The sequence below is a fragment of the Malaclemys terrapin genome, chromosome 6 (assembly GCF_027887155.1).
Source record: "Malaclemys terrapin pileata isolate rMalTer1 chromosome 6, rMalTer1.hap1, whole genome shotgun sequence".
NCBI classification, from domain to species: Eukaryota; Metazoa; Chordata; order Testudines; family Emydidae; genus Malaclemys; species Malaclemys terrapin.
Genome location: NC_071510.1, coordinates 66,064,971 through 66,209,149, shown reverse-complemented (window position 1 = coordinate 66,209,149; position 144,179 = coordinate 66,064,971). Strand labels below are relative to the sequence as shown.

At 41.1% G+C, this 144,179-nt stretch overlaps 1 protein-coding gene across 4 annotated transcripts; it reads right to left on the bottom strand.

Annotated features, from left to right (window-relative positions):
* Nucleotides 1-45,430: 45,430 nt before the first annotated feature.
* On the bottom strand, nt 45,431-131,948 carry PJA2 (praja ring finger ubiquitin ligase 2). Of its 4 annotated transcripts, XM_054032353.1 has the most exons (11): nt 131,869-131,897; nt 111,718-111,809; nt 107,845-107,893; nt 92,371-92,571; nt 87,391-88,459; nt 78,452-78,637; nt 68,573-68,758; nt 65,864-65,975; nt 47,250-47,364; nt 46,827-46,948; nt 45,431-46,106 (listed from the first exon to the last, which is right to left on the bottom strand). In XM_054032353.1, the coding sequence occupies exons 4-11, from the start codon at nt 92,567-92,569 to the stop codon at nt 45,978-45,980; spliced, it is 2,118 nt and encodes a 705-aa protein (XP_053888328.1). In that variant the 5' UTR covers nt 92,570-92,571; nt 107,845-107,893; nt 111,718-111,809; nt 131,869-131,897; the 3' UTR covers nt 45,431-45,977. The 4 variants fall into 4 exon arrangements, with proteins under 4 accessions (XP_053888328.1, XP_053888327.1, XP_053888329.1 ...); XM_054032352.1 differs by lacking the exon at nt 111,718-111,809 and having other exon boundaries at nt 131,869-131,917; XM_054032354.1 differs by lacking the exons at nt 107,845-107,893; nt 111,718-111,809 and having other exon boundaries at nt 131,869-131,948.
* Nucleotides 131,949-144,179: the final 12,231 nt, after the last annotated feature.

Genomic DNA, 144,179 nt, shown 5'->3' with positions numbered 1-144,179 from the left:
ATTTGCACTGTAAAAACACAAACGAAATAATATTTTTCAATTCACCTAATACAAATACTGTAGTGCAATCTCTTTATCATGAAAGTTGAACAAACAAATATAGAACTATGTACCAAAAAAACTGCATTAAAAATAAAACAATGTAAAATTTTAGAGCCTGCAAGTCCACTCAGTCCTATTTCTTGTTTAGCCACTCACTCAGACAAACAAGGTTGTTTACGTTTGCAGGAGATAATGCTGCCTGCTTCTTGTTTACATGTCACCTGAAAATGACAACAGGCATTCACATGGCACTGTTGTAGATATTTATGTGCCAGATCGCTAAAAATTCATATGTCTCTTCATGCTTCAACCACCACTCCAGGGAATATGCGTCTATGTTGATGACGGGTTCTGCCCACTAACAATCCAAAGCAGTGCAGACCGATGCATGTCATGTTACGACAAAGAGATTGCACTACAGTACTTGTATGAGGTGAATTGAAAAATACTATTTCTTTTATCATTTTTACAGTGCAAATATTTATAATCAAAAATATGTACTTTGATTTCAATTACAACACAGAATATAATATATATGAAAATGTAGAAAAACATCCAAAATATTTAATACGTTTCAGTTGGTATCCTATAGTTTAACAGTGCAATTACCCCTCATCCTGCAAACACACATGCATCTGCAGACTCCTGAACACAAAGTTCCACTGATTTCAGTTGTTTACAACTGAAACAATTAGCAGGAAGATGCAAGGCAGTACCTGAAACTAGTCAATGTTTTGAATGTGACTAGATTTCAAGATATCAGTGTCCGATTTAAGAAAAAAGTATAGTCCTGCTATACAATTCTACAGGTGGCTTAAAAATTCTATCATCCTCTAGTAAATTCTATAGGTCCATCTGGTCCTCGTTCTGCTCTTTGCAGCCATCCAGAGGAGCAAAGGGAGTGTAAACTGGTTACACTTCCACAGGTTGGGGAGTCCCAAACAAGTTTAGAGCTGATACAGTCCCCAACATAAGGGGAAATGGGGCTGTGGCCAGAGTGCAAGGTGTTTTGGCTATACCCAGCTGAAATGTTACCCAGCTAAGCAAAGTTTAAAACAGCCTCTAAGCCCCAGAACCCTCTCCCATACAACCACTGTTCTCCACTGAACACATCTTGGCTCCTAGCTGCCTCTTCTTGTGAGGAGGCCTGGGCAGGTGCTTCTTCACTACAGTGAGATTGGGAACATCAGTACAATAGGGTCACTTGCATCTCCATGTCCCAGGGATCAGATGGCAGGTCTGCTCCTCTTCCTGTACCACACTTCTTCACCCACCCGCTTCTCCTTTCCACCTGCAGAATCCTCCTCCTCCTCTACATTGCTCTTCTCAGTAAGGTATGGAGAGTTTGTATTTAGCAATTGAATTTGCATTTAACATCACAGAACATAGTAACCAGAGCCTGCTGTCTGCACTTCTCTGTAGCTCAGAGGCTCATCTTCCAAGATAGAGGATGACCTTTGGCCTCTGTAGCCACACCTGGTACCTTTACACAACAGTTACAGCTGCTCCACACACCACCCTTTCCTCTCTTCTAGGACACCACCTTTTCTGTCCCATTCCACAGGTGCCTCCAGTAGAGCTCTCCTTTTCTCCCCCAGAACTCTCTCTTCTTTCCTGAACAGGGCTAATTTTGCTCCCCCTGCTTAGAGCAAGTGAGTCTATTTCCCCTCTCTCCCTAGTGCCGGCCTATGAGGATACACTTACACTGCAGCTGGAATGAGTAATTTCCAGTTCGAAGAAACATATCTGCACTAGCTCTGATTGAGCTAGCGTGCTAAAAACAGAAGTGTAGACCCAGCGGCACTACAGGCTAGCTGCGCCTCCTACATATGTAGAGTCTTGGACAGGACTATACTCAGGGCAACTAGCCTTTTCCACTGCTTGCAGTGCTCTGGCTACTTCTATTTATAGCACGCTAACTTGGTCAGAGCTAGCACAGGTATGTCTCCTTGAGCTGGAAATTATACCCTCCAGCTCCTGTGTTGATGTACCCTGAAGCACAGGGAGAGTAAAGCAGCTAGTAAGAGGAGCAGGAACAGAAGCAGCCTTTGGCAGTTCAGCTATATTTGGAGCAGTGGACCCTAACAACAATAACCAAAATGTTTCATTTCACTCCCAGCTGCCCAAGACAGAGAGAGGAGCCATGATACACCACAGACAACAAGGGAACTAAGAAAACTGAGATTGTTGGCAAGCGCATCCAACTGCTTCCTTTGTTCTTTCCAGCAGGAAGTGCAGCTGTTTCAGTCACAGTTTTGTGATGCATTTATTGAATGAGATGTAGCTACATTTTGGATTACGCTACTTGGTTAGTCATTTAAATGCAGAAACCCAGTCTCATGCAGTAATTTACTAACAACTGACATACTAAAGAACAGCCATACCGAATCAGACCAATGGTCCAAATAACCCAGTAGCCTGTCTCTGACAGTGGCCAGTCCCAGCTTCTGGCAATTGGAAGTTTAGTGACACCCGAAGCATGGAATTGTATCCCTGACCATTTTAGCCAACAGCCATTGATGGATTTATCCTCCATGAATTTATCTAATCCTCTTTTGAACTCATTTATACTTTTGGGCCTTTACAGCATCCCTTAACAATGAGTTCCACAGGGTGACTGTGCATTGTGTGAAGTATCGCTTCCTTTTATTAGTTTTAAACCTGCTGCCTATTAAGTGGAGTGACAGTTATTTTCTTGGTGACAGTTGTATAGCAAGGCTATGTGGACGGAGAAAAATCTAATCAGTTAACTTTCCAAGAATAGGGGTGAGGGACAATGTTATTTTTAACATGACTGCCCTGATTTTAAAGGTCATTCCCCAAAAGATGGACAGTCCTAGGGAAACCGTGGTTTTGTCAAGTTTCAGTAGACTCCTTGGACACAGTGCATGCTGGACCCCCGTAGCAATGCATAAGATTCCCTCCTTCCTCCTATATGCCACATTTCAGCTAACCAATTGGGAGCAGAAGTGGCAGTCAAGACATGAAGCTACAAGGAGGAGGAGGGATAGCTCAGTGGTTTGAGTATTGGCCTGCTAAACCCAGGGTTGTGAATTCAATCCTTGAGGGGACCACTTAGCGATCTGGGGCACAAATCAGTACTTGGTCCTGCTAGTGAAGGCGGGGGCAGGACTCAATGACGTTTCAGGGTCCCTTCCAGTTCTAGGAGATAGGATATCTCCATTAATTAAGGGGGGGAGGGATAGCTCAGTGGTTTGAGCATTGGCCTGCTAAACCCAGGGTCGTGAGCTCAATCCTTGAGGGGGCCATTTAAGGAACTGGGGTAAATCTGTCAGTGGGTTGGACTAGATGAGGTCCCTTCCAACCCTGATATTCTATGATCTACAGTCCCATTGATTGGGGCCTTTACTGAAAAAAAAAATGCTTGGGAGAATGCATTTTCTGTTCAGCCCAGCCCTGCCACTCTTCTTTGGACCAGACAGGCCCTGACTACCTTGGGTGGAAAACATTCAAGCAGGAGGAGAGAAAGCATACTGGGGAAGGGCAGGGAGTGACAGGCTGCAAACAGAGAAAGAGACTGATGAATAAAGAAAAAGCTGAGAGAAAGGACACAACAAAACCACAGAAAATCTCAGACATAGACAGACTACACAGGCAGAAAGAAGGGAGCTACACATCAGGGTAAGATGTGGAAAACTTCTGCAGGAACAGAGTAGAAAATATAAAGCAGGGCTGATGCTGCAAAAACAACCCAGCTTCCTTCCTCCTTGCCTTTTACTATGAAGGTTGCCAGTCATGATTTCAAAACTGAGGTTCCGTTCCATTTTGCACTTCAAACAGGGATTCAACCTCTGTGTCACGTGTGAAAAATATAGTCTGTCTTCCCCAAACTCACAGCACTTACTGAGTGCAGAATGCATTTTCTAAGAATTTACAAGCAACTCTGTCACTGAAACCTGCCCCGTTGTTCAATTCTGAGAAAGAGAGAGAGAGGGTAGAGGGTGAAAAGCAAAAAAAAAAAAAAAAAATCTATCCCTAACTTCATGGCCAACACACACTCACTCTATAACCCTTTCCTCACTTCTCCTCAGAGACAGGTATGCTAGTCCTTCAGCTTAGAAATAGTTTTCCTACTCATGTTTGACTAGTGCTCTGTAAGATGATGAAAACTAAGGGACCTATAAAAGTAGTTTAAAATGTAGTATTTCTTTTCCGTGAAAGAAAAATGTTTATTTTACTTCTATACAGTGAAAGCACTTTACGGGTTTCACTGCAATGAAATTTTCTTTTCGCTGCTGGAGCTGTTCAGAGGACAGTGTAATCTCTTCTTGACCTGCAAAAAGAGACTTATCTGTTAAGTGTATAAACACATGGTGCTTTACAAAGCTAGACACAATGAGCCAAATTGAACCTGGTAAACCTACTGAATTCAATGCAGTTACCACATGGGTGAATATGGCCCAATGTCTTAAGAGTATTTGTTTAAAATGTAAGAGCAATTTATTACTCTGAGGTCCTGGTGTTTTTTAAGCCAACACAAAGACATCCAACAGAAAATAAAATGGTTTCAGTTACTCAGCCAATAAAAACCAATGTACATTGCTGTTTGTTCTATTTGGAAAAATCATTATTTCATTTTCAGCAATATTGCACTTGGACATATAACCAGCAACACTGAGCTCAGGTATAATGAACAGAACATTATAGTTACATAAGAAATAAATAGACATTTCTCACTTCTGTTAAGAGATTACAATTACATTTCATATATATAGTTAGGTGACACATACATATTTCACACAGTGTGAAACACACCATGTTCAAAGACATATACCAGTATGTGGGATGCACTTATACCCCATCATCATTTTAAATTCCACAAAGTGCTTCCAAATTGCCTCATATCAGGATGAAATTGTATTGCAGCTTATATGAGCTTTTTTTAATCGTCTTGATATTTCCTTGCTAGCAACCACTGGCACAGCTTTTTACTATTTCCCAGGATATTGGGAGTAGGGTTACTGTACATCATCTGTCCAGAAAAGAAAATAAACTCAATAGTCAGGCTAGAAGGTAATCTACTGCAGTGGTTCTCAAACTTAGAATCATAGAATATCAGGTTTGGAAGGGACCTCAGGAGGTCATCTAGTCCAACCCCCTGCTCAAAGCAGGACCAATTCCCAACTAAATCATCCCAGCCAGGGCTTTGTCAAGCCTGACCTTAAAAACCTCTAAGGAAGGAGATTCCACCACCTCCCTAGGTAACCCATTCCAGTGCTTCACCACCCTCCTAGAGAAAACGTTTTTCCTAATATCCAACCTAAACTTCCCCCACTGCAACTTGAGACCATTACTCCTTGTTCTGTCATCTGGTATCACTGAGGACAGTCTAGATCCATCTTCTTTGGAACCCCCTTTCAGGTAGTTGAAAGCAGCTATCAAATCCCCCCTCATCTTTCTCTTCTGCAGACTAAACAATCCCAGTTCCCTCAGCCTCTCCTCATAAGTCATGTGCTCCAGCCCCCTAATCATTTTTGTTGCCCTCTTTCCAATTTTTCCACATCCTTCTTGTAGTGTGGGGCCAAAACTGGACACAGTACTCCAGATGAGGCCTCACCAATGTCGAATAGAGGGGAACGATCACGCCTCTCGATCTGCTGGCAATGCCCCTACTTATACAGCCCAAAATGCCGTTAGCCTTCTTGGCAACAAGGGTACACTGTTGACTCATATCCAGCTTCTTGTCCACGGTAACCTCTAGGTCCTTTTCTGCAGAACTGCTTCCTAGCCATTCCTAGTCTGTAACAGTGAATGGGATTCTTCAGTCCTAAGTGCAGGACTCTGCACTTGTCCTTCTTGAACCTCATCAGGTTTCTTTTGGCCCAATCCTCTAATTTGTCTAGATCCCTCTGTATCCTATCCCTACCCTCCAGCATATCTACCACTCCTCCCAGTTTAGTGTCATCTGCAAACTTGCTGACAGTGCAGTCCACGCCATCCTCCAGATCATTAATGAAGATATTGAACAAAACCGGCCCCAGGATCGACCCTTGGGGCACTCCGCTTGAAACCGGCTGCCAACTAGACATGGAGCCATTGATCACTACCCGTTGAGCCCAACGATCTAGCCAGCTTTCTATCTATCTTATAGTCCATTCATCCAGCCCATACTTCTTTAACTTGCCAGCAAGAATACTCTGGGAAACCAAAAACTTTGCTAAAGTCAAGGAATAACACATCCACTGCTTTCCCTTCATCCACAGAGTCAGTTATCTCCTCATAGAAGGCAATTAGGTTAGTCAGCCATTACTTGCCCTTGGTGAATCCATGCTGACTGTTCCTGATCACTTTCCTCTCCTCTAAGTGCTTCAGAATTGATTCCTTGAGGACCTGCTCCATGATTTTTCCAGGGACTGAGATGAGGCTGACTGGCCTGTAGTTCCCCAGATCCTCCTCCTTCCCTTTTTTAAAGATGGGCATTACATTAGCCTTTTTCCAGTCATCCGAGACCTCCCCAATCGCCATCAGTTTTCAAAGATAATGACCAATCGCTCTGCAATCACATCCGCCAACTCCTTTAGCACCCTTGGATGCAGCGCATCCAGCCCCATGGACTTGTGCTCGTCCAGTTTTTCTAAATAGTCCCGAACCACTTCTTTCTCCACAGAGGGCTGGTCACCTCCTCCCCATGCTGTGCTGCCCAGTGCAGCAGTCTGGGAGCTGACCTTGTCTGTGAAGACAGAGGCAAAAAAAGCATTGAGTACATTAGATTTTCCACATCCTCTGTCACTAGGTTGCCTCCCTCATTCAGTAAGGGGACCACACTTTCCTTGACTTACTTCTTGTTGTTAACATACCTGAAGAAACCTTTCTTGTTACTCTTAACATCTCTTGCTAGCTGCAACTCCAAGTGTGATTTGGCCTTCCCGATTTCACTCCTGCATGCCTGAGCAATATTTTTATACTCCTCCTGGTCATTTGTCCAATCTTCCACTTCATGTAAGCTTCTTTTTTGCGTTTAAGATCAGCAAGGATTTCACTGTTAAGCCTGCCATATTTACTGTTCTTTCTACACATCGGGATGTTTTTTTTCCTGCAACCTCAATAAGGATTCTTTAAAATACAGCCAGCTCTCTTGGACTCCTTTCCCCCTCATGTTATTCTCCCAGGGGATCCTGCCCATCAGTTCCCTGAGGGAGTCAAGTCTGCTTTTCTGAAGTCCAGGGTCCATATTCTGCTGCTCTCCTTTCTTCCTTGTGTCAGGATCCTGAACTCAACCATCTCATGGTCACTGCCTCCCAGGTTCCCATCCACTTTTCCTCCCCTACTAATTCTTCTTGGTTTGTGAGCAGCAGGTCTAGAAGAGCTGTGCCCCAGTTGGTTCCTCCAGCACTTGCACCAGGAAATTGTCCCCTACGCATTCCAAAAACTTGGGCCGCCGCTTGTTCAGGGAAAGCCCCTGGCGGGCCGGGCGGGTTTGTTTACCTGCCGCATCCGCAGGTTTGGCCAATCGCAGCTCCCACTGGCCGTGGTTCGCCGCTCCACGCCAATGGGGGCTGCGGAAAGGGCGGCCAGCACCTCCCTCGTCCCGCACCGCTTCCTGCAGCCCCCATTGACCTGGAGTGGCGAACCGCAGCCAGTGGGAGCCGCGATCGGCCGAATCTGCGGACGCGGCAGGTAAACAAACCGGCCTGGCCCACCAGGGGCTTTTCCTGAACAAGCGGCGGCCCAAGTTTGAGAACCACTGATCTACTGAGTACCACAAAGGAAATTTCCATGAACATGGAGCATTACAACACCCAGAAACTATATGTGGCTTCACAAGAGGACAAGACCAAGTATCCTACGACTCCTGTAAATCTTGAGTTTCTTTTTTGGCGAGGAAGATGGACAAACTGGCTTGAATAAAATAAGAACTGAAATAAGAACCACAATCAAATTGAAATCTTTCTGATATTTAAAAAAGGCTTTGCTACTTTTTTGGTGCTTTTATTTTAATTTTTGTACAACTCTTCCAGAAATGGAAGTGAAAGTATATAGTAAGAAAAGCTTCTCTGCTCCCAGGTTTGTGCCTTCTTTCATGCTCCCTGCTACGCATGGAACCATCTCTCAGACTCAAGAGCACCAGAGCCTGCCTGTTCCTCATACAAATGGCTCCTAAATTCTCATTTCTTCCTGAGTGAAAATAAAAAAAATTCCAAAATGTTATATTGAGATGAGGGAAAAGGGAAAATAAAGTAGCCCCTCCCTCTGGAGCTCTCTGCATATCTTCTCTTTGTTTTCTACACCATAACACAGGGAATGTCTTAGTATTTTTGTCTTGTACAGCACCAAGCAATTATTGGTGTTTAATAAATAACTCAGAACAAAAGGTGTTGTGATTGCTTTTCCTGCCTAGAAAAAACCAAGAATTACTGGAAATCTCATATGAAAAAGACTTCTTATCAATATTTCCAGGCATCTACCAGAACAAAGAAAAGTTTCTTAGCCAGCTCTTCTGAGGTTGACAATCTCCAGATGACAGGCTGCATAGTTCCAGGATGCCACACAAGAGGTATTTACAGTAATTTTTTTCTCAGTAGTGGGCCTTCAAACAGGATCAGCACAAAAACATTTCAGACAAATATTCTAAGCAGACATATCTTAGCAAACCCAGAGTTTACAATATGGGTCGGCAACCTATGGCACGCGTGCCAAACACGGCACGCAAGCTGATTTAAATGGCACGCTGCTGCCTGCCGCGGTCCCAGCCCCCAGCCCCACTCAGCCCCCCCGCTCACCGCTCTCCCCTGCAGGGGCAGGAGGCAGAAGCTTGGTCCTGCGGCAGCCAAGCTTCCCCCCTCCCCCACTTCTTCCCCCAGCATGGTGCTTTCCTGCCCCTCCTCTTCTCCTTCCCTGCGCCAATCAGCTGATGGCGCTTGCGAGGGGGAGAAGTGGCACTGTGCTCGCTGCTCCGTAGAGGAGGCAGAGAAGAGGTAGGGATGGGGCCTTGGGGAAGGGAGGGGAACAAGGCATATCCCTTCCAGCCCCCTGCTGTGAGCCGCTCAGGGCAGGGGGCTGGGAGCACCCCCACGAGCTGAGCATCCCAGCCCTCTGCCCTGACCCCTGAACCCCCTCCACCCTCTGCCCTGACCCGAGCCCCCCTCACACACCCAGCCTTCTGCCCTGCACCCCCCCCACACCCCCAGTCCTCTGCCCTGACCCCTGAACCCCCACACACACATTCAGCCCTCTGCCCTGACCCCCGTCCCAGATCTGGGGTCCCGGCTGCCGGCCCATTGCCAGCTGGCGTCCCGGCCGCAGGCCCTGCTCAGCCCGCTGCCGGCCTAGGTGAACAAAACCCCAGGCTGGAAGCAGGCTGAGCAGGCTGGCAGCGTAAGATCAGCATTTTAATTTAATTTTAAATGAAGCTTCTTAAACATTTTGAAAACCTTGTTTACTTTACATACAACAATAGTTTAATTATATAATATAGACTTATAGAGGGAGACCATCTAAAAAATGTTAAAATGTATTACCGGCACGCGAAACCTTAAATTAAAGTGAATAAATGAAGACTTGGCACACCACTTCTGAAATGTTGCCGACCCCTGGTTTACAATCATATTCTCAGAGCCATTTTCTTTTAATTATTTTGGGTGACACTGGACTTGCTTGTGCATTTGCTAATTGGAGGCCCAAAATCAAAATATAACATATTAAAAACACATTTGATGGTTTCTTTCTTATCCTCCTGCAACTTCCCCTCCTCTGTCAACACAGTTAATTTTGGAAATCCTGAAGAATGTAAAGAACAACATTCTGAATACAGGAAGAAGCTGACTGTCTACGGGATCAGCCTTAGACACAAGCGAAGCACAAGGCCACTCAGAGCCCTGTTTTACTGGGGGCTTTGCAGTTCAACATCAGATCTGGAAATCTGTGCCAGCCCTTTTCCCTTCCCTCTGGATATGCCATAGTAGGGGGAGACTGATTCCAGCCCTGGGACCAGAATAGTAGGCTCCACCCTTTGCAGGGCCCCAGGGTTGCTTGGTAACTTGCAAATAATAAGGTTGATTTGCTTCTACGTATAGCTGGTGCTCATCACTTTAAATTAAGCAATAACAGGAAATAAAAATAACTGAGAAACTCAATTGAAAAGTCCAATTACCAAGTGAATTTGTCTTGATAACATCAAAATTAGTACCAGAAATCTGATCAGGAATTTCTGTGGGACCCTAGTTTTAAACCAGTCAGAGAATAAAAAGGATTGAGAACACAGAAAGACTAGCAGGATCATACAAATTTGTTTTTTCAGAGCGGCTCTGCTTTTCTAAACCAGGATTAGAGGTGCCATTGAGTAGTGTTCTGTGTTAGGGAACTAATTTCTGCCTCGGTAAATGTCTGCCTTTGACGTGATGCTTGTTTTTTGTTTTGTTTTTTTAATTAAAGATAGAACAGATGCAATTGATCTTTTTGAAAAGAAAAACTTCCAGAGACGATGAAAATCAATTGGAAAAATATTAACTTGGAAATGGCTTTCAGAAACAGTTTTGAGTAGTCTGTCATAATATTAGTCACAGACCTCAAAAGATATTAAGAATATGTTACACACATATTATGCACAAAGAGCCTTTTCCTCAACTATTTAACTTAGATGAAGATGACCTGTCATTTCATTTAGATTTATCTAATGGCTCAATGCTTCAGTATTCTACTTTATGTAATATTTTAAGTCCTTTGAGTGCTATAAGGAAATGACATTGGAGCTTCCATGTTAGACTCCTGAAAATCAAAGCAAAGTGACAGGAAATTTTATATTATACATGGAAAGGAATTTTTATATACATTGATTCTGCACCAAGGGATCCAACCTACACCTCCTGCCTTGGTGTGTATAGCTGTGGGTCAAGGATTGTCTCCATTGCTCAAACCTGAGGAGGAGGTGGTGTCAGAATAAAATTGCAACCACAGCAAAAAGCTGTCCTGAATATCTCTGAATTAGCGTGTGCTGTTTCTGCACAAGGTTCTGCCCCTTCCCTAGACAATAGTATCCAGGCTACAGATTTAAAACTTGCACTAGCCAGCTGCAAGCTTCCCAGGGGAGCAGAGGCCATAGGCACCTTGCTACACCTTCCTCCAGGCAGTCTTTCTAGTGCTGGGGATCCTGTTTCTGTTGGCATATCCCAGAGTTAAATCTGTCTCCACATCTTCAGAGCACTGTACAAGAGTTTAATTATTAATCATCTCAACACTCCTGTGAGCTATTATTTATCTAGGGTCAACATTGTGCTCGGTGTTGATGTCCACAAACATTATTATCCCAATTTTGTAGCTATAAAAACAGACAGAAAGTTTAAGGTGTTATGCCCAAGCAAACAGCAGATCACTGGCAGAGATGACATCTGGAACTCAGGAATTCCTGGCTTCCAGGCACAAGGGTACAAACTACCAATCAGTGGTGAGCTGCCCGTGTTTTAAACAAGGGAATCCTACAGAATTCCCCCCTCTTAGCATGTGAAAAATCCCATATAGAAGGAGAGTGGGTAGTGCAGAGAAGGGGAGTGAGGGACTGGGTAATCCTGGGTATCCTCTGGAGATGTTTGGAAAATGCTATTTGGTGCAAACATAAATATTGTTCTTCAGAAATATTTAAAGAGCCCCAGAGATCTCTTTGGTAGGGACGAGTAAAATGTACATAGGAAGTGGTAATCTTCGTTAGAGGCAAAGAAACCATCCAACCTGTGAGGATGTGCATACTGTTTCTTTAAATCTGCAGCAAAGATTCAGGCAGGCTGTTCCGTGTTAAAATAAAGTAACTCTCATTCTTTACCATTGGCACATGACAAAAACTTCCCTTGTTGAAATTCTGCCATCAGAACTAGGGGATGATCCCAAGAATCTCCTCCACCACACCACTTTTGTCAACCAGATATTAGGATTTAGATGATATGGTGCTGTTTGTGACATGTCCTACAACCAATATTTACAAACCTGAGTGCCTGAAATCTACAAGTGACCCGACTGAAGACACGTGAAGATGTGGGTGCTCAGCTCCTCTGTAAATCAGACAGCTAACTTAGAAACCCAATTATAGATTTAGGTGCCTAATTTTAGTTAGAACATTTTGTCCTAAGCTTATAAAAAGCCATTGAGGCTCTTCTCTTGCCTGTTAAATTGTGATATTGCTGAGCACTGTTATACTCTTGCTACACTCTAAAGTGATTACTCATAATACTTATTCCTTCATATCCATAGATTTCAAAGAATTTTACAAAGTGCTTAAGTATCATTAACTCCATGTTACAGATGGTAAAATGAAACACAGAGATTAAGTGACTTGGCCCAAGGTTACACAGTGAATAGGTGGTGGTGTTTTTTTAAAGATGTGGGCACATAATACAAGTACTGACTACCAGTACTGTACAATATCAAATAAAACACACTGCCTTGGTCTAAAAGTGCCTACGCTTCCATGATGGATGAAGTGATTCTTGCAAATAATTTGTGTATCAAAAAAGCACTTTTAGAATCTTTCAGGAGTGAAGTGTTACAGTATACAAATATCAGATCTTACTTACTGAGGAAAGTTGTTTTTCCCTATTTCAAATCAGAACCAGGACTTATTGTAACAAACGAGAGGTTAACATGGATGTTAGTATCACTTTGTAAAAGATTTTTCATCTACACTTTTTTCAGTAGTAAATGGAAACAATTTCAGAATTTATAATGAAAATAACTGAGACAAAGGGTGACATAGGCTTCAATTTCCATTGCTAATGCAGGAGTGACAGATCTGAGATAGTCTCAGCAATCCTCTTCTTCAGGCTACGTATGATCTCAGTACTTTGAGGAAGTGATTAATGTGATTTCCACCACTGCAGACAGAAGTGGAGGAGGGGGGAAGGGTTGCCCAAACTTGCTTCTCTTTTAGCACTCTTTGGTTGCCAATTCATAGTATTATATTTACAGGAACTGCTGAAAAGGAGACATTTCTGTTGCTCTGTTAGCAGACCAAAACAGCCAGCTGAAGTTGGGAAGATGGTACTAAGAATGAAAGGCAAGATGAAGTTCAGCCCCGAATGATTAGGACAGCAAGGAGAGGTCATGCTTTCCATGTCTGGTGGAACAAGGACAGGGATGATGGTACCCAAAGAACTTGTTTTATACTTCCAGTTCTTCACCATGAAATATCCGCTTTCCATTGTATGTACACATACTTTCAAAGTCACTGCTAAACAGGTTGAAGATTTTCCTGTGTTTAAAACCCTTTTTAAAAATTTCATTCAATAATGTCTTAAACGGTTAGGACAAGAGCAAGTAGAGAAAAGTTATTTACCTGGATAGTAACTGGAGTTCTCGGAGATGTGTAATCCATAGATATACATTCCACTCTTGGTGCACACATGCCCCAAGAACTTGGGATTAGAGTCTTTTGGCCAGCAGTGTGTATTGGGGCCACACATGCATAAGGGGCCTCATCCCCTGCACTGAGGACATAAAGGGCAGAGCAGCCCACCATCATTCAGGTCCTTTGCCACCGTAAAATCCAGATGGTGTAGGACTCTATAGTAGAGGGGGAAGGAGAGTGGGTCATGGAACATGAATATATAGAATATTGTTAGAACAACTCCAGTTACCATACAGGTAAGTAATGTCTTTCTTCTTCAAGCACGCTTGTGTGTTCAAGCACTTTGTGTGTGTTCATTCCACTCTTGGTCACTCAAAAACAGTGACCTAATCTAGGAAGGTGGGTACTCAGTGTCCAGTTAAAAAGAGACTGCAGTACAGCTCTGAGCATACAACCTTAATGGAATAGTGTTTTGTAGACATATTGACCCTAGGGTGTTGCAGGGAGGGTCACGAAGTTATTTGGGGTGGCGGTCGTGGTATTGCTACCCTTACTTCTGCAATGACTTCAGAACTGGGCAGCCAAAGAGCGGCAGCTGTTGGCTGGGCATCCAGCTCTGAAAGGAGCGCCCCGCCACCAGTAGCACAGACGTAAGGGTTGCAATACCATACTATGCCACCCTTAATTCTGCACTGTTGCTGGCAGTGGCTCTGCGACACCACCAGCAGCAGCACAGAAGTAAGGGTAGCAGTAATGCAACCCACCTTTACAATAACCTTGCTACCCCTCCACAGCTCCTTTTTGGGTCAGGACCCCTACAATTACACCACCATGAAATTTTAGTTTTAAATAGCTGAAATCATGAAATTTACTATTTTAAAAATCTGATGACTGTGAAATTGACCAAAATGAACCATGAATTTGGCAGGGCCCTAGTCATAGAATTATAGAATATCAGGTCTGAATATAATCCAAACTCCTCTTAGATAGTTTTTGAGCTGAAATTGATTGACCTTTCATTCCCTCAGCAATTACTACAAAGAACCTCAGGGATGTTCTGAAAGGTTTAGTTCTTCCAAAGTAAAAGGCTAATGCTTGTCGAACATCTAGAATATATCTTTTCCTTTATTTGAGTGAGATTTGGAGGAAAATATTAGTAGGTGGATCATTTGGTTCAAATGAAAGTTCATAACTACCTTAGGTAGGAATTTTGGGTGGGGTTTGAGAGATATTTTGTCAGGGTGGAATATGGTATAGGATGGGTCTGCCATGGAGGCCTGTATTTCCTCAATCCTTCTCAGTGACATAACTGCAACCAAGAAAGAGGTCTTCATAGACAGATGTAATAAGGAACAGGTTGCCATGGGTTCAAAAGAAGGGGCCCTTTCGACCTGTAAGAACCTCACTGAGGTCTCCTGGTGGGGAAGGTTCCTTTACTGGTGAAAAAAGTTTAGTAAAACCCTACAGGAATTCTGACCCAGTAAGATATGAAAAAAGGGGGAAGGATTTATCCTCCCTAATTTAAAAGAGTCCTTGAACACAAAACACACAAACATTGGCACTTGGAGGAACAAAAAGGAAAAAAAAAACCTATCTGGAGTCTTATGCTTCCTTCATAACTTGTTTGCGTTGCTTAGATACCATGGTGATAAGTACCTTAGAGAAATATGGAAAAGTGGCCAGGTTAGTGGTGGCATAAGAAAAGCTAAAAAGAAATCTACAATTTTCTGTGCCTTCCATGAGCATAAATGATTCACGAACCTGCAGCCACTTGGCTCCCCATGGGATGAAAGTAGAGATCCTCAACTTTGTGGCTAAGCACATATCAATCATGTTTCAAAAATAAGCAAACCTAACTAATAAAACCATCTCTATAGTTTTATCGACTATTACAAATTTACATATATAAATTACATGCAAATTCAAGGATCGAAACTTATGTATATCTTGAGCCATATACATTTAAATATGCACCTAGAAGATCAATGTATTCAAGGGTTTTGGTACAGCTGTCAAATAAAATATTGAATATTAAAAATGGTATCCTTGTTCTTCATTTAAAATATATATATCACTGAGAAAAATAATATGCAATTTTGGAAGATGCTTTCTTTTTTAAGTGCACTCAGTGAATAAAGCCTCCAGATTACAAATATTCAGGGCTAATTTATATATAATGCTCTTGATATACTTTCATTTGTAATATTTTGTGTATATGACACATATACATTTTTTTATATTATATATACACACACACACACACACAATATTACAAATGAAACTACATCAAGAGCATTTGTTCTACCAAAGTTGACAACAGAACATTTTTTAAGTGAACGTGCCATCTGTTTCCATTGCCTTCTCATCTTAATATTGACATTTCACTGTTCTCTCATATATACCTACATGCATGGATGCACATTGTATATTAATAACAGACAGTGTAAGCAGATGCTATAACTTCAATTGCACATATAAAATGTAACAGATTGTATTTAGTTATTCTGAGATTATATTGTCTGAATAACCATCATAGTATTACACTGATTTTTAAGTAGACAAATCTAAACAATAATCCATCTCTTTTGTTACCTAAGGTGACAGATGATAAATTAAGAGACTTTTTCCAAAGATGACAACATAATGAAGAGACAAAACAACTCTTTCAGCCTCCCATTAACAATAGTTGTTCTAAAATATACAGAAGAGCATGAATGTTTTGTATGGTGAAGTCAGAAAACTGATTGTAACAATGTTGGCTTGATTCCCTTTTTGAACACCAAGGTACAAACTCTGCCTCTTCCTGCCTGGGCAAAAGAAGTACTTCTGCTGTACAGGAGGGCAAATCTAGAGAGCACACATGTAACACAAAGCCTCTAGGCACCACAGAAACCATCTGTGAGGGAGCCCCATGTGTACCATTTTGCAGTAGGCTTTTGGAGACATGGCAGTTGAAGGGCCAAATGGATGTATTGCTGTCCAGACCCAATGACCATTTCCCCCACATAAGGGCTCAGGGGACCAACGTCATAGGGACTAGTGCAGCTCTAATGTTATAGTAGCAACTACGAGCATCTCCTCTGCCACACTGCAGCCTGAGGATTTTTTCTCACCTCCTGAGATATAACCATCATGCACAGCCTCACTGTTCAGTGTGGGCACCAAAACATTTGGGCCATAGCAGCTAATTCTACAGTCCTGACTCAGAACTTCCACTGAAGCAGGAATTTTTAAAAATGTAAAAGTAAATACAGTCACTTGTCAAAATCTATAAAGCTACTATCATGCCCTCCCCTTCAAATCCCTCCTTAACCCTCTGTCATGATGACTAACATTGCCATCTGATAATGGTTAGATAGGTGGCAAGCAAAGACTAAATATTTATGCAAAACATGCTTATTTTACAATCCTCTCATCCCTCTCCCACCCTATTGCATGTTTCTTCCACCTACTGCATCTTATCATAATCCTAGATTCTGTGCACCTTAGGCTAGCAACCCTTTCTTTTTCATATTTTGTCTTTTAATTTGTTGGGGCCCTAATTCTTGACAGGGACCTCTAGGAAGTACTGTAATACAAATAATAATTATAAAAATAATAATATAGGATGACTAACAATTAAGGAAAACAGATTGCAAATGCCTTGGGGTTAATGGCAAATACTAAATGCTTCTATTAATTCAACAAAGAGCTATGTTTCTAGATTAAATTACATTGATGTGAAGAAAGCTAAGCTAGACTATTTTTAAATGATTATTTATGGGTTTTAATACATTGGTTTCAATGGGAATTTTGCCTGAGTAAGGGCTGAAACACTGTCCTGTTTAAGTTGTTTTTCAGTCACTGGCTAATTGCCGGTCACTTCTTTCCTATTTTTTTAAAACTCATTCCTCTGAGACAGTACATTTTCTAAACAGACTCTTCATTACATGAATATCTGTATAAACCAACAATTTTGTAAGGCTTTCTCAAACAGAAGTTTACATGCATTAAAAATACCCATTTTTACATAATCCTTTGAAACACAAAACTATCTTCCAATGATTTCATTAAATGAACAGAATTATTTGTGAATGAAAATCTACAATATTTCTCCCCCCAAAAAACAATGCTGATTCTGAAAACAGAAAAAAAAACCTGACAAACTAATCTCCATTACTGTTGGCACAAAGCTTCATGGACAGTGATCTACACATATCCTTGCTTCCCACAGAAACTGTCAATGTACAGACATTATAAACCAGAACTCCTAGCTGGAGACTTGGAGTTACATTGCAGTATCCACATTTTGACAGCGGAAAAAAATCTTTAATCTCTTTCCACTCCCTATACCTTAGGGCAAATCATTATCCAAGTGCTATGGCTACCTATTCAGATAAGATTTTAACATAAAACCTACAGTGAATTAAGCAACACCTTTTAAGCAGCATTTTAGTAATTTAACAGCATCATTTTGTTAGCTGTTTCTAGAAACATAAACCATCAAATTAACAAATATCCCCGTGTTGTATTTACAATTATTCGTCAGGCTCTTCATTTATTCTTTGCTCTTCTTAATTATGTAACCACGGTATATTAGCAATACATTTTGCAGTGTAAAGCCATAAATGATGGCCTACTCACCAGTTTCCACCAAAAATAAGTTCCTTTTCACCAGAAATTCTGTTTAAATTTTCAACTGCCAGGGAATAATTACTTTGCAAAATTTAAGGTGGACCAACCTAGCCATCATACTAGGCAACTTCCAAATGGATTTGTATTTTGTTCTTGGAAAAGCCTAACTTTTTTTCTCATTTTATATCTGAGAAATGGCTAGGTCTAGGAACTTTCCCTTTTAGCCTAGTCAATGCAATAGTTGTGGTTTTGAGACTTGTAACTGAAAGCTATATGGGAAATCGAGATTGGCTACAAAAGGGCAGAATTAATATTGCACTTGGAACCTTAACTAGCATTTCCATGCTTACTGGTACCTACATTTTATTGTTGCTGCAATTTTTAAAAATACAACCTTCTAATTTCCTGACTTTTCAGACATTAGTATTTTAAGTTACTGGAAAGTTATAAACATGGTCTAAAATACCGAGAGCATTTAAACATTTGCCCAGGGAACCCTTCTACTAACTGGGGGGGGGGGGGGGGGGGGAATTTAAGGCTACTTTCAAATAGGAAACAATTATCAGGAGCTTAAAAAACAACAGCCCCACATTAAAACTTACATGTGATGCTGTAAAAATACCTGAACCTCAAAAGGCTTAGGGTTCAACTGAGCAGCCTGATATTTGGATACTTACTTTAACCATCAGGTCTCACAATCCAAGGCAGCATTCCACAAACTCTCCACAATCTGTAACTGCTACCCCCATCCAGCATGTTCAGACAGAGGACAGCAGGTCCTTCCCAGCCGCTCCAGGTTCTTTAGGGTAGGATTGCATGGATGAGATCAGCCTGTCAACCACTTCAGGAGGCAATCTCCCTCTTCCTCTCAGTCCCCCTTGTTCTCTCTTCTCTGGGAGGGTGTTGTGCATTGGGGGTGGGAGGATAAAGCCTTCCTCAATGCCACTCCAGATCCTGTAATTCCACATGGTGATAATTTAATGGTGCTGCAAGCACCTGTGCTTAAGAGCAGGGGGCAGTTGCCAACTTCCTCTCATTCTGCCACACAACCCCCAGTGGTCAGGGAAGTAGTGAGGAGTACCAGAGAGAGAGTAGATGTTACCATACAGGCTCCTGCCTTCTCCACAACAGTGCACTCTAGTGGTGGGAAGCCAGCACCACTTTAACAAAAAAAGCTTTAGGCAGTGGATGTCACAGTTGTTAGGACAACAGCAAGGACTGTTAGTACCAGAGATAGGTTTGTAACACTTTGGCACATTCCAGCATTCAGAGGCCCTTTGGGAGCTGTTCTAGGCTCACTGATAAGTCTGTTAGATAAAAATCTCAGTTTGCATCAAAGAGTCTGTGGCTGCATTTGTATATTTATGTTCTGACTCATGTTGGTGTTGAACCCTGACTTTGTTTTGGGCAAACCTACTACAGTAACTCCTCACTTAAAGTTGTCCCACTTAACGTTGTTTCGTTGTTATGTTGCTGATCAATTAGGGAACATACTAATTTAAAGTTGTGCAATGCTCCACTCTTACATTGTTTGGCTGCCTGCTTTCTCCACAGCTGGCAGCCTCCCTACACCCCATCCCTCCCCAGCGCCTCCCGCCTGCCGGCAGACCCCGCAGATCAGCGCCTTCCCCCTCCTCCCCCCACCTCCTGCCTGCGGCAATCAGCTGGCTTGCAGCATTTTGGAGGCAGAAGGGAGGGGGGAGGAGCAAGGACTCAGCGCGCAGGCTCCCCCTCCCTCCCCTGCCTCCCGAATGCTGCAAGTCAGCTGATTACCCTGGGCAGGAGGCAGGGGGGGCGGGAGGGGAAGCCTGCATGCCGAGTCCTCGCTCCTCCCCCCTCCCTCCTAAACACCACAAGCCAGCTGATTGCCCTGGGCAGGAGGGAGGGGGGAGGAGCGAGGACTTGGCGCGCCTCTCCCCTGCCTCCTGAACATGGCAATCAGCTGGCTTGCGGCGTGTAGAGGAAAGAGGACGCAGCCTGTAAAGTAAAGGGGAAGGAGGTGGGAGGGAGAAGAGGTGGGTCAAGGGTGGGGGTTTGGGGGAAGGAGTGGAGGGGGCGGGCTGAGGGTTGAGCCCCCCCACCCCTGGTGTTTGCAGAGTAGGGGAAGCTGCCCTGGAACCTAACCCCTCCTATTTACATTAATTCTTATGGGGAAATTGGATTAGCTTAACATGGTTTCACTTAAAGTCGCTTTTTTCAGGAACATAATTACAACGTTAAGTTAGGAGTTACTGTACAACACGTATTTTCAAACTCCACTGCACCGAATATAAAAATACTGTCACACGGTGTTTGATATAGGCCCTATCAGTACATTATTCCAAGACCATTGAAAATGGCTTCCGTTTTTATTCAAAGTACAAAGGCTTACTGCTAGCTGATTAGCATTGTCCAGTGAGTTTTGTGTATTTGTTCAGGAGAGAAAATGGGCTAGTGAGATCAATGTCACATGATCTACTGGGACTTTAAAAATCCAGAAGCTAGAGCGTGTGTATAGAAGCAAGAATGAAAGAGGCATAATAGGTATTAAAATTGATGAGATTTGCCAATTCCTCACTAGAAGCTATAGAGGAAGGACAAGTGAGATCACAAGGTAGAAGATTATACTAAGATAATGGTAAAGATAAGGATAATCACATTGAATGCTTCAGCTTTCTTGATAATTGCTAGCAGAATCCTCCCACTCTCCACCTCCATTGTACAAATGGCTAAGAGCATTATGTGCTATTTCATTTTGAGAGGACAATGGCCAGATTGTACAGGACACTGATGGAGGTAGGATATTGGTAATTCCATTGTATTTTCTATTTCTTATTTAGTGTACACTATTCCTACAATACCAGTATAAATGAGCTTGCCTAGCAGTTCTTCAAACGAAATGGGCTTTTATGTACTGGAGTGGACCTTTTGTGCATCACAATTCTTTATACTATTAAATATGGACAACCTTAAGTATTCTGCACAAAAACAATGCAAAATTCACTGGCAAAAATGTCATTGAAATACCACTACTGTAAGGCATTTAAAACTGAAATATTTAAAACAGAATGCTTAACTTTTTTCAAATTATGTACTCAGGCAACAAAACTGGTATATGTATAAAAAATATATAGTTTGTGTAGATAAAATTAGGTGACATTCTATACTCATAAATAAGTTAGTTCTTAACTGGTACTGATGCCTCAATTGTCCCTTGCCCTCTAGGTTGGAGGGAAGCCACATCGCCTCACTACACTAACAAAAGAGATTTTCTTCAACAAACTTCATATTGAAACTTTATTTCAAAATCAACATAATGTAATATTTTAAAAGACCAATCATATGTAAAATGAAGGGGTGGACAACAAAAGGTTTGTGTTTGAATGTATTAATATATAATATTCAAAAAGTAAACTATATAGGAATAAATTATTGAAATTTTATCTTTATTATAAAGTGACTTATGGTGCACACACTCACCACCACAATGCCTCATTGTGTCAGGGCACAATGGTACAGGAGCCTTTATCTCCAACACCCTCTACAGGCATCTGCCTCTGTGTGCAATTCAGTTCTCTGTCTGAGAAGGTGCCTAGTTCAAATCCCTTCATCAAGCACAAACTAAGGTCCAAGGTGTCTCATCAAATCAGCATTCCTCTCCTCCAGTCTCCTTTCTCAGCTACTCCAGTACTGAGTACTGGCTTCTCAGACAGTCTTCCTGAGGTGTCTGTTCTCCTGCAGATACTGGCAAAGGCCTCTTCACAGGAGTCCCTCTGTTCCCTATAGTTCCTCTCCTCAGCTTGAACACTCTCCCTTTTTATGAGGCCCAAGTGTCCATTAAGTTATCACCTCATGCCTCTTACTTAGTCCTGCTCCTCTGGCTGAGAAGCAACTAATTAATTACAATACAGTTGCAATAGATGTAACTAGTGGATCAGAATCCTTTCTAATCAGTGATGGAGTTTCATCCTCCCACCACAGTGACAAGTTAGTGATTTGTTTACATTATAACTAGATTCTCAACCTGAAATCTACTTGTCATTTTTGGAAAATATCATGAAGTATTTTGATCCTGGGTTTAGGTTAACACTGGTAGATGTTGCCTGTTCTCTGGAATCAGGCCAAGAAATAACCACAAACAAAGGTCGAACTAAAGAAGTACTGAGGGTTGATTTATTGCTTGCTTCCCTTATTTGCACAATTATACTCACACACACATCACATGCATACTGGCAGGCTGCAGTTGCCAGTGTTGCTTTTGATCTTAGGCAACTGAGACTGGCCAGGTTCCAGCTTCCCAGAGATCGAACTGCTAGGTGACGAGAGTCCCCGGAGCCCCTTCGGATCTGCGGGAGGGCTCTACTGCTTCTGGTCCGGTCCTGAGTTCTTGCTGTCGGGGTTACATCTCTCTCTGGCCGCTACTGCCATAGGTTTATATACAGTCCATATACACCTCGATTATCCTTACACAGTAATATTTCAGTTCAAGCCTTGCGATTGGTTTCTTACACTCATACTATCTCACTCACTCCTTACATATTGATTAAATATAGCTTTAAGCAAGCCCCCCACATTAGTGAGGACTTCCGCTGCTGTTTGTGGTTCAGACAGGAAACTGTGCAAACCACACTTTAAGGGCAAGATAGCTGGCATGACAGGAAGTTGTTTAGACTGCTTAAAAGGGCAGATGTGGAGGGAGTGGGCCATGGGCTGCCCCTCCTCCCCATGAAGCAGGAGCTGCTGTTGTCTGAGGAAGGCCAAGCCAGGGATGGGGCTGCGTACAGCTACAGTAGACAAACACTTGTCTCCTTCCCTCGAGGTATGTCCACACTGTACACCTTTGGCAGTGGCATGTATGTCATGTGAAGTTACATGTCATAGTGAAAAGCAGGCTGCGTCCACACTGCCACATGACAATGGAAGGCTATGGCAGTGGGGAGGCAGCGGGGAAAGGCTCCATCAGTAGAGAGTTTCCAGAGTCTATCTGTGCTGCTTCCCCCTGCCAGAGCCTTTTCCCATTGCTGGAGTCTTTTCCTGCAGCAAGGAAAGGCTGTAGCAGATCCCAGCAGCAGGGAAAGGCCTCTATAGCAGAGAGATGCCGGAGCTTTTCCTCCACTGCCAGAGCCTTTCTTTTCAGTGGGAAAAGGCTCTGGCAGCAGGACACTACTCTGCTAAAAATAGCAGCATAGATGGTGGTGGTGGTGGGGAAGGCACTGCTTGGGCACTCTTTAGGGTACATAGTCTGAGGTTCTGGTGTAAATTGTACTTGCCAAATCAGTGCCTCACCATTCACACTGCTATTTATACCTGTGCTAGGGTGACAGGTGGCATATATACTCTACACACCACTGTAAGAAGTATACAGTCTAGAGATATCCTTAAGTGGTACAGATAAAAATGTAAATGCTTGCAAGCTCATAAGCCTCTTTGCAATTACTATTATTTTAAGATTTAAAACTCAACTTTCACAATGTTATCCAGCAAGCAATGCCATTATAAGTCATTTACTGATATTCCACATAATTAGTCATTAAGTCTAAGAAAAAAAAACGGGCTTACTAATTTAAAGATAAAAACAAAGGCTCTGCATCTTTTTTACTCTAACAGTGCTCTATTTCAATACCAAGACGACTGGGATGGAAGAGGTTCTGCATACCTCACTGCAATAGCCTTTTGCATTTGGGACGATTAATAAATACTAATTTGATTCATTAAAAAGGTGACAGGGATTTTGGAACATGAGATCCTTACCAAAGCTCGGTTCCTCTGTGAATACAAAATGTACATGAATACATCAGTTTTGTTAAGGCCCATCTAATGTTAGCTCAAATTGGCATTAGGTCACTTCTCACTGAAAATAATACTTTAACAAAATTAGCCCTTCTTTATACCTGCTGTAATATCAGCTTGCTATTTTTTAATAAACTTTTTGAACCTCAAAAGCACTTTCTTCCCAATCACATAAACCCTCCTAGAATTTATAATATCTTCAAGGCTTTAAAACAAAAAATAGGAATTGTACTGTATTGAAGTGCATAAATGAAAATCTTGTTTAAAAGGGCAGGTTATTTGTGGAGTCCCAAATGTTATTCAGACATTTAAATCTGGGTAGGTGCTATTATCATGTTAGAGTATTCAGAAGGATTTCTGGCGAGTGTTGAAATTATGTAAAGGCTAAACTCTGCCAACCTAGTAGTCACCAGAGCCCACTTGGCTCCACTGTCTGCTTCTGGAAATACTGTCCAGTGTCCCATTGATGAGCTAGGTTGTTCCACTGAAGTAGCTTTCCTGATTTTGGCACCTTCTGTCATTTTGGGCAGGTGTGGACTAGAAAAAATGTTCTTAGTATGCATTAGTTAGGGTGGTCTAATGAAAACCACAGTGTAGATAAGCCAAGTAGTACAGTACTTAGCATGTGTTAAATTGAGCTGAAGCCAAAGCTCTCATTTAGGTAGAGAATTGCCTACACAAATCTAGATACACACGCTCTTTTCTAGGGTTCAACTCGCCCAGCTAAAAATTACTAAATTTGCTGTGTCTAGACTCTAGTTTTAGAACATGTTGGATAAAAACAGCTTCTTAATCCTATTCTAGACAAACTCTCATGGAAGGGGAAGACTGGCACTAAATTTAGACAGTCTACTTACTATAGGAGGTGACAGCTTAAAAATACAGAGGGTGAGTGGCATTCACTGGGCAAGAAAAGCAAATAGCAACCCAAACAGAGGACAAAGAAACTATAATTGTTTAGAAATCTGATGACTGTTAATTGAATTTTCTGATAATAAACATTTACCAGCTGTCAAGATGAAACATCTGCAAGCTGCCTTTGAATACCAAGGTCTGGAGTTACTTCTACAAAAAAAGAAATGTCTTCACTCACTGGTATATGGGTAGGAAAGTAGTAACTTTCTGCATCTTCATGCAGAATGACAGATTCTCATGAATATGCATGACTATACAGATAATAATATTATGCCCTTTATATTTCATCTCCTAACACCTCAAATCCTGTAATTCAGCAGTATGTCTTCTGTAAAGTAATACAAAATATTTTTAATATACATTGGTGCTTCATTCTTTTGCCTAGACATGCCAATTGATCCAACATTGAAATGTAAACAGTAATAAATGTTTTCCTATTCTCTTTCCTTCCCTTACACAACAAAGGAAAAAACAACACACCAGCAGCCTATTATTTCAATGCTAGTTTTTCCATATAACTGAGTATATACATTTGTCTATATGCAAATATTATTGACTGTTCATTTGCTATTTGAATTATTCCTCTTCTCAGGCGATTTTAGAAGTTTGGCCACTCACCATTATCCCAAGTTACTCAATTCAGTAATAAATTCATTGTTTAAGTTCTGATCTTTTTGTAAGGAATTTTGCAAATTTTCTATACTTACTGTTATGGTTGAACGTTTTCCTGTCTCTCACATAGCTGAGATTGACACAATTAGGTTTTAATTGTGTGTAATGAATTAATATCAATTTAAGGGGCAAATTTTAAAATAGTGATTTAGGTTAGCACAGAAAGTAGAGAAATTGCCAACATAAAATCCAGTTCACTATCAGCAAATGGTTTACACATAAGCGGGTTTCCTAGGTGGTGAGCTGAAATATGCATATTTTATATATGTACAAATGGGACTCTCATTTGTACAAATGGAGGCAAGTGATTGCAGGGGAAGATAGAAGGGAAGAGTAAAAATCAAAAATCAGAGAAAAGGGAAAGACAGGAGGAACCAGAAAATACAGAAAGAAGACAAAAGGCAAAGTAAAGAGGCAGACAATTAATCTTTCTAGAAACACTGCCCCACGTAATAACAGATAGGACGTGTTACATGCAGAATGGCAGATTTATACATTGGGAAGATGCAAGAGTGACAGAAAATAATCTGACCTAAGGTATGAAAACCAAACATGGAAGTGAAAATAGAGATAGAGAAATAGAGACAGAGTGTTGACATTTTTTTGGCATCAAAATGTTGAGAGAGATCTATTTTCCCCAAATGATTTATAGAAGGGGAGTCTCTGAGCCCCCTCAATTTAGGATTTCACCTTTAGTAAATGCACCTTCTTTTGATGTCTCTTATTCCATGTTCCCACATTTAACACCCCTCCCCCTAAATGTCCAACTATCTCATTGTAATGACTAAACTGGACACATGTTGGGTTAAATCTGACCCTCTGGAATTAGGACCCTCAGTAGTACTGATCATTATTTTGGTACTTTCCAGACAAATGAATTAACTTCACGTACAGCAAGTAGTTCCGCTGAAGTGAGCTTTATTCACAGGAGTAAACTTATGCTCCTCTGCAAGTGTGTGCGGGATTTAGGCCTAAATTTTGACAAAACACAAAACGTGTGATGACAAAGTGAAACCAGAGACAAAGAGTCAGAAACAAGAAGTTCATGTGGTTGCTTTGGTTAATCATACACTCCTCAATGACTTTGCATTTTAAAAAATAATTTGGTTTATAAATTTACATTGTTACTACTGATTATAAAAGTAGATTTACAAAACAGAGTAGTGCTTTGCACTCTGTACAGAACTCACCTCCTTCATCATCATTCACTGAAACGGCCCCTCCATTTGTACTCCTCTGTTGCAGAGCTTCTCTCAAAGCTTTCGAGCTAAGGACTGGTGCATTTTTAACTAATTATTTAAAACCCAGAGGAGAGTCTTCCCAGGTTAACATTACATTAATTCGTTTGAATGACTGGGTCTCATTTTTATGATTTAATCAGCAAACATTCCAAACTCCCTTTCCTGAGCTAATTTTGTACTTCAAGTTTGTAAAATAACAAAATAACAAAACAGAAGTAGTAGTCTGTGTAGCTCAAAAGCCTGTCTCTTTCACCTACAGAAGATGGTTCAGTACAAGATATTACCTCATCCACCTTGTCTCGCTAAAACAGATACAATCAGAGATACATGAATGGATCTAGCCCACTTGTAATGCATTCCACTGTGGTAATTCGAAGGGGCAATCTACTTCAAATACTGCTCACAGTGGCATCTTCCTAAACTAGCAAATGTAATCAAAATGTCAGTTTAAGACAGAATTTGTCTTATAAGGAATTGACTGGCATAAGTAAATATATTTATTACAAATCTATACAACTATTGTTGCAGCTAGTAGCTTTATACTATAATTTTCAAGAAGCATTAGAAAAACACAACCTGACTTCAAATGTTTGTTACAAGAATTCTGCTCATGTGCAACGATGCTTATCTCCACTTTTACAGGAATTATCTTACACATTAACAGGTCACAGTAGAATACTGTTATTCAACTTACAAGACAAAAATATGCCTTTATTGTACTTTTAAAAAAAACTCATCTCGTTTTCCTATTTCAGGGCTATCAAGCAGCCACTAGCATCTAGCTGTTCTTAATCAGTGTTAGTGAGAGAATGTGGGTGAGGTAATATCATTTATTGGACCAACTTCTACTGGTGAGAGAGAGGAACTTTTGAGCTTACACTGAGCTCTTGTTAAGCTCTGGGAAACTTAATGTTGCAGATAAATACAGTATGGAACAAATTGTTTAGCATAAGTAGTTAACAGGGACAATTCAAGGTATTGTTAAAATACTAAATATTTGTTTTCTTTCAGAAAAGAACCTGGTGCAAAGTAACCAACCTTAAACTTCAAAAAAATTACCTTGCTCCTACAATAAAGTGTAATTGACTTTCTTTGAAGCCTCTGGGAAAATTCCTGTCTGAATAGGTGAAATATGGTTGTTTCACTGTTGAAAATTGTGCCCCTCAATTCTATTTTTACCTTTGTTTAAAGGTTGTTTGAGAAACATTGGATCTGATTCTCATTTACATAAAGGTTTCTTTATAACTGCTGTGGCAGCATAAATTACCTTTACATCCACTTTAATGCAGTTTTATGTTGCCACACCTGTGCAGAAGGACCTTAGTGTAAATGAGAATCCAGCCCATTATGTTTTAGCCTTTAATGTATGAGACACCACTAAACCAATATGCTTCTTAAACAGTAATGATTACAAGGACATCTACCTCAAAAATACACCTACTGAAATGTTTTAAACTAATAGTTAAAAAAAAATCACTTAATTTCCAATATGAAGTTTCAGCATTGAAACAAAATTTGCAAATACAGATTTCTTTTTCTGTGTTTTTATGGTACTAGAAAAAGAAAGGAATACAGATGCCATCTGGTGAAATTCCTCAGTCTACAAGCATGGTATTTAAAACAAATATCAATTATCAGGAAGTAAAACAAGGGAGAAATAAACACCTGCTGAACAAGAAAGGAACTGACAGGGTGTATTCAGAGCTGATAGATAATACACATCACTGTGTTTGATATAAACACTCAATCCCAATACAATCGTTGGTTGTATGTCCCACCATACTATACTGAACTGTGCTTAAGGAAGTGCAAAGAGAGATCCCAAATAATTTCAGATGGATCAGACTTTTGATGGAGACTCACTATCAGTACAGTACAAGGAAATGACACCATGTCCTGGACTGGATAAAGCCAAAAATTACAAGTGGGGTTCAAAATTTTATTATACAATTATTTTGACATGAAAAACAACAAAATTAAAAAAAAAAAAAAAAAGGCAAGCTGAGGTGGGCCAAGTGAATTCACTAGAAAATGAATAATTTCGTTTTTGTGGAGTAAGAGGATAGCTCTTCCTGTGGCCCATTAATAAAATAGCGTGTCATGGAACAAGCGCATAAGATACAGGTCAAATTCTGGATCTATATTTAGTTGCCCAAAACACTGGTAAAAAGTGACATACTGGTCAGGATTTTCAAAAGTGCATAAGGGAGAGAGGCGTGCAATTCTCACAGAAAGTCAGAGTTGAGCTTTTTTGAAAATCCCCATCATTCACTATAAAAGAAGAGGTGCATCCAAATGATCACAACACCTCCAAGGAGCATTCACATATTTCTAATAGAAAATAATATAAGAAAAAATTAGGACAGCCCCCAGAATGTCAGTTTCATCTAGTTATTGCAAAAATGGGCACGATGAGAAGTTTTACGGTTCTTTCCAGAAAGTCCAATAGGAACAAATATTCCACTCTCTTATCAGTGTCTAGTATGTTGTCACCTGATTTGTTAAATACTGTTTGTTTTTTAAACTAATGAGCATAATCTGAAATAGTATTTGTGAGATAGTTGTCTCCGTATTGGTTAACAGACAACCTTTCCTCCAACACAAAGGAGGTAATAATATTGCTGCAAGACTAAAGAATATCTTATAATCAGACAACGATGGATGAAAGAAAGAGAAAATATCTTGTTTCTTTAAGTTAGAAATTCCGAGTGCAGGCATGCAGTTTGGATCATACGTTATGACTCCGATCCCCCAAACACTTATGCACATTCTTAACTTTAAAATTAAGCACTTTAAACTTAAGCATTTGCATGTTAGAAGGATCATGACCTATATTATAGTATTGAAAAAAGGAAGACTCTAAATGCAATAAAAAGTACATTGCAAATTCCAATTACAGATGCTGGACTCATAAAGGTGTATTTAGCGGACAAGACAATCAATAAAACAGCATCCCTGAAAGGAAGCGGCTTCCAGGTAACAAAAACAGGAAAAAAATAAGTCATTTAATGAGCAGCATGCCTGGTTACTTTGGTACATTTGCGTATTACACCCTCCCACATCAGTCTGCTCACAGCCTTTTCCTTCAATAGCAACAGTTCACGTCATATCTACAAAACTTCTGATTGTTTACATTTTGCTCTAGTTAATTTGATTTTGGAGCTGTTTCCAATTATGATTTGGTGGGGGGCGGGATATAAGAAAGGGGCTGGCACTGTATTTAAATAGTTTAATTTACTTACTTTTTACTGTTGTGAATTTTAATTTTAGTAAAAAGCAACCAGATCTTGGAATGGGTACTTCTATTATCTATTTTAAATAAATCAAAATAAAATGAAATGTAAAAAGTAAAAATATTAAATCCATCAAAATGGGACCTCTAAAAATGTGGGTATGATTCACAAGAACAAGGTCAAAATGGGGACCAATTTTTGTTTCAATTAGTTTGGATGGGATTTTCAAAAGAATTTAAGTTAGGGTTGAACACAAGTCACATTGACTTTCAGTGTGACCTAGGGACTTTTCACCCATTGCTCCTAATCTCTGATATAGTTTCATACTTATTAAGGCCAGAGGGAGATCGTTATGATCTTGATAACAGAGGCCACAGAACCCCACCCACTAATTTCTGTATTCTTCTGGTTGAGTTACAGCATATTTTTTAGAAAGACATCCACAGTCTTGATTTCAAGGAGGTTCACCTTGTGGAGATCCTCAATACTCTGCCTAATCTCATTAAAACTGAATTCACAAGAAAGGAGTCATATGGGTAGTACCTCCAAGGTGCAGGAACAACCATGCAAGCAAAGAGAAAAACTTTTCATTTTGGCATTTTTGGTTTCTTCCTTCTCTTTTACCATTACAGAATAGTATTTTCTTCTTGTAGAGGGATGGACTCAGTCAAGTCTTTTCAATCTTTGATTACTGTGATCCTACCTGTTATGAAACTGCTTTACCGCATTATATCCAAATTTGTGTTATATCGGGTCATGTTATATCGGGATAGAGGTGTACATATCAAAATTAATAAAAAGGATCAAAAAGTTTCCTCTGGAGGGTATCAAATAGGGTAAAACAAAATAAACAACCCATTGGTCTGGGTAACAATTGTTATCATATAGTTTTCTCAGAGCTTGATAAACTGAGATATGAACCTAACTATCCCTCATATGTATTATACAGAAGCAGGTACCCAAATCAATGGCTTTCATTGTTTTGTTTTACTACCTGGAACTTCAGTTTTGAATTTTGATGTTTAGGTAGGTTGGCTGGCCTTGGACAACATGTTTTGGCAGTTATGGGATATTAATATTGTAGGATTGTGTGTGAGTGCACACATGTGTGTGTAACAACTAAAAATTCTAAAAAGCACAATGCCACTTTCTCAATGGCTGCCATTTCAACTATGATACCTGGTATGTAATTTCTTCAGGATAAAAATACCCCAAGTGATCTATTTACAACATATATATTTCTCAGAAGGTTGTCTGGGCACATATAACGAACCTCTGTAGTAAACAGAAATCTCAATCTAAAAAGATCTTTCAGGAGTTTAAGCAAGGGCAAAATGAAATTTCTTTTTTAAACCAAGGACACATTAAACAAATTGGAGGTCTGACTGCAGTTCCCAGCAGAGAGAAGTCTGAATGGACACGAAAACTGGATTAAACTACCTTCTTGCCCCTTGAGGAGGTTTCTTTCATTTAGTTATGGCTGTGTCAGAAAGCTGGCACTACTCCATCCAGATCTACTTCGCGCACAAATAGAGAACTTACTTTCCAAAGTCTCTTTCTTTCAAGGTATATGGGGGAGAAGTGGGCAGGGAAGGAAGAAGGGATGAGGGGGAACCAAAGTGACTAATACTAGATTTTTGGCTAACAAAAATCTGCATTCTAACTTTAGAACCAGAGATGTTTTATTACAATATTAAGTGCAGTTTATATCATATATGTAACTGTTTTTGGAGAATGAATATTGTATTATTAACACAAACATTCAAAATGGGGTAGTTTGTTGTGGTGCTGCTACTCATTTTTGTGGTCTTTTCTTAAGGAGACTCTGCAATATATTGCTGTACGCACAGAAGACCAAGAATAAGTACTTTTAAATAAATGAGCATAACTTGTCACGTTACTTCTTTAGCCATGTAGACAGATTAAGAGCTTGAAAGTTTTGTTTTAGGTGACAGGACAGGGAAGAATAGAAATATTTAGCCTGGTAGTTGATCAGAGTTCTTTTATAAGATGAGTGGACTATTCTCTGGGAACAAAGTTATAGCCTATAAAAGTCACCTTGAACGGATTATGGACAGAATACAGTGCTTTTCAGAGCACTTGTGCCCATACAGGAGTTATTTTGGCCAGATATATTTTTATATTCAAAGCAGAAGCCTGCACATACATAGGATACTGCTTCCATAACAAACAAAACAGTAGCTATAACATTTGGAGAACAGTTCATCATTTGCCTCTTCCTCTCTTTTTGTGTCAGATATAATTCGACTAGTAATCTTTTATTATGATCTAGTATTTATTGATTCAACCACTAGTTAAGGAGATATTTTGTGTTATCCCTCAATTAAAGACCAGGAGTTTGAAAGGTATGCAAGGAAGACCTACAAATACAGATTTAAAAAAGTAATCTTTTAAACAACTTTTGTGTACCAGCTCTGTAGAGACAGAAGGGAGCCAAGGGCTGAGACCAGCAACAGATGGCAAGAACAAAAACCAAACAAAACAAAAAAAACCCTAACAGCTCTTGACACTGCTGGTTGAGTTTAGAACTAAAAATTTTGAACAACTGGCAAGCAGTTTCTAAATCGTAACACAGAAGCTGGGAGAATTCTCTTTGAAACAACTGTTCTTTAGGAGAAGGAAATGAAGGGCATCTTACAGTGCAGAGCCAGTATACAACAGAGCCAAGTAATACCTATAGGCTTTGTCAAGAAATCTGTAGTATTATCAGTTGCACATGTGCAGTAGTATATAGAACAATTACATTAACAAGGAGCAAACTCAGCCCCACAAACTACCCTGTTTCCCCGAAAATAAGACAGTGTCTTATATTAATTTTTGCTCCCAAAGATGCGCTAGGTCTTATTTTCAGGGGATGTCTTATTTTTCAGAAATGAAAAATGCCTTATTATCAGTGGATGCCTTATTATCGGGGAGGTCTTATTATCGGGGGGATACCTTATATTACAACGAGAGGCAAAACTGTAAGTAGGCCTTATTTTCGGAGGATGTCTTATTTTCGGGGAAACAGGGTATATCCACCTTTTTGCATGTTTTTCCTATGAAGGGGACAGGAATCTGTTTTAAATCCTGCACTTTCCCTCCTGTCTCGCCTCCTAAATCTTCAAATGCCCCAAGATTCATGTGGACCTTGAAAGAACCTTAAAGATCACACATCTGCCTTGCTGTCCTCATTTTACCATGGCACCATCTGGATCTGTGTTGCCAATGTCCAACTTGCATGTGACTCCAAAGGACCAGTTTATAGTAGGGATTCTATGAGAGTCAGTGCTTCGTGATTAGTATTGAATCTAGGTCAGATTTCTAATAGGAAAGCTGGTGCGTCTGCAAAGAAGCACAATGGTTGTCACCTGCTCACACACCATTCTGCCCCCCCACCCCCATCTCTGCTGAAGCCCACTGCAGTGGAATTTAGATGGAGGGACTTTCCACAATAAGAAAAATCATACTGTGGAACTGTGCTAACCACCTTTTCTACATCTCTCTACCAGGATCCAACTGCTTTGGCTTCACTGTACTCCAAGGCAAAGGAATGATAGTTCTGTAGGTAAGCCACTCAGTTAGGTCTCAGGACATCTAGGCCTGGTCTATACTAGGAGGTTATGTCGAATTTAGCAGCGTTAACTCGAATTAACCCTGCACCCGGTCCACACAACGAAGCTATTTATTTCGACATAGAGGTCTCTTTAAATCGATTTCTGTACTCCTCCCCGAGGGGAGTAGTGCTAAATTCGACATGGCCATGTTGAATTAGGGTTGGTGTGGACGGAATTCGATGCTAATAGCTCCGTGAGCTATCCCACAGTGCACCACTCTGTTGACGCTCTGGACAGCAGACTGAGCTCGGATGCTTTATAAAGCAGCGCACAAGCGACCAGGGAGCTTTGCGAACAGGGGCTGCTAACAGGGAGTTTCGCAAGGGAGTTCTCCAGGTGAAGGAGGAGCAATACAGCACCCTTTTGGGGTAAGTGACTGTCTGTAGTGTGTGTTTGTTTGTGTTTGAGGGTTACTTGCTGTGAGCTGAGCTTGTGTTTGTCAGTCTGTTTGTTTGTTTTGGTTGTTTGAAGGACCGTGTGCTGTGGCTGGCAGTTGGAAGGTTTGAAAGCTAGAAGTCCCTGGTAAGTGGCTGAGCCTTTATCAGTGGGCGGGGCATTCATACAAGCCAGGGCTTTATAAAGCAGCGCACAAGCGACCAGGGGCTGCTAACAGGGAGTTTCGCAAGGGAGTTCTCCAGGTGAAGGAGGAGCAATACAGCACCCTTTTGGGGTAAGTGACTGTCTGTAGTGTGTGTTTGTTTGTGTTTGAGGGTTACTTGCTGTGAGCTGATCTTGTGTTTGTCAGTCTGTTTGTTTGTTTTGGTTGTTTGAAGGACCGTGTGCTGTGGCTGGCAGTTGGAAGGTTTGAAAGCTAGAAGTCTCTGGTAAGTGGCTGAGCCTTTATCAGTGGGCGGGGCATTCATACAAGCCAGGGCTTTATAAAGCAGCGCACAAGCGACCAGGGAGCTTTGCGAACAGGGAGTTTCGCAAGGGAGTTCTCCAGGTGAAGGAGGAGCAATACAGCACCCTTTTGGGGTAAGTGACTGTCTGTAGTGTGTGTTTGTTTGTGTTTGAGGGTTACTTGCTGTGAGCTGAGCTTGTGTTTGTCAGTCTGTTTGTTTGTTTTGGTTGTTTGAAGGACCGTGTGCTGTGGCTGGCAGTTGGAAGGTTTGAAAGCTAGAAGTCTCTGGTAAGTGGCTGAGCCTTTATCAGTGGGCGGGGCATTCATACAAGCCAGGGCTTTATAAAGCAGCGCACAAGCGACCAGGGGCTGCTAACAGGGAGTTTCGCAAGGGAGTTCTCCAGGTGAAGGAGGAGCAATACAGCACCCTTTTGGGGTAAGTGACTGTCTGTAGTGTGTGTTTGTTTGTGTTTGAGGGTTACTTGCTGTGAGCTGAGCTTGTGTTTGTCAGTCTGTTTGTTTGTTTTGGTTGTTTGAAGGACCGTGTGCTGTGGCTGGCAGTTGGAAGGTTTGAAAGCTAGAAGTCTCTGGTAAGTGGCTGAGCCTTTATCAGTGGGCGGGGCATTCATACAAGCCAGGGCTTTATAAAGCAGTGCACAAGCGACCAGGGGCTGCTAACAGGGAGTTTCGCAAGGGAGTTTGGAAGGGGAGCAGGAAGGGGGCGAGGGTCCCTTGCCGGTTCCATCTGTTTTCCCTTGATTCCCCTTAATACCTATAAAGCAACTACATTCATAACTTTTCGCTTAAACAACCCTTTCAGCTGACAGGGGGCTGCAGACGGGAGTTTGACAGAGGGAGCCTTACGATGGTTAGGAAGACCCGCAACACCTGTGCCAGCACTGCTATTGTCTCCTCCACCTGTGCCTGTAGCCAGACAGAGTGCCTAAGCATGGATGCCTCTACCCAGATCCTGGTGTGGTTTTGCAAAGACTGTAACTTGCAATTTCCACTTACTGATATCCAGGCTGGGGGGACCATCCAATGTGAGAGGTGCCTGCTGGTGGAATCTCTCAGGCAGCAGGTGGGAGAGCTACAGGAGGAGGTGGCTAGGTTGAGGAGCATCCGTATCCATGAGCAATTCCTCGACAGTGTCCATGTGGAGACAGCTGAGGTAGCTGTCCCAGTACGCAGGACTGCTGATACACCACTGGTGGAGGAGGAGATGGCTCAGGGTGGACACTGGCAGCTGGTTACTTCTGGCAGCAGGCAGTGCTCCACCCTTGCTCCGAACCCTCCTGCCGTGGTTATAGGTAACAGTTATGCTGTTCTTGACACAGGAAAGAAGGAATCACTCCCTACAGTAAAGGAGGAGAAGCCTCGTACCCCTAAGGCTGGAAAGTCTGCTGCCACCACTGCGAATAGGAAACGTAGGGTAGTGGTGGTCGGAGACTCTCTGCTGAGGGGGACGGAGGCGCCCATCTGTCGCCCTGACATCTCATCTCGGGAGGTATGCTGCCTGCCGGGGGCCCGTATCCGAGACGTTACGGAGGCATTGTCGAGGATTATCCAGCCCTCTGACTACTACCCCATGCTACTCATCCATGTGGGCACAAATGATACTGCGCGGTGTGACATTGAGCGGATCAAGAGTGACTACAGGGCTCTGGGAGTACGGGTGAAGGAGTTTGGAGCGCAGGTGGTATTCTCTTGAATTCTTCCTGTCAAAGGTAGGGGCCCAGGCAGAGACAGATGCATCATGGAGGTGAATGCCTGGCTGCGAAGATGGTGTCGCCAGGAGGGCTTTGGCTTCCTAGACCACGGGATGCTATTCGAGGAAGGACTGCTAGGCAGAGATGGCGTTCACCTTTCGAGGAGAGGAAAGACCCTATTCGGACACAGACTGGCTAACCTAGTGAGGAGGGCTTTAAACTAGGTTCGACGGGGACAGGTGAGCAAAGCCCACAGGTAAGTGGGGAACATGGAGACCGGGGAGATGGGTCGGAAACGAGAGGGAGTGTGGGCTATATTGGCAGAGAGAAAGGAGAGTCAGGACAAAACTGGGAGGAAAGATCAAACCAGTATCTTAGATGCCTATATACAAATGCGAGAAGTATGGGGAATAAGCAGGAAGAACTGGAAGTGCTAATAAATAAATACAACTATGACATTGTTGGCATCACTGAAACTTGGTGGGATAATACACATGATTGGAATGTTGGTGTGGATGGGTACAGCTTGCTCAGGAAGGATAGACAGGGGAAAAAGGGAGGAGGTGTTGCCTTATATATTAAAAATGTACACACTTGGACTGAGGTAGAGATGGACATAGGAGACGGAAGTGTTGAGAGTCTCTGGGTTAGGCTTAAAGGGGCAAAAAACAAGGGAGATGTCATGCTAGGAGTCTACTACAGGCCACCTAACCAGGTGGAAGAGGTGGATGAGGCTTTTTTCAAGCAACTAACAAAATCATCCAAAGCCCAAGATTTGGTGGTGATGGGGGACTTCAACTATCCGGATATATGTTGGGAAAATAACACAACCGGGCACAGACTATCCAACAAATTCTTGGACTGCATTGGAGACAACTTTTTATTTCAGAAGGTTGAAAAAGCTACTAGGGGGGAAGCTGTTCTAGACTTGATTTTAACAAATAGGGAGGAACTCGTTGAGAATGTGAAAGTAGAAGGCAGCCTGGGTGAAAGTGATCATGAAATCATAGAGTTTGCAATTCTAAGGAAGGGTAGAAGGGAGAACAGCAAAATAGAGACAATGGATTTCAGGAAGGCAGATTTTGGGAAGCTCAGAGAGCTGATGGGTAAGGTCCCATGGGAATCAAGACTGAGGGGAAAAACAACTGAGGAGAGTTGGCAGTTTTTCAAAGGGACGCTATTAAGGGCCCAAAAGCAAGCTATTCCGCTGGTTAGGAAAGATAGAAAATGTGGCAAAAGACCACCTTGGCTTAACCACGAGATCTTGCACGATCTAAAAAATAAAAAGGAGTCATATAAAAAATGGAAACTAGGACAGATTACAAAGGATGAATATAGGCAAACAACACAGGAATGCAGGGGCAAGATTAGAAAGGCAAAGGCACAAAATGAGCTCAAACTAGCTACGGGAATAAAAGGAAACAAGAAGACTTTTTATCAATACATTAGAAGCAAGAGGAAGACCAAAGACAGGGTAGGCCCACTGCTTAGTGAAGAGGGAGAAACAGTAACAGGAAACTTGGAAATGGCAGAGATGCTTAATGACTTCTTTGTTTCGGTCTTCACCGAGAAGTCTGAAGGAATGCCTAACATAGTGAATGCTAATGGGAAGGGGGTAGGTTTAGCGGATAAAATAAAAAAAGAACAAGTTAAAAATCACTTAGAAAAGTTAGATGCCTGCAAGTCACCCGGGCCTGACTAAATGCATCCTAGAATACTCAAGGAGCTAATAGAGGAGGTATCTGAGCCTCTAGCTATTATCTTTGGAAAGTCATGGGAGACGGGAGAGATTCCAGAAGACTGGAAAAGGGCAAATATAGTGCCCATCTATAAAAAGGGAAATAAAAACAACCCAGGTAACTACAGACCAGTTAGTTTAACTTCTGTGCCAGGGAAGATAATGGAGCAAGTAATTAAGGAAATCATCTGCAAACACTTGGAAGGTGGTAAGGTGATAGGGAACAGCCAGCATGGATTTGTGAAGAACAAATCGTGTCAAACCAATCTGATAGCTTTCTTTGATAGGATAACGAGCCTTGTGGATAAGGGTGAAGCGGTGGATGTGGTATACCTAGACTTTAGTAAGGCATCTGATACGGTCTCGCATGATATTCTTATCGATAAACTAGGCAAATACAAATTAGATGGGGCTACTATAAGGTGGGTGCATAACTGGCTGGATAACCGTACTCAGAGAGTTGTTATTAATGGTTCCCAATCCTGCTGGAAAGGGGTAACGAGTGGGGTTCCGCAGGGGTCTGTTTTGGGACCGGCTCTGTTCAATATCTTCATCAACGACTTAGATATTGGCATAGAAAGTACGCTTATTAAGTTTGCGGATGATACCAAACTGGGAGGGATTGCAACTACTTTGGAGGACAGGGTCATAATTCAAAATGATCTGGACAAATTGGAGAAATGGGCTGAGGTAAACAGGATGAAGTTTAACAAAGACAAATGCAAAGTGCTCCACTTAGGAAGGAAAAATCAATTTCACACATACAGAATGGGAAAAGACTGTCTAGGAAGGAGTACGGCAGAAAGGGATCTAGGGGTTATAGTGGACCACAAGCTAAATATGAGTCAACAGTGTGATGCTGTTGCAAAAAAAGCAAACATGATTCTGGGATGCATTAACAGGTGTGTTGTGAGCAAGACACGAGAAGTCCTTCTTCCGCTCTACTCTGCTCTGGTTAGGCCTCAGCTGGAGTATTGTGTCCAGTTCTGGGTGCCGCATTTTAAAAAATGTGGAGAAATTGGAAAGGGTCCAAAGAAGAGCAACAAGAATGATTAAAGGTCTTGAGAACATGACCTATGAAGGAAGGCTGAAAGAACTGGGTTTGTTTAGTTTGGAAAAGAGAAGACTGAGAGGGGACATGATAGCAGTTTTCAGGTATCTAATAGGGTGTCATAAGGAGGAGGGAGAGAACTTGTTCACCTTAGCCTCTAAGGATAGAACCAGAAACAATGGGTTTAAACTGCAGCAAGGGAGGTCTAGGTTGGACATTAGGAAAAAGTTCCTAACTGTCAGGGTGGTTAAACACTGGAACAAATTGCCTAGGGAGGTTGTGGAATCTCCGTCTCTGGAGATATTTAAGAGTAGGTTAGATAAATGTCTATCAGGGATGGTCTAGACAGTATTTGGTCCTGCCATGCGGGCAGGGGACTGGACTCGATGACCTCTCGAGGTCCCTTCCAGTCCTATAATCTATGAATCTATGCTCTGACCAGCAACACAGGAAAAGCCCCGGGAAAATTTGAATTCCTTTTCCTGTCTGGCCAGTTTGAATCTCATTTCTTGTTTGGACATCATGGCGAGCTCAGCAGCACTGGCAACGATGCAGAGCTCTCCAGCAGAGGTGACCATGAAATCGCAGAATAGAAAGAGGGCCCCAGCATGGACTGATCGGGAAGTCTTGGACCTGATCGCTGTGTGGGGCGATGAGTCCGTGCTTTCGGAGCTATGATCGAAAAGACGGAATACGAAGATCTACGAGAAGATCTCAAAAGCCATGACAGAGAAAGGATACAGCCGGGATGCAACGCAGTGTCACATGAAAATCAAGGATCTGAGACAAGCGTACCAGAAGACCAAAGAGTCAAACGGACGCTCTGGATCTTAGCCCCAGACATGCTGTTTCTACAAGGCACTGCATTCCATTCTAGGTGCGTCCGCCACCACTACCCCACCACTGTCCGTGGACTCTGATGATGGGGTATTGTCGACGGCCGCTTCCTCGGAGATGTTCGCGGACGGGGAAGATGAGGAGGACGAGGCAGTCGACAGCGCTTTCAAAGCTGATTTCCCCGACAGCCAGGATCTCTTCATCACCCTCACGGAGATCCCCTACCAACCCTCCCAAGGCGGTAACCCAGACCGTGAATCAGGGGAAGGATCAGTAGGTAAGTGTTTTAAACATTTACTTTGAATAGAATAGGCATGGTATGTTAGCAATGGGTTTTTAATGATTAGTTTGCCCTAGGTGCTTTACTTTTCAGTCGTTGCCAGTGCAGCTACTGGAAAAGTCTGTTAACATGTCTGGGGATAGAACAGAAATCCTCCTGTGACAACTCCACGAAGCTCTCCTGGAGGTAATGTGAAAGCCTTTGCATCAGGTTCCTGGGGAGAGTGGCCTTATTGCCTCCTTCATGGTAGGAAACTTTTCCGCGCCAGGCTAGCAGCAAGTACTCCGGTATCATTGCCTGACAAAGCATGGCGGCATATGGCCCTGGTGTTTGCTGGCATTCACGCAGCATGCGGTTTTTCTCTGTCTCCGTAATCCTCATCAGAGTGATATCACTCATGGTGACCTGGTGTGAATTAGGGGAATTTTAATATGGGGACTGATTGCCTGTTCCTTTAAATAACTGTAACCGGCGGTTTACAGCCACGCAGTGGGGGCGGGGAGGTGAACCGTTCCTGCTGAGCGGGTCGCCGGCAGCGTGCAGTGATCTTTCCTGAGCCCATCCACGCGGTGGGGGCGGGGAGGCGAACCGTTCATGCTGAGCGGTTTGCCAGCAGCGTGCAGGGATCTTTCCCGGGGACAGCCACAACGGGGGTGGGACAGGGGCAGAGTTCATGCTGGCCGGATCGCTGGCAGCAGGAACTGGCCAACGCTAGGAGCATTGTTTGGAACATGAAAGGAGGGCACTGCTGTGATCTGTACAGCAAGACCCCAGGTACGCAATGTGAAGACAGAAAATTCGACCTTGTACTGAGTGCACGTGTGATAGGTACTGTGCATGGTCTTATTCACAGAGACTATTTTCATTGTTCGCAAAAATGTATCTTTGTGAGGAATTCACTCCCTTTTTCCCATCCCAGAGCTGCGAGTGTCTCCCGAACTACCCCGGCATCCCCCTCCCAGAGGCTGGCACAGATCAGGCGGCGAAAGAAAAGGACACGGGACGAGATGTTCTCAGAACTTATGGTCTGTTCCCAAGCCGAGGCGGCACAGCAGACCCAGTGGAGGGAGAACATGTCGCAATACCAGCGATCACACAGTGAATGGGAGGACAGGTGGTGGCAGGAAGACCAGCAGGTGACTCAAACGCTCCTTGGACTAATGAGGGAGCAAACGGACAAGCTCCAGCACCTTGTAGATGTTCTGCAGGACCCGAGGCAAGAGGACAGAGCCCTGCTGCATTCTATCTCTAACCGCCCTCCCCCACCACAAAGTCCCATCCCCCCCTCACCCAAAGTCCCAAGAAGGAGAGGTGGCAGGGGCCGTGAAAACAGTCACTCCACCCCTGCAAACTGCTCAAGTAGCAGAAGGCTCTCATTTCCAAAGATTTGATATGTCCTTTCCTTCACTCCAAAAGCACCTCACCCAAGCCCCCGTCCCAGTGTCATCCCCTAACTGTGTAGTTCTTAATAAACAATAAGTTTCTGTTAATTACTGTTTCCATCATGTTCTTTTAGAGGACAGTGTGTTTGAAGTGGGGGGGGAAGGGAGTTGGTAATTGGAGAGGACAGTCACCTTTACCAGGGTACAGACACGGGGGCAGGTTCAGCAGAAGGTCACACACACATTGCAGTCACTAGGCACCCTGGTCAGTCTGGGAGGTGGTTTTCATGTTCTGTGGGGGGGGGGTATGTGAGTTTGTGGCGGAGAAGGGCCATTACAGATCTTATGCAGCGGTACTTAGCCTGGATGACAGAGCCACGCAGCAGGGGATCTGTAACTGTCCTCCCCTGCCACAAAGGCCCCACACACAGTGTCCCGAAAAGGAGGGGTGGCAGGCTCCGTTGAAACAACCAGTCCACCACTGTGGACCGCTCTAGGAGCAGGAGCCTGTCATTCCTCGAGTTTAGAAGCGTCCTTTCCATCACTACACCCGCTCCCCACTACAGTCTGCATCCCAGTTTCAACCCTTTACCGCGAAATCCTTAATAAAGAAAACGGTGTTAATGAACAAAGTTTGATTTATTTTATTTTTAAAGGTGTGTTGGAAGGGGGGGGAAGGAGGTTGGTAACTGGAGAGGATAGTCAACATTAACTGGGTAAAGAAACAGGGGCAGGTTCAGCTTCTGTTTAAACAAACGTAATAGTCACAGGTTACCCTGGTCACTCTAGAACCTAGCTTTCAAAGCTTCCCGGATGCACAGCGCGTCCCGCTGGGCTCTTCTAATCGCCCGGGTGTCTGGCTGTAATCAGCAGCCAGGCGATTTGCCTCAACCTCCCACCCCGCCATAAACGTCTCCCCCTTGCTCTCACAGAGATTGTGGAGCACACAGCAAGCTGCAATAACAATGGGGATATTGGTTTCGCTGAGATCAGAGCGAGTCAGTAAGCTTCTCCATCTCCCCTTCAGACGTCAAAAAGCACACTCCACCACCATTCTGCACTTGCTCAGACGGTAGTTGAAGAGTTCTTTTCCACTGTCCAGGGCACCTGTATAGGGCTTCACGAGCCAGGGCATTAGCAGGTAGGCTGGGTCCCCAAGGATCACTATAGGCATCTCCACATCCCCAACAGTTATTTTGTGGTCCGGGAAGTAAGCACCTTCCTGCAGCTGTCTAAACAGACCAGAGTTCCTGAAAACACGAGCGACATGAACCTTGCCCGGCCATTCAACGTTGATGTTGGTAAAACGTCCCCTATGGTCCACCAGTGCTTGCAACACCATTGAAAAGTAGCCCTTTCGGTTAATGTACTGGCTGGCCTGGTGGTCCGGTCCCAGGATAGGGATGTGAGTTCCATCTATAGCCCCACCGCAGTTTGGGAATCCCATTGTAGTGAAGCCATCTATGATCACCTGCACGTTTCCCAGGGTCACTACCTTTGAGAGCAGTAGCTCAACGATTGCATTGGCTACTTGCATCACAGCAACCCCCACAATAGATTTGCCCACTCCAAATTGATTCATGACTGACCAGTAGCTGTCTGGCGTTGCAAGCTTCCAGAGGGCTATAGCCACTCGCTTCTGGACAGTCAGGCTGCTCGTATCCGGGTGTCCCTGCACTTCACGGCAGGGGACAGCAACTCACAAAGTTCCAGGAAAGTTCCCTTATGCATCCGAAAGTTTCGCAGCCACTGTGATTCATCCCAGACCTGCAGCACTATGCGGTCCCACCAGTCCGTGCTTGTTTCCCGGGCCCAGAATTGCCGTTCCACAGCATCAACATGACCCATTGCCACCATGATGTCCACGGTGCGGGGTCCCGTGCTTTGTGAGAGGTCTGTGCCCCTCTCAGACTTAGTGTCCTCACCACGCTGCCGTAGTCTCCTCACCCGATTTCTGAGCATCTGCCTCTGAAAAAGGTGGATGATAAGGCGCGAGGTGTTGACAACGGCCATAACTGTAGCGATGATTGCAGCGGGCTCCATGCTCGCGGTGCTGTGGCGTCCGCACCGTCGATCACCAGAAAAGTGCGTGAACTGATTGCCCGCCGGCGCTTTCATGGAGGGAGGGCGGGAGTGAGGGTTGAATGACGACAGTTACCCAAAACCACCCTTGACACATTTTTTGCCCCAGCAGGCATTGGGGGCTCGACCCAGAATTCCAATGGGCAGCGGGAACTGTGGGATAGCTACCCACAGTGCACCGCTTCCAATGTCGACGCTTGCCCCGTTAGTGTGGACTCAAAAGTCGAATTACTGTCCTTAGTGTGGATACACACGTTCGACTTTGTAATATCGGTTCCACAAATTCGCTTTAAGTAAAATCGAACTACTCTCGTAGTGTAGACATACCCCTAAATTCATCTCCTTAAATTCTGCTACATACTTCATTGACCTTTGGACAAGTCACCTTATTTCACTTTCCTCCTGTAAAATGAGACTAATACTTTGCTCAGAGTGGTGTTGTGAAAATACATTAATGTTTGTAAGATGATCACATTTTTACTGTATTGGGGGCCATAATCAGGAATATTTCTGAGTAGCTGAAGAACAACCCAGAATTTGTATGAAAAGGGGGTTATTTTCCAAGAGTAACTCTTCTCCAAGGACCCATCCCAGGTCTAATTAAAGTAAATGGAAAAAACTGCCACTGAGTTTAGTGCCCCAGATGTATTGCTCCCATGGAATTATGTTGTAAAAAATGTGTATCTAACCTAGGGGTCGGCAACCTGCAGCACGCATGCCAAAGACGGCATGCAAGTCGATTTTTAATGGCACGCTGCTGCCTGCCGCCTGCCAGGGTCCCAGCCCCACTGAGCCCCCCCGCCCACCGCTCTCTCCTGCGGGGGCAGGAGGCAGAAGCTTGGTCCTGCCGGAAGCCAAGCTTCCCCCTCTCCCGCTTCTTCCCCCAGCGTGGTGCTTTCCTGCCCCTCCCCACCCTCTCCCTGCCGCCGATGAGCTCATCGCTCTTGCGAGGGAGAGGGGAGGGGGAGCAGAGCCGAGCCACAGCGTGCTCGCTACTCGGGAAGGAGGCAGAGAAGAGCTGGGGACGGGGCCCTGGGAGAAGAGGTGGGGACAGGGCATATCCCCTCCAGCCCCCTGCCATGAGCACCCCAGCCCTCTGCCCTGACCCCCCCACACACACCCAGTCTTCTGCCAGCAGTGGGCTGGCAGCGTACGATCAGCATTTTAATTTAAGCATCTTAAACATTTTGAAAACCTTGTTTACTTTACATACAACAATAGTTTAGTTATATAATATAGACTTACAGAGAGAGACCTTCTAAAAAACGTTAAAATGTATTACCGGCCCGCGAAACCTTAAGTTCAAGTGAGTAAGTGAAGACTCAGCACACCACTTCTGAAAGGTTGTCAACCCCTGATCTAACCCATAACCATGGGAAGTTTTTGAGAGTTGGTTGTTAGAGGGAATGTACAATTCCTTGAGCCCTACATTCCTGCCATGTAAGATTTGCTTTCTATATATGCAAAAAGAAGAACATGAAGGGTTATTGAGGAAATATAGTACAATCTGAGATGTCTATTACAGTCCTTTCCGTTTCTTGGTTTGCTTTTGGTTTAAACATAAAATCTAGTGCAGTTCATTGCAGCCAGCAGAAATACTGGAAGTCTAACTGTATCTTTACACTACCAGTAATGACTGTCATAATTATCTCACTGAACAGTTTATTCCATTGCCATATTCCATCCTTTGCCTTTGGGGTTACTACACTATCCTGGATTTTTCTCAATTCAGTCTGAAGAATCCTTACTCCATTTTTCAGACAAAGATTCCCAGACACAAGAAACTATTCTGAATATCTCTGCACAGAGTGAGCAAACATCACCCCAGGCCCCTAAAATTCAAGACCAAAATTTTAGAATGGGATTTGCAAAAGAGATTAAAGGAATTAGGCATCTGATGCCCATTGACTTAACTCTTAAAGCTGAGATTTTCAAAGGAGTATAAAGTTTCATACCCCGCTTTTTTTTTTTTTTTTTTTTTTTTAAGCCAGGACATATGCTCAAGAATAGTGCAAATATTTCTAAAAACTCCACATTGTGGTATCCATAATAAATAACTAGAGGTTCACACATATGGGAAAAGATTATTATGGAAAAAGTCATAAGATAAAAAAAGTATATTATTATGCAGTTTATTTCCAGTGAAACCAAATTTTACTACTGCTGTGATCACAGAACGTCTTCACATTTGATGCAAATATGAGAGATCAATTACAAAGTCACTTGGTGCCACTATCTTTGACAAAAACAAAAAAACCACATTGTTCAGTTATATTATGTAAAACACGTTATAAGCATAACTTTAATAAGCTCCAACTGCACTGCAGTTGCAAGAACTTGAACACATAAAGTGCCACATTAATGATCATTCTTTTGACAAATTTAACGTAATACAAGCTTTAGATATTACGGTTAACAGCAAGGTGTTCTACTGCAGAAAACTGAAGCAAATTTTTCTAACTTTCAGTTTGAAAATGTTAGCTATTATTGTAAATCTAAACAGTTTAGAAAGTCTTACATTCTCTTTCTAAACTAAAATATATACTATATATAGCATTTATATATAATATATTTTATATATAATTGTTTTCACATTGTAATTAAAACAGAAGAAATTTACATTTTTAGTTTGCTGGGGCAACATCTCATTCCAGAGGTTAATTTTATTGTGTTCCTGCAGCACTGTGGACTGAAGGAGGGGAATCATGATCAGAGAGAAAGGATGTAGCAGCAGCTGCTGCTTCAGGGAGTACAGGTGCAAGCACATGACGACACACCGGGCATGTTCCAGACTAGAAGAGACAAAAAGAAACAGGTTAATTGCAAAGTGTGCGTGACTCTACATGTTTTCCAATAGGAATTCTCAACTGCTTTATTCACCCGTCCTTTAAATGTCTCAACCCACTGACAATTCCACACCAAACAGACCTCAGCCTAAGTTTTCCACTGCAATTTAATGTTATTACTTCTAGTTAAATTGCTCTGAACCACTTTAAACAATTCCTCATCTTTAGTGATGTTGCACTCTTCACTCTTGTAGTTTGCTATTCTCTCTTCCTAGGCAAGTTATGAAGAAAAAATTAAACAAGTGTAAGTCAATTCCTCCAACCCAAGAAGAATTTTTTATTTAACCAATTTAAATTTTCTTTTTTCCTCCTAGTAATGGGAAGCACAGTATGGTGTTCTAGGGGTTGGTAATTCTAAAGAATATCAGTACCATCACTGATGCAGTCCAACATTAGGACTCTACACACACTGCAAGCAATGTCTAAATTGTTTATGGGTGATCTTGAATATATCAAATGGTCAAGACTAATCAACTTTGCTCCTTGCATACTCCTATACATCTCTTTTCATCACCAACAAAATTGTTTCTTAAAATATTAAAATAATTCAATTAACTATTTTGTGAAATAATCTCACAATAAGTTTTCAGAAAAAGCTGCATGTTGTTCTAACCAGAAGAGCACAAATTCACCACTAATCATGCAAGCAAGTAAAGGAGAACTCACCTTCTGTAACCAAAGTGTTACACAGGGTTTGTGAAAGAAATGGTGACAGGGCAGCTCAGTTATTATTTCATCTTTCACATACTCACTGCAACAGATAGCACAACACTGCTCCTGACCAACCGCTTGAGGGGGGAAAAAATAAAAACATCACAAATTTTAAAATTTAAGTTTAATTAAAAATCAAGTGAAATATGTTAATAAGAAGATATCAGTGGCTAATCATAATATGATATAGTTTACCAGAGTAGTACCCTTAAGTTCTACTCAGAGTGAACAGATAATTTCTGAATTTACCACTCAGTATTGTGCTGCATAACAGAGTTTCCTTTAAATACTGTATGTACACTACCACACTAACAAATTTAAGCTTAGATATTATATTTTGCAGAAATTAAAAAAATTTGTGGGACGGTTTTTCCATACCATTGTGATTTTCTGTAATAATAATCTGTGGCAGACAGTCTATACTTTCTTTGCTGGCTGGTGGATGAGCTTGCTCAACATCAACTGCAAGAGACTCCAGATGTGCCAAAGCAGTCTAAAAAGGAAGGTTTTTTTAAAAGGTTACATTTCGTTACTCATGACAAAGATACTTCACATTTAAAAAACCCAACAGACAAAAAAATTAATATAGCTATTGTGTTACTTTGTTAAGCAAAAGGATTATGCAAGTTATGTAGAGCAACCTTACTGCTATATTTTTACAGGTCAAATGGAACAGGAAGTTAATTGATTAGCTACTTATTTCTGGATCCCTGGTTTCAAATATCAATTAGGTTATGAGCAAAGAGAGTTATGGTCTCAAACTACTCCCTAATGAATATTTACTTATATCACAAAGTGGCTGAACAAAATGGCATGAAAATGTCTTTTCAGGAATGATTTAGAGGATGCAGGAGGTCAGAATTGACTGTTTCCTTAGTAACACACTGCTACTGTCACCTTATGAAAGCAATACCAATGGCTTCACGTTAACAGATTTCCCAGTTTCAACTACAACATATCCCAAAACTATGAACGAGAAATTAAGGATAATAGTAGTGGGCTTGACTATGTATCAGCAGCAATACTAGTTTTCAGGAGGAAAGCAGAATCCATCGAGGTCATTATGCGGATGAGTGACATTTCAGGAAGACTCAAGTAATGCAAGGAGTTGGGATATTTCAGGAGATGGTACTGTTCCCTGTGGCTCGCTACTCAACCGATGTATGGTGGTGAATGGAGAAGCACTGTACTCTTTGAGGAGCCGTCTCTTGGTTAAGACTTACAACTTAAGATCTTGACCAATACAAGATCATTATAGATAACTTTTCATAAGAGTAAGGAGTTAACAACACTGGTGTCCCTGACCAAATACGACAGGATTAGTCACATTCTGTCCAACTAAAATTCATATTTCAGTTTCAACTAGATACAGAATTATTTTCTGACGTTATGTACATAATGTAAAACATGTTCCATCTAATGTGTAGCTGCATTTCAGTGCACAGAGAAGCGGTCCCCATGTAATTTTTACTTACCGTACCTTACAATGATGTTGAGTCTTAATCATTTGTTTGTAAAGTATTTTACAATTCCTGGATGAAAGGTACTGTAGAAGTGTACTGGTATATTTATTATTATTTTCTTATTTGCCAACTTAAAGAACATTTATTGAACTTACAACATGAAAAGCTGAAGCAAATGAACATAATACTGACCTATTATATGGAGTGAATGACATGTTAAATAGATTTTACATCTTAAAGATAGAAAATCCTTAAAAAAAAAAAAATATCTTAAATCAAGCTAGAAAGCCAAGAATACTGGGATAATGGATCACAGGCAACCCCCTGAGCAAACAAGACCTTGCAAGTCTGGAAAAACAGATTTTAAAGTCAGAAGTCCATATTCACTGGACCAGCTGAACTCCACTGAGCACAAATCCAGAGAGGGCGGAAGCAAGGATGGCGTTAAAGCCACTTTTGAGAGTCCCAAATCCTAGACCTCACATAAATAACAGCAACTTTTTGGCTATGTTCTCACTTGTTAGTTACCATTGGCCCCAAAAACCTATTCTGGCAGCTGAGGATCACATAGATATAGCAAACTCCCCTGTCACGTTCCTTATGCTGGGACCAAGGCAAAGTGGGATTGTGCAGGAATTCATACACCTCTTTTCAAGTAGCTGGTATAGCACAAGGCTGACTGAGCAGGAGAGTGAATCTGGACATAAATATTTTAGTAAACTGGCACCACATGGCTCTTAACGCCGACTATCTTTAATAATTATGATACTCTTTCTTTAAAAAAAATTCTTATTGGGAAGTAAATAAGTATTTAGCAATATATATTAACAGAAAAACATGTACACATAACAGGGGGTAGCCGTGTTAGTCTGTATCTACAAAAACAACAAGGCGTCTGGTGGCACCTTAAAGACTAACAGATTTATTTGGGCATAAGCTTTCGTGAGTAAAAACCTCACTTCTTCGGATGCAGTGAGGTTTTTACTCACGAAAGCTTATGCCCAAATAAATCTGTTAGTCTTTAAGGTGCCACAGACTCCTTGTTGTTTATGTACACATAACATGTGACAAATGTTCAAACACAAAGAAACAAAACAAGCTAAGCCATCTTACACTGTGTCTCCTTGATTCTTCCACCCAGAGAGACATACTTCATCACTAACAAGCGATCCATCTCATGAGCAAAGAGATAAGCACAAGCTACTCATAAAAATACATTTTACTTTTAAGAACAGAACACTAAACTAATAAATGACATTTGAACAGGTTCCCAAGTTTCAAAGTTGAGGTTTGTCAGAAAGATATTGGAATATGCATATCTAACGTGGAGTCTGACTGAATACCTGGCAACTCAGGTCCCTAGTGTTGAAAATAAGAAGTCTGAGACTGAGATGAGGCATCAATTTAATAAGTTTCAAAATCCAGTAAAACCAGAAGAACTACTTTAGATTTGCGTAAGAACGTACTTAGGTCAAATTGCAAATTCTTCAAATTTCTAAGGCACTTCAGCAGATTGAAGCAAACTAACATCTATTATTCCCCACGGTGTGCACTAGATGATAAGAAGAACCATAGTACAACCCGCCCTGCGCCCCCCACAACTTGTTGTGAACCAAATTTGACAGATTTCAATTGCAGGATGAACCTAACAATAGTCTTACAATAACACAATAGAATAATAGCAATTGAAACTGAACAGCTAAAATGCCACTTTAATACATATATGTTATAATACATATACGGATTTTTTGGGGGGAAGTCCGCATCCAATTTATTTATTCTAATGGACACAAAACTTATTAGGTTTGAATAATCTCCAATACTAATATTTACAGAAAATGTTACTGAGATCTACAGCAGCCTAATTAATTACTAATTAATGTAAAATACAAAAGGGGAAAGCACTCAATACACTAAACTAAGGGACTGGTATGTTGGATTATATTTGGATTTACTTTGAGTGTGTCCATCTCAATCTTTAAATAGGGAGAAATTTTAAAGAACCCAGTCCAATATTCTAAAGGGTTAGAATTGGTTTAATTTATGTTCCTGTATAAGATATTATCTTTGAGTATTAATCTTAAAAAATGTTTAAAACTTTAAATGCAGTATTACATAACATACTTTTAAAATGAAAAAACATCAAAAGCAAGAAATGGACAAGAAATTTGGGAAACCATGAAAATAAAAATCTGAAGGGTGACACGGGGAAGGGGAGGAGGGGATTATAATTTGTTTGATGCTTTCCCCCAAGCACAAATATCAAAGTAGTCCAAAGAAATGGCTATCCTGAAGCTACAAAATTTAGTAGTGTATCTTATTAAAAACAGTTAATGAGAACAACTGGGAATCAACCTCAGGCCTCTACTTCCTCCCCAACTGACGCATTTCCTAATTATTGCTTATTTTAAAGTTTTTTTTTGCACCTCCTGTCTATAGACTTCCAGCAAGGTTTCCACTCTCATCCTCCTATCTGTGCCTGCAATCCATCTTGTACTCTGAAATAAGGAAAAGGAGATACCAGCACTTGTTCTATAATAACTTAATTAGAACAGGTGGAAAATCATCACAAATGGTTTATAAGATTAAGTTTGCTGGACACAGAAGCGGAGCTTTCTTTGACATTCAGTAAGATTCTGGAATCTATTAATAAACAATTGGCCGATCTACCAATTAGAGGGGAGAAAAATGGATAGAGTCATGCTTAATCGGGACAGCTCAGTCTCTCCCTTTTCTAGAATAAGATAAACTTGGATTTTTGCAGCCCTACCATTTCACGCCCCTTTCAAGTGCTCCTTCGCTACAGCAAATTTGTTTTGCTAGGTAGAGAGATTTTTTTGAATAACTTCTGAGCTATAGTAGACTTAGATAAAAGTTAGGTTGTCACAGGGAAAAATATCTGGCTAATGAATTTGCTAGTTCAGATAAGGAACATTAGAAATTTTGGGAAGATTGAGGAAGGGGGTTTAAATAAAATAGTACCTCTGAAAGAATGAATCACACTGTCACAAGACAGATAGGATTTTATTAATGATATAATTAAAATCAACCCTCCAGTTCCTCAAATATCAAAAAATGGTACATAATATTTCAAGTCAGTGGTTAGACTCTGGGAACACCCTTAACCCCACATGCAAAATGCTGCCAAACTGTGATAATCCTGGACACATCATTGTATTTTGACAGGGAGCAGCCAGTCTGCCTTTTATGCTACAGAACAAAATGCTCTTTATTATCCCATTTTCAAAGTATTTCCTACATTCCGTATATGTAGATAATCAGAAATTGCCGATACCTGTAGACGGTGATAAGTCATTTCCATGAACATGCTTGTTACCTGAATTTGAAAAGACTCAGATTAGTGAAGGGGAGTGCAGGATTCTTAACTGTTTGTACCCCAGAACAAGCTAACCTAAAAGATTATTTTTTCTGAAAAATGTAATTCCAGGGCTGGAATGTTTGTGGGCACTATGACAGTGATACTAAATAGGAGAGAAAACCTTTGTATCATTATGCCAGTATTTTGAGAATTTAAGTCATTCTCTGTTCCAAGATTTTTATTTTATTTTACTTGCTTCGCATCCATTTTAGATTTTCCAATTGCATGATGCACCATTTAAAGGCTCTGTCTACAATGGCCTAAAAGCAAGATAAGGAATCATTTAAACTTCATTTGAAAACAGTATCAGGAACACTAATTTCTAGCATAATGTGGCTAGCAAATGCGGGATGGTGCTGCACCTGTTCCACAGTGTCCTACACTAGGTAGCTTTCCTTAATTTAGGAAACACTAGCCAGCCAAATCATGTTAGACTCCATCTTCTAGAACAGTGGTGGACAGCCTGCGGGCCGCATGTGGCCCATCAGGGTAAGCTGATTGCAGGCCGCGAGACATATTGCTGATGTTGACTGTCCGCAGGCACAGCCCCCCAGAGCTCCCAGTCGCCGCAGTTCGCCATTCCTGGCCACTGGGAGCTGCGGGGAGCCGTGCCTGCGCACGGTCAAAGTCAGCAACATGTCTCGCGGCCCATAATCAGCTTATGCTGATGGGTCATATGCGGCCCACAGTTTGCCCACCACGGTTCCATAACCTTTTGTAAGAGAATTTAAAACATTATTTCCTGTTTTAAATCAGGCTATGCTCATCAAACATGGGACCTTGGTAGATCAAAATCCTGATGACATCCGAACACACAGTCCTCTGGGTGGCACAGATTTTCAGTCAGTTTCCTTTTCAAGTTCCAGAAGGTACATACAAAGTTCTCTCAAAGGAAACCAAGCCATGTATTGGATAATCCTTGATGTTTTCTGGACAATTTTTGTAACTATTTTGAAGCTGGGAGTAGAGGTGAGCCATCTATAGAATTTTGATTTGGAGTACATATCTTGAGATCTTCTCAAAATTCCTGTTGTTTCTGGTACAATCAAATAATATAGATTTTTTTTGCTATTTTGAAAGTCTCCTCACCACTTTCAACCATTTCTGAAAACAGTTGAACAGCCTAGCAAACATTCTGTACCTCTGAATGTAGTAAGTATGCAGAAATATATAGGATGCTCTATTGATCAGAAATCTTACCAGTATAGCTACACAGTAGAGGTCAGGAATTTAATATATCTAAAGATCACATGATCAGAGATTAAACATTTCCTACATTCAGTAAACCAATGCGGTAAGTCTGTTCTTTTGGACAAGGGGGTAGCAAACAACAACTCTTGACATATGCCAAATTTTCAATTCAATAAAAGAAGCAGATACAACTGATAATCAAATCAGAAATGGGCAATATCCATTTTTCAAATTGCTTCATGGATTTAAGTTTGAAGAGAAAGAGGCACTGACATTAGCCATATTAAAAGGAAGAAGCTCTTAGAAGGACAGAGTTGGGCAGAAGTGCACTGGGTCAAGTTATAGAATTTAAGGAAGAGATCTATAAAAACATGATACCTATGGTCTCCCCCTCATGATTACTCGAAATGCAAATTTTAGACGGATATGTTAATAGGTTTTTACCAGTGGTTCACATGGATAGCTATTCTTTACATCATAAAATGTTTAATAGACTCATAGACTTTAAGGTCAGAAGGGACCATTATGATCATCTAGTATGACCTCCTGCACAACGCAGGCCACAGAATCTCACCCACCCACTCCTGTAATAAACCGCTAAACTATGCCTGAGTTATTCAAGTCCTCAAATTGTGGTTTAAAGACCTCAAGGTGCAGGGAATCCTCCAGCAAGTGACCCGTGTCCCACGCTGCAGAGGAAGACGAAAAACCTCCAGGGCCTCTGCCAATCTGCCCTGGAGGAAAATTCCTTCCCGACCCCGAATATGGCGATCAGTTATACCCTGAGCATGTGGGCAAGACTCACCATCCAGCACCCAGGAAAGAATTCTCTGTAGTAACTCAGATCCCACCCCATCTAACATCACATCACGGACCACTGGGGATATTTACCTGCTAATAATCAAAGATCAATTAATTGCCAAAATTAGGCTATCCCATCATACCATCCCCTCCATAAACTTATCAAGCTTAGTCTTGAAGCCAGATATGCCTTTTTCCCCCACTACTCCCCTTGGAAGGCTGTTCCAGAACTTCATTCCTCTAATGGTTAGAAACCTTCGTCTAATTTCAAGTTTAATGCAAAGGTGTAAGTGTATATTAGGACTCAAAATCCTCAAATTACTCATTTTCATTAGGCTCGGTTATTAATCAGAATGCTGAAATCGCTGTACTGGTTTCTTGCCTTATAAGAAGTTGTAGCCACTATTATAATAAATCAGGTTTTCTGTACTGATATTAATTGTGTGTGAAAGTTTGCTCCTTTTTGTACTGTGAAAGCCAATTCCCCTCCAGCCTGGAAGGCACATATTACACATGCAGGGTTGATTCTTGGTATTAATAAAATTAGGACAGGATTGTGGAATGACTTTTCACTGAAAAAAGGTAAAGAATCATTAATACAGGAACACCTACATTTATTCTGGTAACAATAAAGAGGACACTGACTGGAGAAAGTGCAACAGATAGAATGGCATGCAAGTTTAAAACCCATCCGCTCCTATAAGGTATTTAATAACCTATGAGCTATTTTTTCTCCTTAAAGAAGCTGTATTTACATTAGCTCCAGACTTATTTGTAGATGAAGAGCCATCCTGATGCCCTTGATAATGACATAAAACCAGAAAAAGGTTGAGATTTTAGTGAGAGGGATCTGAATCCGGACTTTCATAGAGGCTCTGTGAATATGGTATTAGATCCAAATTGTATCAACACATACATTGTGTCAACACTGGCAACACAATACAGAATTGCTAAATTTGTCCAGCCAAGAGCATAGTCTCCATACCTTTATAGAATTACTTTAATTTACAAATGAGAATGATAATATCCTACAATGGGATTTTCCAGGAAGCGTAGGGAAGTGATGTATGTACCAGGTATCATAAGTGTCAACCAGTTATTAAAGACATCTATGATTCTTTGAAACATCCTATTGGGCATTTAGGTACTGCTGACAAAAATCAATTAAATCAGGCTCTTTTGCTTGCCATAACGTTTCAGACAACTAAAACCTAAATTTTAAACACTGGTATAGTCCAAGGCAGTGGTTCTCAACTGGCGGCCCAATCAGCACTCAGCTGAGTCCCATGTGACATACTCAGGGCCATACAGGTAGTATATATATTGTGTGGATGTGGCCCACATAAGCACAGAGTTCTGCATATGAGACCCACAATGGTAAATAGGTTGAGAACCACTGTTCTAAGGGAACTGTCTTTCCTCCTGGTCCAATATAAAAATTAACTGGATAGGACTTGTGTCAATCTCAAAGACTGAATAAGAACTTGTTTACAGTCATCCATGATTTACTAATTGGACAGAATGCTCAACAGCTCCCAACGATACTACCATAATTACAGCAGCTCTCTCAGTCAATCAGGCATACAGCCCCCGAGGATTGCCTTTATAGGGTGGAATTAGACAGGGGCTCATGCTTTTCTTCCGATAGAAGAGCTTAAGTCTGTTGCATACTAGTAATATAGACAAACTTCTTGTAGGCTCAACACCCCTGGACTTCTGGGTCAGGTATAAACATATGAATATGAACACATATAGGACAAGATTATCTGGCAAATATAACCAACATAAAGGATTTGCCCTCCCCATGCAGGCTCCCCTATTCTTGTGCAGAGAAGCCACTCAGTTACCTCTGTCCCCCGAGTGGAAAGAAAACCTGTGACTTGGTAAAGGACTAGCACAGGTAAAGCAATTTGTCTCCAATTGAGACATGCTGTCAAGAATCTGGGTAGAGCTGAGTGGTAGAAGGTCTAGAGCAGATGCAGAGGTATGACTTTTGTTTGGATGGCCCTGACTTCTCATGGGTCTTAGGGGACCTAGGTGGCATGGGAACAGAATCACTGCTGATGCTACAACCCCTGTCCCAATTAAATGATTTGAAGAAAAACGTGAAGGAATCCTCATGGGGTTTTTCATCTCCCAGATCTCCTCCCACGGCTATTACCAGGAGAGGATTGAAGAGGCCCATGATCACTATATTAAGGAAGTGAGCTCTAGACAGAGATTTAAAAAATTTTCCATGTGTACCACAACAAACAAGACTATTGAATTCACCTCTTTGAACTAATGGACTGGTAGTCAAATGATGTTGCTCCTGCATTTACAGCATCACATACCAGGTACTCACTGCAGCAATTACTTTACAACGGTACATTACACGTCCAAAAGCACCATTTAGCACTTCTTTTGTACAATGCAATCTAAGGTTGAGGAGTCTCGGGACATGAGAATTGCCATACTGGGTCAGACCCATTGTCCATATAGCTCAGTATCCTGTCTGACAGTGACTAACATCAGATGTCCAAAAAAAAGGTAAAGAACCCCACGGTAGGCAAATGTGGGATAATCTGCTCCTCACATTAGGTCTCACCTGACCTCTAACATTTAATCTTTAGCCAATCTCAATCTCTTCCAAATTTTTTATGACCATGCATTATAATTCTGACTAATTATTCTGATATATAGATTATCCAATTCCTTTTGACATTTTGTTAAATTATTGGCCTCAACGATATCCCATGGCAGCAAATTCCACAGTTTAATTACTGATCGAGTAAAAAATTTATTTTTATCTATTTTGAATTTATCATCTTTTAATTTCATCAAATGTTCCCTTGTTCTTTTGTTATGAGACAAGAGAAAAAGTACCTAATTCTCCTTTTCTAGACCATTCATTATTTTACATATTTTTCATGTCCCCTTTTATTCTCTCAAACTTTTCAATCTCTCTTCACATGAGAATTTTTCCCTTCCCTTCATCACTCTTTCTTCTTCCTGAATCACCCATAGTTTTGTAATATCCTTCTTGAGAGGGGGAGACAGGATTGCACACACACTATTCCAGATGACATTACATCACTGATTTATATAAAAGCATTTAATATTGTTTGTTCTATTCTCAAACCTTTTTCTTATGCACTCTAACTTTTTTTTAAACTGTAGCTGCACATCAAGAACTCTTTACTGAATTAGCTATAATGATGGAAAGGTCGCTTTCTTGAGTAGATACAATTGATTTATAAACCTGTAAGGTGTACGAGTTGTTTAATTTTTTCTTTCCAAAATGCCTTACATTGCATTTATTGACAATGAATTTTGTTTGCCATTTTGTTGTCTTTTCACCTCGTGTATTTAGGTCTCTCTGAAATTTCTCACCATCCCCAATGGTCCTGACTAGCCTAAATCACTTTATGTTATGTACACGCCTCCCCACTCACTCCCCTCTCCAGATCCTTAATTAAAACTACATGGGACCTCAACATCTTATTACGACAGGAATACCAAACTGAACTACACTGTTGAATTTTAGTTTTGACATGAGAAGGCCAACCGCTAAAAGTTTAGAGCAATGCTCTGTATGATGCTATAGAGAAGAGGTCATCTGTTGTCTACCAGAGCAAGATAATTAAGACTGGAAATATTGCCACCTTTTCTTAAAATGGACCTGAACCAAATCTAAAGCAGAAATATATCCTGCACCACTGTGGTATCAAGGCACAAAAAGAGGGAAAAAATGTATTTAGAATTAGGGTTAAGCAGAAATAATTTCTGGGCATGAATCCTACCATTACTGAATGTTCCATATTCAGATTGTAAATATGAAGAAATTGCCAATATTCCTAGAACAGTTTGAAATGTATGTATATGAATGTATGATTGCCATCATTATTGTTATTTCATTGGTTGGAGATTAACTTATCTTAATGAGGAACAGCAAAGTAATTTTAAGAGTCCATTAAAAATATTTATTCCCTATGTAGACACTTACTGACTGGCATCAAGTCATCCCATAACATGTTAAACTAAATAGATAGAACTCCTTGAGCATCACTGTTTTTTAATCCTTCAACCATTCTTGTGGCTCTTCCCTGAACCCTATCTAATTTATCAGCTTCCTTCTGGAATTGTGGACACCAGAACTGGACTCTGCATTCCAGCAGCAGTCACACTGGTGCCAAGTAAAATAATACCTCTCTATTCCTACTCAAGATTCCCCTGTTTATGCACCCCAGGATCACATTAGCTCTTTTGGCCACAGTGTCACACTGGGTGCTCATGTTCAGCTGATTATCCACCATGACTCCCAAATCTTTTTCAGAGTCACGACTTCCCTGGATAGAGTAACCCCATCTTGTAAGTATGCCCTACATTCTTTGTTCCTAGATGTATATATTTACACTTAGTCCCATTAAAACACATATTGTTTGCTTGTGCCCATTTTACCAAGTGATTCAGGTTGCTCTGTACCAGTAACCTGCCCTCTTCATTATTCACCCTCTCCCCCCCCCCCCCCCCCCCCGATTTGTGTGTTGTGTCATCTGCAAACTTTATCAGCGATTATGTTGTTTTCTTCCACGTAACTGATAAAAATGTTAAATGGCATGGGACCACGAACTGATCCCTGTGGGATCCCAGTGGAAACAGACATGCTTGATGATGATTCCCCATTTACAGTTATGTTTTGAGACCTAACAGTTAGCCAGTTATTAATCCATTTAATGTGTGCCATGTTAATTTTATATTATTCTGGCTTCTTAATCAATATGTCATGAGGTACTAAGTAATTGTCTTTTCTTCTTCAAGTGGTTGCAGATCAGGTGACTCACAAGCGAATGAGTAGGAGGTGAGATCAGAGTCTATTTATAGAACAACTGCAGAACTACCTTCCCAAAGTTTGTATCTGATCTAGATACAGCCATGATAAAGTGTTTGCTAAAAGTATACACTGAAGACCAGGCAGCAGCCCTGAAATGTCCAATATTGAAACATTATTGAGGAATGTGATCGATGTCATTTGGGCCCTAACTGAATGAGTCTGTAACTTTTGTGGAGGTGTGGCCTGAGCTACTCCATATGCCATCATAATACAGGAAGCTAGCCATCTGGAAATCGTCTGTGCAGAGACCCCCTGACCCATTTTCTGATATGCATAGGAGACAAAAAGATGACATGATGAACTAAATAAAATGCCAATCATTGTCTCACATCCAACACAAAGATCCTGCTCATTTGCATTTGAATGTGGCTTAGGCAAGAATACTGGTAAATATACTATTTGGTAAAGATGAAACTATGAAACCACTTCAGACAAAAATTTTGCACTGAAGACCAGGTAGCAGCCCTGAAAATGTCAGACCTGAAACACCATTGAGGAATGTGATCTGTGTCACTTGGGCGCTAGTTGAATGAGTCTGCAACTGGAGGTGTGACCTGAGCTACTCCATATGCCACCTTAGGGCCACATTACCTTTGAAAAACTGAGTATACAAGGGCTCTGCCCTTAAAGCCTGTGGCTCATTTACTCTTCTTGCAGATGTGACAGCACATTGGGAGTAGAAAGCAACAGAGGGTCCTGTGGCACCTTTAAGACTAACAGAAGTATTGGGAGCATAAGCTTTCGTGGGTAAGAACCTCACTTCTTCAGATGCAGGTCGTGGGAGTAGGACATTAGAGACAGAAAACAAGATTGCCAAGGGCTCAGATGGAGTAGGACAGCCAGCACAGTATTAAGGTCCCATAAAGGAACCACTTCTTTCACTGGTTGAAAAAGACAAATTATTACTTTTAGAAATTTCACTGACAGGGAGTTTGAGAAAATTGACTATCAGAGGATTGAACACTAAGATCACCGCTAAGTGGACCCTCAAGAAGCTGAGAAACAGACCAGAGGATTGAAGGTGTAACAGATACTCCAAAATGTCCTAGACATGGGTTAGCATCCGTTGAACCCCACAGTTTAGGAACCAAATTGAAAACCACTTCGACTTATCCAAATAGGTAGCTCTACCAGAGGGTTGACTACTGTTGAGTAGCACTTGTCTAACAGCTTCCAAACAGTGTTCCTTCTCCTCATCTAGCCATGCAGCATCCATGCCTGAGGTGTAGACTTCTCAGTGCTGGATACCAAAATCAACCATGGTGCTGAGTCAGTTGATAAGTATAAAGAGGAAGAAACACTGGAGCTGGGGTCAAACAGATAGGCTGATGAGGTCAGGGAACTAACATTGTCTCAACCAAGCTAATGCAATGAGAATTTGTTTGGTACGATCCAGCTTCAGTTTGAGAATAAACTGAGGAACAAGTGAGATTGGGGGAAAGACATAAATGAGTGCTGATCCTCAGTTCAGACGGAAGGCATTGGTTAAGGAGCCTGGATGGAGACCTGCTCAAGAACAAAACAAATGACACTTTTTCTTTCATTGCAAACAGGGTGAGAGCCAGATGCCTCATTCTAGAAAGCTGGACCTCTGCACACTGGTCTTCAGAGCCCACTCATGATTCCAGGAGAAATACCTGCTGAGGTGATCAGCTAAGTGATTCTAGACCCCGGGTAAGTGAGTGTCTGTAGGGAATAATGCTCTACTTGATGCAGAACTGCCAACATTTTATTGCCTCCTGACAAAGCTGGTTGGAGTGGGCCTTCCTTCCTGCTACACTGCAGTGTTGTTGTTGAGAAGTATGTGAACTGCTGTGTCCTTGTTCTGTATCCAAAATGCTCTGCACATATTGTAAATTGCTTGAAACTCCAGGATGTTAATTTGAAGGGAAAGTCTTGTTCTGTCAATAAACCTTGAACCTTCAATGTCCCCCGATGTGCTCCCTGGTGAAAGGAATCAGTTTCTATGTCCTGACCAGAAGGGGACAGGCAAAGGGAACAACTCTCCCTCATATCAATATGATCTGTCCACTACCCTAGGGACTCGAGGACAGGCAGTGCCATAAGCACTATGCAATTCAGTTACTGACAATCCAGGTGATATACCAACTTCAACTAGTCCTGAAGATGAAGGTGTAATCTTGCATGCTGGACCGCATAAATGCATGCCAACATATGGCTTAATCTCAGACATACACATATCATAGTTGAAAGGTGAGAGCAGAAAGACAGACACAGGCAATGAATTGCTTGAAATTGTTCATAGGTCAGGAATGCACTCGAACTAGATTTTTTGTGTTTGTGTTAACGGTCACTTCCCTTTGTTCAAAATCAGAGCCAAACGATCGAAGAGATGCAAAGTGAATTTGACATGAGAGAGGACTTGATCTCTGGACTTGCCCTTCACTAACCAACCGTCCAGGTACAGAAAAACATGAATTCCTCTTCTTCTGAGATATGCTGCTACTACAGTCATGCATTTGATAAATGTCGAGCCAAGGACAGGCCAAATGGCAACACAGTGTACTGATAATGCTGGCCTGCCACTACAAATCTCAGAAACCACCTGTGACTTGGGAAAATTATCACATGGAAGTAAATGTTCTGAAGACTGAGCGGGGAAAACCACTTGTGGTTCTAAGCAGGGAGAATAGCAGCTAGGTTAACCATACAGAAACTCATGTATCTGATGTACTTGTTGAGATGGAGATTGAGGATAGGTCTCACTCCTCTCTTGGACTTGGGGATCAGGAAGTACTGTGAGTAGAATCCCTTTCCCTGATTCTGAAGGGGAATCTCCTCTATGGCCTACAAAGCCCAAAGAGCTTTCACCTGCTGTAGAAGCAGAGACTCATGAGAGGGGTCCCACAAAAGGGATGGTGTAGGAGGGTGGAAGGGGGGATGGAATGGCATTACCCAGTCCCACAGTGCTTAGGACATCCTTGTCCATAGTTATTGACTCCAAAGCCCTGTAGAGGTGGGATAGCCTGTCTCCCCCCCACCCCAAATGGAGGGGAGATGACTTGAAAGCTTGATTACTGGAATGTTGACCTCGGAGAGTCACATTGACGGCTTGCCCAAAACAGAAGAAAGACAGGCTGACTGGGTGAAATTGGAACCAGAAGACCTCTTACTTGACTTGTACCCCTTTCTGGAGAAGTCCTGCTGTCTAGTGGGATAATCTGACCTTAAGAACTGCTGAGGATGATATTGATCCTTTTGCTCTTGCCCCATGAAATGAGATCTTTTACCGCCAGGGTAAAAAAAAAAAAAAAAACCCAATGAACACAATGTAGCTTGAGAGATCTTAAAGGAATGCAACGTTTCATCAGTTTTCTCTAAAAACAAAAATTGACCGTCAAAGAGTAAGTCCTCAATCATTTTTTGGACCTCAGGAGCTGTATCAGAGTTCTGTAACAACGAAGCCCTTCTCATTGCTACAGCAGATGGCATAACTCGAGAGGAAGCATCTGCCATGTCCAAAACTGATTATAGTGACATCTTTGCCCCAAATGGACTTCTGCAATGTAAGTCTTAAACTCTCCCCCTCAAGGATTCTGGCAACTTATCTGTAAATTTTGCTATCACTTCCCAATTTATAAACTTGTACTTTGACAACTCGCATTTGTAAGGACAAGACTGAATATATTTTCCTCTCCAACAACTCCAATCTTTTAGAGTCCTTTTCTTTTGGTGTTGATTTATATCCTCTGTCTTAACCTCTCATTTGCCAAAGTTATGACATGAAAGTTAGGCGCTAGATGCAAGTAGAAGTGCTCAAAACCATAGATAGGCACGATTTCTCTTATTAGTGCACTTCGTTGTGGGTGGTAAGGCTACCAGAGTGTTCCTCAGAGAGTCTTTGCAGGTTCCAAAATCACTTCAATTATGGGGAAAGCTACCTTCCCTGGAGCGGAGGACTGGAGAATATTCAGCAGCTTATGGGTGTTCTCCTGAACAACTCAGCCTGAACGCCCAAGGCTGAAGCCATGCACCTCAGGAGGTCCTGATACGATTTAAAATCCTCAAGCATGGGGGAGGAAGAATCCAGCACCTGGAGATGAAGAATAGGAAGAAGCAGAGCCAATGGAATCTTCTGTGGTGCCTGTAACAACAGTTCAAGCTCAATCAGTTCAGCAGGAGTAACCCTTGTCTGTGGCTGCAGCATGCACCGGCGTCGTCATATGCACTGAAAATAGTACCTGCACTGAAAAGCCCTTCAGTACCGAACAGGTGGGCAACCTCAACTCTACGCCCTAAACTGGAAAAGGTGCAGGAAGGTGTCAACAACAATGTCCAGTCTTTAATAATTTCACATTGCGCAAAGGACCCCGAAGAAGCAGCCATCACACCTGAACATTCCCGAATTAGTGGACAGTCAGGAACAGACAGACAAAACAAGTCTGATACTGCCCAATACGCCAGAGTACAGAGTCAATAGTACAGACCTCTCACCTCAGTACCAGAGAACAAGTAGACATCCCTGCTCTATCAATTGTATCAGATGAATCACGGTCTTGGTCTGCACTCCTCTTAGAAGGGGAAAAGAAATCTCTCCTACCTCTGGAACGACCCTGGTCCATTTTATGAGATCTCTGTCTAGGAGGACCAGAGGAATGGAAACAGTCTCTCTTCCTCCTGGAAGAGGAATCCTTACCTGGCCAAACAACAACCTGTGCTGGCTCAGATGCCCACTAAGGGATCTGGCAATTTGTGGAGGTCTCTAGTTCTGAAGCAGACCTCATGATCTGCTCCAGAAGGTACTGCTTCAAGTGAAAGCTTCTGGCCATCTGCATTTCTTTACCTTTCTCTTCTTGAATGACTTGCACATTTCTTTAACGTGCCCTTCCCCAACAAGTCTGAGGTCACTATAAGCGTTCGCTACACCACACAACAGTGAAGGCATCACACCAGGCAAAATCCTAACTAACTATTAGTAAACTAAACCTAGGGGTACTTCTACACGAACTACAACTAACAACTATATACAGGGGGGAAAACCCCACAGACAGCAATGTGAAACAATGCATGAGGTAAAAACCACAATGAGCACTCTGACTCAAGCTCTGGACTGTGAGAAGAAATTGACGCAGGTATGGGTAGGATCACCACCTGTACAGATACTGCTAAGCAAAGTTCTCCAGCTTTGGTGTGCTGGGTGGGTACATACCTGAGTGGAACACTTGGATGCAAACACTTGAAGAAAAACCTCCAATGATAAGAATTCCACAGCCTCCCTTGGTAGCCTATTCCAATACTTAACTATCCTTAGATTTAGAAAGTTTTTCCTAATATCTAACCTAAATGTTTCTTGCTGCAGATTAAGCTGATTACTTCTTGTCCTACTTTCAGTAGGCATGAAGGACCACCAATCACTATCCTTTTTATAACAGCACATTTAAAGACTCATCATGCCCCTCTTCTATCTTTTTCTCAATACTGAACACACACAGTTTTTTGTTGTTGTTTTTTTAAAAAACCTTTCCTCATTGGTCAGGTTTTCTAAACCTGTTCGAATTTTTGCTGCTCTCCTCTGGAGTCTCTCCCATTTATCCACATTTTTCTTTATGTGTGAGCACCCAAAACTGGATGCAACACTGCGGATGGGGCCTCCACAGTGCTGAGCGGAACAAAACAATTGCCCCTTGTGCCTTACATACGACAATCCTGTTAGAACACCCCACAATGATATTAGTCTCTTTTGCAACTGCCTTACATTGCTGGCTCATATAACACCCAGCTGTACTATCACCTAGGCAGTTATTCACCCATTTTGTATTTATTCATGAGATTTTTCCTTCTTACGTGTAGTATATTCCACTTCTCTTTATTGAATTTCATCTTGTTGATTTTCAGACCAATTCTTCAATTTGTCAAGGTCTTTTGAATTCGAATCCTGTCCTGCAAAGTGCTTGCAATCCCTAACAACTTAGTGTCAAGTGCAAATTTTATACGCATAGTCTCTATTCCATTATCCAAGTCAAAGAAAGTCAAAGAAAGTAATTAGGTTTGTCTGGCTTTATTTGTTCTTGACAAATCCATATTGGCTATTACTGATCATTCAATTATCCTCTAGGTGCTTACAAATTGATTGTTTAATAATTCGTTGCAGTATCTTTCCAGATATAGAAGTTTTCAATTATAAAAGACATGTACTGTATGCCCCTTCCAGTCCTCCTGCATATCACCCATCCTCAATGAGTTCTCAAAGATAATTGCTAATGGTTCAAAGATTGCTTTAGTACCCTACCATGAATTTTGTGAGGTGCTGCTGACTTGAATACATCTAAGTTATATAAACATTCTTTAACCAGTACTTTCTCTATTCTGACTTGTATTCCTTCCTAGTCTTCGTTAATATTAATTGTGTTAAACATCTGGTCACCATTCACCCCTTTTTAATTGAAGACTGAGGCAACACAGTCTTCTTGGTGTCATCCAGCATTAGTTCTCCTTCCCTGCTAAGTAGTAGACCTACACTGTACTGTGTCTTTCTTTGCTCCCAAGGTATTTATAGAACCTCTTCTTATTGTCTCATGACCCTTGCTAGGTGTAACTCATTTTGTGCCTTAGCCTTTGTGATTTTGTCCCTACATGCTTGTGGTATTCATTTATATTCATCCTTAGTAATCTGGCCATGTTTCCACCTTTTGTAGGATTCCTTTTTGATTTTCAGGTCATTAAAGAGATCATGATGGAGCCATAATGGCCTCTTGCTATTCTTCTTCTTCTTCTCTTTCCTTTGCATCAGGATAGTTTGCTGTTGTGCCTGAAATACTGTTTCTTTGAGAAACTGCCAGCTCCTGTGAATTCCTTTTTCCCTTAGATTTTTTTCCCCAATGGAACCTTACCCACTAATTCTCTGATTTTCTACAAAATATTCTTTTTTCAAGTCCACTGGCCTTATTCTGCTGCTCTCCATCCTTCCTTTCTACAGAATCATGAAATCTGTCATTTCATGATCACTTTCACCTAAATGAATGATGCACTAGGAAATGATAACACACTAGCAAATGTATCTAGCTCACTGTTTCATACTTGTTTAGATCAGCAGAGCTTACAAGAATAAAAAGTAGTAAAAATGTATGTTATTAAAAAGTGAGTCGATATGAATCAATACACACAGGGACCATATCTGTGGAACACACTGGTGCATTACCACTCAAAACAAAATGAAAATTGTCATCTTTAGGCTCCTTTAAGCTAGTCTGGTGATATGGTTTTAGTCATTTTAATGCGTTTCGTTTTTATTTTTACACAGAAGTCAGAAACCGTATTTCAATACCTCCATGGCCTGTGCCAAACGCTCCTCCAGTGCCATATATGTGAGAAACTGAGGATCCACATAAGAAATGGCTTGAGCAACTCCTAGGCCATCACCAAATTCATCAAGTAGTCTGAAAACACCAAAAATGCAATATTAGGAAACAGAGCCTCCATTTTAAGTGGAGCCTTAACAATATTCAATTGAAAAATTACTTGGATCTGTCAGACAAAAACCAGACAAATCCTAATGAGAGAGACAAGGTGTGTGAGGGAATATCTTTTTACTAAACCAAAGATATTGGTTCAATAAAAAATATTGCCTCACCCTCTTTGTCTCTCTAATATCCTGGGACTGACACAGCTACAACTACACTGCATACAAATCCTAAGGACTGCATAAAAGCTGGGTTTGTATATGTCAATTAGAGGATGTTTGTGAATCTGTCAGGAGTATGCCCATTTGAAAATTTTATGCTTCATGTCTCTGCATACAGATGCTGAGATAGACTAGACACTGTGTGTCTATACTTGTTCAAAAACATTTACTTCTATTTTAAGTAAAATTGTGCACTCTGCAATGGAACAACCCCGTATCAAGCTTCTGACACCATTTCTGCATTTATATCTGATGCTTTTCTATATTATGCTCATGAAAAATAAAAGCAATTTATTTTAGAGCTACTTTCTATAATTTCATCAGTATAATTTAGTGACAACGCTTTGATATGAGCAGATATTGCAAGATGCAGGTATCAGCATTTGCTAGGTATAAGGGATATGCTTTCTGTATTCTTACCATCCCTAAAAGATATTCCCTATTTTTTTCCCCCCAAAATTGAGACAAGACTTGGGGTTGTGCCTTTTAGGTCTCCATGATGCTAAGCCACACTCTGAAAGCTCTTGCTCCCTCCCCCAACAAAAAAGGTTATTTCCTGCTTATTTTTTTACATTAGGAACTCAGGTCCTGTCTCACCTGGAATAGACTGTGATGTCACCACAACAATAGAAGTGAAAGGTGAACTATTGTAAAGGTAGGACTTGTAATTAGGCTGCTTAAAACTCTGTTTTTGTTCACACTTTTGAACTTAAATACCTAAAATTTTTGAATGAAAACTATTCTAAAAATTCAACATCCCACATTTTCAATTAAGGGCTGAAAGTTAACACTGTACTTGTTCACACCTCCCACCCCCACAAAGTGGTCCCTCAGCCAAATCTTGGAAAAAAGACTTGATATTCCTAAGGTTTAAAAAAAAAAAAATTGAAAACCAACACACCCCCTTACCTTTGTCACCAGATTCAGTTATCTGATAGATTTATATAGTTTAAAGCCAGAAGAAATCATTAGATCATCTAATCTGACTTCCTGTTCATCACAGGCCATGGAATTTCATCCAGGTACTCTTGTACTGAGCCCAATAAACTGCATTAACCTAAAGCATAACTTGTGGTTGGCTGCTTTTCTGAAAAAAATGCTTTAGCCAGTCTCAATTTAGACAGCAAGAAATGGAGAATCCACCACCTCCATTGGTAGTTTGTTCTACTTGTTAATCGCCTTCATTGTGAGAAACCAGATACTAATTTTTAACTTGAATTTGTCTGACTTCAGCTTCCAGCCATTGGTTCTTGTAAAGCCTTTCTTTGCTAGATTAAACAGCTCTTTGGCACCCTCTATTTTCTCCGCATAAAGCTACTAATACACTGTAATCAAGTCACCTCTCACTCTCCTTTTGGATAAGCTAAAGAGATTGAACTCCTCCTTAAATCTCTCATTCTAAGACATTTTCTCCGGCCTTCAATTTATTTTTGAGGCTCTTTTCTGCACTCTCTAATTTTTCAACTTTCTTTTTAAAATGTAGCTACCAGACTGTATGCAATATCCCAGTATTGGTCTTATCAATGGCATATGGAAGTAAAGTCATCTCCCTACTCCCACTGTAATTGTCTTGCTATTTTGCAATATTTCTAAGTAATCTTAACACAGAAATGGAAAGAAACATGTTAAACAGCATCATAAAAATGATTTCTATGTGCATAGCACTGAAAAGAGAAATAAGACAAGGTTTATAATAAAAAGAACAGGAGTACTTGTGGCACCTTAGAGACTAACAAATTTATTAGAGCATAAGCTTTCGTGGACTACAGCTCACTTCGCGTATGCATCCAAAGAAGTGGGCTGTAGTCCACGAAAGCTTATGCTCTAATAAATTTGTTAGTCTCTAAGGTGCCACAAGTACTCCTGTTCTTTTTACGGATACAGACTAACATGGCTGCTACTCTGAAAGGTTTATAATGCAGATCTAAATCCCTATAATTGCAGAGGAGTAACTACAACATAAAAACCTTTACCAAGATCATATATACTTCAACATTCAATTAGATGCATATTCTTATGTAATCAAAAATTTGTATAACAATATTTATATAGGGGCATTTATCAACCTGGAAATGAATCCAAAATTACAACCCTTGGATCTCCAATACATCAAAACTATCTTAAATTTGAAGCTGATCAATATGACACAATGTCTTAGTCTTCTTGTTGGAAGAAACAGCACTTATTGCAAGTTAAGCCTGAAACTGCAGTATCATCAGCTTGTTTAAGCAGTAGAACAATACTCAATTTGTAGGCCTCCTAAATATAGCACGAAGTGCAAGATGACAGAATAACTAACTACTAATATCGTCTCACACAGAGAACCGATCACTTTTATGCACAGATGCATACCTCCACTCCATGTCTAAGTCTTCACTCATACTGGAGTCATCCTCAAGGTTGTTGTTCCCATCCAACATGAAAAATCCTGGATGCACAAAATGGCTAACTGGATCATTTTCCTCATCACTGCTACTTTCAATTTCTTCATGGTATTGCAGCCAAGGAATCTCTCCCTCCTCCAAAGAGGTCTGTTCCCTACAAACAAATATTAGAAAAGCTGTAACTTAAACAAAATCATTGCTAAAGTAAATGTAAATAATGGAGGATACTTCTTTTACTCTTAAGGGCTGTAAAAGCACCTCTCTCATTCCTAGTCTACACTACGAGTATAGGTTGAAATTTGCAGCATTAGATAGATTTTAAGAGCCCTTTAAGTCGACAAAAGTGGCTTCATCGTGTGGACGGGTGCAGGATTAAATCGATTTCTGTACTCCTCCCCGATGAGGGGTTTAGCGCTGAAATCAACCCCACTGGGTCGAATTTGGGGTAGTGTGGATGCAATTTGACGGTATTGGCCTCCGGGAGCTATCCCAGAGAGCTCCATTGTGACCGCTCTGGACAGCACTCTCAACTCAGATGCACTGGCCAGGTAGATAGGAAAAGCCCCGCGAACTTTTGAATTTCATTTCCTGTCTGGCCAGCGTGGCGAGCTGATCAGCACAGGTGACCATGGAGTCCCAGAATCGCAAAAGAGCTCCAGCATGGACCGAACGGGAGGTACTGGATCTGATCGCTGTATGGGGAGACGAAGCCGTGCTATCTGAACTCCGTTCCAAAAGACGAAATGCCGGAATATTTGAAAAAATCTCCAAGGGCATGAAGGACAGAGGTTATAACAGGGACGCGCAGCAGTGCCACATGAAACTTAAGGAACTCAGGCAAGCCGACCAAAGAACCAAAGAGGCAAACGGCCGCTCCGGGTCAGAGCCCCAGACATGCCACTTTTATGATGAGCTGCATGCCATTCTAGGGGGTGCCCCTACAAGTACCCCACCCCTGTGCTTCCCTTCTCCCCCACCCCTCCCGGGCTACCTTGGCAGTTATCCCCCCATTTGTGTGATGAATTAATAAAGAATGCATGAATTTGAAACAACAATGACTTTATTGCCTCTGCAAGTGGTGATCAAAGGGGGGGACGGGAGGGCGGTTGGCTTACAGGGAAGTAGAGTGAACCAAGGGGGCGGGTTTTCATCAAGGAGAAACAAACAATACTTTCACACCGTAGCCTGGTCAGTCATGAAACTGGTTTTCAAAGCTTCTCTGATGCACAGCACGCCCTGCTGTGCTCTTCTAACCTCCCTGGTGTCTGGCTGCGCGTAATCAGCGGCCAGGCAATTTGCCTCAACCTCCCACCCCACCATAAACGTCTCCCCCTTACTCTCACAGATATTGTGGAGCACACAGCGAGCAGTAATAACAATGGGACTATCAGTTTCGCTGAGGTCTAACCGAGTCAGTAAACTGCGCCAGTGAGCTTTTAAATATCCAAAGGCACATTCTACCACCATTATGCACTTGCTCAGCCTATAGCTGAATTGCTCCTTACTACTGCCCAGGTGCTGCCGACTGGGAGAGCAGCCTGAGGCAGAAGCCTTCAGCTGGCATGATATTCCAGGCAGGACTGAATCCCTATTAGACGAAACTTAAAGAAGAGAATGACCTGGAATCATTCCCATTTTTGTCCCATCTGCCCGGGTGCCCCCGACCAACCTAACCAAGGTCGGCCAGGAGTACCCATGGGATGACGACAACGGTTAGCAGTCGTATTGCACCGTCTGCCGTCCGCAAGGCAAGGCAAGGGGATGCTACTGTGTAGCACTGCAGGAGACATACGGTGACAGTGAGCTGAGCGGGCTCCATGCTTGCCGTGGTATGTCGTCTGCACGGGTAACCCAGGAAAAAAGGCGAGAAACAATTTTTTGCCGTTGCTTTCACGGAGGGGGGGGGGAGGGGCCCTGACGACATGTACCCAGAGCCACCCGCGACAATGTTTTTGCCCCATCAGGCATTGGGAGCTCAACCAAGAATTCCAGTGGGCGGCGGAGACTGCGGGAACTGTGGGATAGCTACCACAGTGCAACTCTCTGAAAGTCGATGCTAGCCTTGGTACTGTGGACGCACACCGCCGACTTAATGCACTTAGTGGGGACACACACAATTGACTGTATCAAATTGATTTCTAAAAAATCTACTTCTATTAAATCGACCTAATTTCATAGTGTAGACATACCCTCAAACTCAGAAGAACTAGACTCTGAATCCAATGATGTCTGCCAGGATCCTAAGACAATAGCTCCAAGAGGTATCACCTGACCCATTTCCCAAAAATCAGGGCCCAGTGACAGCTATAATTCTGTGGTCATGGAATTATGCTTTTCCCCCAGATGCCACAGAAATCAGCATTTTTACTGCAGAACTTGCTATTTTGTTGCAGACAGAATCAGGCATTTGTCTCCCTGCCCTGCCAGGACCCACTTTCCTGCTGAATTTTGCTATCTATCTTTCCCTACAAGAGGGCACTTAACTGGATTACAGTGCATGCTCTTTGAAATGTTCCATGGAACCAGGAAGCAAGGGATTGGTGACCAAGAATAGGAGTCCAGCTTGCAACAGTGGAGCTGGAAAGACTAAATTATAGGCTGGCCAACTGGCCTGTCTGGAAAATAGCACTAAACTGTTCCATTTCCTTTGCTACAGTTAATACAAGGCAGGCAAAGAGAGGCACTCCATTTTCTCACTGGCAGATTTGTATATGTTGTGTAAAATTTACACTTCGACTGTTGCCCCAAAATTTGTACTTTTGTACAGTATCAATAATAGGGGGAAAAAGGGGTACTCTGATCATAACCCTTTTGGACTGATTGTGTGAAGTCTAGTCAGCATAATATACATTGTAAACAAAAAACAACTTAAAATTGTACTACCCCACTGCAAGTACATAAGTCCAGTCATTGGTATACTGGACTGGAGTTAGGAGTCTACCTGGCTTTGCAACTGGACTTGCTGCATGACCATGAACAAACTTCTTTTTGTCTCTATGCCTAAAACATCCTTCACCTAGGATTAAAACCTGCCTACTCCTAACAGGGATATTATGGAATTAATTTGGGATATTTGTAAAGTACTTTCAGATCATAATTGCTATAGGAGAATGAAATGTTATTTCAGAGTTGGATACTTTGTACTAAGGTACAAATACATTTTAGTTTTTTCAACATTAATACAGTCTGTGTGTCATGCTCACTTTTGGTTTATCTTTTAAATACATTTTCATTCCTATTTTGAAAACTGTTGATGGTGTTTCTCTTCATATATTTCTATCCGTAACCTGATCGAATAAGGTGCTTATCCTTGGAGAACTGAAATCTACTTTGGTGGACATGCAAAACCTACCAGCTACAAAAACGAGGAGTCCTTGTGGCATTTTAGAGACTAACAAATTTATTTGGGCATAAGCTTTCATGGGCTAAAACCCACTTCATCAGATGCACGGAGTGGAAAATACAGAGGCAGGTATAAATACACAGCACATGAAAAGACAGGAGTTGCCTTACCAAGTGGGGGTGGGGGGGTGAGGTCGGTCAGTGCTAATGAGCCAATTCAATTAAGGTGGAAGTGGGCTATTCTCAACAGTTGACAAGAAGGGAGGAAAATCACTTTTGTAGTGCTAATGCATGCAATGTAATCAAGGTGGCCCATTTCAAACAGTTGACAAGAAGATGCGAGTATCAGCAGGGGGAAAATTAGTTTTTGTAGTGACCCATCCACTCCCAGTCTTTATTCAGGCCTAATTTGATGGTGTCCAGTTTGAAAATTAATTCCAGTTCTGCAGTTTCTCGTTGGAATCTGTTTTTGAAGTTTTTTTGTTGAAGAATCGCCACTTTTAAGTCGGTTATTGAGTGTCCAGGGAAAATGAAATGTTCTCCTACTGGTTTTTGAATACTACTATATCAGTATACTATAGTTGTTCCATTGGCAAGTAACTTGTGAAAACAGGCGATACATTTAAATGATTCTGAAATCCAAATATTAAGTAGGAGATGGAGAGCAGAAGGAGAAGCTCCACCCACCATCAAACCAAGAACTACATACTCTTGTTGCCAAAATGAGATGCTTCACAGCTCCAACTGCTAGAAGCAAGCCTAATTAAACAGCTGGCACACATCTCATTGTAGTTTGGCACAAAGTAAAAGGAAAAGCATTGGATTTAGCATCTGCTCACCCTCATTTTTTGCCACAAGCATATAGCTACTTGAGCTAACGGGGGCCAATTTTAGGTCTCCTGATACTGTTTTATCTCCTAGAAGATGGCAAAACATTGCATTTTAAGTTCTGGAGTGACTGCACCGTGATCATCATATTTATTCCTGATGTTTTATTAGAAAGGTAGTGACAATTTGGAGAAAGTTCAGAGAAAAATCAACATGAGTGATCAGGAATTATTTAATTAGGATAGTACACAGGGATATAGCCAAGACTAAAGAGGTGAAATTAACAAAGCAAAATTTCGGCTGAATCTTAGGAAAAGCTTTTTTACATGAAAATTTAACTTGTGCAATAATCTCACAAGGTAAGTGGTGGAAACCCTGCAACTTTGGACAACAGGTACTAGCCTGAACAATGCACGACATTGGATACAATGTGGCATTGAAGGGGGAGGGCAGGAGGTGCACGACAGGTGGAGTTACAGAAGAAGCTAATAAGAGTTAACATTTGCCAATTGTTACCACAGAGTTATCCCAACTGGCCTCTAAGGCCTTGCTTAGAGTAGAGAAATAGGTGCCTTCTTCAACCAAGTTAGTTCAACTTAAAACTCCATGTAACATCAACATACACACTACTTCAGCTTGATTTTAGCAGGTTGAATTATAGGTGAAATTGAGCTAAAAGGTGTAAAACTGTGTCTACAATGGTGTTAAATGAGTTTTTCAATAAATTTGAACTAGCTCAATTGAAAGAAGCACCTTTTTGCTTAGTTTAGAGAACACCTAAACTCTTGCTCACCTTTTAAAAAGAATTATAAGTTTTCAATTAATTTTTCATTGAAAGGGACCCCAAGATTAAATTTGATAAATTACTAGATACATAACTGAGAATAAAGTTGAATATATTGACATCACCCACGTTACTGTTCTTTCAGGTAAGATAGTCTTGAATAGAGTTTAAAGAAGTGTAATTAAAAAGTCAGTGTTTGGCTCTATATTGAACACTCACTTTGCCAGTCAATGAGGGTTAAGGTGTGTAATTGCCATCAATGGGCATTTGAAGGTGCTTCTGTAATGGAAAATTGAGGTTATGGGCCTCCAGGAATCCCCATCCCCAGAAATCAGAAATAAGCCTGATTCCTTGCAAGAAGATAGAAGGAACCATTTTATCTGCAGCAGAGGACAGATAGCAGGAGACAATTCAACTGCTGCCATTGTTGTGCCTCTCCTGGAATCTCGGCAACTATCAGAGGTGCACGAATAGGACTCAGTAAGCTACATTACTGGGGTAGGGTCAGGAAGATACTCTAATATTGCCATGATGGGCTCAATACAAGTACCTGAATAGGAGAGAACAGACACCAACAAAACCCCTGAGATGTCACCTGCCTGTAGTCCCCTTCCCTACACTGGGCACAAACTCCTCTCATATACTACAGTGATGATGGCAATATAAGAACTTATAAAGAAATGAACAAGTTACATCATGAGGAAAGGGCCAGCTCTGCCCAGGATAATCATCTGTGATCTGATTTTCCCCATTCCCTCTCTCCTGTTGCATTCAGGGTTATCCTGGCTTCTCGCTGCAATCTAGTGGTCCCTTTGAACTGTAGAAGGCAGAGTGAGACAAAACAGCTTCTCCCACCTCAGCTATATGCCCTCTCAAAAGGGTGGTGGTGCTAAATCCATGTCTGACAGGAGCAGGGATAGGCAAGGAATGCTAGGTAAATACAGCCCACACCTCTGCTCACCATATACTATACTTTAAACAGGCTGCCCCACTGCAGTGAAAAACTGGGATAACCATGTTTGTAGCAGAAGAGTGTAGTTCATGTTCAAATTCATGCATCTGGTAGGCTGCAGATCTCCCTAATCTCCTTGCAGAAGCTATAATATTCTGACAGAGTTGTTAGTGCCCAGGGAGATGTCTGGCAAGAGGGAAGAGGGCAGAAGAGAAATATTGTTGCAGGTGCTCACTCCCTTTTCCCCTCATTATTCGGTATATTTTGCGTACGCTGTCTCCCAGCAATACAGGGTTTCAAGTATTTGGGAGTGTAAACCTGCCCTCTGCTGTCCTTCAATTGCTACTCACAGACCTATATGGCCTTCCCCTACAAGGGCAGTAGGTGCGCTTTATCCTGCTGAGATTAGGTGATTATAGGGGCCCTGCAATCCCATGGTTTGCCTTTTTTTTAATTTTTATTTTTTTAAAGTGGCAGCCATACTTTTTTCTGTGTGCTGCAGATCGGGGAATTATTGAGGGTAACTACCCTGTAAAGACAGGTTTCAGAGTAGCAGCCGTGTTAGTCTGTAGATGTGTGTATATATATCTCCTCAATATATGTTCCATTCTATATGCATCCGAAGAAGTGGGCTGTAGTCCACGAAAGCTTATGCTCTAATAAATTTGTTAGTCTCTAAGGTGCCACAAGTACTCCTGTTCTTCTTCTTACCCTGTAAAGACTGTACTGTATACTGTTTTTAGAATATATGATCTTCACTTCTGACACACACTGCAAGAGTCACAGCTTCTTGGCTATGTAATACAGAATTGTGTGATTTCTGAAGAGAATGCAGAAATCTCTTTTTCAATTGTTTTACGATTCAGACAGAAAGGATAAAAGCCCTTATGTCTATATTTTTATTCCAATTTAGAAAAAATCCAGCATATGAAGTGGATGAATCACACTAAATCTTGGCAGTTGTTTGCAACAGGTTATTACCCCTGCTCCGATGCTAGTTAAGCAACACTTTTATTCATTCACCAAGTGTGAAGGCAGAGGCCTTGAAGAGACCACCACTAATAATAGGACTATGGGTATTGTGTGGCTGTTGTACACAACACTGTCGACCAACATGACAAGCCACAGACACTACTTTGATGAAAAGCAAAATTCAGGTGGTAAATTTACCATGCCAGAGTGCTTGCACTGTGCTGGCCACAAGCGATCTTTTGCAACACAGCAATGGGACTCTAGTGCTTGTCAGAGGGGAAAGCTAGTCTAAAAAGACTGGGTATATTCATATGATTATTCTATTTCACATAGCAAATACAGAAAAAAATGTATTCCCTAGGGTATTATAAGATTATAATTCAATCAGTTTGTTGATGCCACCGACCTCAAGAGTGCAATTTGAATGTCTTGAATTACAGAAAAAACCTCCAGACAAAGACTTGTGCAGCCTTTTAGTCAATAAGGTAATTGAATGCACACTACAGTGCATGTCCAAGGTAAAATTACCTAGTTTTTCCTAATCCATTTCCTTCTGCATTACATAGTCAATGACTTTTCTAATACGGAGCCTCGAATGCTTACTGATCTTCCAACTATGACAACCCAAATGGCACATTGGGAAGACACAAAGTCTGGCCAAAAATATAGAATGTTAAGTTAAAAGAAAAAAAAAAACAAACAGTAAATGCTCAAATTTTGTTTCAGTTTTCAATCCAGATTTAATATATTTTAGACAATTACAAAAGAAATGCCCTGCATAGAACACAAAAGATAGTTTCACTGTCATTCATGAGATATTTGTGTTTTTATCAAAAAAAAAACTCCTCCTCCCCCTGCCCGGGCCACCAATAACCCCTAAGAGAAAAATCACAGCTTTATTTAAGAGATTGTATATTATAGACTCCTCCTTAAACTAAATATCCACCTTAGGGTACACTTCCCTTGCAACTTTCAAATCTCATACACTTTAAGTTCTTGATTAATAGAAAACATCCTGTAGCACCATTAAGGGATTAAAATAAAATAACTAAGTAGTATTAAAGTGGATTTATGTTCCTAATCTGATACAGTATCTCTGCTATTTACTTCCTCTTTCTGGATTTAGAGCCAGTATTTATTAGTACCAAATATCCCTTTATTGCCTACATCCCACTCTGCTCTAATCTCTCCAAATTGCCTCGCAGAGTGTTACACCTCTACCCTGATATAACACTGTCCTCAGGAGCCAAAAAAATCTTACTGCCTTATAGGTGAAACCGCGTTATATCGAACTTGCTTTGATCCGCCGGAGTGCGCAGTCCCGCCCCCCCGGAGCGCTGCTTTACCGCGTTATATCCGAATTCGTGTTATATCGGGTTGTGTTATACCGGCATAGAGGTGTACTATCTGTTTTTCAAGTTTTACAATTTATTTTTTGTCAGTAAATTTGATCAGATTTGAATTTACACTAGAAAAAACACTCAGACTAATTAATAGGCAAATTCCTGCACAGCAACCTGGACACAGAGTCATACAATGGATCTCCCACAGGAACAAAACAGACCCCATATGCCTGAAGACTTCTCCAGACACAAATGAAATTTCTAGAATACAGAATTACCTCTTACTTCAATTGCACATGCTTAACCATTGTGACAGAAACAGCTTTGCAGATCAGTTTGAGAAGTGTTGATTTAGTAAATTATTCACCACACTATTATTGTCACTAATATAGCAGCACTATATAAGCATACCAATTATTTAAAAAAAAAAATCAACATTTTCAAACATCAGTGCCTATATTTGGTCACCTATAGATATATTTAGACATCTAAATCATCTAAATTATTATTTTTTGAAGTGTTGAACACTTGCAATCCTCAAAGACTGAAATCAGGCCATTCTGATTTAGATTCCTACAAACAGATATAAGTAACCAAATTTAGGCACTCATTCAAAATTCTTGACATATATTATTATTTAACAGACTAAAAAGAGTAATGGAAAGCCACACACTTTCACCCAAAAATATACACTGAATAACCTTTCAAATGTGTAATCTCCCAGGGCGAGTGATTTATTTGACAGGCGAATAAAATGTCAGGTTCTCCCACCATCAATGTTGCAAAGGCAGAAAAGATCTTGTGTTTGGACTGGTAAGTTTTTAGCGGTATTTTTGCAAAGCTGTGCTAATTCATTACACCTGAAATTTATAAAGGCCAGAACACAGATAGCCTAATGGTAGTGATTTTCCTAGGAAAGAAGGACCTGAGAGTGTGGAAGAGCAGAAAAACCAGGAGTGACTACTGTCGCTCAAGGCAGAACTCTCTAGTCAATTAAGAAATAATAATGACTAGTTAAGAGGAAAGTTCTCAGCTGGACGCCTCCACAGTTTGCTTTGAAGAACAAAGTTGCAACAGTTATTGACACATATGACTGAATAAACAAAGAACTGATGATGGCAAATTCCATGACCAGAGGAGAAAGAGCAACCAGGTAAAAGAGAAGAATTGGACAGAAAACCATGGAAGTAGATTTATAGGAGAAGGTATCTGAAAAGCAGTAAATATATGCAAAGAAGAAGAGTGTTCATTACAATGAATTTGGACAAAGATAATACAGAATCCACTCTCACTGTTTTAGTCTAGTAAGTCTCTTTTGTTGCTTGTGCAATCATCAGTATTTCTCAATAGCATTACAGTATTACTATAGCTATCATTCAGAAGTCAAGAATTACCAACAGTGGGTCTGTATGAAACACCAGAGTTATTTCCTATTCTAAATATAGGCAAATACTGCATTCTTTCTGATACAACCATAGTAACTGCTGGTAAATTAAGTTTTATTTAAAATGGCAACAATTAAATATACTGTTGGGTACACAGCATGTTATTAATTCTCACTTATTAGTAGAAATCACTTTCTGAAATACAAAACAAAACAAAACCAAAACAAACAAAAAAACATACCCGCCTTGGAAACAGAAGTCTGTGTTTTCCTCTTCTAGGCCACTGCTGTTGCTCTGCACTTCAGGTTCACGTTCCTCCCTGCCTGGCAGAGTCTCCCAGCTTTCATCGCTGGAGGATTGGTCTTTTTCTGTAGCAGCAAAATAGGAGGGCAAACATGCAGACCACTCCCCATCACTGCATTCAGAACTGCAATTTGAGACAAGCCAATGTTGTGTTTAAAGTATTGACAGGTTCAAAAATAAATAAATAAATAAATAAATAAAAGCCAAAGTTAAAATCCATTATTAGCTATTTCACAAAAAAGGTAGAGAACTGTTTCTAAATATAAACAATATTTCTGAAATACATTCATTTTGTACCATTCATGTATCTTACCATTATGAATAAAAGCTGTTGCTTCTTTATAAAAAGGAGGATTTGTTTATCTTCTTATAACACTATGATTTTTTAAAACCATGTCCATATTATTTAGCACAATTTTTCATTTTTCCCTCCTCCATCCATGTTTGCAGAGTCCATGAAATACCTTCAAAATATTCACTCCAGATACTATATAAGAACCCTTTCTCTCGCTGCCCTGGGAAAAGAAAAAGGATGGCAAGACCCTTGAGAGGAGCCAGAAGGATACAAGTGAGTGGCAATGGCCTCATTTCCATGGCATGCAAGACTTCACACCTGGACATTGATCCTCCACTTCTAAACACTATTTGGTACTTTTAAAAATAATCTCTATATGTGAATGAGACATCTAAATTGAAGGAACAGGAGAAAAAACCTGAAGATTATTAGGTGCATGGGTCTAAAAAGATGTTGCAGGATCTATAAATTCATTTATCCCTTATTCTCTCCCAAGAGATATTCACAGTTTTATATTGTCTCTGGCCATGCATGCTGAAACTACATGGTAAATAAAAGCTATCTAGTAAGTGTCCAGTAAAGTTAGAAGTCCTATAAATACATCTAACTGTCCATCTGATCTATGAATAGTTATTCCCCAGAGGAAATAGTTCCATAAAGCTGGAATGTCACTTCAAACTGTCTTCAAGAGTCACCAATAAAACAGCAGGTAGAAGTTCAACAATATCCCATTTCAAAAAGAAATTTGGTAAGACCACGAGAGAATGCTGTAAAGATAAGTTACATTAAAAATGAACAGATCAAGTTACCACGAGTGAAATCAACTAATTATTCCCAAGCTTCCACAGTCAGTCATCTATATTCATCTTTTCACTGCATAATATAAATTATTTACCCTTTGTGTGTTAGTAGCATATAGCTACTTAACAGTGACAAGGTTAAAGCCCCATCTACAGAACATAAGGGAACAGTGCTTTCACCATGTTTAAGGACAACCTGATCCTGACACACACTCAGGAATCAGGCCTGCAGCAGAGCTAATCTCCAAATAGCCCCATCAGTACAGCTGGCCTGCAGCAGCAGGCTGCCTGATTTGGCCATGCCATCTGACTGACTGGAGGGGCCACCAGGCTGGCTCTTAAGTCAGCAGCAGCTGCAGGCTGGCTACTCAACACCCACCATAATGCCCACTCCTGTGTTACCTTGTTCCTGCTACTCCTGTCTGGCTCCCAGCCTTGCCTCTGTCCTGTCCAGTCCCTGCCCTTCCTTGCCTCTTACCCTGCTCACTCCAGTTCCTGACCTTTAGCCTGACCATGGCTTTGACTTATTACTGTCTCCAGCTTGCCCCTCAGCTCTGGTATCCAGTTCCTAGCCTTTGGTTTAACCCTTGGCTTTGACTTTTACTACTGACTCTGGCTTGACCTTTGGCTCTGGTATCTAGCTTCTGATCTCTGGCTTGATCCTTTACTCCAGCTTCTTTATACTGATTCTTGCTCTGACTCTAGTCCTTGGTTCCTTACGACCGCTCTGATCACTAGGCCTGATGCGCGCCCTGATACCTAGGTTAAACCACCCTCAGCCGTACCAGCTTACACACACCTTTACTTCTCGTATGTATGAGCCCTCCATCACAAAGGATTTTGAGTTATTTTTGAACTGTGTGCTTTACAGGGCTGTGACGTTGAACTCTATATGATTTTATGAAAATATGCTAATGTAACTGGAATATGCTTCATGCAAAAGGTCTTGTAAGGTATCATTACAAAGCTTATAATCTACTGAGTGTGATCATCCTATTTGTATAAATGTATCACTCTTGTATCTGAAACTAGAAATATGAAATATAACTCTGAGGGCCTATTGTAATTATGCAAAGTGTGGGCCACTAATGGTGGTTTGGAATCTTGATGACTCCCATTAACTGTGACAATTGACTGCAGATGGCTCTGTTTTACCTGTAAGTCTTCCTGTATAGGTGTGTGCTGTGTGCTGGCAAGTGGGTAAAGAAGTCTTACAGTGACATGTGATCATGTCACCTGAACTGGAATCCATCTTTAACCTAGTGCTTGTCCACTGGAGGGGGTGAGGGGAAGGACCCAGAGGGACAAAGGATTCCCACCGTATGCAAAAGATATATAAATGGGTGGAACAGAACAAAGTGGAGAGCCATCATGAGAAATCCTCTAGCTACCTCCTGAGCTGGAACAAGGGCTATACCAGGGGAAAGGACTGTGCTAGACTAGGAAGGCATTCAGTTTGTGAAAGAGACGTATTGAAACATTTCTCAAGGTGAGATTTTTACCTGTATTCAGTTGTATTACTGTATTAGACTTAGATTTGCGTGTTTTATTTTATTTCATTTGGTGACTTACTTTGTTCTGTCTGTTACTACTTGGAACCACTTAAATCCTACTTTCTGTATTTAATAAAATCACTTTTTTCTTATTAATTAACCAGAGTATGTATTAATACCTGGAGAAGCAAACAGCTGTGCATCTCTCTCTATCAGTGTTATAGAGGGCAAACAATTTTTGAGTTTACCCTGTATAAGCTTTATACAGGGTAAAACGGATTTATTTGGGTTTAGACCCCATTGGGAGTTGGGCATCTGAGTGTTAAAGACAAGAACACTTCTGTTAGCTGCTTTCAGTTAAGTCTGCAGCTTTGGGGCAAGTAATTCAAACCCTGGGTCTGTGTTGGAGCAGACGGGCATGTCTGGCTCAGCAAGACAGGGTGCTGGAGTCCCAAGCTGGCAGGGAAAGCAGGGGAAGAAGTAGTCTTGACACATTACTTGGCAGTTCCCAAGGGGGTTTCTGTGTTCAACCCGTCACAAGGGCTTTCTAGGATGACTCTGCTCATCTACCCATTCAGCCACATGAAAGATTCTGGCATGATCTCTTATAATAATATCCAGAGTCCAAATCCAAAAGATTAAGGGCAAACAGCTGAGACCTAGCTAAGTTAGGGCACCAAGAAAAAAGTCACACCATTAAAAATAAAAAAAAATTCATAGTAGTATCTCCCTGTATGGAGAAATCCACTTGCAGCAAAAAATGACTTAAGGTGGTAGAAACCCACTGTTTTAATGGGGAAATGTCAACTTGAAAACAAAAGTTTGTATCCATTAGTGTCACAAGTTCAAGTTACTATAGCAAACCCAAAACTCTCTCTCATGTGGTTTGTTTTACATGTTTCAACACTTTGCTCCAACATCTGAGATGTCAATTTTTAAGTCAGGGTTAATACTAGTGTCAATGCTAATACCAATCCAGCTTGGGCTTTGGTGCTACTTTCTCTGCAGAGATCTCTGGAGTCACCTGCTAACAGATGGAGGGCTGTAAGATGTGGGCTTGACTGTCAGAGGGATGTTCAAGCTTGGCTCTTCTGGATCCAGTCCCACTCAGATTGCTCCAGAAGATGGAGCTTCAGCCTTGCATCCCTCAACTTGCAGGTTCTTTCAGAAAATGAAAGGCAGACAAAGCATGTGCTTTGATGCAACACTCTCCCAAGAACAGGCACGTGCAGTACCTATCTTTCAGTGGAACTAGCTGACTACTAGCCTGCAAGTTTCGAGCCAACCATTCTCAGAGCCCATAAAAAAAGCTACGTATGGGAAAGTGGTTGTACAGGAGGGTCTGCAAGCAACTTCTGTTTGACAAATGCTAGAACAGACTAGGTAATATAGAATAAAGATAGCTCTGAGGCATTTCAGAGTGCTTGAAGAAGCATTAGAGAAATTTAGCCAGAGCTAAAGCCTAGTGAGTCAGCCATCAGACAGATTCTATCTTGCTGCCACATACTGTGGCTCTCCTACCCTTTATGCCCTTGTATGGGAGCATGAGGCAGCAGAGGCCACATGCACAGCCCTGACAGATGCTATTAAAAAACCTCTAGTTTTGCGTCCATGAGGCACATCTGTATCTAGAGTGGGATCTGCCCTAACACATAACAGGTCATTCCCATCCTCCCTCATGTTAGTATTCCTCATAAGTCCACCCAAAGGCATTAAATAAAAGGCTTGACCTTTTGAATCCATTTACAAGGTCTTGAAGATTTCATTCTTTTGTTCAATCAGTACTTCTTGCAATATTTTAGTTACAAGAGTTTATGCAGACAATTTTTCATACTGTAAATCCCTCATAAGTTGTAAAAACATGAACTGGTAAATGGGTCTGGCCAAGGAGCATAAAGTAGTAAAAAATACAAGGCCAATTATATATCAAGAGAGAAGATTAGATCTGTGGTTAAATGCACTGAAAATTGGACCTCCAGAGATTTGATTTCTATTTCCAGCTCTGCCAAAGACTTATGTTATTTTGGCCATGCTGCTTAACTTCTTTGGGTAACATTTTCAAAAGCACTTAAGTCCTACTAACTTTTAATGGGATTTAAGTGGTTTTGAAAATGTTACCCATATTGACTCAATTCCTCAACTGCAAGATGAGGATAATACTTCCTTAACTTACAAGGTTTTATGAAACTAAATTAATTACAGTATATTCCCATGTATCCAAAACACTATTAGCCGAACCTTTGCATTATTCAGATCCCTTCCTTGTCCCCCCGCACAAGAGATATGATGCAGAGGTCATGTATATCATGTTGGGGCACAAGGAAGGAATTTGGATAATCAAGGGCTTCAGATAATAGAGCAGAGCCACCCTCCCCCGTCCCACCAGCACTGTGAAGAGGAGGATGAACCCCCGGCTGTGAGGAAAGCCATCCTGAGGCTAAATGGCTCCTGCAGCAGTGCAGGGAAGCGGGCACTGAAGCTCTCTTGTCATAGGAGAGAATGGGGGTGTGACACCAGAGCTGCAGAGGGCTCCCTGCACTTCTGCAGTCAGTGACACCCAATCCGTGCAAGAACAAGCAGTTGTGGTTGTGGCAGAGCAGAGTCCTAGCTGGGGATCTTGGCACTGTTTCACCAGGACCAAAGCCTCCCCACCACACCCTTGCACCTACAGAGATAGGGTGTCACCTGTCTTATGGCAGTGCAAGGAGCCTTCTGCAGCCCACTGTCATGGGAATGAGCAAATGGTGCAGAGCAGAGACCCCCAGTGAGGATGACGATGACAAGTCCCCAGCTGTGGGGGAAGTCCACCCTGCTGCTGAATGGCTCCTGCCCTCTTGATTATCAGAACTCGGGATTATCCAAAGAAAATCCATGTTATCCATGCTATTTGGATAATCAGAAGTATACCGTAGTGTTTATGAAATACTCAGCTATTAAAAGCAATGAATGTCTTTTTTTTTTTTAAATGTATAGGCTTTAGGATGTCATTTTTCAATATAAGGAGGAAAATAACTGTTTGGCTGATAATTTTTTTATGTTCTCTCCCTTTCCCACTTTGTCAGTTAGTACTTCATATCTGGTTAAGAAATCTCTAGTGGAAGCAACATGGTGATAACACAGCTATTTTAGAAATAGAATGATTTATCTTTTGTGGCAACCAGGAGCTATATACAGAGATGCTGACTGATGCCATCACCTCCCAAAGATTAGAGTGAGGGATCATCATCATCCAAAAGAGCAAAACCACAAGCAAAACTAAAGGAGAGAAGCTCCACATTGGCAGATATATAATATGAGGCTAGCTGATACATATGACAAAGCTGTCCTTTTCTCAATAAAGTAAAATCTGTCAAACCTAGTCAACTGCCAGGGTGCATCAAACAGTAGTAGATAAGCAGGGAGATGATGAAGTTACTGCAAAAGAACTAAGTAAAAAACAATATTTTTAAAGAACAACAGAACACATGAAAGATAGCTTGCAGGATACTAAGACTACTTAGATTTTAAGCTCTTTGGGGCAGGGACTGTCTTTTTACAGTGGCTAGCATAACAGTGTCCTGATCCATGAAGGGGGGGGCCTCAATGGTCAATCAACAACAACAACAATAATAAATAATAGATTCCCAAGGGAACAATGCTGCACTGACCATAGATGCTTAGAGAATTAATTAATAGATACTGAATAATGACTTCAACTTGCAGACCTCACTAAGGGTTCAGCTGTGCAACCCTTACTCACACTGACTAAATGCTCACTTAGCGTCCTACTGATTTCAGTGGGACTCCTTGTGTGAATAAGTGCTCATCAACACATGAGTAGTACAACTGGGCCCTAAAAATAAATAAATAAAATAAAATATTTTCTCTGCCCAAAAGGCAGCCAGAAAATGGTTGTGGGAGCACGAATGTTGCCACAGATGTCCTTGGTCGTCAGTCACCTAGAGCTTGTCGCTCTTGAACCCTTGTTCACTATTATTTAAGGCACAACTGTTATCATAGAGAACTGTTACTAGCTACAACAGCTTGTAAAAGACAAAGGAAGTTGGCAAGGGGTAAAGGAGTTGGCAAGGGGTAAAGAGGGAAATATATATTTATCTTGGAAGACATGAAAGTGAAACTTTGATGGAGAATATCATACAAGTCCCAAATAAAACACCACCCAAAGGGAGTTCAAGAATTCCCTCACAGCAAAGGACCTTCAACTCCCTGACCAACCAGGCTGAAGTGTCTAAAAGAAATTACCAAATTACATAGGTGAATAATTAACAACTTGCCCCTTTTTCCTCTACCCCTACCAGTAAAAGTGATAGCCCTCAGTGGTAGCTAGGGTGCTCTGAACCTCTTAACAGCCCCTTACCCCTTGGCCACTTATTTAGGGACCTAATTTAGGCGCCTACATTTGTAAGCTTTGGTAGTAGTTTTAAAAAATTGCCTTTGGATTTTTAGGCTAGAAAGTGCTATATAAAGCACGATTATGGATGGCCTGTGAACCTTAACTCTGTCTTTTTAAATTTAATACAATGAGGCAATGTTCCATTAATGTCGTTTTGGTAGTTAATATCTTTATAACAAAAAAAAACCAAAAAAACCCAAATACAGCAACAAGTTGAAGGACTACTTTAAAAAGATTTTAAGATCTCAACAATTTAGTAACCATTTTAGAATTCTTCCTCATTTGGGTACTACACCTATGTTTTTATCTAGCTATGGATATTTCTTCTATTTATAGTTCTTGCAGATCAGTATGATCATTAAAACTTCAATGAGGATTATATCAGCAGTTGGTCTTTCTTACAAGAGTAAATTAAAGAGCTAATACTACGTGTCATTCTCAAATACAGAAATTACATTTTATGCATTTTGTAACATTTAAGATTTACTCATAGCACAAGATGCTTATGCATGGTGGATTTGCTGGAGATTTGCCATGCTACACTAACCACTAGTGTGCTGCTGTACACAGGCAAACTAAAGAGTGAAAATGAAAATTGCAATGTATAAGATACTCGTCAATTTCAGTCTACAGCTGGCTACCCTGATTGGCAGTGAAACTAGTCAGAAACTATGGGAAGAAGGAGAAGTCTTCTAAAAGTTATATAGCAGGAGTGGCCAAACTTACTGACCCTCTGAGCCACATACAAAAATCTTCATAAGTTAGAGAGCTGGGGCACACGTGCCGGGGCTTGGGGCTTCAGCCCTGCGGGAGGCGCCTGCTGGGGCTCGGGGCTTCAGCCCCACTCCTGTTAAAAGCCCCAAGCCCCAGAAAGTGTGCCCTGTGGGGCTGAAGCCCTGAGACCCCTCTCCTACTGAGCAGAAGCCCAGAGACCCCCGTCCCTACTGGGCAGAAACCCCTACCCCACCACCCCACTGCAAGGCAGAGGTCCTGAACTCCCCCCACCCTTTCTGGTAGGTGGAGAATGGGGAGAGTGGGGGGCTCCGCGAGCTGCACTTCAATGGTAAAGAGCCGCACGTGGCTCACAAACCACAGTTTGGCCACCCTTGTTACATAGGCTACTACAGAAGACTTCCAAAATTTCTCTTTATATTAGTTTAAATAGGCTTTCAAAAACAAAATGCTTACTTCACCCAACTGCATTTCCACAAACCAATCTTCAAAATATTTTATTTTGGAATGCAGGATGTTAACCTATGTTTCTGACAACTAAAGAGTCCCATGGTGTGTGGAGGGCTTTAGCTTACAGTACACTTTGGGCTGAATACAGAATATAGACACTGAAACATAGCAGGAACGTCAGTTTTTCAGAAATCTAAAACCTCCTAGTACAATACACAACTGTAGCAGCTAAGTCTCCCTCTCTACATTACCCTGCACATCTTTTAAAAGAAATTCTTCTACAGCAGGAAATTACAGATAGTATTCAGTAATCTTTCTCTACAAATAGCTGTATGCAGAAAATTATAATTCAATGTGGTTTTAAATGATCAATTTTGACTGAAGCACAAATACCTTACATATAAGTGGAATGAAAAACGGGCTGGTTGATATTTTAAAATTAAAAAACCCTATATACAATGATGCATTTCTGGCTTTTGGTATAGCAGCAGATATTAATATTGCACAGCAATTTGAGGAGGAGAAAGATGGCAACTCATGACAAGGTTTTAGAGAGCATTTTTTTGTTTTGCCATTTTATATAATCATTCCCCCCAGATACTTGGTCTTTTTAAAACCACTACTACCTCATAATAGTTGCTAAAGTTATTCAGATTAGTACATTATTTTTACAAACTTAAGATGCTACAATACTGTATATATTAAAATTCTTACCTGTCTTCATCTTTGTTTGAACCAGGTAAATGCCTGCTGCAATCTTCAAATTCATCCCAGAAAGCACTATCATCTACTACACATGTTCTTTCTTGGCCGGTTACATTACTTTTTAGATCATTTTCTGTTTTCTTTTGAGTACCTTCGTAGTCTCTTGGGTCAAAGAACATACTGGAATTCATTTTTTCTTTGCTATTTCTCAAGGCATGTTCTGCAGTGCCTTGCTGGGCTTGGAAAATTTCACTCCTTCTTCTAGTACTGCTTTTCTCCTCGTCATCACTAGTAAGTTTTTTTCTATCCAACGGGTTTGTAGCATTTTGTTTTCTAACTTTAGGTCTCACTACAAGTTCAGGTGAATTTCCTTGGTCAGTCTTGCCATCACTGGTATTCAGTTCATTACAAATCCCTACAGGGGTCCTGATGGCAACATCAGCTATAATTTTTCTCTGTTGTGTTTCACAACTGGCACTACCACTTAAGTTATTTTTTCCTATAGCTTCCTCTTCAGCAGGTGATTTTTTAAATGTCCTATTATTTCGATGGCCAAGATCTGAGTCTATGCTATAATATCTCATTGAAGGCACTGGTCCTTGTTCTTCAAAAACTTCTCTGGAAGCATTATGATTAAAAGTAGACAATCGTGACTGTATGCCATTGAAGGACTCTACCTCCTTCTCCAACTCAGAAAGCATGTGATCCAGTGTTTCCTGAAATAAGCCCGCTTCCTCTTTTGCTAACGAAAAATCAACTTGTCCACCATCATCCTCTCCATCACTGCTATCTGGCTCATAGGAGTCAATGTTTACAAAAGCAATTCCATTCTGACTATTCCGATCACTACACTCGCCAGAAGTATACTCTGCACAGTCCTCAGGAATTTTATCAGGATTCATACTGCTCCTTGAGGTTTGATTGCCTTCCTGATGGTAGTATACTGGAGAAAATGGTGATGTGTTTGTTTCGACAGTTTGCCTCAAAACAGTTCTACAAACAGGAACTTCAGATCCACCATTCTGTAATGAAGGTTCATCTGATAAAGCAGAACAAACTTGAACCAATGGATTGGGACCTTCATAGAAAATTGCAAGAAAGAATACATTGGAGTGATCAAACTGGATATGAAGTTTCTCATTAACAATGCTTGCTCATGAAAAAGCTGGCAGTTGACTGGAACAACAGTGCAATTGAATGATCAGGTACATTTATCACAGGTGTGCTTATGTGCAGCTAATATATCTTTGGTTCCATTTATTAAACTAAGCCTAAATGAACGAACCTAAATGATACAATTTCAGCTTTACTCATGAGAGCAGAAATACTTAAGAGTCCTATAAACAAAAACACATTTGCAGGAAAACTCTTTTAAATTGCTTTCAGGCAATGGAAATTTGAGATGAGAATTATAGGAATTTAGTACGTTTCAAAAGGTAAGGAAACTGAAAAATTTGCTGCTAATAATAATACTGCTAATAATTAGACTATCCATATATTAGTGGGCAAAAATGCACATTCTGCTAGGATTTGAAGAAGACATTTACTGGTACCATAAATGGGATTTTTATATAGGCATATTTTGTACTTTCAAGCAAGAATGCCATTCTTGATTTACAAGGAGAAATTAACAAGGAAAGTAAATGTAAAAGCTCCAGTTGGCAACAATGAGTGCACTGTAATTAGGTTTAATAGTAAAATTGAGGGTAGACTCCTCTGATGGTATGACAATGAACATCAAGAATAGCAGACTTTGAAAATGGAGGGGGGAAAGCTAGAAAAAGGTTGAATAACTCAAAAAGTATAGCATCCGATCATCTCTGAAGTGAACAGTGACCCAAATCTTCAAAAGTGTGTACATTTTTGCATACCTCTGACTGATGCACATGCAAATCAGGGTTGGAACATTTATATTCAAGTTTGCATGGAAACTTCAAGTTGCATTCACAGCTCAGTGCATGCATTTATGAAATTTAAACTACTGTTAGAAGCACAGAAAGCTTGTATACATCTGAGAAAAGAATTTTGAATAAAGAAGAATGAAATATGCATGGTTAAATACATGGACCCAAGTATAGTCTTTTAAAAAAAGTATACGGAACACGGCATAAACAGAAAAATCTCTCTAATTTAAAATGTTATACATTATTCAAATACATAAGCAAACTAGGGAAATGTGGTCTAGATTAAATTACTATAAGGTAGGTGCACAACTGATTGAAAGACTGTACTCAAAGAGTACTTATCAATGGTTTGCTGTTAAATTGTGAGGGCATATCTAGTGGAGTCCCACAGAGGTCAGTCCTGGGTCCAGTACTATTCAATATTTTCATTAATGACTTGGTAATGAAATAGAGAGTATGCAGAAAAAATCTGCAGATGACACTAAGCTGGGAGGGGTTGCAAGCACTTTGGACAACAGGTTTAACATTCAAAATGACTTTGACAAGTTGAATTGGTTTGAATTCAACAAGATGAAATTCAATAAAGACAAGTGCAAAGTACTTCACTTGAGGAAGGAAAAAAATCAAATGCACAAATACAAAATGGGGAATAATTGTCTAAATGGTAGTACTGCTGAAAAGGATCTCAAGGCTATTATAGACCACAAACTGAATATCAATTATCAATGTGATGCAAAAAAGGCTTATATGATTCTGGGGTATATTAATCCGAGTGTGGTATGTAAGACACAGGAGGTAACTGTCCTGCTCTACTTGGCACTGATGAGACCCCAGTTCTAGACACCACAATTTAGGAACGACAAGGACAAACTGGAAAGAATCCAGAGGACAGCAACAAAAATGATAAAAAGGTTTAGAAAAACCCCACCTGTGAGGAAAGGTTGAAAAAAGTGGGCATGTTTAGTCTTGAGAAAAGAAGACCGAGGGGCGACCTGTAACAATCTTCCAATATGTTAAGGGCTGTTATAAAAAGGAAGGTGATTAATTGTTCTCCATGTCCACTGAAGGTAGGACAGGAAGTAATGGGCTTAATTTGCAGCAAAGGAGATTTAGGTTAAATATTAGGAAAAACTTTCTAACCATAGGGGTAGTTAAGCTCTGCAATAGGCTTCCAGGGGAGGTCATGGAGTCCCCATCATTTGAAGCTTTTAAAAAAAGTTGGACAAACACCTGTCAGGGATGGTCTAGGTTTACATGGTCCTGCCACAGCACAAGTGGCTGGACATGATGACTTCTCAAGTTCCCTTCCAGTCCTACATTTCTATGATTAGAATCCGGATGGCTGCTTGAGACTCTTGTATCACATAGACTCAAATTTCTGCAGAACCTTGAATTATAAGTGGCACAGATATCGTCACCTCTAATTATGGTAGCCCAGCATTTTTATTTATCTCTTCAGTCTTATCTGAAAAAAAGATACGGCACATCCGAATGGGTGAGCTGATAGCACTTTCATTTCTGGAACACAAGGATGCGGGTTGTGGTTTCCCACACTAGAATTTGGGCTTACATGGCACGCTGTCATTGCAAAACTAAAAGAATACTGCTCTGTTAGAGGTGCTGCCTTTGATGAAACATTAAACTGAAGTCCCTTCTATCTATTTCTTGTGGTTGTTTAAGTAGATATTGAAGATGGCATGGAATTTAGCAGGGGATAACTCCTGTGTTTTGGTCAGTACTCTCAATATAAAATGAGAATCAGCTTGGAAACATGCAAGTTCATACATCTGGGAATGAAATAATCCAAAACACAAATATTCAATGACAGGGAAAAATATGGAAAATAGAAATGCCAAGAAGAGACTTAAGGGTTATAGACCACAGCACATTACTATTAGACATGAGTTTACAAGGAAATATTGCAGCAAAAAGTCAATGAAAATTTGAGCTACATCTGTAGAAGATCACATTATGGAACAGGGAAGTAATATTCCTTTTAACCATATACCTCCTCTGAACACCTGAAACAATATGTTCAGTGTGGGCACTTCATTATCTAAAAAGATAGTGACAAACTAGAGTCAGTTCAGACAAAAAAAAAAAGCAACAAAAATAGTCATGGGGTTAGCATTGAGCTACCAGAAAACTAAGATGCAAATAAGGTAAATATTTGCATACAACTCACTCTGCACATTTGAAAGATGTAAACACAAAAGGGGAACAGGAATTTCTTAGCATAATAAAAGAAGCTTTCAAAAACAATAGAATGAAATTATGCAACGAGTTTCCAAAAAAGTGAGATCTTCTGGTTGTGGAATAGTCTCTTAAGTGAAAGAGTGATAAATATTACTTGGCACATTTAAGACTAGACTGCAAAAACATTTACTAACATACAATCGACTCAAAAGAAGAGGTACTACACATATGATTTAATAGGTCATTTTGAATTTCTAGATTCAATTATTCTAACTGAATGCTACTTTAACCTCATGAACTATTGATGAAGTTTAAAATTAGCAAACCAAAGAAAACTGAATATTCATGAAAACGGGAAAATAATGTCCATTTGCTATTTCAATATTTCTTTTTCTCTCATTTTTCTTGTAAATATTTATATATAGTCGAATTAATTTCTGGTGTAGCTCTGCTAAGTCAATGGACTTGCATGATGGAAGAATTTGGCTCATGAAATGTAAAGTATTTTGTTTTCTAGCTCTTTGTGGCAGCAAATAAACATGATGTATTTTCCTCTTACATGGGAATTATTCAAGAATCTGGTGCTGGGGTAAGATTTCTGTAATAATATAAGATTTCTATAATATATTCATGGTTACAATTATATGTTTTATGAGATTTTATTAAATTTAAATCTTTCAGTGTTGCTCTACTTTATTTTATAAAGTAAATTTAAACATTTCAGGATAAATACTATTTTTCATTAAACTTCACATTGAGTTTTTGATGCAGAACATATGACTTTTGACAAACTATTGTTTGTTCATATGACTTTAACCATTCTATACATTTCCATTTCCCTTCCCTCCCAAAGAAAATGTGTCTCAGTTTGAAATTACAGAGCACGCACATAAAGACTTCTCTTTTTGAACATCGTCTAATTCTAATCCTTCACATTCTCCATTCTGTTGGCTTGAATTTCTGTCTTGATTCATCAAAGATGGTCTAAAACTGACATACGCATGTCTTCTTCCATATCTTCTCCCTGTAATGGTCTGATATCCTCCGGCTGGTTTGGGCCAGGCAGGTTTGCCAGCTTCTTGACCCATTGCTGCAAGAGATAAAACAGGAAAAATTGAATACATTAGATAAGAGAGATAAGAAAACAAAAATCCATTCACCCCCTTCCCCTTACAGTTGGATTTGTTTGAGCAAGGAATCATTTTCCACTATAAATAGGAAACATGGGAAATGTAAATTGTTGAAGTGCGCTGGCGTGAACATTAAAAAAAAATCTATATATAATCAAGTAAACACTACCAGTTTACATTTTAGTTCTTTTGATGCTAATGGCATAAAAGTATACTTGAATCAGACTTTTCTCCTTATTTTAAATAATATTTACTAATTAGAGCCTGTCAGGATAAAAAGACAGACTCTGCAGTAAATAAAGGCTTAAAAACAAACACTGGGCCAAACTCATCCCTAATGTAACTCAACTGAAATCAGGAATTAGTCTGACACAGTAAATTTTGCTCTATTCCTGCTTTGTATCATTCCTCATCCCTTTCATTTCTCTGAGTGACATTAATATCTCAATCTGGAACACTCAGTACCGTAAAATTAGGGTTTAGTTATTTGATAAACCATCCAAAGCACAACTATAAACTACTTATTTTTCTAAACAATCTATGCAAAGGCTTTGCTGAAAGAACAGTCTATTTTTATTAAATGCGGACTACAAAAAAAAGTGTTCAGAAGTTACAGAAGTCCACCAAGCAAAAGAAAAGTATACTGACACTTAATATAAACTTAGCATTTTGTCATAAATGCATAATATATGCTACAAAAACATGATTAAGAAAAGAGTTAAGAACAACTGTAGCTCACATCCAGTATTTCATAAGAAGTTCTGATTTAAGAATTGCTGCCTCAAAGAAAATTTTTTACTTGTATGAGCCAGGTAAGGCAACAACTGTAAAAGGGCAGAACTAAACATTGCACAATCCACCCCTGGTCAAAAAACATTTACTAACATACAATCGACTCAAAAGAAGAGGTACTACACATATGATTTAATAGGTCATTTTGAATTTCTAGATTCAATTATTCTAACTGAATGCTACTTTAGGTCAATAGATTATATCTAAAATTCAAATCTTCACTACAAACACCTTCTGATTTATGTGATTAGGCTTTTTCCTCATATATATGCAAAAATTTACAAATAAAGAACACAGAACACTTGATTGCTCTTCCTTAAATGACATGCATTGGTGCTAATGGGTCTGACATTTGACATAACCATAAGAAGTTTTATCACAAACTTAAGTACTGTTGAAAATAAACACAACAGAAACAACACAAAAGTCAGCTGGCTCCAGTTAGTCTCTCTCTGGTGGGGAAAAATATTGGTAGTCAGACCACATCTTCTAGAATAAACATTCCAGGTCACAAGGGTGTAGTGATGGATTCTTTACATTACGTAACTTCATTAAGTGTAGCCATGCAAAGTAATAACCCAGGTGGGATCCTATTATGGTAAAAAGATCCAGGCTAAATGGATCCTACTGACTTTACCAAGAAGATACACTCAAAAGTATAAGAAAACTTGAATAGGAAAAAATGCTGATATACTAGATATTACAAATGTTTCTGGTGCAATGTTAATTCCATTTGCAGTCTGCCTGATATAAAAATGCTCATGTTGCATAATTTCCCCAGTTAATGTAATTAAAAGTCCAATACTTCAGAAGTTCAGCAGCTTTCTTTGGGGTTACATATAAGCAATTTTTCCAGTCAATAGGCCATCTTTAACTTTGCTGGATATTCAATTAACACTTTAGCTTTTGTAACCTTGAAAGCCATCGAAATGCAGATGGGGCAAAGACAAGAGGGAGTTTAGTTTCTCTGAGAGTCCACATTCACAGACAGCAAATATTTTTGGAGTTCAAATGGAAGTTCTATTTTTCCCAGCTGTTACAAGTATTCTTTCTTTAAGAACCATGCTCAGTTCAGTGGAGACAAGCAGGATAAAGTTGTTTGTTTAGACATATGATGCCACTGATCAGGGGGTTTCCTCATGTGCACTCAAGCGCTTTTTCCACTACCAAAGTTAGTACCTATATTACGTCAACTGTCAGGAATGGTGCAGCTGCACAGGTGGCAACAGCATAAATATTAAGAGTAGATGGGGTGCTGCTGTTTTTACCTCTCTCATAAAACCCTACACCATTGCTGAAGCATGTATTCATTATGCCAACACAGACACACCAAAGGAGGCAATTTTTTGTTCCAAACAGGATGAAGCAGAGCCTGCCCTTAGAAAAAAATGTGGTAAGGAAAAAAAAGGATTTTTTCTTCCCTGGAGCTTCTCAACTAAGATATCACCCTTTAAAAACTTCAACTGAAAAAATGGATGTAGAAGGACTGTGACAGTGTACCCCATAAGGCTTTATGGGGGGGGTGCTTATAAATGTATGGATGACATAGCTGGAATATGTTTTGTGCTGCCTGTGCCATGTAACATATCTCCGTAAAGGTTATGGTCTACTATATCTATTCATCCAATTTGTACATGTATATCATTTTCTACTCGAGGTTAAGAATATGGGCTGTATGCTTGCCTGATTTCTAAGTAAGCTTTGTGAGGCATTTGGTCAGCTTCTTTAGGAAGGAATGCGCCAGGTTAAGTACCTGATCAAGAGACACTTGGGGAACAATGCATCCTGGAATGCTCCAATCCACATGAGAAGTCTTCCTGGAGACATGCAAGATGCCATGTGGACAATGGCGTCGGCCTGCAAAGACTGAGTCATGCAGGGGCATGTGACTTGCCCAGGTGACTCCAAAACTCTATCTTGGAGCTGGACTTTGCAGAGGAGGGAGGTCTCCACCCACAAGAGAGAGTCTATTTAAACCCAGGGGAGACCCCTCCATTTTGTCTTCAGCTGGCTAAAGAAGGAGCCTCTCCACCCGCCCCCCCCCAGGATACTTGAAGGAGACTGAAACAAAGGACGGTAACTACAGGGGGTGTGAGTGATTGCTGGACCCAGGCTAAAAGGAGATTAGCCTGTAAAAGGGAGCATTCTGGAACTGCTGAGGAAATTATCTGTATTCAGTTTGATTAGGCATAGATCTGCGCATTTTATTTTATTTTGCTTGGTGACTTACTTTGTTCTGTCTGTTACTACTTTGAACCACTTAAATCCTACTGTCTGTATTTAATAAAATCACTTTCTATTTAGTAATTTACTCAGAGTATGTATTAGTACCTGGGGGAGCAAACAGCTGTGCATATCTCTCTATCAGTGTTATAGAGGGCGAACAATTTATGAGTTTGCCCTGCATAAGCTTTGTGCAGGGTAAAACGGATTTATCTGGGTTTAGACCCCATTGGGAGTTGGGCATCTGAGTGCTAAAGACAAGCACACTACTGTGAGCTGTTTTCAGGTAAACTTGCAGCTTTGGGACAAGTGATTCAGACCCTGGATCTGTGTCTGGAGCCAAACAGGAGTGTCTGGCTCAGCAAGACAGGGTGCTGGAGTCCTGAGCTGGCAGGGAAAACAGGAGCAGGGGTAGTCTTTGCGCATCGGGTGGCAGCTCCCAAAGGGGTTTCTGTGATCCAACCCGTCACAAGGACTACTTATTTCAAACTAAGGGCTATAGCTTCCAGCAGAAGCCATTTGGGCTGCAGGTATGTCAATATTCTCAACGAAAAGTGTAAAGACATGTAACTGTTGTGATTTTAGAGTGTAATCTGGATACTAGAAGTTTTTTTGTGGAAGACAATGGTTATATTGTTTTCAGTTTTAAAAGGTGTATCTGGAGAATTTCTGGCTGGTGAACACAAAGAAAGATGAGAGCAAGATAAACATTAATGGAATAATTTCACATAAGTCTTAAGAACTCAGTTACAAAGCATCTATAAAGCAACTTAAAGGAGAACCAAGTTACGCCTCAATTACAGGTTGGTAAATATAAGATATTATTCATGTCAAGTTGGGAAACATACACATTTGGAAGATACTGGGAGATTCTCTCTCAATTTAAGGACTTCTCTTGTGCTTGAACTTCATCACTAAGAGAAGGCACTATGTGAGTCTGGATCTTGTTACTTATGCTTTTTCTGAGAAGTTATTTAAAGCAAATAGCAGCTTAAATAAACTATTTAAATGAGGAATCATTTTATTATTTATGCTTCAGTACTGAAGATATGGAGAGCCATTACGGGTGACCTATTCTCATTTTGGAGCAGTATTATAAACTTACATATACTTTAATCTATACATTAAATGCACATCAAGTTTCATGAGGTTTACAGGAATTCCTGAAGGCTGAAAGAAAGACTTTCAGGATCACATTTTCCCCCTTTTATTTTTCAGAGTTGGAGTGACTTTAGCACTCAAGAAAGGTACTAAATCAACAATCATGGAAGCTGAGGTCCTCTATTTATCCCATGATGTACAGCATGGACAGTGGGAGAGCAAACTTCCCTATACTACTCTACCAACATGCCTCAATTCTGCTCTGTGATGGGCCTCTTCTAAGGATTAGAGATCAGTGCAGTTTCCTTACCCACTCAATCCTTGGCTTTTCTTGCTAACAAAGATGCCAGATGTGTTCACACTTCTGTCACTAAGAACTGTATTTAGCTAATGAACTCATTCACATGAATCAGCTTTTGAAGATGAGAGCCTTCAAGTAATTATTGACCTCAGAACTAAGATTTTATATAATTTATACGCGCAACAAAATTTTCATAGTTGATTCTCTGTATCGCATTGGCTCTTTTTGGCATAGTATCATGTTGCAAGCCCCTATCTAGTTTACTGTCCATTACATTATCTAGATCCTTTTCAGCATTCCAACTACCTCTTGCTCACTCAATCTGTGTTTCTGAATATGTTTTAGAACCATTATACTTCCCCACCACCACAGCCACGTGAACCATTCAAACGTAAAACAAACCGTCCTGGTCACGTTGCCAATATACTGAAGTGCTGAGCAAGTACTGTAGCTAAGTATAGCACCACACATCTGTCTGTGGAAGCCATCACTATAGAAAAACAATTCAACAGTTAAAAGCAGCAACATTTACACAGAAGATTAAGGCCTAATATTTAAAAAAAAAAAAATCTTCTCTTGTAGGTGCCAGATTCATTTGGCTTTTCAAGCCTCTGGCCAAGTGGCCAATTTCCCATCACAGCATCTAACTTTGGGCCCTCTTTTGTTTCCACCATTCTTCCCACTTTCTTGGGAAAGCAACACAATTCCCAAAGCACTGCCTGAGTCTGCCAGTGTGCTACCAACCATAGTGTAGCTCTGGAGCAACAGCAAAGAAGATAAATCATCATTTATTATGTTTCAAATGACAAAAGCCTTTCAGCTTTTTACAAGTGTGCTGTGGTTGTCTGAATAGCTAAGACATTTTAAAGCTACAAATAGCATCTTATCCTCACTGGTGTCAATGCAGCACTACATCCAGTAACAAAGGGTCTGGCCCAAGTTTCGGCAATAGCAGAAATGTCTTACTGCCACAGATTTTGATTGAGATTGCTTTTTTGGCAATGCTTAAGTAATCAGTTTGCTTTTCCTCGATCTATACACAGCCTATGATGTGATGATTAGACACGTGGGGGGCTTGCATGCAGAGTAGGTTTAATATTGGGAAAATGGAAGTTAGCATGCAGAAATTAATTTTTTAAATTTCCATTTATTTTGACATACTTCCTTTTCTATTCCCCCACTGATACAAGAGATTTTTGAGCTGCTCTACTCTGGTTACTGAATACAGTATTAAGAACATTGCCCTGCCACCATTAGCTGAAGCAAGGGAAATATAGAAATAAAATTAAATTAGTAAAAATTGGAGTGGCAGCAGTAGATCTTAACATCAAGATGCATAAAGTGTGTGTGTGTGTGTGTGTTTATACATAAAGAAAGTAAGAATTGTTTATAGTCATAAGTATTTAATAATTTATAAAGGCAGTTTCAAGCAGTTATAGCTAGGAATAGTAAAAATGGCGGTCTGGGGTAGTCACAGTCAGAAACACTAGGATGGCGGTCTTGGAGCAATTCGGCCTATGGCAAGCATGCAGCCTGAGATTAAACGCAGGTCACTCCAAAACCTGAAGGGAGGGGTCAGTCTGGCAAGGCACAAGTTTACAACTAGGCCTGTCTTTGATTGACAGACATCTAGCAGCTATGATTGGTTTGTAAGAACTAACCAATCAGAGAGGGCTTAAAGATGATTGGAGAATAGGTATGCTAATGATAAGGATTAAGGGACTAACCAATCAGAATAGGCCAAAAACTGTATATAAAGCAGAGAGCTGACAGGCTTGAATCAGCAGAAGGAAGAGATCAGGAGTAGAAGGTGGAGAAGTAGGAGAAGAAGAGGGTAGATCAGAAGGAAGAGTGAAATCACTAGAGAGTAGAAGAGAGTTAGGTTTTTGTGACGGAAGAAGAAATCACTGCAAGCACTGGTGGAGAAGCGGCAGCAGTGGAGAAAGGGCAGCCGAGAAGCAGCCTTGGTGCGAAGACAGAACAGAAGGACTCCTTCTGGCAGAGCAGAGGGAAGAGAAGCCTGCAGAAAGTAAGCACGACAGCCATAGTATAAAAAATAAAATAGAAATAAGGTTCATACGTGTGTATGCTGGGAATAATAAAATTGGATGCATCTGTATGTATGTTTGTTGCTATGTATAAAGTTTAGTGTTTAATTAAAACTGATGTCAGCATCCTACACATGATTGATCACCGCATGTAGAACATACTCAAAGCCATTTCCGTGACATTGCAATATTGGGTACTTTAATGCGCATACTTGTGCTAACAGGATTTGTGTTTTGGTTTCTTAACGTATGCTTTAAAAACAAACATTTATTGTATTGAAGAATATTAATACATTAAATAAAGGATATTTTGTTTTCAAATATTACTGCCTGATTCTCAATCCTTCAAGCAGCAGGCTGTATCCATGTCCTCCCAAGGGTAAAGAGTTACTTTTCTGGGGAGTTTCCTGAAGGGCATAGGGGAAACCCTGGTAAAACTCTGGCAATTCCTCTAGGGTAGGCCATATCCTTTCACCTACCAAAATAGATAACTGAGTTACTGAAATAGGCAAGCCATTGTGAGGGTGACTCAAGTCTGGTTTTGGGGGTAATACTACTTCTATTATAAATGAAAAGTTGCTTACTTGTGTCAGTGCAACTCAGCAGAGCCCTGCCAGAAGAGTCTTTAAGTAGAGAAATCGTGTACTAACACCTCCTCCTGCCTCCTTAGTCCATTGGAGGAATTGTTTTTTTTGTCCATAAAGTCTCTATAGTTTGATGTCAATCACATATTATCTTCACTTAGTATCTTTCCAGACATTTTCACAACTTGCTGAGCCCACTTTAGCAACCAAGACAAACATACTGATAAATAGATACGGTTCATGTAGTCAGTCACTCGTTTTACTCAATCCACTCACCCCTAGTTATAGCCCAAAAAATCTTTTCAAACACTTGCATCAAAAGCATTTCATGCATCCCCAGGCCCACCAATAGCAATTCCGGGCCCCAGGGCAGAACAGTCAAAGGGCCCCCAGTCCGCCTGACATTTGGGCGGCGCTACACCTGTGCTGGCTGGTGCCCAGTGAGCTTCCGGCTGTGCTGCTGGGAGTATTCTTCTGGCACGGACAGGGCTTCCACATGCCCGGCTGCCTTCACCACCACTAGGCGCCCTGCCAGAGGTGACAAGTGGGAGACACAAAGGGGAACACCAGCTAAGGAGATGGACATGTGACACCCCCACGTGATCTCCCATGTGACTCCGCCTCGCCCTCAGCCCAAGGCCACCGCGCTCTCCCTGTCCTCTCCTTCCCATCCTATGTTACCTGAGCGGGGGGGCTCTATCCTCCTGCTGCACCAGCCTGGCTCCCCCTGGCTGTTCAGCTGCTCTTCCGGCAGCCAGGTTCCAGAGCCATTTCCGGATGCTGCCTGGTGCAGCACAGCAGCTGCCTGGGAGAGTGCTTGGCTGCGACAGCAGCAGGCCACCCCTGCAGGCTCAGCTTCTGGTGACAGTGGCCAAGCAAGCTAGAGCGCCTCCCCTCCGCATGCTCAGAATTGGCTCCTGTCCCGAGAAGCTAAGCCTGGGTAGGGAGAGGGCTGCCGCTGTCGCCGCTCCCTGCCTTGCCCAGGCTCAGCTTCTGGGGACAGGAGCCGACTCTGAGCATACCGAGGAGGGCCCCAGGCTCACTCGGCCGCTGTCCCTAGAGAAGCTGAACCCCAGGGCAGCCACTGCGCGGCACCAGGCAGCATGGCCAGAAGAGGAGAGGCTCTGGCACCGCCCCATCTCTTCCCTTCTGGCTAAACTAACTTTTGACAGTGTTTTGCAGGTGCAGAGAGAATATTTGCTTCATTTCAGTTTACTCAACCAGTTCAGTTCAATGACTACTTCATTCAAAGTTAAGAAACCAGGAAACTTTGTTTTCCTCTTCCAATCGATTAATAAAATGGAGGCATGAAAGGGTAGGATCTACTAGCTCTAACGCCTTAACAGACATTGGGTGACCAGAAACAATCGTCTCGATTTATAATACTGCCTTTGTTTAAACACAGCAATTAGTTTTAAGTGTAAAATATGTTCTGATAAATCTTTTTCTTATGTATCAAGCACATTAAGGTAATTTTATTTAATTAATACAGCCCAAATTTATTTTGTGTCTGTGCATTTTTGATTGAATTCCAATTTTCATCCAAATAGAGTTTGACACACAAATCACAAGTAAAAAATTAATCTATTAAATAAGAAATGTATCCTTCACCATTTTCTAATAAAAAAATAAAAATTAAGACTGAATAAATATATGTTAAGCTATATAACTGCTTAAGTCAATTTGTAAAGATATAGTGTATTCCTTTTAGTTATTAAAAAGAACCACCAAATTTAGCATAAAAAGGCTAGAATTAGTAGCACTTAGTGTCAAGACTAGAGTTAGTTTCAAATCAACATGCTTTATCAACCAATGAAATAACTAAAAAGTACAAATGTAAAACAAAGATTAAAAGTAATGATTTAAATCAAGGTTTTCTGTTCTGTTTGATTTGATTTAAATCAATCCCCCCTGTCTGAGATCCTGAAAATCTGGTCTTATGTTCCTAGCACTTCCTCCAATCCTGTTTTTAAACATCAAGCAATTAAGTTTCCTCCACTTCCTTTGAAAGACTATTCCACAGTCCAAATGATCTTGAGCTCTAGACATTTTTCCAGATATTCTGATTAAGTTTTCCCGTACTTAATTTCATCCCAACACATCTAGTTTCATCCCCTTAAATCACTCTAAATAAATCCTCTCCTTTCTTGGTATATATATTCTCTCCTCTGACCTACTACTTTTAGCTATCACTAAACCAAGAAACATTTAGTAATTTTAGTCTTTCCAGCCACTTGAAGTCATTTTCATTGCCTTTTCCTGGACTCCTTCCCATATATCTTTAGCTTGCTAATATGGATGATTCCAGAACAGAATGCAGTATTTCAGATGAAAGCTCAGACCTTTATAGTGCTGGACTATCACATCCTTCCTCTGTGACATCAGTGTCTACACAGCCCAAAATTGCACTGGTCTTTTTTGCTGCCATATAATATTGCAAAGTTAGCTAACCTGCTATCAGACATCAAACCTATTTCACTTTTTCAAATGTCTCTTCCACTAACTATTTTGATCTACAATATTTTACAATTATTCAAGCTATAATTTCATTTTTTCCCGTTACCTGCCATATTTCCATCCATTTTAAGGCTTGGTCTACACTAGCAACTTATGTCAATATACCATAGTTATGGACCTAACTCCTGGTGTAGACAGTGCCCTCCAGTTGACATATCTATCACCTTTCAGGGAGGCGGAGTACCTACGCCAACAGGAAAAGCCCCCCCATCAGCATAGGTAGCATCTTCACTGAAGAGCTACAGTGATGCAGCTTTGCCACCACAGCATTTTAAGTGTACACAAGCCCTGAGTCTCTTGGGGAATTTTTTCTCTCTTCTGTCACCTAGCAAAGCATGGTATTCAATTTTGCAACCGTTATGTCCAACCTCCTTTGAAAATATTAAAACAACACATAACATTATTCCTCCCCCACACTTTGAAGATGGAAAAATTGAGTTGGAGAGGCCAAGTGATCCATCTAAGGTCACATATCAACATAGTAGCAAAGAACAGTTGACAGTCCAGGTTTACCAAATTCCAGTCCAAGGCCTTATATCCATTGGATTAGGTGCCCCCACCTAACAACGATTCCTGCTACATCTGATTTGACACTTCTATCAATTCAATACGCTGCTATTTTCATTAATCTTAGGGCAGGTCTACCATTAAAACACTGAATCGGTGCACAGCTTCTTCTGTCAACATATACTGATCTATCCCCCCATCTAGACAGCACTAACAACATTGCTCAGGGGTGTGGATTTTTTCACATCCCTGAGCAACATAGTTCTACTGATATAGATCTGTAGTACAGAGCTGGCCTTAGTTTTCTCCAGCAGCCAGTTTTTCAAGCCATGTGACAGCACTGAATCAATCTGAATCAATTTTTCAAATACACGATAGAACATGTTCTACTCGTGGTGGATTTGATTTAAATCAAATTTATTTAAATTATGATTTAAATCACTAGTCAGGAAGTCTTGATTTAATCATGGATTTATACATAAAAGTGCATTCCTGTTGGTTGTTATAACCTTAATACATATTCTTCACAACTCACAGATAGACGTAGGTTTCATTTTTAGAAGGTACATACTATACATTTTTAAGTGATTTATTTTGAAAACTTTTCAGATTCGTTTTACAGCTATATCAGAAAATGAATGATTGTTTGGTTATTTCATTTACCAAAGGTAATTGAAGCAGATATTTATGAAGTCATTGGGAGGTGAACTATCTCCAATCCAACAGGTTAATCATGAATATTTGGAGGATTTTCTTGTCATGCTGTATTAGGAGGAGAACATCACCAGACAGACATTTAAATTGTTTTATTTAACTAAAACAACAATGTTATGTATTCTGGATTTTTTTCTTCAACAGCAAACAATATTTTAACAAAAAAAGCACATGAATTTTTGAATTTAGTTAAACATTCACATTTTTGAAAATCAGGTTTGTTTTTGTTAAAATTGTTTTTAACTAAAATTGTTGAATGAAATATTTAAAACAAAAAAAAATTAAATCGATTATGTCAGCCAGGTCAACATGAGAAACTTAAAATATTGGCTTCTGCAGCTAACTCAGTCATCTTCACCTTCATTTTCCTGTTTGTTCATAATCTGGAAAAGAAAAACAAGCTTTCCTGCTTTTTCAGGACCCAAACGATTTCTCAATTTGGAATGAATTAGTCCAAAGGAAGAAAATATTCTTTCTACACTAGCAAAAGAAGCTACTGCTGTTAAAAGTGATGATCACTTCAACAGTCTCTGAATCCAAGTGCTTAAGTGACTTCCACCAGTTCACTGGTGTGATTTTCTTTAAAACATCATCAGCAAACATATATTTCTTGAATGGTTCTTATTCTCAAACTGGGTCTCTTTTACGGCCTGCTGCCATTATAGGTTTTCCCTTCTGTGGTTACACTCCCATTTTTTGATGATTCCCCATTGACAATTGTTTTTTGAGATCTGTCAGTTAGCCAATTCTTAATCCATTAAGGTATATTTTATTGATATTGTGCAGTGCTAATTTCTGAAACCAGAATATTATGTGGCACTAAGTCAAACACCTTATAAAAACTGAAGTATATTACACCTATGCAGTTACTTTTATCAATCAAGTTTGTAACTCAAAGAATGACAACAGGTTTGTTTGACAAGACCCATTTTCCCTAACACTATTACACAAAGAATTAATTTAGGATGAAGAGATGAACAGAATGGAAAATCCAGAAGAGAAAAGGACTGTGAAGCTCATCTTCATGTTATCATCCCCTATGAAATTCAGCTAGTTGACAACATAGGATCTTTCATCCTTAGGTAGACTGTTTCAGCAGACTAACAACTTATCACAGAGTTCACAGCCTTCTAAGGCCCATGTGGCTTAGAAGGCATCAGAAATAATGTGCTGGATTGAGCTCCATTTGTCATTTGAAGACAGACTCAAAGTATGTAAGCTGCCAGCTAAAGATCAAACTGTAAATTATAAAGCACAACTGTAGGGTACTACATTTCCTCTGAATCATTTATACTTTGTTCATCTGCCTCACCGTTGACCACTCACCCTTCTTCTCAGTTGTTTGCCCACCACAAGCTTTGGTGCACCATAGGCAGTGGCTAATGCTCTAAAACAGAGTCCTCTGCAAAAAAAGCTGACTAGGGTTCTGATCCTGCAAACACTTACACAAATGTGTAACTTTAAGCAACAGAAAAGTTAATGAAAATTTGAATGTGCTTAATGTTACAAACATTCAAAAGTGTTTGCAGTACTGCAACCTAACATTGTACAATACTAACCAGTTTTCCTATGGGAGCTTTTATGTAAAATGTATTGCTGCTGGTGATTAAGAAAATAACCCAAAATGAATCAATTTCTGGGAAAACCAAAAATGGGGAGAAAATACACTTGAGCAGACAAAGAGAAAAAAGAGCACACAGAACAACTGTAACAGACACAGAAAAGGAGAAAAATGAACAGAGGTAAGGAAAAGGAAAAAAACAACAGCGACAATCTCAACATTAGTTCCCCAAGTTTCTCTCCGTCCCAAAAATTATATCAATATAACCAAAGAGAACTACCAAAATGAGTACTTTTGAGACATTTTAACTATCTTAGATTATAACAATTTAGCCACTTCTATTAAGTGCAAAAGTTTTTGGTAAATTGTATTAGTCATGTTCTCTATTTTGGGCAATTATTTTTGAGAAGTTATTAAAACACTGCCTCATAACTCCAAATAAGAGTTCTAGGACACATAATTTAGTCCTCAAGTTCCTTAAACTGCCTGTGCCATCAATAATTAAGCTAGTAACTGATACTTAATGTTATTGTTTCTTTCCAGAAGATATATTTGAAAGCATGAAAGAATGTATGAAATAACACAGATTTGAATCAGTATAGAGTTATTTCAGTTTTGCTGGCCAGGGCTCAAACTGGTGGGGAGATTATTCCACGCCTCACTGCTCCCAGATGAAAAAAGGAAAAATATTGAGAAAAAGAAGGAATACTTTAGAGTGGTGAAGAGACCTACCACTGAACCCCAGTGTGGCCATTCCCAAATCACTTGTTGTGACAAAAGTTCTTTAAGTTAGTTGTGGTTCATGTTAGTTTCTAAGTTTACAGATTTTACACTATGTGCACTGGTAGACTCTTTACTCTAGGAAGGTTAACCTTGAATTAGGACATTCCACCATCCGTAGCCACCTGGGATTTACCTAAAGCAGTGGAGGACCATGATGTAGGAAAATATTTAAAATGTACTTAAGGTATTTGATTTTTATTAGCTGTAAGTTACTTTCAAAGTCCCCAGAGTATTATGCTTTGTGGCAATTCAAAATTGTTTTGTAGGTTACTTGAGAAATGTACATTGGTTGTTTCCATAAGCAGTGTTAGTTCAGATACAAAGATGTTAACAAATGGCAGTGCTTCAGGGATTTATTTTTAGGCCTTAATTATTTTTTTCTTCTTGCCAACCTTTTATTTCAGCTATCTTTGCCCCAGGTTGAAAGCAACCTGTAGTCTGATTTTAATAAGCTGGCAGCCGGCTCTCCACTGAGTTGACTTTAAATTAAATGAAAACCATGATTTTTGGTTCACCTCCCAGACTGGTCCTGCTTTGAGCAGGGGGTTGGACTAGATGACCTCCTGAGGTCCCTTCCAACCCTGATATTCTATGATTACATAAAGTGATGCTTCATTAATGACTGAAACAGCAGATGGTGATGTCTTGTAGCAATTGACCAATTTAAGCATCAGGAATCCCTCCTTTCAACAAGCCAGTATTTCCTTTATAGTAGATCAAAGTTCAGAAGCACTGTACAGATAATTTAATAAGTGTGAAATACTTTGTGAAGAAGCAGGTTGTTCAGCAGTACCTGGTCCATTCTGGACTATAGGGATTAATTTATATTTAAAATTATTTGGTGTGCCAATGCATACTTTGAAAATATTTAACCCTCTGAGTTTTGACTTTGTAAACTTCAAGCACACAGAATCACAAGTAATGTAAGACTGGAAGGGTCCTTAATAGGTCCTCTAATCCAGTCTCCTGCACTCAAGGCAGGACTAAATATTTGCTACACCATCCCTGACAGATGTTTGTTTAACTTGTTCTTAAAAACCTTCAATGGCAAAGATTCCAAAACCTCCATTTATTACAGTGCTTACCTAAGTGGAAGTTTCTCCTAATGTCTAACCTACATCTCCACTGCTGCAATTTAAGCACATTATTTTTTTGTCCTTTCTCAGTGATCAAGGAGAATAATTTATCACCCTCCTCTTTATCATAACCTTTTACATACTTGAAGACTAATGTGCCCCCTCAGTCTTCTCTTCCCCAGACTAAACAAACCCATTTTTTTAAATTTTTCCCCATAGGCCATGTTTTCTAGTCCTTTAATCATGTTTGTTGCTCTCCTCTGGACTTTTTCCAATTTGTCCACATCTTTCCCAAAGTGTATGCCCAGAACTGGACACAATACTCCAGCTGAGGTCTTTTCAGTGTTGAGCAGAGTGAAAGAATTACTTCTCGTGCCTTGCTTGCTTTAGGAGATGGCTATGTAAGGTTGAAGCTAGAACAAGCCCCAAGCTACCTACTCTATTAGAAACTTTTTCTCTTTTATCATTGCTAATATAAATTATCACTCCATACTTGTGAACGCAGACTACTATTTAAATAGAATCCAGCAGTATACAGTTTATATGGTAATGTAACTGAAATATGCTGTTGTAATTTGGCAACTGTCCTTTTGGATCCTCACTAAAAAGAGTCTTGTCCCATCAAATCACCCTAAATGAGCAAAAAGGTTTAAAAAAAAAAAATACACATAAGATGGGTAAAGATACTTTTAAAAATAAGAGCATTGTGCAAATTAATTTCCCCTCAATAGAACATGTGAGTGCACATAAATATCTGCAGGTATTTACACCCATCTCATCCTGAATTTCAAGGAAGGGGGAATAATACAAACAGTGAAACATTTAAAATGGTAATCAACCTTCTTTTACTTAGATTAGAGCTAAATTTTAGCATTCATCTGCAGATTTAAGGAGTTGTGACTTCCCTTACAGTGTTTGTGTGTGGATTTTGTCCCATAAAAATAATTCTAAACTGTTATAAGAATGAGAATAAAAGATCTCAAGTATCTATAACCATGGAGACACAGAAACACAGAGAAGGCTAACCTTTTCAAGAAGAAAGTAATCCCGGTTATCAAGAGGAGTTATCAAACAGCTGAAAAGTAAAGAAGGAAGATTAATATTTTAATCAGCATTTATATAAGTTTGCTTTCAATTAATACTATAATCAGATACATCAAGTCTCCATTCAAAGCACTGGGAATTTCCCCATGGAATTCAAAGGGAGCAGGTGGTGCCACTGTGTGAAAATTTCTGTGATGTAATTAAAGGTGTTTAGACCTGCAGCTTTTCCATACACACACTTGTCATGAAAGAAACTTGTTTATTTTTAATAACTTCCAGAACATAGTACTTTCAAAAAATTGGTAATGCTGAAAAAAAAATTTAAAAGGTGTGTGTGGGGGGGAGATTACCCTAGGATTACCCAAGATCAATGTTGTTTTTTCCGTAAGCAATGCATCCCTGTGTTAAAGTTTAATTAAAAATGTTGATTTTTAAACATTTTCTCAAATATTTATCTACATGACTGTTCTAGCTTTGTCATGTTTGGTACTATTGTGTTCATGGGAGAAAGGGCTTTCCAACAATACCCAACTTGATTCATTTCCCATGACACTATTATCAAAATTTCCATCAACCCGAGAACTTGGAGCTGGGAGCAGCATGTCCCCTCTGCCATGCCACAGGGGGCAATACCATTGAAATTACGATTCTGTAGATTTTTATTAGTCAAATGACACCTCCCTTACCTTTCTATCACTAACTTGACCACTGAATGAGATTTTACTATGTTGTGCTCCTACATTGCATAGGCAGAACTGGAAGAAGTGGAGAATCCAGTTCCAGCCTTCCAGAGTGATGGCACAGGTAAGAGGAGGGAGGTGGTAAGTGCTGTGTTAGCACAAACTAATTTTCTGCTTGTGGCCACCACTCCCCTTTCCTGAGTCTATTCAGCATGAGCTTTGCAGTGCAGTGCACTGATGTGGGTGTGGAGAGCTGAGTTGGAGATAACTTGAGCTTTTGCTGCCCACCTAGAAGCACCAGACACAAGTAGTATGCTCAATCTCAAGGGAAGGGAACTCTCTTCTGTTGCTATATGGTATTCTGTTCTGGAATCTTTAAGCTTCCATATAAAGCTACCAGAGGGATGATTCCTGCAGTAGACAATAGGGAAGACCCTCTAGGTTCAGAGGAGGCCCATGGGAAGGCAGTCAGGGACTCTCTCAGACTACATTTGCTAAATTGTTCAATAACAACTGTTTCACTGATGTGAGCAAATGCATGTCATCCCTGCCTTGTACTAACTCCACTTGCTTCTCATTCACTTCAGGGTCTAGTTCAAAAGTATCCTGCATGGTTTTTAAAACTCTCTGTTGGTTTTGCTCCAGATGAACACAGACCTCGACTGTGAAATCTTTATTACCTCCTCTGATAAATTTATGAATGGGATTAGATGATGGGGTTGCCTGTGGTAGAAGGGTACTGGAGTAAATGTTGCAGGAGGCCCCTTCCAATACTGTCGCCTATGTTCGTTCCCCTCTTCCTTTCTCTTGCGGTCTCTGGAACTCCCACTCCTTCTCTAAAAAGATGACAGCTATCCATGACTTCTTCATATCTCACTAGTTCCAGCTCCTGGCTTTCAAAGAGACCTGGATCCCTTTATCTGCCACTGTCTCTGTCACCTCTTGCAAAGGCCTCTTCTCCTTTTAAATTCACTATCATGGCTCAGACATTGGGAGGTGTTGGCCTTCTCCTCTCCCATTCCTGCTGCTTCCAATGCCTCCCTTCTCCCACTTCCCACTCTTTCTCCTCTTCTGAACAGCATTGCATCTGACTCTTCTATCCTCTTCCCGTCAACCTTGCTGACATCTACCATCCACCTAACGCCTCACACCTCTCCATTCAACCTGCAGCTCTGGATCATTTCTCCCACTCACCAAAAGCAACGTTCACTTGACTTGGTCTTCACCAAGCACACACACACTCTGATCCTGTGGATGAATTCCACACTCCAACTGTCACCTGGTCTCTTTCAACATAGGCCATCAGCCCTCCCCAACCCCCCTGCACACACACACATCCACTCCCTGTCACTGAGTCTTCCCATAACTCCCAATCCATCAGCACTGATTTCTCATCTGCTCTGATCCCTCTCCTCCCTGCCCCTCTTCCCTTTCTTTCATTGCTATTGTGGTTGATTCTCTCCACATTTCACTTTCCTCCACCCTTGACTCTCTGTCCCTCTTTCCCATTGCAAGATCCACTCTGCTAACCCCCCTCGCTCATCTGCAACATGCATTTCCTCCACTCCTGTTCTCATGCTCCAGTCTCTCTTTGGAGCAAATCCTCTGATCAGACTGAATTCTTCCACTATAAATTCATTCTCGCCTATTCAGTTCTGCCAACTTCTCCTACTTAATTGAATCTCACTCCTGCAATCTCAGTGCCTTTTCACCACCTTTCAGCACTCCTGGAAATCTCCCCTCTTCTCTCCATACAGGATCTCGCTGATTTATTTCAAGCGAAAATTGGCAAAATACGTGACCTTCCTTCCTCCCCCAGACAATTCTCTCCTCCTGTCAGAGATGCAGCATCTCAACATCTCTCCTGTAACCTTTCCATTTCCCACAGTGAGCCCATCCCACCCAGTTTCCCTTGCACAGACTCTCATCCCACCCCTTGCTTTTCTTTTAACCTCTCATTCTCCTCTGGGCTTTTCCCCATTACAAGCATGTGTTAGTGTCTCCCATTACAACAACCCCACCCTTGACTCCACTTGATTCTCCAACTGCCCTTTCTCTGAGCTCATTGAACTCTGTCTACAACAGCTATATGGAGCTTTTGTCCTCCAGTTCCATCCTAGATTCTCTCCAATCCAGCTTCCACCTTTTGCACTCCACTGAAAACACTCTTGCTAATCTCTAATAACCCTCTTCCTAGCCAAAGCTCAGAACCAGTACTCCATCCTCATTCTCTTTTGACACCATTTACAATGCTCTTCTTCTTGAAATCTTGTCCTCCCTTGGCTTCTGTGCTCTGCACCCTCCTTGTCCTCCTCCTATTTCTCCAATCACTCCTTCAAAGTGTCCTCGGGAGTACTTTCCTCATTCCCCCTCCAATTTTCTATGGGAGTTCCTTGGGGCTCTGTTGTTGATCCCTTTTTCCCTCTGCATCTTATCTCTAGATAATCTTATCTGCAAACACAGTCACCAACCATCTCTATGTTGATGACTCTCAGATCTACCACTCTCCTCCAGACCTGTCTCCTGTCCCAACTAAAATATCACCCTCACTCCTTGACATCTCCCTCATGGATGTTTAGCTGTCAGATCAAGCTTAACAAGGTTGAAACAGAGATCTTAGTCTTTCCCTTTCCTAAGCCTCTCTCCCCACCCCTCACCCCGGTAACTCCATTCTCCATCACTACAAATAATACCATCATCCTGCCTATCACTCAGTCCTATAAACTGAGCATCATCTTCAACTTGGACTTCTTTCTAGTCCTCACATCCAGGCAATGTCTAAATCTTGCAGATTCTTACTGCATAATATCTCCAAAATACAACGTTTCCTATCCCTCCACACAGCCAAAACTCTGACCCAGGCTCTCATCATCTTGATTTCTGCAACTTCTTTTTCTCTGACTTTGGCAAATGCAGTCTTGCCCTACTCACATCAATCAGCCTGCTCTTACAAAGATCATTTTCCTAGCCCGTTGCTCTGGCCATGTCAATCTTGTCTTTGCATCCCAATCCTAGCTCACCCTTCTCTATCACATCAAACATATGCTGCTGGTCTTCACTTCAAATGCCCTTCACAGCCTACCCTCATCCTACCTGTCACCTCTCATTCACTGTCAATGTGATAGCCCATGATGCCAACCTCCTTAGCCCACTTGTTAAATTTTCAAACAAGCACCTTTGAACTTTCTCGCAGCCCCTCATTCTTGGGAGGTGCTCCCCATAAAGATCTGCATTATCCTCTTTCAAATTTCTCCTTTTCTATGATCCCTACAAAAAAAATTGACAATGGTTAGGAAACAATTGTCTCGTCGATTCTTTGTATTCTCCCGTCTGTCTGTATCCATCTCTTTCCTCTTGTCTTATTACTTCGATTGTAAACTTGGGGGAGGGAGGGGGAGATTTTGTTCTGTGTTTATACAGCACCTATCTCAACTGGGTTCTGATCCATGACTGAGGCTTATAGGCACTACAATAATACAAATAATAATAGCATTCAGAAGACAATCTAAATGTGTCATATAATTTGGGGCTAAGTGTTTTATGTCCACAATAAAGAAGCTGCATTCACTGTTTGCCACTGCCAATTATCACTATGTAATTTTTAGTGCTACATTTTCTACAGTCTAACCAAGACTATATTGTTTTTGTTTTCAGTTAGTTTACTAACAAGGTGCAATATTCCTTCTGCATCTTCTCCAGAAGTATACAAGGCCCAATCCATAGACCACTGAAGTCAATAGAAAGATTCTCATAGATTTCACTGGGCTCTGGGTAAGGCTCCAAATTCAGAGTTTGGCCATTAAATGCTTTCCACTGGGATGGGAAAGAACATTTCCTTGTTGAAGTACTTCTCCCCCAAAAAGTCCACTATTATACTTTTATTAGCACAACATAAAAGGAGCTGAAGTGTAAAAGTAGAGAAGACTTGCTTCCTTGCTAGTGGGCAGGAAATACGTTTTCCTTGATATGGTTTGTCCAGAAAAGATTAACCTTTTTTCTTTCAGACAAAGGAGATTTACTATTGTAATACAAAGTTCCCCTCATTTACACTTTTAGAAAAAAATATTCCTGTAATCAAATTTCCTACCAGATTACACAAACACATTTCCTTTTCCACTTCTAAGGAGGTGAAACTCCCTTTTGACCAAAAGAGAGTATTAGTACCAAATGACAAAAAAAATTAAAAAAAAAAAAAAAAAATGTCAAATATATAAATGCTCCAATATCAGATTGATACCCTTATAAACACTTTAGCATTACATCTCTAGATTGTATAACATAATCCAAGATAAATACTCTAGAAATGTGATAGAATAAAGTTATATGAACTGAGTATTTATGCTCAATATCGTTAATTACATCAAGATTACATTAATCTTACTGTTTTCCTACCACACATTTTAACCCCAACGTACAATTTCACATTCACTGGTAATTTCTATATTTCCCCCCCCCCACGACTGATTCATTTGATAGTAATGCACTCTTTACCCAAGTGAACTGCAAAAGAATTGAACATTTGCACCATTGTAAGTTTGTCCTAAAAGAAGCACCAATTCAGAGACTTTCAACACATCTTTAATGGCTCTGGGAAGAGAACTGCATACACAAATTTTCAACTTCAGTGTATTTTTTTTTAAATGTGTTACTTTTTAAAAGCTGCTATAATCAATGATTTTACAGTAAATGCAAAAGCATTCTGTAGGATTTTTGCACTTATAAAGCAAAATTACTCAGATTAGAAAGTGAAACATTTTAGACTGAACCTGTTTTATTATTCAGGAAAAGTAAGGCGATTAAATAATTGAAATACTAAAAGCTTTCAGGAGTAACTACTGTGCATATACAATAATTATGATATCTAAATATAGATAAGTTTTATTCATCAGAAAACCAATCTACATCTTCTAGTTTAAAAAAACTAAAAAGGAAAAAAAAAATTTAGTGTGGGTTGCACAGCAGTCACCACAGAAGAGTTGTGCATTTTGCTAACATGAGGGCAGCCATGAGAGCTCTCAATCATTGCCTAAACCTTGGGTGATTTGCTCCTTACGCCAATTCTGGCAGAAGAATTCTTTTATAGACAAAAGATTAAAACTAAACTAATAAAGTGTACTAAACTAGTCATTCCTTATGGGTTGCTTTGCAACTGGAAGGTACATTTTTACCTAAATAGGGACTGAAATTGATGGATGTGCTCTCTGTCTGAAAAAAAAAATCAGACTCCTGCATGTAAGATGATGTGTTTTTAACTGTCCTCTCTCCTTTCCCAATCATTCCTTTGTGTGTTAAACAACATGCAATGTGAATGTAATTTTGATCGTAAGGTCTTTGGAGAAGGGACTGTGTCTTTTTTAAATCTAGACAACACCATGTAGAGTGATGATGCTATATAATATTTATTAATATACTGAACTAGGACTCAGGAGACCTGGCTCCTACTCCTGTCTCTGTCACTGACCTCTTTTGTGACCTTGGACAAGTCACTTCCCCGTTCTGTGCCCGTTTACACTCCCGCCTCCTGCCCTGTCCGTCTTCTCTATTTAGACTATAAGCTCTTTGGGGTAGGAATTGTCTCTCACTACAAGTTTGTACAGTGCCTAACATAATGGGCCCTGATCACAGTTGAAGCCTCTAGGTACTACCACATTAATAGGGCCCTACCAAATTCATGACCATGAAAAATGTGTCACGGACCGTGAAATCTGGTCTTTTGTGTGCTTTTAACCTATAATATACAGATTTCACAGGGGAGATCAGCATTTCTCAAATTGGGGGTCCTGACCAAAAAAAGGTTATTGTGGGGGGTCACAAGGTTATTTTAGGGGGGGTTGCGGTATTGCCACCCTTACTTCTGTGCCACTTTCAGAGTTGGGCTGCTGGAGAGTGGCGGCTGTTGGCCAGGGCTCCAGCTCGGAAGGCAGCACCCGGGAGTAACAGTGCAGAAGTACGGGTAGCAATACCACACCATGCCATTCTGAGGCCTGGTCTACACTGGGGAGGGGAGAGCTAAGTTGGTCTAAGTTACACAGCTTCAGCTACGAAAATAGCGTAGTTGAAGTCGACGTACTTAGAGCTAGGTCGACTGCTGCCGCTCCTCCGTCGACTCCGCCTATGCTTCTCGCTCCAGTGGAATACCAGAGTCGACGGGAGAGCACTTGGCGGTTGATTTATCGCGTCTTCACTAGACGTGATAAATCGACCGCCGCTGGATCGATCGCTCCGGGGGCAAGTGTAGACATGCACTTACTTCTGTGCTGCTGCTGGCAGTGGCTATGCCTTCAGATGCATCCCAGAAGTAAGGGTAGCAGTACCGCAAGCCCCCCCATAATAATCGTCCGACACCCCCCACACAACTCCTTTTTGGGTCAGGACCCCTACAATTACAACACCGTGAAATTACAGGTTTAAATAGCTGAAATCATGAAATTTATTATTTTTAAAATCCTATGACTGTGAAATTGACTAAAATGGACCGTGAATTTGGTAGGACCTTACCCATTAGTATTATTTAACAATTAAACCACATTTCTTCTATTGAAATAGTCTGTGTGACAGACTATAGTAAGTAAATTAATATTTCATATCCAAGTAGGCAAGTTTTAGACACAGGATTGGGCTACACTACAAAATAAGGTTGGTTTAACTATGTAGGCCGGGGTTATGAAAAATGCACACCACTAAGCTGCGTAGTTAAGCCAACCTAAGTCCCCACATAGCACTAGATTGATGGAAGAATTCTTATATCCACCTAGCTACCACCTCTTGGGGAAGTGAATTACCTATGCCGATGGAAGAATCCCTCCTGTCAGCTTCTATACTGAAGCACTATAGCAGTGCAGTGTTTTAAGTGTAGACAAGCAATCCCCCACAAACAACTCCGCACAGCTAGATGGAACTACCATCCTCAAGAACAAAGGGTAGGCCCATCAGAAACCAATCACTTTCATGGGGTAGGCAGATACTTAGAAAACAAGCTGGGAAGTGCAATACTTTGGGTTTGGAAATAGGGAAAGTCATTAGGGTGGAAGTAACCTGGCTCTGGGGTGGGAAAAACCTGAACGTGGGGAAAGAACTTTCATACAAGAGGTCAGAGACAGGACTTGCTCTTGGAACACATTAGATTTTCTTCTCTTACCTACATTAAGAAGGCATTATCTAATTTAGTTTATAAAAAGTGTAGATCTAGACATGTTAACCGTTTGTTTTTAAATAATTTTCTGTTTTTAATAAGCCTCCTTTTGAGAAATTCTACTGTTGTGTGCTGTTTCAGTCAGTGTCACCAAAGAGAAAAGTAACCTACAACTTCAAAAGAAGCGATAAAGTTTTTGTGGGATTGAGCCATCCACTCAGTCTCTGTCAAAGGGCCTGGATACAGTTGTTCTCCCACAATGACGGTGTGTTGAAAAAAGGCTGTATCGCATTCAACACATCATGGGGGATGCCTACAGGATCCAGGTGAAGACATGAATTAAAGGTTGGGTCATATTTCCCACCCACTACCTTTCAGGTCATTTAGCCCTCCCTATACCTACAGTGGCTCTCTCCTATCTTTCTGCAGCACAGTCTGAGGAAGGATATGGGTACAGGGAAGGTTAGTTTAGATGTTGTAACTCAGACCATTACACCTAGTCTTGCTACTCCCATCATAAGATTACATATTCTCTCTCAAGGGGACCTGACAGTTCAAAGAGCTATACCCTCACTTTGACAAATACTATAAAATGTTTGTCTAAGTGACTCTACGGTTCCAAAGTAGAATTTCAGATTTCTGAAAATCTAAGACCTGATCTACCCTACACAATTATTCCAGTACAACTATGTTGGTTAGGAGTATGAAAAAAAAATTATGCTGGCAAAGGCTCCATAATGTAGACATGGTCTTACATGACAGAAAGCCACAGCTCAGCACGAAAATCATATCCAGAGAAGTATTTCTGCATAATTTATCTTTTGTCTTATGCCACATAACTGGCTATATTATGTTTAAATTAGCGTGTTGCATTACATCATTCACCTTCTGAGACACAGAGGCCCATCTGTAGTTCACTATTTTGTGTCAGCAACTCTTGTCAGGTACATGCTCACTACACCCAATACACTGTTGTTGCGTCATATATCCAAAAAGGGGATCATTGGTTTCAGGTTATGAGTTTCAGCTGGCCAGAACAATTCAATGTACCCAAACTGACTATGGTTATAATCTGCATCTAGAAAGTGTCATGTAATGGGTCATTGGAAAACTAATAAATCACTGATAATTACTATTCTCGCATAATGTATGTATTTGGTGTGTATAAAGAGTTATGGATATATGCTGGAAAGGTGACTAAAATATGTTTAAGACGGGTATGTCAAGGAGAGTTGGTAAACAGGTCTGCAAAGGAATGTGTATTTGCTTCTCTGACCAGCCTGGCCATCAGGCAGAGACAATGAAGGTCTATTTACATATTAGGTAAACAAAGCTAACAAGTGAGGGAGGAGACAGATTCTAGCAGAGAAGAGAAACTTTATCGGGGCTATAAAGACAGGGGGGCTGAACCTCAAGTGAAACAATTGAATCCACTGACTGTATACAATATTACTGTATTATAAAAGTTATTGAGTGAAGTGTTTTATGAAAGCCTATGACACACTGGTGACTAATATCGGGAAAATGTATGTATTAACACTCTAAATGGAATTGTGAATACTCATTGATATTAGGCTTTACACTCTGTGTCTAAACAAAGGGAGAAACAGGTCTCTCCCACACATGAGGGATCACCACAACTATTTACCTGTCTCAGATGTAAATTAAGCATCGTGGAATCAAAACAATGGAAACCCAATTTACATACAGATGGGTGGGAAGCCCACACACGAAGCATGAAGTCATTCTGCCTCTTGAAACACAGTCATTGAACTTTGGAAGATGTAAGCAAAGACCAGAAGTCATCTTTGGCATCCATCACTAGACAGACAAGTGAACAGAGCCCTGGCAAGCTGAGAAAGATGGGTCCTTCAACTAAGGGTAGAGCCTCAAGTCTCTGGGCACTGTATATAGGTGAGAAACCCGCTTAAGCAAAGATCATTCACCTAGGAAGACAAGGGGAGCCAGCATCTTGTACTTTTGTGGAACTTTTGTACCAATACTTTTGTACCAGTCATTCCTGCTGACATAGTAACTCATCCACTTTTACTATGTGTAGAACTCTTCTTTCAAAAGCAGTATCAGAAAACAAAAGATCTAATTTTGTGGTTATTAAAAAAACAGTATGAAAGTTCGAATGTCACTGCTCTTCAGATTCATTTGCCAAAATAAGCAAGTTCTTTTCCCAAATGGTGACATTCTATTAGAGATGTAAAATATTGTTTAAAAAGTTAACCGTTTAAACGATTAAAATATTTCATTTAAAATAGAATTTCAGATTCTAAGGCCTGATCTATCCTACAAAATTATGCCAGTACAACTATGTTTGTTAGGACTATGAAAAAAAATTTTGCTGGCATAGATTCCGTAATGTAGACATGGCTTTACATGACAGACAGCCACAGCTCAGCACAAAGATCATATCCAGAGAGGTATTTCTGCATAATTTATATTTTCTCTTATGCCACGTAACTGGCTATATTATGTTTACATTAGCATGTTGCATTACATCATTCACCTTCTGTGACACAGAGATTAAAATTATATCATTTAAATGGTTAACCAATTAAAGGGAGAGGGGCTGGGCTGTTCCTGCTCTGGCAGGCCCGGGGCTGGTGTCAGGTTTGGCCACCGGCTGCTGGGGCCAGCGGACGCAGGAGCTGCTGGGGCTGGCCGGCCAGACCAAGGGTTAACAGTTAAGGCAGGTTAACTGGTAAGTCTAATGCTTACCGGTTAATGTTTTACATCCCTTCTTTCTATGCACTTAGATATCAACTTTGAATCTCTTCTGCTCTGGCGTCTAAGTGGAAAATAGGGACCTAGTTTAGCCATAATTCTTTAGTTCTCTTCCACATTTTAAACACAGTTCTACCATGAAGAGTATGTCAGTCTTTAATTCCTGTGACCTTTGAAATAAATAAATAAGCCTTAGTACGAATGCAAGAGAAGGCATCATAATTATTTCAACTTTATAGCAAGAACAAGACTGCCTCCTCCGATTTTCTCCTAGAAAATGTATTTAAGAAATGATATTTTTAAAAATAATAAAAACCTCCTTAAGAAATTTGAAGGTGCACAGGCACGTGTGCATCACAGAGAACTGCAGGGTAGTTCTTAATCTGCTAGTTTTTTAAAAAATGCCTTTAAAAATGTTGCTTTAAGTAACCATTCATCAGTTCTTATGTTGTAGGCCAGCAGGTTCCTCTAAGCTGTTCGCTAAACTAATCTCTGAAGATTAAACTGTTAATTCAGTCTCACATCTATTAGCGCTGGTAGCATCTGAAATTATAAAAATCTACCTTCTAACATTAAAAAAAAATTGTTTTGGTTTAACAGTAAACTTTGAAAACCCAAGCTATTAGATTAGTATTTATAGATTTGGGTTTTATTACTAATCTCAAGAAAGACGTACAGTACATTTTTTTGGAAAATGTATGGGATCCCTGACTGATACGTCTTGTTTGAAAATCATTTTCTGCTGAGCTAATTTGGGGCCCATTAGAAGGATGCTGCCTATGTGCTTTTCTTCAAGAGCTCTGGAGAGTACAATTGACAAACAACCCACTGTATGCCTCCCCCACTACAAATCATGAGATGAGTACATTGCAGTTGTTCCTGGGAACACACCTGCATGTTTCCAAGCGTCTTTCAAGAGAAGTTCCAGTTCCAATGTTCCTATTGAACTGATCTGCTTTTGTATTTGCCTAGCTTAATAATTATTTGTATAACACTAGCACCCAGAGGCCACTGTCAAACTAGGGTCCTATTGTGCTGGGTGTCACACAAACACAAGTCTTGACCACTTCTTGATGAAAAACCACAGCTTCTCATACCTACCTGCTTATTCCAATTATAGAAATGTCTTGCAGGACTCTGACCCTGAATGCCCCTTTTAAAGAAGTCAAAGATAATCCAGAAAATCTGTGTTGCTTTGTAGTGTTTCCACAGCCCAGGAACTTTGGATTTATGCGTCCACTAAGTTTATCTATCCTTTCAAAATGACAACCGTCTGGAATACTTTTCCTCCAACATCATTGCAACAGTGCACTCTAGTAGATGCTGGTGTTCCCCAACTAGCTTAACACATACTTTCTTCACATGTTGCAGTTGGCGTATTGCACAGTGTCTAGATGTGAAACTTATCTCAAGCAGACAAAGGAAGGTGCTTGTCCATATTTTCCTACATGCTCAGTTAGTTCATGCAGTATCTCATCTTCTAGAACTTGTCACTTGATAAAACTTCTTTTCCTAGAACAGTAATTGTCCTTGCCCTATCTTCAAATGGATGAGAGGTTACTATTGTAAGGAGTTATAATAAGAGCCTCTTATCTATTTGAGAAGATACATTGATTACAAATAACCTGAACTTGAATTTTAATATTGTTATCTGAGCTGCTATGCTTGTTGACTCCCATACCACTGGTTCTCAGAATATTTTCAAGGAAGGGTAAACGGTGATATCCCTATTCTCAAAGAAGATGCTACCAGAATCTTGGAAAGAATTCTAGAGATTTGAGAATTTGAGTACCATCTGGCAACACCATTTCATAAATCCATGAGAGGTAGTCAACTGTAACTAGAAAGATACCCATTACTAAAACTGTCATCTAATCTTTTGGGGACAATATGAGACCATTGCCTATCATGCTAACCAGTATTATCACAGTGTTTCCTTGTTCTCCACCTATCTGTTGTATATACATGTAGTCTCTTGTCTTAGATAGTAAACTCTTTAGGGCAGGAACTTTCTGTTTGTTTAATATCTACCACAATGGGGCCCTGGTGCATAACTGGGACTCCTAGGTGCTATTACAATACAAATAACTAAAACCAACCTCATCTTGTTTACATTCTTGTGTTCTAACACAGCATGTATTTATAGCATCATTTTCTTTTATGAGTCACAAGACAACAGAAAATGCCACTGATACAGTCTTGTTACATCCTCTTCAAGGTAGTAGTACAGGGATCAACATATTCTTTTTTTTAATCTCAAGGAGTTTAGGGGGTAAAATACATTCTGTATACTCTTCACGAATTCTTTGGAGTGCCTTAGGAAATTTCTTCTGTGATCCATCAGTCTGCAATAAGTTTTATCTAGAGAGTCTAAAAATGATATCCTGTCCCATACCTAAAGCTGTTTTTGACATGGGGTGTCTTACCTTGTTCTCTATGGGATTTAAGTGTATTTTCCCCAAGTCCTGACATATGTGTTCCTCTACTTACTATTTCTGTTACAAGACCTCTTTCCGATATAAGCAGAGTTCTTTCTATAACCACAGGAACAAAAAGAAAAATAGTCTTCAGAAGCTGTCTCTCTTTATATGTCTTTGATAGAGGTCAGACAATCTTTTCCGCATGCTCTTTTACCAACTTTTCAAATATTTTCCATTATGATACTCAGAACACCGACACCACCTTTCTACCCAACCAACTGAACCAAGTCTCTTCTACCCACTCTCAAAAAAGACCTACAACAGCCTCCACCACAAGCAGAATTTTTATCCCCAAAAAGAAGTCGCCCACTAAGGATAGTGAAATGGATAACAATGGCATGTGGAAGGTGCTCAGATACTATAGAGATGTCTGACAGCATAAAAACATACAAGTCCAAAAAGCAGCATCGTGGTGATGCTTGCGGCTGTTAGGTAAAATACACAAAAGCTGAAAAGCTGAGATTGTGAATAGATTACAAATATCTGTCTTGTTGACAGTGACATTGTTACAGCATGCAATATCCCCTGAGAAAACTATCTGGGGCATCTCCGTTCCCTGCTCTCCCCCGAAGAGACCACCGGATGATAGTTTAATCAGAAAGGAGGCTACCACACAGATTTCCACTGTTAAGTCTGTCCACTGTTCATAAAGACTTTGTCTACAGAGTTAGGTTAACGTAAGGCAGCTTATGTCGATCTAATTATGTCAGTGTACACATGCTCCTCGGGATGCACGTGCCCTACTACACCAACATAACCCTTGCACTTCTCGTGGAGGATGTCTGTGTAGTTAGGGCGATGCAGTGCCCATGTAGACACTGCGTTACTTATACTGGCTGTTGGCTGTCATTCTTGTCAATTTCAGGTCTCTACGCTGGAGCCCTGAAATTGATAAGAAAGCCGGGCTGTCACAGAGGTGGGTGGATGGCTCCAGCTAAATCATGGCTGCCCCCGGGTTTACCGCTCTAAGCCGGGCTGCACCCGCCCTGCTCCCCAGAGCCCAGCTGCCTCCTAGCTTTGTGCTGCAGGCCCAGATGCTGCCCGTGCTCCCCATTCAGCTGCTGCTCGGAGGTTCCCAGCTCTCCGTGGGTGCTGCCCTCCCCCGCAACTCTCAGCTCCCCACCAGAGCCGTGCTCCCAGTTGTGAGCTCCCAGTCTCTCAGCACCCCATGCTGCTCCTCTTAAGTTAACGGGAGCGCTTCTGGTGAGGATGCGCACCACCAACAGAAGGAGGGTAGTGTGGATATGAACCACTGTAATAATTACTGCGGTGGTTGTGAGTTAACCTAACTTAGGTTGACTTGCATTTCTAGTGTAAACATGCCCAAAGCTTTATAGCCTGGTAACCTACATGTAGCATGACCCTTGTTGGGATAAGTTTCAGAGTAACAGCCGTGTTAGTCTGTATCCGCAAAAAGAAGAACAGGAGTACTTGTGGCACCTTAGAGACTAACAAATTTATTAGAGCATAAGCTTTCGTGGACTACAGCCCACTTCTTCGGATGCATCCGAAGAAGTGGGCTGTAGTCCACGAAAGCTTATGCTCTAATAAATTTGTTAGTCTCTAAGGTGCCACAAGTACTCCTGTTCTTCTTCTTGTTGGGATAGCTTCTACTCTCCTTTTATGGCTTCTGCTGTTTGTTTCATTTAATGAGGTAAGAAGCTATTTGTAGATGGCTGAGAAGCATTTTCCTTTACTTGTGCTGATATTTCATTTGGAACTCTGAAGTACTTAATTCCCCCACAAAGACAAAATATCCAGAAGGAAAAAGTCTCTACTACTCTGTAACCTGGTCTGACAGTTCCCGTTCTGACTGAAACAGTTCTTCCATTTTTCAGGATCAATTACTGGTATAAAATAATCAATTTATATTTTTGCTTTTTAAAAAACCCTGTTTATTTTTTAAAATATTTAAAGATGTTGAGTCACAAAAGCTGTATACATGACAAAATATCTGAAAATAAGTACAAACATCTGTGGGTATACATACATAATCAGTGCGATCCAAGCACTTACAACTTTCTTTCAGATCTGCAGATACATACAGAAAAGAACAAATCTAAAAACTGAAACAACCTTGCATATTTTTGCTGAGTCAATGTTTCATTTGCCATTTCATGCGAACTTGGTGGCGGATCAAGGTGCTATGTAGAAGAATTTTCATGAAAATTGTTTAACTTTCCCTATCAAAAGTTAAACTTTGAAGGGGAAGACCTCCAAAATCAACATCCAATGGGCATAAAAGTCTCTTTATCCTTGAGAATATCTATTTATTTTTCAAAAGTCAGAGCTCAAAATAAAATTAACCCAGCCATTAAGAGTATAAGACTGCCAATTCCAATAATGCATAATATAATTTTGACTGAGTTACAAGATACAATCATGTGACTGTATGTATAGGTTAATAAAATATTAACAGAGTTCTTAGACTTTGTGTATTTCTTATTGCTACATTTTTCCTTCTGGGTTTATGGGAATTGGAGGTGGTAAGAGGCTGCTGCACAGAGCTTTTCTTAAAACTTGCTACTTTTTCTCATTTGAACTGAACTCATATACTTTGAATTCATATCATTTGATTAAGTCAGACACCTGAGGCCTCAGATAAGGTGTCTAATATCTATCTTAAGTTTCTCACATTTGAACAATCCTCTTAGATGCTAACACTGATTCAGAAGAGTTAATTTTGGCAAGAGAAGATTGAGACATTTCTCCCCACTGTCATGAACATTCATCTTAACACTTCACGTGGCACTCTGGTTCTGTCAGACCTTTGAAGTATGTTAAATTAATTAGTAAAAGAGGAGGACATTTTAACACTTACCATGCCTGTGTTGCTGATATTTAACAAGCTGTGAGTTACCTACACTCGTTTGTTCCCATCCTGTACCTGTGGTTTAGATCTAGAGTTCCAGACCATGTCTTCTAGCTCTACTACAGAGTTTTCTTTTACTTGGCTATGCTAGAATACAACTTGCATGCTGTGTCAGCAGCTACAACTTTTGAGTGCTTTCTTAGAGCATAAAACAAAGTTCTAACCACTAATATCAAGTAACATTTGTTTGGAAATTATTGCTATTAATTGAAAGAAACTGACTAAAAGAATCAGACAAAAACAACCACTCTTACTGCCTAGTCTTCTCTTTGCCAAGGAAAAGCTTCTGGTAGGAGCTGCTCGACTTCACTGCTAAAGGGTCAGCATATGACTGACAGTTCCAATAACTGTCCTTGTATCAGCTGAACAAGGCATTACTGCAAATGTTTCTGGTCATTTCTTTGACAGACAACATACCATATCTGTCAATAAAGTTAAGGCTGTTGGAACCACCAAAAGGAAGAAGATTCAAACAGAATAAAAAGTTCCATCCTTAAGTCATGCTGCTGCACCTTTAGAAAAGGTGAGAAATACCATGGCAAAGCATGAGCCTAGAATGGAATCAGAAGATGTGGAGTTCCCATCCCTACCTCCATCTTTGAGTTGCCTTGTTTTGACATGTTCAAAGTTGTATATGTAATAATTTAAAACTTGTTTCAGGATAACTTAGATTTGTTTCTTTCAAATACATTTTGCTCACCTACTAACAAAAAGTAGATCCTAAACTGAACTCCAGGGACTGTTTGACTATAATGCTGGAACACAGCAAGTAATAAAGTTGCTGATGTTTGTGCCAATACTGGCATGTGGACTGTATTACAGATTTTTTCAGCCCTTAATCTGTTCAGAAAAAGACAGAAGGGTTTTTATTAGTATTCTAATAAATAAATAAAGTAGTATATACACATTCCCTATGGTTCTATTTTGTAGCAAACATTACCATTATTCAGAAGTATTGCAATAAAACTTTATTAAAATGTAAATCATATGTTCACAACTCCAATTATCTTGCATTGTAAATAACAATCTACCTATATTATAAACTCTTCAGGATAGAGGCATTGTGACCCAGGAATATCTTTGTGACAACTGGCAGAGGGCCTGAATGGGAAGGTATAGCATTTTATAGGGATCCTCTGTTCAAGTATACACACAATAATTCACCAAAATGTGGCGTATGAAGTACCCCACTGATTATCAATCATTTCTAAATGTATGGATGGCTAATGTTTAAGAAGTTAAGTATCTAAACCAGAAATTATGTTTTTAAGGTATAAAGAACAGGAGTACTTGTGGCACCTTAGAGACTAACAAATTTATTTGAGCATAAGCTTTCGTGGGCTACAGCCCACTTCATCGGATGCATAGAATGGAACATACAGTAAGAAGATATTTATACATACAGAGAACATGAAAAGGTGGAAATACCCATACCAACTGTAAGAGGCTGATTAATTAAGAGAAGCTATTATCAGCAGGGGAGAAAAACTTTTGAAGTGATAATCAAGATAGCCCATTTCGGACAGTTGACACAAAGGTGTGAGGATACTTTAACATGGGGAAATAGATTCAATTAGTGTAATGACCAAGCCATTCCCAGTCTCTGTTCAAACCAAAGTTAATGGTATCTAGTTTGCATATTAATTCAAGTTCAGCAGATTCTTGTTGGAGTCTGTTTTTGAAGCTTTTCTGTTGCAAAACTGCCACCTTAACGTCTGTCACTGAGTGATTAGAGAGGTTGAAGTGTTCCTTTATAGGTTTCCTATACCTACTGACCGCTATACTTACCTACATGCCTCCAGCTTCCATCCAGGACACACCACACCATCCATTGTCTACAGCCAAAATTTAAGATACAAACGCATTTGTTCCAATCCCTCAGACAGAGACAAACATCTACAAGATCTCTATCAAGCATTCTTAAAACTACAATACCCACCTGCTGAAGTGAAAAAACAGATTGACAGAGCCAGAAGAGTACCCAGAAGTCACCTACTACAGGACAGGACCAACAAAGAAAATAACAGAACGCCACTAGCCGTTCACCTTCAGCCCCCAACTAAAACCTCTCCAGCGCAGCATCAAAGATCTACAACCTATCCTGAAAGATGATCCCTCACTCTCACAGATCTTGGGAGACAGACCTGTCTTCGCTTACAGACAGCCCCCCAACCTGAAGCAAATACTCACCAGCAACCACACACCACACAACAAAAACACTAACGCAGGAACCTATCCTTGCAACAAACCGCGCTGCCAACTCTGTCCACATAGCTATTCAAGTGACACCATCAGAGGACCTAATCACATCAGCCACGCCATCAGGGGCTCGTTCACCTGCACATCTACCAATGTGATATGTGTGCCAGCAATGCCCCTCGGCCATGTACATTGGCCAAAACGGACAGTCTCTATGCAAAAGAATAAATGGACACAAATCTGACATCAGGAATCATAACATTCAAAAACCAGTAGGAGAACACTTCAACTTCTCTAATCACTCAGTGACAGATGTTAAAGTGGCAGTTTTGCAACAGAAAAGCTTCAAAAACAGACTCCAACAAGAAGCTGCTGAACTTGAATTAATATGCAAACTAGATACCATTAACTTTGGTTTGAACAGAGACTGGGAATGGCTCGGTCATTACACTAATTGAATCTATTTCCCCATGTTAAAGTATCCTCACACCTTTGTGTCAACTGTCCGAAATGACAAGTTTCAGAGTAACAGCCGTGTTAGTCTGTATCCGCAAAAAGAAGAACAGGAGTACTTGTGGCACCTTAGAGACTAACAAATTTATTAGAGCATAAGCTTTCGTGGACTACAGCCCACTTCATCCGAAGAAGTGGGCTGTAGTCCACGAAAGCTTATGCTCTAATAAATTTGTTAGTCTCTAAGGTGCCACAAGTACTCCTGTTCTTCTCTTTGTCCGAAATGGGCTATCTTGATTATCACTTCAAAAGTTTTTCTCCCCTGCCAGGTGCTTCAGAGGGAATGAACAGGACAGATAATTATCAAGTGGTCCATCGCCTGTAACCCATTCCCAGCTTCTGGCAAACAGAGGCTAGGGACACTTCAGAGCATGGTTTTGCTCTGAAAATGCTACAAAGACTTTGGGTGAACTAATCTTCATTAGACAGGAGAATTTCTTGTTAATTAAGTCCAGGCTCTAGAATGTGTATTATGTTTTTTATTTTACAAGTAACCACTTGTTTCCAAATTTTTTATTTGCTACTTCTCAAATCTCTGTATGTTGTCAAATACTTTTCTTCACTATAGACACCTGTAAAAATTTAACTGCTATGTGTTAAATGGAGTGGTGATCTGAGGTGTAGCTGGTAAACTGAGGCGTACCATTCCTTTGGGAACAGTGAATCTCTGAACTCTAAGGCTACATCTATACTACAGGGGGGAGTCGATTTAAGATACGCAAATTCAGCTATGTGAATAGCGTAGCTGAATTCGACATATCGCAGCCGACTTACCCCGCTGTGAGGACCGCGGCAAAATCGACCTCCGCGGCTTCCTGTCGACGGCGCTTACTCCCACCTCCGCTGGTGGAGTAAGAGCGTCGATTAGGGGATTGATTGTCGCGTCCTGACGGGACGCGATAAATCGATCCCCGAGAGGTCGATTTCTACCCGCCGATTCAAGCGGGTAGTGTAGACCTAGCCTGAGTGTCCAGTGAACCAGCGGCTGGACAATCCAAGGGGAAGCTCAGAAGGTTCAGATGCTGGAGCGTGCCTACTGCTAACCTGCAGACGGATAACAGAGCCTGCATAAACTAAGAGGGGAGTGCATGTGCTGCCCGCTGTCAGTGAAGTGAAGGTGCTGACACTCTGCAGGCACAGACACGGCTTCCTCATGCTAAAGGCAGATGATAGTGAGGTACCTCACAATTCTGAGTACTGCTAGGAAGCATCACAGACAGTCTGTTATATGTTTATACTGTGCTTAGCACAATGGAGTCCTGGCCTCTAGGCCCTATCACAGTACAAAACAAAAGTAGTAATAATATTAATTTCTTTCAATACTATGCCAGGCCAAAGCAAAAGGGGCAAAGACTCACCAAAAACCACCCTCCCGCCCCCCCCCCCAAAAAGACCCACAAGTCAATGAGAACTTTTGATTCCATGCAAAATAGTGTATTTATAAAAAGCGATGATGGTGCCAGCCTGAACTGTTGCTACTAATACCCATCAGAGCATTCTCTGAGTTAACCCAGTACACTAGATCAAACACTTTTCAGTTAATATACTGAATTCTTTTTATGGGAAAATTTAAAAAAACAGGTCCCTTTCATGGGAAAACTCCACAACTGACCGAGCACGATAAAACTGAGTCAAAAATGTGCTTTGTTCTGATGTTGATTTGATTTGCAAAATAATGATAAATACTTTCTTCACTGAACTGTTTATGCACTGAATTAGCAAAATAGATGAAAATCAATACCTGTGAAAGAGCTCTATTTAATATAATGTTAAGCTTGACATTTTAAGTCAAGAAATTTAAAAGTTATGTTTCCTACAGCAACAATAAGTTGGCCACATTGCACATGTGTAGTCATCTCTATCACTTGTACACTATTTGCATTTGCCTTATTATCTCTGCAATATGGCTACAGTAAACAATTCACTTTCTTGATTCATGTGTGTTGATTTTTAAACATTTACCTTGCATTAACAGTTTTAGGGAAAATAAATTCTATAGAATCACTGATTCAAATATATACTTGTATAATCAAGTAACCAAAATGGTTTATATCTGGTGTACTGCATCACAGATACATAAATATTTACACAGCTTATTTTTAAACCATTTTTTCAATCATGTCACTAGTCTTAAATGAACATCAAATCCATGAAGTACAGAAGTTTTAAAAAGCCATCAGAGCACAAAAATAAATCTAAAAGTTCTCTTTACTGCTGGGAGGCACCATATCCTCCCCGCCCCCCCAAGATGGTCAAACGTAATTTTATCAAATGTAACAAAAGAAATTCACATTCAGCACAATTTCAGCCCCAAATGTAGCACAGTTTAGGGGGATAAGTGTATATAACACAGTTCAAGATTCATACCAGAAAACTGGTGCCTCTGCAGAGACATTAAAAACAGAGCAGCACCTTAAACCCACACAAGTCGGTAATCCTGAGAGACCTGGCTCCTCTGTGAACTATATAGTATCACATAGATGACGCTGTTTAGTTTTCAATTTAGAATTTTTTTAAACATTGTTTTCATCCTTTGAATATGCAGAGATTGTGCAATATATGTGTATTTACATGAATGTATAACTCGTGTCTGTGAAAGCACTGTCAGTGGTATCTGGTCTGATATTAAGAAAGCGTTCAAAATGTTCTTTATTTTAAAATATCTTTAATTCAACTATAATTAAGTCACTTGGGGTATGTCTATACTGCAAAGAAAAACCCATGGCTGGCCTGTGCCAGCCAACTCAGGCTCGGGGGGTTCGGTCCATGGGGCTGTTTCACTGCTGTGCAGACTTCCAGTCTTGGCCCTAGAGCCTGAGTTCTAGTCTATGAGAGGGTCCTAGTGCTCGGGCTGGATCCACCCTGCAAGATCCTAGAGCCTGGGCTCCAGCCTGAGCCCAGAAGTCTACAAAAAATTCACACCCCTGAGAGACGTAGTTAAGTCAACCTATGCCTCAATACAGACATTACCGCCTGGATCCACTAGAGCAATAGTTTTCAACCTGTGGTCTGCAGATCCCTGGGGGGCCATAAACTATGTCTAAACGGTCTGCAAAAGGTTGACATTACCATAGAACACTGATTTTCAAACTGTGATCCGCAAACTATGTATAAGTTTCCAAAGGGAGCTACACCTCCATTCGAAATTTTTTAGGAGTCTGCAGATGAAAAAAGGTTGAAAACCACGGTACTAAAGCTATGAAAAAAAACCTTCAATTGCTGTAGCAATTGCCCCCTGGGACAGGCCATGGCCTGGAGCTGCTGGGCCCAACTGCCCCGGGATCCTCCCAAGCCAGCCGCACTACACTATGTAGCAATTGTCCCACTTAGCGCTTATAGCACAGACCACGGGTGGCCAAACTTATTGACACTCCGAGCTGCATATGACAATCTTCAGAGGTTTGAGAGCCAGGGCATGCCTGCCAGGGCATCAGGAGCTCCAGCAGGTGCACCCCACGGGACTGAAGCCCCAAGAACGCCCTCCCCATTTGGCAGAAGTCCCTACTCCACCACCCCACTGCAAAGCAGAGGTCTCGAGCTCTACACACACACACACACACACACAGTCTGGTAGGTGGAGAATTGGGCAGGGCATGGGGGGCTCTGTGAGCTGCACTTTAACGGTAAAAGATCTGTATGTGGCTCGCAAGCCACAGCTTGGCCACCCCTGGCATAGACATAGCCTATGTATATATAGACTGTTATCATAAGAAAATAAAAATGGCCCTACTGGGTCAGATCAGTGGTCCATCTAGCCAGTATCCTGTCTTCCAACAATACCAGGTGCTTCACAGGGAATGAACAGAACAGGTAATCATCAAGTGATCCATCCCCTGTCACCCATTCCTGCCTTCTGGCAAACAGAGGCTAGGGACACGTCAGAGCATGGTTTTGCATCCCTGCCCATCCTGGCTAACAGCCATTGATAGACCCATCCTCTATTCACTTATCTAGTTCTTTCTTTTAACCCTGTTATAGTCTTGGCCTACACACAACATCCTCTGGCAAACAGTTCCACTGGCTGACTATGCGTTGTGTGAAGAAATACTTCCTTTTGTTTTAAACCTGCTACCTCTTAATTTCATTTGGTGACCCCTAGTTCTTGTATTATTAAGAAGAGTAAATAACACTTCCTTGTTTACTTTCTCCACACCAATTATGATTTTATAGATTTCTACGCTATCTCCCCCCCTCCCCCAGCTGTTTCTTTTCTAAGATGGAACATCCCGGTTTTATTAATCTCTCTTCATATGGAAGTTGTTCCATACCCCTAATCCCTTCCGTTGCCCTTTTCTGTACCTTTTCCAATTCCAATACATCTTTTTTCAGATGGGGTGACCATATCAGCACACAGTATTCAACAGGTGGGCGTACCATGGATTTATATAGAAGCAATACGAGCCTTCACATTTATGAATGTGCTTCTACTTATGGCCCCAATCCTGCAGATGCCCAGGTATACTCAATGTGCGGAAGCGACTGGATGAACTCAAGGCCCCTTCTAGCCCTATATGTCTATAGCCTTATATTTAACATTACTTGCATGAGCAGCCCCATTTGATTAAAGTGACTCTTCACACACCTGAAGTTATGCACACACTCAGGAAAGGGTTTGTAGCATGGAGGCCCAGATGTGTTCACTGACTGTGGCCAGGACATCACAACCCAGTGCCCCCCAATGCTTAATTGGTAATGAAAAAGGTGCTGAGACTCAAGTAAATTTTTTTTTACGTTTGACACTGATGCAGCAAGCCCAGAGGTGCCAGGGCTATGAACTGCCAAGCCTCCAGCTTCCAGGACTCCGGCTTGGCACACATTAAATATTGAGCCCACCCCCTGCTCCCCACCACCCTCCCAGGCGCCCCCCTCACACTTATTTCCCACTGTATGGGCCACACCTGCCCCGGTGGCTACCACATCCCCCAGGTACCCCACCCCTCCTGCCTGGACCATGCACAGCCCCGCCCCGCAGCCCCTCCTACGCCCTCGCGCCTCCTGGTCCCTGCTGCCAGTCGCGCTGGCCGCTCCCCCGCCTGGGCCTGCACAAGCCTGGCCAGACGTGCGGTCGAGACTCGTCATCAAGCCCAGGAGAGCCGGCCCGTCCCGAGGGGGCGGTTCCGGCCCAGGCGCTCCCCTCAGGCCGGGCTGCGCCGCTCCTGCCCCGCACCGGGCACCCGGGCAAAGGGGTCAGACCGCCGGGGAAACCAGGAAGGGCCGGGTCGCTCCCGCGACAGCCCGGGGCTCCCCCTGTGACAGGCCGCGGCACGGAGCCGCTGGGCCCAACCGCCCCGGGATCCTCCCGAGCCAGCCACGCTACCGCGCAGCGGGGGCCGCTCCCCGGAGCCCGCCGTCCGGTCCGGGCTCTGCACTCACCCCTCCCCGGTCCCGACTTACCCGCCTCCTCCAGGCCGGGCCCCGGCACCAAAGCCTGGGCCCCCACACGGCCTCAGCGAGAGCCAGCCAGGCCAATCCCGTCCCGCTACACCGCCAGAGCCGGCCAATCCCGGCCCGCACTGCGGAGACACCAGCCAATCCTTGCAGAGAGGGGGCGAGGATTGGAACCCATGGGCCCGCCCCGCTGTGCCTGCTGTAGGGTTCAGGGGAGGGAGCTAAGCTACACATACAACTACAGCTCTCTCTACAGTCACACGCGTCCACCCAGAGCCACCCTCATCCCAAGAGCCACACACACACACAGAGCTACATTCCTGTCTGGAGCCACACACAGAGCTACACCCATAGATGCTGGAACTAGGGGTGCTGCAGCACCCCCTGGCTTGAAGTGATTTTCATTATACACAGGGTTTACAGTTTGGTTCAATGGCTCTCAGTACCCCCACTATAAAAATTGTTCCTATCACCCCTGGCTACACCCCTCTGTTGAGATACACACAAAGCTACACTCTTTCCTAGAACCATGCACACACAACTATACCCCTCTTTAGAGCCCCCCCCACACACACAGAGCTACACTCCATCCCAAAGATACACACAGAGCTAAATACATTCCTCCCTATACCCACTCAGAGCCACCGCCACAACACAGTTATACTCTACCCTAGAGATACACACAAAGCTACCTCCTTCCCGAGAGCCACAGATATAAAAACATAAGAACGGCCATACTGGGTCAGACCAAAGATCCATCAAGCCTCTGTCAGTGGCCAATGGCATTGCCCCAAAGGGAATGAACAGACAGGTTATCATCAAGTGATCCGTGCCACGTCACCCAATCCCAGCCTCTGGCAAACAGAGGCTAGGGATACCATTCCTGCTCATCCTGGCTAATAGCCATTGATGGACCTATCTTCCATGACTCCATCTAGCTCTCTTTTGAACCCCATTATTGCCTTCACAACACCCTCTGGGAAGGAATTCCACAGGTTGACAGTGTGTTGCATGAAAAAATACTTTCTTGTGTTTGTTTTAAACCTGCTACCTATTAATTTCATTTGGTGGCCCCTTGGTCTTGTATTATGAGAAGGAGTAAATAACACTTCCTTATTTACTTTCTCTATACCACTCATGATTTTATAGACCTCTACCATATCCCCCCTTAGTTGCCTCTTTTCCAAGCTGAAAAGTCCCAATCTTATTAATTTCTTCTCATATGGAAGCCGTTCTATACCCCTAATAATTTTCATTGCCCTTTTCTGAACCTTTTCCAATTCCAATATATCTTTTTTGAGATGGGGCAATCACATCTGCATGCAGTATTCAAGGTGTGGGCATACCATGGATTTATATAGAGGCAATATGATATTTTCTGTCTTATTATCTATCCCTTTCTTGATGATTCCCAACATTCTGTTCGCTTTTTTGACTGCCACTGCACATTGAGTGGATGTTTTCAGAGAACTATCCACAATGACTCCAAGATCTCTTTCTTAAGTGGTAACAGCTAATTTAGACCCCATCATTGTATATGTATAGTTAGGATTATGTTTTCCAATGTGCATTACTTTGCATTTATCAACATTAAATTTCATCTGCGATTTTGTTGCGCAGTCATCCAGTTTTGTGAGATCCTTTTGTAGCTCTTCGCAGTCTGCCTGGGACTTAACTATCTTGAGTAGTTTTGTAGCATCTGCAAATTTTGCCACCTCACAGTTTACCCCCTTTTCCAGATTGTTTATGAATATGTTAAATAGGACTGGGCCAGTACAGATCCCTGGGGGACACCACTATTTACCTCTCTCCATTCTGAAAACTGACCATTTATTCCTACCCTTTGTTTCCTATCTTTTAACCAGTTACCAATCCCTGAGAGGACCTTCCCGCTTATCCCATGACTGCTTATTTTGCTTAAGAACCTTTGCTGAGGGACCCTGTCAAAGGTGTTCTGAAAACCTAAATACACTATGTCCACTGGATCTCCTTTGTCCGCATGCTTGTTGACCCCCTCAAAGAATTCTAGTAGATTGGTGAGGCATGATTTCCCTTTACAAAAACCATGTTGACTATTTCCCAACAAGTTATGTTCATCAACCTGTCTGACAATTTTGTTCTTTATGATAGTTTCAACCAATTTGCCTGGTACTGAAGTGAGGCTTACTGGCATGTAGTTGCCAGGGTCATCTCTGGAGCCCTTTTTAAAAATTGGCATCACATTAACTATCCTCCACTCATTTGGTACAGAAGCTGATTTAAATGATAGGTTACAGATGACAGTTAGTAGTCCTGCAATTTCACATTTGAGTTCCTTCAGAACTCTTGGGTGAATACCATCAGGTCCTGGAGACTTATTACTGTTTAGTTTATCAATTTGTTCCAAAACCTCCTCTAATGACACCTCAATTTGGGACAGTTCCTTAGATCTGTCACCCAAAAAGAATGGCTCAGGTTTGGGAATCTCCCTCACATCCTCAGCAGTGAAGACCGATGCAAAGAATTCATTTAGTTTCTCCACAATGGCCTTATCATCTTTGAGTGCTGCTTTAGCATCTTGATCATCCAGTGGCCCCACTGGTTGTTTAGCAGGCTTTCTGCTTTTGTTGTATTTAAAAAAAAAATTGCTATTACTTTTGGAGTCCTTGGCTAGCTGTTCTTCAAATTCTTTTTTGGTCGTTCTAATTATATTTTTACACTTAATTTGCCAGTTTATGCTCCTTTCTATTTTCCTCATTAGGATTTATCTTCCACTTTTTAAAGGATGCCTTTTTGCCTCTCACTGCTTCTTTTACTTTGTTGTTTAACCACTGTGGCTCTTTTTTGGTTCTCTTACTATGTTTTTTAAATTGGGGTATATATTTAAGTTGAGCCTCTATTATGGTGTCTTTAAAAAGTTTCCATGCAGTTTGCAGAGATTTCACTTTTGGTACTGTACCTTTTAATTTCTGTTTCACTAACCTCCTCATTTTTGTGTAGTTCCCCTTTCTGAAATTAAATGCTACAGTGTTGGGCCGCTGTGGAGTTTTCCCAACCACAGGGATGTTAAATTTAATTACATTATGGTCACTATTACTAAGCGGTCCAGCTATATTCACCTCTTCGACCTGATCCTGTGCTCCACATAGGACTAAATCAAGAATTGCCTCTCCTCTTGTGGGTTCCAGGACTAGCTGCTCCAAGAAGCAGTCATTTAAGGTGTCAAGAAACTTTATCTCAGCATCCCTTCCTGAGGTGATATGTACCCAGTCAATATGGGGATAGTTGAAATCCACCATTATTATTATTGAGCTTTTTATTTTAATAGAGCTACACTTCTCACTAGACACACACAGGGAGCTGCACTTCTCCCCCAACGCTATGCACTCACCAAGAACTACATCCCTCCTTAGAACCTCTCTCACACAGAGGCCTGATCTACACTAAGAAGTAAGGTCAGTATATTTACATCGCTCAAGGGTGTGAAACATCCATGTCCCTGAGCGACGCAATTAAACCTGCCTAACCCTCTGGTGTAGACAGCACTAGGTCAATGGGAGAATTCTCCCGTCAACTTAGCTGCCACCTCTCATGAAGGTGGATTACCTATACCAATGGGAGAAGTCTTCCTGAGTGTCAGCATAGGTAGCGTCTTCACCAAAGCGCTACAGCAATGGAGCTGTGCCGTTGCAGCCTTTTAAGTATAGAAAAACCCAGAGCTACCCATCTCCCCAGAGCCACAAAGATAGAGCTACACACAAGGAAAGATCTACTCCCCTTCCTAGAGTTTTTCTCACGCACACACAAAGCTACACCCCTCCCTAGAGCCACACACATGCAGTTACAACACTCCTTAGAACCACACATACACAGCTACACACTCTCTAGAGCAACATGCACAAACAGAGCTACTACACTCCTCCCCCAGAGCTATGCATCAGAGATACACCCCTGTGTAGAACCATACACATACAACCATACACATACATCCCTAGCCCCACCCCAGAGCCCTCACCCCCTCTTGCACCCCAACCCCCTGCCTCAACCCGCAGCCCCCTCCCACACTCCAAATCCCTCGGCCCCAGCCTGGAGCCCCCTCCTGTACCCCAAACCGCTCATTCCCAGCCCCACCCCAGAGCCAGCACCCCCAGCCCAGAGCCCTCACCCCTCCTGCACCCCAACCCCCTGCCTCAACCTGCAATCTCCTCCTGCACTCCAAATCCCTTGGCGCCACCCCCCAGCCTGGAGCCCCCTCTTGCACCCCAAACTCCTCATCCCCAGCCCCAACCCAGGGCCCAATGCTCAGCCAGAGCCTTCACCCCCTCCCACACCCCAACTCCCTGCCCCAGCCCAAAGTCCCCTCCTGCACCCTGAACCTCTCATTTCTGGCCCCACCCCAGAGCCCACACCCCAGTTAGAGCCCTCACCCCAACCCCCTGCCCCAGCCAAGTGAAAGTGAGTGAGGGAGGGGGACAGCAAGCCATCGAGGGAGGGGGAATGTAGTGAGTAGGGGACAGGGACTCGGGGAAGGGGTGGGGCAGGAGTGGGGCCTCAGGAAAGAGGCAGGGCTAGGGTATTCGGTTTTGTGCAACTAGGAAGTTGGCAACCCTATGGGGAGAGACAGGCAGAGAGGCACTCCTTACAGCTCTAACCAGGGAGTTGCATCTACCTCTGACAGACACCTGAGGTTTCTGTCTCTTTTACCGTTTACCAGTTCTGTCTCTTTTACAGTTTACAGTTCACTGTATAGCCCAGGGGTCGGCAATGTTCAGCACGTGGTTCGCCAGGGTAAGCACCCTGGCGGGTCGGGCCAGTTTGTTTACCTGCTGACGCGGCAGGTTCAGCTGATCGCGGCCCCCACTGGCCGCGGTTTGCCGTCCCGGACCAATAGGGGCAGCGGGAAGCCACGGCCAGCACATCCCTCAGCCCGCGGCGCTTCCCGCCGCCCCCATTGGCCCGGGACGGCGAACCGCGGCCAGTAGGAGCCGCGATCGGCCGAACCAGCCGCGTCAGCAGGTAAATAAAACTGGCCTGGCCCGCCAGGGTGCTTACTCTGGCGAGCCGCGTGCCGAACGTTGCCGACCCCTGGTATAGCCTGTCATCTGGTACCACTGAGAACAGTCTAGATCCATCCTCTTTGGAACTCCCTTTCAGGTAGTTGAAAACAGCTATCAAATCCCCCCCTCCTTCTTCTCTTCTGCAGACTAAACAGTCCCAGTTCCCTCAGCCTCTCCTCATAAGTCATGTGCTCCAGCCACCTACATGAGTTAGAAGTCTGCACATGGTCCATGTGTAGGCTTGTAGCACCCTAGTCACCAGGGCCGGCTCCAGGCACCAGGCACCCAAGCACATGCTTGGGGCGGCCCCTGGTAAGGGGCGGCGGGGAGAGCGCGGCGCGGCATTCCGCGGGGCGGGGACGCTCCGGCGGCGCGGCGCTGGGGGGGCGGGCTCCGGTTGCCTGGGGCTCGGCGAGGGGGCGGCGCGGGCGCGGTGCTGGAAGGGGGTTCCGGCAGTACTTGGCGGGCTCCGGCAGCGTGGCGCTCGCCGGGGGGGGCGGCACGGGGCTCGGCACTCGGGGGGGTTCCGGCGGCGCTCGGCGCGGGGGGGGGGTGGGCTCCGGCGCTCGGCGGGGGGGCGGTGCGGGGGGGCGGCGCTCTGGGGGGGTTTCCGGCGGGCCTCGGCGGGGGGGCGGCATGGCACTCGGCTGGGGGGGGGGACCTGGGGGGCGGCGCTTTTTTTTGCTGCTTGGGGCAGCAAAAAAGCTAGAGCCGGCCCTGCTAGTCACTGAGGTTGCTGCAACACAGAGAAGGCTATAGGCTAAACTGGAGTCAATCAGCCTGTTACTGATGCGGTTTAGTGACACTTGGTGGCAACTGTTGGGCTAATGAAGTAATTATCTTAGTAATGTGGAAGATATATAATAGGAAGATATATAATATATAAAAGGAAGTAAGAGGAGTTTAGAGAGTGAGCTGGGTGGAGGAGTGACAAGTTCCTCTTTCTGCATATCTATATGATGTCTTGCAAATTTGGTAACTGAGGATTAAAGATATATGTGGTAAAAAAGAAACAGGCTACGTGTGTTTGTGACTAGGAAACCATGAAAACAGGCTAGGCAGTACTGCTCACAGTATTCCCTGTGACTCTCCCCAGATAGTTTCTTGCATTTCTTGTGCTTAAGGCCTGCTATGGATGTGTCTGTTTTTGTTTTGTTTTTTGTTTTTGTTTTTTCCCTCTAAATGCAACATATCTGGAGGACACAATCAACTTTTTCAGTCTCAATTCTAAAAACCCTGTTAAAAATAATTAATTACTTTTTAATCTCTTCCCCTTGTTGCAGTTACTGCTGTATCTCTTAACCTGTAAATCCCAGGCATGCAACACTGGCCTTTAAAAATGAATGGAAAAGATCCTAAATTAAGGTTATGATAACCGCTAAAATGGGGAAAACAGAGTTTGTTGTCATCTTTAGAACGTTCACGTGTGAGGCTACAAATGACAGTGCAATTCAGATTTTTTCCTTACCTAAAATAAATTGGGGATATTCTATATCCTATAAGCACAACTAAGAAAATTCATGGTTTCGCTAATTAATTGTGAGCATAAGCCCTAAACCTGAAATGACCTAGGACTAGTTCTTAAACATATATAAAAAATTCTTTTGTCATTAGTTTCAAGACTTTGTGCTTTTAATCATGTTCTCATGTAACCACCAGGGTTGTACAGGCCAGAAGTAAATTTGGTCCTAAAATGAATGATTTATTTTTTTACTGAGTAGTACAGCTGAGGGACATGACTGCGGCTACACCATTTTTTACTGAGCGAGAGGTAAGTGAGTCAGTGTTCTTTTTAACAGGTTAAGGAAGTCTTTAAAAAAAAAAGTCAGTGTTTTAGCAACAAGAAGCAGTTTTCCAGTTTGAGGCTGGCAATTCTTCTTTCATTTGAAAGACCTTTCAAAAGTTTGAGTTAGGTGATAATTTTGAATTTGTCAATTAGTTTCAGTGTTAGAGTTTGAGGTAATGCAAGATCTGCGTCATGTCTAATATTAATGGTATATTTAGATAGCTACTTTTGTGTTTTATGCATTTACTTTAGTGACTTAATTAAAAAGTAAAGCTTGGAAACATCCTGCCCAGGAGAGAAGAGCTGTCCTAGCCAGAAGACAGAAGAATTTTAGCCCAATCCAGCAAAGTCCCACTCCTCTCACCGCTTCTGTCTCCCCCAGCCCCATGTCTTCCAGCAGGACAGGAAACCTTCTCCCAAACACGACATTCTCTCTGGCCAGGAGAGATGAAGTCTCAAAGTGCATTGATTTAAGGAAATTCTCTTCTTCTACCTAGAAGATTTGGGGTGGGTGGAATTAGATCTACTTTGCTAACTCTGCCATGAACTTCTGATGAAGGTGTGTGCCAACCAGCTGACCCCTGAAGATTTAGCATGTGGGGAGCAGACCATGATCAGAATGCACTGAAGAACCTTGAATTGATGCACATCTCCCTGGGGAAATTTTCTACCTTCTGGAGGCCTCTACTAGAGTTTGCACCAGTGGGGAGAATCTGTATATCTGGCATATCAGGGCATTTCACGGTCATGCTAGAAACAGTATAGTGATTATATAGGCAGTGTCTCAGACATATTAGTTGATGTGCTGGATACAGAATAATGGCTATATGTTGTAACTGGTTAGTCAGTTGTGTTTGTAGATACTGAGCTAAATTCTGCTCTATTACACAAGTGCAGGTCCTCAGTAGAGCCAATGGTGAGGTTTATTTATTCGTGACAGTGAAGTGTCTTCCTCTGCTTTAAGTAAATAGGAGTTGCATTGGTGTAACAGAGCAAATTTTGGACCATGGTATTTAAGAGCTCCAAAAATATACTGACATCCTTGAACATGCAGCTGATGAAATCTCAAAGATACCTTTTCCTTCCCTACTTGAATTGATGAAAGATCTCTCCTCAAAAAGGGCAGAGGTTCTAGTATCTGAGACATTCTTTCAGTTACTGCATGCTGTGGGGAAAAGACTAGCTCCTAAAATGACCAAAAGTAAATATAAAGGTATAAAAAATTGTTGCAATGCGGCCTTTCAAGCTGTTAGGTATACTAATGGGTCACATATGACTACAAAGACTATTTTCAAAATAGTCTATTTTGTGGGAGGGGAGGGTTGCATTTATTTATATCAACGTGAGGCTGGTTTTTCACCTCCAGCTGTGGTGGCTCAAACTTCTCACAACTTCTACTGCTCATTTATTGAAGGCAAGAAATCTCAAATCCAGTGACAGCATCTTGCATGTCTTTGATTTTTACAACTCAACACTTCAGCATTTTTTCTCCTGAACTTTAATATGATTATTTTTAATGGCATTGAACTCAGAACTTTTAACAGACTTAATTTGGGGGAACAGAAGAGGATGTCAAAATTCCTGCAGGCAAAGGAGTTCCATGCCAATTGTAAACATTGATAATTCTGTGTCTCCTTTACTTACATTTAATCATTGATATGTTATTTTTATGACAAATTAAAAATCTTGTCAAAAGAAAAATAAAATTAGTGAACCAGTTAAAGGATCTTGCAAAATGTTTCCCCTTCGTGAATTATGTAATTATTCATTATATTGTCTATACAGTAAAGACAATTATTCAAGGAGACATTCTGTAATAAATTGCTGAAGATACCTTCACTTCAGGGGGATGGAGTCAGAAAATGAAATGAAATATTACTTTTCCCCCCAGCTTTTTGTTCATTCTTTTAATTGCAAAAAATGCAAAGAATGTTAGTACCTTTGCAGTGAAAGTTTAAAGATGAAGATGAGATTTCAGAAACATCTGGCAATTCATTTTGGTGCATTAAAAAATAAATGGGTTTAGAAATTGGTGCTACATAGTGAGAAGTTAAAATTTAAGACTTCCGTGTTTATTTAAATATACATTTATTTTAAATGGGCATAGATAGTATTTTCATTAACAAAAGATATAAGAATTCAAAATGCAAACTTTTAAGTTTAATGGCATGGAAGCTGATTTTTCACCAGTCAAGATGGATCTAAGGATTACAATAGGAATTATCCAAATATTCATCCCCATTCTGTTCCATTTATTGATGCTATAACGTTTTATTGATTTAAGTAGCAAATTAGTTTGCAATCTTGCTTAATCTCGAAGAAAAAAGGCCATTGCTTTTTATATGGCCACTGTATATAACAACTTGAAAATGTTAAATTGACCATCAACAAAACTAGCAAGATGCCTTGAGTGGTAGTAGGCTTATCTGTATATTCAAAGATTATATTGATTTTTTTGGAAATGTAAATGCACTCCTGGTTGTGGATCATACTCTCCAATGTGCAGGATTTCAGGAGAGCATTGATTTAATCTAAAAGTTTTATACAACTTCTACATGCCTATTTTGTATATCATATTATGTACTGCTAGCTATTCTTTCCTGGCAGAGAGAGAGAGGAACTCATACAAAGTCTGAGTCTCATATCTTCTCATCTTATAATTTTCTGTGACCGGTCAGATTGTCCCTTCAATCCAAATCTTTTTATAAGGAAACAAAATCCTAATCTCAAACAATTATTCTAACATGTAAACTGGTTACCGTTCTTTAGGTCTCTTTTTATTGTTTTCCTCCATTTTTAAAATGGTGGTTGGTATCTTCAGTAATCCCACTGCTGGAAACTAAACAGTCCAGGGATGTCTCCATAGCAGCAACATTTCATCTATTTCTGAATAGGAGAAAAATCTGCCAACAGCAATCTCCCATCAATATCAATACTGAGATTCTTGCCATTTATTGACCAAGTATATGGGAGAGTTAGACAGCCAGATCTGTACAAGCATCTGAACCGCTAAGCAGATTAAAAGTGACTACAGCCAGACCAATATCCACCGGAGATTCAGATAACCTGTAGGAGCTCTAACGCAGTATGTGAATCCCACGGCAAGCATCCAATAGCACTCATAATGTGCTTAGTGTTTATTCCAAACAGAAAGAAAAGATGGCCCCTGTTCTGAAGAGTTGACAGGCAGCAAGTGCAGAGAAATGGTGATTGACAACATCATGCCTGATATAAGGTTATGTAAACACAAACATATTTTTGTAGAAATAGAACAGGCAATCTATTCTCAATTACCCCTGAAACTTATCATTAATAGTCAGCTTCCAGTAGGCTTTGATTCAAGCTGTTCCCAACCAGAATGCTGAAAAAACTATTTAATTCCTTCATATTACAAATCTGTGCAGAATCAAGAACCTCAAGGTTGCACTAATCCCTAATGGGCCCAATAGTCAACTATCTCTGGCGGAAATCCTGGAGGCCCCCAGTAATGCCTCCACATGTACTTTAACTCTCCCATTTTGAAGGAGAAATTATAATGCTAAAGCACAAACCATCTTACATTAAACCACTGAGATTATCAATGCTCCAAAACATCCAGCTATTAATGAGTGACAAAATCAGATGGACATATCAAAGATGAACCGATATTTCAGTAGCAAATATTCTCAGGACTTTAAATCTTAGAGGCAACATCCACTGACTGCTCTCTGACTCTCTTCCCTAAAGAGAAGAACTTAATCCACAAAGAGCTTCAGAGGTCTTTAGGGCAAGAAGAAAACAACTCCACTGCCTTGGCACAGAAGAGATCAGGCAGATCAGAGCTGGTCTGTGCTAGTCTGACAAACCCCACAACCTGGGCTTCAGACTGTTTAATAGAAACTGAAAAGCCAGGTCGGCCAGCTTGGGGAAAGAAAAGGACAAAATTCAAGCAACGCAAATAGCAGTGGGCCAGGATGGCAAGACTTGTGAAAATGTCTGCTCAGCTAAATTCAATCAGTGACTATATACTGAAAAAAACACTCCATTTGGGGAATTTAAAGAACAGACAACTTGGAAGGCCAAGATAGCAAAAAGTTCTAGGCTTGTAACTTGAAATTACTTGGCAATTATTTCATGCTCAGTTAAATTAGAAGCTGCAAGAAAGCACATGTTGACAAACTGCCTACTCCCTGCAAAAATATTATTCCAGCAGGACTGGCTATGCAGCAAAGTGAGATCCTTCCAAGATGCATTTTGTTAGGCACCATAGGATCAAACATACTGTACACATCAAATATGAATTCATATAAGATAGAGACTGATCCTGCTCTAAGCAGGATTTAATGGGCAATGGATTTTAGATATTTTACCTGCATTCACCATTTCACTGCAGAAAATACTGCAGGATATCCTATAGAATGCCACTTCAATCCACCACTAAAAGGTTTGTGGATAAGATTAAATGTTTGCGTTTGCAAATGAAGTCAAACAGTAAAATAGTCACTGCAAAAATCCAAATCCTACTGGACTTCACAATCTTAGGGTGTAATGAGATGCTAGGACCTCAATCCTTTATCGATAAATGCTGAGCCATTAGCTGTATATGAACCAAAAACTGTATGTCCCCCCAAACTGAAACCCACCTAGACATGATGTATGCACTACAAGTGTAATAGGAGAGGATAAATATTGCAGTCTTGAATCAAGCGGTTACATGGGGCATGACCTTTGGGGGGGGGGGTAACACTGCATCCCTTATTGGAGACCAAGCTGCGTGGAATGCCTTGACCTCCTGAGCCAATGTCATCACATAACCACAATGCCAGAAGACAACATTGGCTGGCATCTTAGTGGTCAGAGGTTACACTATGGCTGAACCACAATATCTGGGACAAAACACATCAGTGCTTCAGTTTCTGTGACCAGCACTATTTACAGTCTCTCTCATTGGACACCAGAGTAATGCTATTCTGGAGCTTCAGTGCATGAATGATGCATGTGTCTTGGTTCTAGACTGTAGAACCATTAGCAGACTGCAAATTAAGGAAAGTGCACTGGAGTCAAGAAGCTACAATTCTCTGGAGCTTCAAGAAGGGAAGATGGACTGGAGCTTTGGCTTCAAGCGGTAAGGGCATATTGGAGCTTTCAAACTTAGAAATAAAGATCCATCTGTACCTCACTCCAGAAATAATGCTGCATCAGGGCTTCATCATTGCATGGAAGCCTAAGTATTTGGAGTCAAAGGTACAACAAAGCCTTGCCTACACATTTGTCCTAGGAGGTGAGTGCATCAAAGCCTCTATGCTTAGAAACAAAAGTGTGTGGAAATGACAGGCCTTAGAAGATGATGCTGTGTTGAAGCCTCAGAGCCTACAGAGGGGATGCTTTGATATCTGTCCCAAGTAATGTCCCAAGTATGGACCCAAAGGCCCTTATCTGTCAATGTCTCAGACTCAGGAGGCAGCATAACTGGATGTACAGAGGCTTGAGAGTTTCAATTCCCTGAAAGTTCTAGA

Excerpts from the sequence above, each read along its gene's own strand:
- PJA2 (XM_054032354.1), bottom strand. The coding sequence starts at position 92,569 with ATGGGTCAAGAAGCTGGCAAACCTGCCTGGCCCAAACCAGCCGGAGGA. Across the intron at positions 68,759-78,451 it reads GACTTCTGTTTCCAAGGCGG|GGAACAGACCTCTTTGGAGG; the intron begins GTATGTTTTTTT and ends ATTTGTTTGTAG. Across the intron at positions 65,976-68,572 it reads GACTTAGACATGGAGTGGAG|ACTACTTGATGAATTTGGTG; the intron begins GTATGCATCTGT and ends TGGTGTTTTCAG.